General features: G+C 45.5%; 2 protein-coding genes across 2 annotated transcripts; one reads left to right on the forward strand and one right to left on the reverse strand.

The window, feature by feature from the left end:
• Positions 1-1770: 1770 nt before the first annotated feature.
• BRAT1 (BRCA1 associated ATM activator 1) lies at positions 1771-30879 on the reverse strand. The gene is made up of 14 exons (XM_040356668.1): positions 30742-30879; positions 27328-27462; positions 24716-24870; positions 21979-22123; positions 20615-20984; positions 16731-16850; positions 14391-14491; positions 11760-11878; positions 11490-11676; positions 9499-9572; positions 9146-9239; positions 7470-7568; positions 5518-5708; positions 1771-2639 (listed from the first exon to the last, which is right to left on the reverse strand). The coding sequence occupies exons 2-14, from the start codon at positions 27452-27454 to the stop codon at positions 1944-1946; spliced, it is 2478 nt and encodes an 825-aa protein (XP_040212602.1). The 5' UTR covers positions 27455-27462; positions 30742-30879; the 3' UTR covers positions 1771-1943.
• An 83-nt stretch (positions 30880-30962) lies between these two features.
• Positions 30963-114339, forward strand: IQCE (IQ motif containing E). Its single transcript, XM_040356669.1, has 24 exons — positions 30963-31135; positions 33855-33963; positions 42374-42421; positions 43506-43548; positions 45579-45725; positions 49259-49390; positions 51518-51588; positions 53102-53215; positions 59634-59684; positions 63466-63536; positions 64618-64690; positions 70725-70774; positions 71716-71879; positions 73947-74002; positions 81411-81607; positions 81688-81768; positions 83774-83873; positions 87336-87497; positions 90929-90955; positions 97833-97943; positions 102498-102625; positions 106743-106852; positions 111308-111427; positions 113940-114339. Exons 2-24 carry the CDS (start codon positions 33910-33912, stop codon positions 114041-114043), a joined length of 2214 nt encoding a protein of 737 aa, XP_040212603.1. The 5' UTR covers positions 30963-31135; positions 33855-33909; the 3' UTR covers positions 114044-114339.
• The last annotated feature ends 29444 nt before the right edge of the window (positions 114340-143783 follow it).

The following is a 143783-nucleotide window of genomic DNA, read 5'->3' on the forward strand; positions in this document are numbered from 1 at the left end:
TTCTTCCAAAATGCCCTGCCCATTGAAATTAATGGGCAGTGCTTCCAAAGTGCCTCAGAAGCGATGCAACACGGGGCGCTTTTGACCCATTCTTTGGGGTTAAAAGCGTGTCGCTTAAACATTGCTAAGGCACTGCTAACGTGGCCGCGGCCCCAGTGTGAAAGGTGTGTTAGTGTTTTATCACTCCATTCTTGGGAACTGCATGTGGAAGTGTGGAATGCTCACATCTATACATCATTAATAGAACTTCAGTCGTAGAAAACAGTCAGCCATGTATGACCGGTAAACCGCAGACAAGAATCTGAATAATTTCATAGCACAGAATAAAATGAAAGGCCCTTTGCTATGATGGCCCATTCACACTTGTGTGTTGTGGCAATGTATGCTAAAATGCACATTACCACATTACTAAAATGCACATTACCACAATGCATCTAACCATTGTGTGGTGCCATTCAATTTGAACGCCCCCCAATAGGTTCTAAAGTAGAGCAGAACAGAGGAAATTCAATAAAACCCTATCTGCAGGTGATATGGCCCTGTAAAATGGCCTCTGCCAGATAAAAAAAAAATCCCTACCCATTTTAGTAGCTTTGTCGACACCTGCAGCACATTCTGGTAGCTGTTAATTGTGTCACTTTTACAATAATGGCACAATTATGGAGCCAAATTCAAAATTAATTACCTCCAGTTCCTAGATAACGCAACTAGAGCCAATTGGGACCAACTGTAAGTTGAGATACAGAGACAGGCTGTGTAGCAAGTGACATGTGTGCCACCGCTACCTCCTCCCCACCTTTCACTGGTTGTTAAGGATGTAGAGCTGACAGCCTCCTAGCAACCAGTGACACTGACAGTGGGCAAAGCCCGATGGAGGAAGCTGAGGGACTAGTTCCCTATAAGTTCCACTCTCCGACAACAGGAAGCTTTTATTGCTAATAGCAGGCTGTGTATTCACTATGCATCCTCCCACTGCCTGCTGTCAATCACAAGGAGAGTGGACCTGATGGGGAACTAGCGTCTCTTAATCCCCATCAGGCTCCAGCCACAAAATTGTCGGGCCATTGGGCCATCTGTGCAGTGGATGCCGCAGCAGGAGTAAGATCAGCTGTGTTTGTATGGATACTCCAGCTCTTAGTGTGCTTCATGTACCTATTTATATCAGGTACATGAATCTGTTGCCTGTATTGAAATGTCATGTGGAGGCTCGCTGGAATTCTAAAGAGCATCATAGACACTTTATGAATTCCCCTGAATGCAAATTTTGTGCATTGTGTTGATTTGTTAAAAGGTCATGCATAATTGTTTTATTCATTGTGATGTGCTGGTAGCCCATTTATTTTGAATGGGCCCTTAAAGCGGATGTTCCACCCCAAAAATATATTAAAAGCCAGCAGCTACAAATACTGCAGCTGCTGACTTTTAATATAAGGACACTTACCTGTCCTGGAGTCCAGCGCCGTCCGCAGCAGGGCACGAGCGATCGCTCGTCACCCTGCTGCTCCCCCCTCCATCCACGGTGAGGGAACCAGGAAGTGAAGCGCTGCGGCTTCACTGCCCGGTTCCCTACGGCGCATGCGGGAGCCGCGCCCGCCGATTGGCTCCCGCTGTGTGCTGGGAGCCGAGTGTTCCCAGCACACAACAGGGGGGGGCGACGGGATGTGACGGAATGCCCATCTTTTGCCCGTGAGTGTCTTTAGACAGGTATCTGCACCCCCCTCCCCCCTGAAAGGTGTCAAATGTGACACCGGAGGGGGGAGGGTTCCGATCAGCGGGACCCCACTTTAGGGTGGAGAACCGCTTTAATGTTCTGTTGCAAACTAACGGGGAAAAAAAAAAGCTTTCAGATTACACTTTAAAATGACAGCCAATTGGGTACCATGAGCAACAAAGGCGCATTCATAAGGTCCAGTACAGTTTTGCAGCCATTCTTTTCCTCGTTCTTAGTAGCAGTCGGCATCTTGCTCCTCTCCACCACACACAGTGGCTTTGATATCCTGCAAAAGGGACAGGGGGGATTCCTGAAGATAGTCACTACTCTTTGATAAGGAACACTTCATACCATCCAAATCGATTCTTTCCAATACATCAGTCACCCAGTTAGTGTCCAGCTCTTTGCTCTCATTACCTGCACGGGCTGCACTGTGGAGATGTTTCAGCGTACATTCTAGCCAATCTGTCCTATGAAGCTCCGAGGGAACACCTCTCCCCTCACACAGAGACGGCTTTACAGACAGCAGAATGTCACAGGCTTTTAGTGCCACGGGTCTGTCACAGTCACACAGACAGCTCAGTACAAACTGGAAGAGGGCTACGTGTTCACATCTTAACAAAGCATCTTCTATGGGGAGCGTCCCTTTGTTACAAGGTAAGCTTGCTGTGTATGGGCAGCTCTGATAGTTGCTCATTTCAAGTGCCTGAGTTATGTAGTCATTGGCCAGATCCAGCGCATTCACCTTCACTTCCCAATCCAAGTCACCGAGCGTCACTTCCAATACGCGAGACACAAGCGACTCTGTGTCATGGATCTCTGCCATGTGACCTTTTATTAGCCAGTCGGTGAAGACCTTTACCACAGCCCTCCTGGGGAATCCTTCAGTGTCCTGACATAAAATGTCCATTAAGGTTGGCACCAGGTTCTGTCAAGGGAATAAAAAAGGAAATTATTCAAGACTGTTCATATAAGCACTAGTAAATGCATGCAGCTCATGTACATAATATTGGGAGTGTAGTTGTTTTGTCAGTGAGAGAGCTTTGCATAGGAGAATGGCAGAGGACGACGATGGAGACCAATACGCAGGCGCAGAGACTGAAGAGTGATCAGCAATGGGGGAATTAAGGAGAATAGACACCAACAAAAGAACAGTTTCTGCTGGGTTTACTGACAGTTTATAATATAAAAAAAATATTCCTCCTATTCCCAGCAAGTCATTTATAAAAAAAAAAAAAAACTCTTTACCACCCGAGGTTGCTACTACCTTTTGAAAAAAAATTCTCATTATGGCAAACCATTCCAGACTCGTATTCGATAAGACCAGTGTGGTTAGTTATATAAAAAGATTGTAAACCTTCGTGTTTTTTCACCTTAATGCATCCTATGCATTAAGGTGAAAAAACACCTTGCAGTGTCCGGCCCCCAGACCCCCCCATTTTACTTACCTGAGCCCCGAATTTCCATGGGTGCAATCCCACGCGCTCTCTCCGCGGCTTCTCTTTGGGAGAGAGCTTCCCAGAGGGGGTTATCTAATTCAGGGAGGAGCCTCGAGAGCCGCCATGGGACCCCAGAACAGGACATGTTTGTTTTTTGTTATTTTTTAAAAAAGGGGAACTTTACTATCACTTTTTAATTGCTGAACTAGGAAGAATACTTTCTTAGAGAAATTGTCACTTTGCCCACCATCACCTTGCATCAAAATAACAACCTGGGGAATTTGCCAAGAGACAGAAATTGCCACTCCAGGCAGGTCCTACTTGGTTGCAATCTTCCTCTAGGAACCGAGGTTGCTGGCAATGCACATGGCAATTAGGAACAAAAGATAATTAGGACAGCCGCACTCCAATCCAACGTAGCTTTATTGTAAAAAAAAAACGGAAACAGGCACTACAAGTCACATCAACGAAACCTAGGATAGCTGGCGCGTTTCACACTAACTCAGTGTTTACTCATAGCTATAAGTAAACACTAAGTTAGTGTAAAATGCGTCAGCTATCCTAGGTTTCGTTGCTGTGACTTGTAGTGCCCGTTTTCATTTTTTACAATAAAGCTACGTTGGATTGGAGTGCGGCTGTCCTAATTATCTTTTATTGGGAATTTTCCAAGACTGGAGCGGACGTGCATGGCAACCGATCAGTTTTAATAGTTTTTATTGTTTTTGCAAAACAAGTAAAAAAGATCATTTAATGGACAGCGAACAATCCTTGTCTGCTCCAAGCATGTACCGGAGAAACATACAAATGCAAGGCTTGGTAGAAACTTATGGGCACCATAGGTAAGGTCTGCCGTAGGGCCCTTTAACATACCTTAACTTGTATCTAAGGAAGACATTAGCTTATTATAAACTACTGGTAAAGTATTAAAATAACAAAAACGCAAGATGGTTAGCATCTGGTTAACCACCCAAAAGAAGCATATATAAATGAAAGATCATGGACACGTGGATATATATCATTACTATAGCTTAATCACAATGAAATAGTATTGATAGCAATAATGCCTTACTCATATTGTGCTATTTTGTTAGTTAAGGCTCTTGCAACTATGAAACATTGCATCTGTCCTGTATGAAGGACCTCATTCCCCAAAATATGCCCAGAACGATCTGGGTTGCAAAAACACAATGCCAAGGTTGACAAAGGACAGTGAGAGGAGAAGAAGGAAGCAGAATAACGGGAAGGAAAATCCACCTGGGAACCTCCCATCGGTCACCTAGAAAAATAGCTCTATGTATTAGGGACCTGCAAGTAGGCAAGTCAGGGGGACCATATTTTATCAAAAAGGGATTGTTTGTCCCATGGAACACTCACTATCTTTTTGTTGAACATGATCCACGTAAGTTTGCGTGTCATCAATGCTATGTCTATAACAGGGCTTTTTCATGCTGTGGCAATGGCAATTTTTGCCGCTAGGAACATAAAATGTATCAGTGTCTGGGTATGTCGAGGTGCGTTTTTTCACTGGTTTGTTCAGTAGGGCGACCCTAGCGTCCGTGACGATGTTAACCATTGTGACTGAAAATATGAAACAATGAAGAAGCTGCGAATCTTGGGGCATGTCCACCATATGTGCAGTGGTGTACCCGCCTGGCCACAACCCCTGAAACAGGAGGGTGAAGCTCCCGGATACATGTTAGACAGGCGCTCTGGCATGTACCATTCAGCATATACTTTGTATTCTGCCTCAATCAGGGCAACATTATCGATACCTTTGTTGATTCCTGAACTCCATTTCTGCCAGTCCAGATCCCTCTCCCACACCACCTGGTAAGATAATCTCAACTTTCATTTTTAAAGCTTAACTGAACATGCTAAAGTTAGAAATGGCTTGGATATTACGCACAGATTGCCTGTCCCAGTTTTAGTAAATTCCAACCCCCCTAGTAAGGCCCTACAGCAAGTGTCTCCAAGCTTTCTAAACAAAGGGCCAGTTTACTGTCAGTGGATTTTCAGTGCAACCCCATCAGCGTTGCCAGTCAGTTACAGTGATGCATTTCAGTGCCTCTCCATCAGTGCAGCCTCATCAGTGAAGGAGAAAAATTTATTATTTACAACATTTTGTAACAGAAACTAATTGAATTAAACCCAGTGGTGATTAAATACCGCCAAAAGAAAGCTCTATCGATCTCCAAAAAAGAAAAAAAAAGAAAAAAAAATGAAGTTTGGGTACAGCAGCACATACCCACACAATTGTCAAAGTGTGACAGTGCTGAAAATTGGCCTGGACAGGAAGGGGGTAAAGGTGCCCAGCATTTAAGTGGTTAAACAACTGTCAGGATACAAATAATATCCAGAGACACTTACTTCTTTCTTCAAAGCTTCAATGGACAAGATACTGCTGAAGGCAGGTGTGGGGTTAACATAAGCAATCTTGGCTATTTGCCCCATGCAGGTCACGGCACTTGCTCGCACATAACTTTCTGGATCCTTGATAAGGTCTACAGCCAGCTGCAGAAGTCCAGAAGAACTCAAAGCCCGAAGAACATCTCCATCCTCTAAAAAAAAACACAACACAATGTCACAGAATCTTAAATTACCACTTGAAATGTTGTACAGGACAGACTGCATTTCTGAACTTTACAGTGCCTCTGCTGTTCCCTAAATTTTGTATATTTGATTTATTTATTTTTGTTTGTTATACACGACAAAGGATTACCAAAGCACAAAAGGGAAGTCACTGCTGTAATGACTTATTCAAACTCTCTAAAAACAAAAATTAATTGCTATTTAAGACCCATTTCACGCCAAGGCCGTTTTCAAGCATTTTAGCGCTAGAAATAGCGCATAAAAACTGCCTCCCATTCATTGCAATGTGTGCTTTCACACTCGGGCGGTGCACTTGCGGGACGTTAGAAAAAGTCATGCAAACAGCATCTTTGGGGCTGATTGTGAGCGCTATAAATTGCACTCCCAAAACACCCCTGCCCATTGAACTGAGGACCTTAAAAAAAAAAGTCCCTGCTTGCACCCGAAAAGCGCTGCTAAAGCAACGCAAAAAGGACGGACGCTTTAGCAGCGCTGTAGTGTGCAAGTGGCCTAAAGGATAAGTTCACCTTTAGGTTACATCCGTATTTAGGGTGTAACATCTTGAGCATCCACCGCCTCACCCGCCGATCTGCCTCCTTTCTGTGACAGTGATTCTCCCTGCACCCACGTCACAATATAAAAACAGCGCTATCATGTGAGGCTTCGCCCACACAGCAGCTTCAATCATTCAGGGCCAGATTATACCAGAAGCAGTTCCGTGCGCATTTTTTCTGCACTAAAAATGCATGCACAGTGTTTTCCATGCATTCCAATGGCGCTAGTTCACACCATGCAGTCAGTTTCCGGTGCAGAAACTGACCAGAACTGTCTGCATTGGTGCAGAAAAAACAGAACTGCACGACACTGCATCTGGTGTGAACTGGCCCTCAAAGAGTTCTGTGAATGAACGAACTACAACTATCATCAGCCATTGCAGCTGGTGGCTTGTAGTTCTCAAAGAACTGTGAGGGCGCTGGTGAGTGATCTCGTAGTCCATCGAGCTTCCTGAAAGTCTGAACCTGCCTGTCCATATCAGAGGTGCGTGCAGACAGTGTACTGAGAGTCTGCAAAGAGCCTGACATTGCACCCACAATCTGCTGATAGCAGAGGAGATATAAATGGCCATGCATATGTTTACTTACAATCACTCTACTCCAAAAGAGTGAGAGCGCCCAGGAACCACTATGGGCGGCAGTAGCGGGACAGGAGCAGGTCTTCTCAGTACCATAAAAGTGACCTGCCCAGATCACTTTTACTTAACAGATGATCGCTGGCTGTAAAAAAAGGACACCAAGCTCATGGCTGCTGCTGAGAGGCCTAATATATGCGTACAACGGTCAGACAGTGGTTAAACTAACCCTTTAACCCTAATGCCTCTTACACATGACCAGTTTTTCCATCGGGAAAACTGCCATGACAGCTTTTGGCCAGGAAAACTGGCTGTGTGGAATCCCCACGGGAAAAATGAATGTTCTCTTTTTTCCTGCTGCGATTCCCAGCGGTCTTTTTCTCTGCAGTTTTCCTATATGAAACACTGCGATGGACCATACACACGGCGGGGTTTCCCAGCCAAAAGCTGTCATGGCAGTTTTCCTGACAGGAAAACTGTCCGTGTGTAGGGGGAAAAGCTACCGAGCAGGTTCTCCGTTTTCCCCGGCAAACTTTTTACCGCTGGGAAAAACAGATCGTGTGTACAAGGCATATCACTACATGTATATGATCTGCTATACCTTTATCAAAGCTCAGAAGGTAAGTGATGAATTCTAGAGTGCTATCTCGGACTTCCCAACAGGGACTACACAACCGTTTCATTAGCACTGGACAAAGACCTGAAAAAAAAAAAAATTAATAAAAACACAATGAAATTCAGCATAGTGTTAAAAAATAAGCTTGTTAGTTTTTTAGGTTAGTGCCCAATCAAGGTAAAGTGGGAAAGTTTTGTATGTAACAAAAGCACCTACTCAGAGGGTGAATTTCATTAAAAAACTTGGTGTTCTTGTATTGACTTCAGTACTTTCAAACATCTCTAACCTAGAACTGTTACTTTTAAAGTGTAGGTTCAGCAAAACGTTTTTAGTTTGAATAGATTGAGAAAGGGTTAGAACACCTCTGATGCGTTTTACTGCCATCTGGATTTTGTTAGAGTTATTGCCTGTCCTTTCCTGTTCTGCTGACAAAGGTTTTACCAAACAGGAAGTGAGGGAAAATCAGCAACAGGGATAGTCTGACAGGGGTTCTGGTCTACACATATACATACATATATACATTTCTGTCTGTCCAGAAAGCAGTAACGTCTCACAATTTCTTTACCTCTCTTGTAAAATCCTTGCTATACTATGACAGAAAGGTGATAACTATCCTACGTACTAAACCAGGGGTCTCCAAACCTTTCAAACAAAGGGCCAGTTTACCGTCTATACGACTGTAGGGGGGCCAGATTGTGGCCAATAGGGAGAGTAAATATGGCCTCAGAGTTGATAGTCAGTAGGTGAAAGAGTAGTGCCACCCCCCATTGGTATCACTGGAAAAAGTGGCCAATTGTTGTTGTCCTTGGGAGGAATGGTGCCCCATCATCGGTGTCAGTGGCATGTATATGCCCCATTCTTGGTGTCCGTGTGTCTCATATCACTGGAAGAATAGTGCCCCAAGGGCTAGATAAAAGCTAGGGACACACTTTGGAGACCACTACATTAAACACGTATGCTCTAATATATCTGATTAACCTAGTCAACAGAGTTATAGCAATACATTATATAATTCCTATAATTCCTGCAAAAAAAGAAAAAATCTGACCAGGACTGCCAGCAGAGTTCCACCCAAAAATTTTACTTCCGCTTTTCAGATTCCTCCCCCCTCCAGTGTCACATTTGGCACCTTTCAGGGGAGAGGAGGGAGCAGATACCTGTCTAATCCAGGTATTTTCTCCCACTTCCGAGCATAGATCGCTGCAGTATCCGCGACGACCTACGCCGCATCCGGCGCCTCCTCGCCCCCCCCTGCTGACTTCTGGGAGACAAACAGGTCCCAGAAGACAGCAGGGTCCAGTGGGATCGTGCAGCACGACTTGGGCAGTAGGGAACCAGCGGCTTCACTTTCTGATTCCCTTACCGAAGATGGAGGCACCTCCACCTGAGGGACAGATCGGCTTCAGGTGCCGACATCGCGGGCGCCCAGGACAGGTAAGTGTCCATATATTAAAAATCAGCAGCTGCAGTATTTGTAGCTGCTGACCTTTAGATTTTCTAACTTTCACAAGGCTGAGAGGTTCATCTGCATGTAGAAAATACAATTTAGAACAGATACCCTCCAGTTATTCAGAGATCACAAGTCCAAAGCATTCAAAGATATTTTATACAGAAGAAACATGAAATGATAAACTGAAACATTGTATCTTATGTTTTCAAACCTTCTAGGAAACGGTGGTTTTCTTCTTGGTGCTCAGCAGAGGTGTAGGAGGTCTGAAGCCATTTCAGTGAGGCCTGGAAAACTTTTTTCAGAACCTAAAGTGGGAACAGAGAGTGATTCAACCTCTACAAGATAAACAGATCACATTTGTACATTTTTGTGCAATCATTAGAACACTGGAATTGATTTACTAAAGCTAGGGTGCGCAAAATTTGGTGCAGCTCTGCATTAACTTCAGCTTGTTCAATTAAGCTCTGACACTAAAACCTGGAAGCTGATTGGTTTTTATGCAGAGCTGCTTCAGATTTTGCACTCTTCGGTTTTAGTAAATCAACCCCAATGTGTGTCTTTTACCGTTGGGTCTGTTTCTGGGTTCTCCAAATATGCAGAGAGCACCTTGTAGGTCTTCTCCAAACCTTCCTTCTTCACTGCAATGCAGAGACAAATATCAGACATTATAATCTCAGAGTGATTAAAGTCTATGTAAACTGAAAATCTTTATTGTTTTTTTACAGTATGATGTTTGATGTCATGCTTTACTATATACAGTTTTCTTAACCACTTGTCGCCTGCCCACCTTTAAATGACAGAGGAGCGGTGCGGCACTCATTCTGGGTGAATGTCATATAACGGCGCCCAAGAACAGCCACGGAGGCATGAAGCATGGCGATCGTGGTTGCGTCATGTTACCAGGACATGGTGCGACCCCGATCTCTGTAAAGAGCCGATGACATGGCTCTTTAACCATATGACCGGCTGTGTCCACAGCTGGTTACATGTAAATACAGAAGAGCTGCGAATCGGCTCGCCTCACACTTACAGAGTGTGTGACAAGGAGTGCCGATCAGCGGTATCTCCTCGCAGGGGAGACCAGGGCAGGTGATCAGTGCCCCGATTACAGGAAAGCCCCAGAAGTGCCCATTAGTGTCACCTATCACTGCCCATAAGTGAGGCCGGTCTATGCCTGCTCATCAGTGCCACCTATCAGTGTGGCATAAAACAAAAAAGAAAATATTTGGACAGCCGCACTCCTGGAAAAGATTCCTGAATTGTCCTTTAATGGTAAAATGGAATACACTACAATCCACAGCAAAAGGTGAAAACGGGATACACAGCTGACGTTTCGCACTGATACTCAGAGCTTACTCATAGCTGACACTCACAGTGTAGCATATTAGTGCCTTCTCATCAGTGCATATTGGTGAAGGAGAAAAATTACTAATTTACTGAAAAACATTTGTCAACATTTTGGGTCTTTTTTTTTTTTAAGTAAAAAAACCCAGCAGTGATTAAATACCACCAAAAAAAAGCTTGACTTGTGTGAAAAAAATTATTAAAAATGTATTTGGGTAGAGAGTTGCATGACTGCACACTTGTCATTCAAAGGGCTACAGCGCTGAAAGCAGAAAAATGGCCTGGGCAGGAAGGGGCTGAAAGTGCCCGGTATGAAGTGGTTAAGCAAAAAAATGTTTTAAATCTATTGTAATGTTTCTTACATGGAGTGTCTGATAGTATCAGCACTTTTGTGGGATGAAAGTACTAAAATGCTGCCTTTCAATTAGCAGCAGGCTCCAATGCAAGAACTAAAATCTATGTAAAGCCAACACTTTCTCATTGAGATGGTGTAAACCTGTCAGATTACTTTTTGCTGTTTTGTAGAGCCGGTGACTTGTCGTTAAGGTTCCCCCAACGAGATGGTTCCTGTAAGGACTTCTCAGGCGCAATCCTTGCCGACGGAAATCTCCGAACCTCGGCCGGGATCCAGGCTCATTCTTTAACATCCCCGTGGATTGGAGGATATTAAAAAAAGTGCCAGGAGGCCGAGCAAGCGGAGCTCAAATTCCACGTCGCCCTGGATGCCGGCCGAGGTTCGGAGATTTCCGTCGGCAAGGATTGCGCCTGCGCAGTCCTTACAGGAACCATCTCGTTAGCCGAAACCATATCGGCAGATCACCGGGGTGTTTCTCCTTTACTTCCTGTCCTAGAGCCCTATCAGGAAATGAGAAGAACTCTCTCCAATATGGACAGAATGAGAATGGTCAAATGAACTGGTGTCCCCGCTGGAAGATTCTCCCTCAGCTAACGCACCTTTTTGCATTTCCCCTCATTCTCTGTCAAGGTAACAATGGTCCCCAGGACAGAGAGGTGTGAATCACTCCAATGAATACACAGACAGCAATAAAACTTTAAGAAAGGTCCTAATAAGTTCCTACGCTATCCAAAATGTTTACAATGCATTTACTTTAACCCACCAATGTAAACCTGCCAGATTTTAGGCTTTTAGTAAACCAATATGTGCAATATGTGCTTTGACATAATTAACAACTATGCAATATTTAGCTCACATGGCCAAACTGAAAGAGCTCCGATGGCATCCAGCGCTGACCTTTGAACTCGCAGACAAGCTATTAGAAACCTGCTGAAGTGGGACCCTGCAGGAGATGTACACACTGATTGGCCGATGCACAACTGCAGCACCGACACAATGGAATGAAGAACAGAGGCGTGGGGAATCTGTGTTGGAAGACAGTCCTAATGAAAGATAATAATATTATATGAAGGTAATTAGAGGGCATAGTACATGTCATGCTGGGTGCGATTTCATGAAAACATACCTGGTCACACAGATCTGTTAGATGGCCCAGACACTGACACAACAGTCCAATACATGAAGACTTTATAGACAGGAGGCTCTCAACAATGACTGGATCACACACAGGTTCATCTAGAAGACCTACAAAGACAATGCACATACAAACAGTTCCTTTTCTAGATGCTTTCAGTCAGAAAAATACATATAACAGTTTAGTATGTCCCCATTATAGGTAAAGCCATAAAAATGGCATGACCATGCTCCTGTCTGTTGACGGAGGACAGGTCGATGGAGAGGTACCCTTAAGCAGGCAATAAGCAGCTCTTCCAAAATCGGACTCACTGAGATGTTCCAAATTGTAGGAAACCCTCCATGTGACCTTGTCAACCCTTATTTCCTTTTAACAGAAAGACAGAAGGAAGCTGTTGGCTGCAGTTGCACTGCTTTAAGCCGATCATAGACAAACGGTCTATGGTCGGCTTAAAGGGGTTGTAAAGGTTTGTTTTTTATTTTCTAAATAGGTTCCTTTAAGCTAGTGCATTGTTGGTTCACTAACCTTTTCCTTCCATTTCCCTTTTTCTTTGTCTGAATTTCTCACTTCCTGTTTCTCCTCAGTAAGCTTGCCCCCATCATCTGAGACATTCTGGCTGGGGGTTAGTCAGCGTGCTCGTCCCCTCCCTTGGGACTACATCCCTACGTGGAGACGCTGTGAATGTTCACAGCGTCTCTCCGTAGGGATGTAGTCCCAAGGGAGGGGACGAGCACGCTGACTAACCCCCAGCCAGAACGGCTCGGATGATGGGGGTAAGCTTACAGGAAGTAAGAAATTCAGACAAAGACATTTTTTTTTTAGAAGGGAAATCGAAGAAAAAATAAGTGAACCAACAATGCACCAGCTTAAAAGGAACCTATTTAGAACATAAAAAAACAAACCTTTACAACCCCTTTAAAGCAGTGCAACTGCTTGGCCCGCTCAGCAGGGACATTTGAACTATGTATGGGCAAGCTGATTGTACCCAAGTTGATCGATCTACAAACAATGAAGATCTCATCACACACCTAATTTTTAGGGACAATCTCTCTGTGTTCATCAAACCGTGTTCCACTCTCTGTTAAATTGGCTGCTCACCTGCACTATAGGCCAATAATTTCATACAAGTCTACTTCCGCTTGATGGAAAAAATCCTCCTAAAGGTTTCTGCTCTCATGTGTACACACTATGGGGCAAATCCACTTTGCACTACAAGGGCACTGCAAGTGCAGTCGCTGTAGATCTGAGGGGTACATGCAAGGAAAATAAACAGCATTTTTGCTTGCACATAATTGGATGATAAAATCAGCAGAGCTTCCCCTCTTTTCAGATCTTCCCCTCAGATTCGCAGCAACTGCACTTTCAACTCAAATCAACCCCCATGTATCTCCACTCCTACTCCTCGTATCTTTATGGGGACACAGAAACAAGCCGCTTTATTTTTCTATTGTTATCTTACACATCTAATTAATAATGTAAAGCAGGGTTTGACAAATTTGCTTGGAATCTAGGAGCCAGCTAAAAAAGTTAGGAGCCAGAAAACGCACCCCGTCCCGACGAGCTTGCTCGCAGAAGCGAACACATACGTGAGCAGCGCCCGCATATGTAAGCGGTGTTCAAACCACACATGTGAGGTATCGCCGCGATTGGTAGAGCGAGAGCAATAATTCTAGCTCTAGTCCTCCTCTGTAACTCAAAACATGCAACCTGTAGATTTATTTTTAAACATCGCCTATGAAGATTTTAAAGGGTAAAAGTTTGTCGGCATTCCACGAGCGGACGCAATTTTGAAGCGTGACATGTTGGGTATGAATTTACTCGGCGTAACATTATCTTTCATAATATTAAAAAAAAAATGGGCATAACTTTACTGTTGTCTTATTTTTTTAATTAAAAAAAGGGTAATTTTTTCACAAAAAAGTGCGCTTGTAAGACCGCTGCGCAAATACGGCGTGACAGAAACGATGCAACGATCGACATTTTATTCTCTAGGGTGTTAGGATAAAAAATATATATAATGTTTGGGGGTTCTAATTAGAGGGAAGAAGATGGCAGTGAAAAATTACATTAGAATTGCTGTTTAACTTGTAATGCTTAACTTGTAATACCAACGGCCACCACCAGATGGCGCCAGCTCACATCTGGTGGTAATAACTTGTAATACCAACGGCTCACCACCAGATGGCGCCAGCTCACAAAAAAAAAATTTTTTTTTTTTTGCCCACCTTCCAAGCCAAGTCGCCAGGACACTATTTCTAGTCGCCATGGCGACCGGGATTTGTCGAGCCCTGATGTAAAGTGGTAATGCATGGGATCCTACCTATATAAAATACATGCATCCGGATGCGTTTAAAGTTTGTTTATACTCCCCAGATCAATTTTCCCTGCATAAACACAAAAGGCCTTAAGTGGAGAGACCACAACCAGTTAGGTTTACAAGCTTCATAGGGATAAAGTAAACCATTCACATTGAATTCTACAACTACATCTTGCAGATTTATCAGAATTGTTTTTAGACTCTGATAGGAAACCTGTGTAGAAGGAATAATCATTGGAACAAGTTTTAGTTTCCCAACAGTCACTTGTCACTGAACATCTGAGCTATTTCTAGAGTAATTCTACCTCTGAATTGCACATGCGCACAATTGTCCTCTGAAGCTCTGAGTATGCAATCCAGTGGTTGGAGAAGTACACATAGAGACTGCAGGCGGACATCCTGTGGGCTAAAAAGAGAAAACCCAGAGTGAGCATAAGACATATTGAAAGTCATACAGCATTGCGAGTCAACTTTGGCAAAGGCAGCGCCACTTAAATCTGTGTGCAGAATTTCCAAGTCTGTTCTAAACCTCCCTTTGCTGTGGAGTAAGCTACACCCTGGACTAAAAGGCACTTTTGGTGATAAACAGTTATCCATTAACCACTTAAGCCCCGGACCATTTTGTTGCTAAATGCCCAGGCCAGGTTTTGCGATTCGGCACTGCGTCGCTTTAACAGACAATTGCGCGGTCGTGCGACGTGGCTCCCAAACAAAATTGGTGTCCTTTTTTCCCCACAAATAGAGCTTTCTTTTGGTGGTATTTGATCACCTCTGCGGTTTCTTATTTTTTGCGCTATAAACAAAAATAGAGCGACAATTTTGAAAAAAAATCAATATTTTTTACTTTTTGCTATAATAAATATCCCCCAAAAACATATATAAAAAATTTTTTTCCTCAGTTTAGGTCGATACGTATTCTTCTACCTATTTTTGGTAAAAAAAAAATCGCAATAAGCGTTTATCGATTGGTTTGCACAAAATTTATAGCGTTTACAAAATAGGGGATAGTTATATTGCATTTTTATTATTATTATTTTTTTTACTACTAATGGCGGCGATCAGCGATTTTTTTCGTGACTGCGACATTATGGCGGACACTTCGGACAATTTTGACACATTTTTGGGACCATTGTCATTTTCACAGCAAAAAATTCATTTAAATTGCATTGTTTATTGTGAAATGACAGTTGCAGTTTGGGAGTTAACCACAGGGGGCGCTGTAGGAGTTAGGGTTCACCTAGTGTGTGTTTACAACTGTAGGGGGGTGTGGCTGTAGGACTGACGTCATCGATCGAGTCTCCCTATAAAAGGGATCACTCGATCGATGCAGCCGCCACAGTGAAGCACGGGGAAGCCGTGTTTACATACGGCTCTCCCCATTCTTCAGCTCCAGGGTGCAATCGCGACGGGGTGGCTATAAACGAATAGCCGCGCCCTCGTCCCGGATCGCTCCCCGCGGAAATCCGACCGCCGCATGTACCGGGGGGGGTCCCGATCGGACCCCCGACCCGCGGAAAGGCGGGGACGTACATGTACGCCCATATGCCTGTACGTGCCATTCTGTGGACATACATGTACATGCGGCGGTCGGCAACCGGTTAATAGGTCATTAATGCCACAGGATCAAACTGACCTCAAAGGGAACACTCTCATTCAGGGCTGGTTCACACCAGAATTGCATGAATACGCGTTATGCATTCCTGAGCAATTCAGTGCGTTTCCGATTTTCGGCTCATTCATTTGAATGGCACAAAATCAACCTGGACAGCCCCGAAGGTAATATATGCAATACTAAGATGTACTGCAAAGGATTGCGTAGCACTGTGATATCATGTGATCCAGTCCAGGCAAATGCTCTGCACTTTACGATCTGTGTTTGGGGAAATGCGCTCGGAAAGGGCGTTTCCTGCACTGCGTTCTGGTGCGAACAAGCCCTTAAATAGATTTTTTTCATTAGAAGATGTGAAATGTACCATTTCAAGGTATACTGTGGCTTTTGAGAAACCCATAGAAATCGACTAGGCTTTTGTAAAAAAAAAAAAAAACCTTAGCAATCTACCATAGGAAAAAGGGCAAATTAATATTAAACAATGTAAATTAGGCAACTAGCCTTAAAGTGGTTGTAAACCTCAGTCATGAAATCTGAGAAAGTCACATACATCTATAGTGTTTACTCATCTCACTCCAAAGCTCTAAGTGGCGTTTCTCTCTGGTGCTTCATTCCTTTGTTATCAGCATGAGTCACTTCTGAGAAGTCTTCCCAATACATGAAATACATTTATGATGGGGAGGAGAGCTCAGCATATAGTTTGTGTATTCAGAACACCGCTCTGTAGCCTTTCTTTGCTCCTGTTTGCTGTGTGGAGGAGGGTGTGCGACTTTCCTCCAACCAGCTCTTACACAGTGTAACTGTAGCTCTCCGCCCCCTCCTCTGCGATACTAACAGATGGAAGGTTTTTAACACTATTCTGCCATTTTTGAAGGGGTTCAGGGAAGAGAAGACTGCAGATAAACAAGTAAAACCTATGTAGAAGGATTTGTTTAATCTCTGCGTATCACCTGAGGCCAGTCACTTCACTGGGTATATGAGAGGGTTTACAACCACTTTAAAATTTTTTATAAACAACCCTGACAGATTTACCTACCATTGTTTTATCTTCAGTAGCCCAAATGTGAGGAAAGCAGCTTGAAGAGGGCTTAATTCTTTTAGTACGAGTTTGACCACCATCCACAGATCATTGTCAGCACTGCAGAACATGGGGAACCTATAACCGAAACAAGGAATTATTTAATCAGCAAATTCCCTATTACAGGAGATGTCAAACCAAATAAGAGCAAAGTTTATTTATGATCATATGTCACATACCGTATTTGCCGTTGTATAAGGCGACCAGGCGTATAAGACAAAAAGATACTTGGTGGGCACACCCTAAAAATGCTATACATCTAAGATGGTGCTGCTATAAGACCAAATACAGTACAAAACAGATTATAGCGCACACATGCAAAAATGACATTTATCCTGCAAGGCTGGTTAAAAACACCTGAACATATTCAAAAATACGGGGGTTTGGTCACACTATACAGGGAGTGCAGAATTATTAGGCAAGTTGTATTTTTGAGGATTAATTTTATTATTGAACAACAACCATGTTCTCAATGAACCCAAAAAACTCATTAATATCAAAGCTGAATATTTTTGGAAGTAGTTTTTAGTTTGTTTTTAGTTTTAGCTATTTTAGGGGGATATCTGTGTGTGCAGGTGACTATTACTGTGCATAATTATTAGGCAACTTAACAAAAAAAATATATATATACCCATTTCAATTATTTATTTTTACCAGTGAAACCAATATAACATCTCAACATTCACAAATATACATTTCTGACATTCAAAAACAAAACAAAAACAAAAACAAATCAGTGACCAATATAGCCACCTTTCTTTGCAAGGACACTCAAAAGCCTGCCATCCATGAATTCTGTCAGTGTTTTGATCTGTTCACCATCAACATTGCGTGCAGCAGCAACTACAGCCTCCCAGACACTGTTCAGAGAGGTGTACTGTTTTCCCTCCTTGTAAATCTCACATTTGATGATGGACCACAGGTTCTCAATGGGGTTCAGATCAGGTGAACAAGGAGGCCATGTCATTAGTTTTTCTTCTTTTATACCCTTTCTTGCCAGCCACGCTGTGGAGTACTTGGACGCGTGTGCTGGAGCATTGTCCTGCATGAAAATCATGTTTTTCTTGAAGGATGCAGACTTCTTCCTGTACCACTGCTTGAAGAAGGTGTCTTCCAGAAACTGGCAGTAGGACTGGGAGTTGAGCTTGACTCCATCCTCAACCCGAAAACGCCCCACAAGCTCATCTTTGATGATACCAGCCCAAACCAGTACTCCACCTCCACCTTGCTGGCGTCTGAGTCGGACTGGAGCTCTCTGCCCTTTACCATTCCAGCCACGGGCCCATCCATCTGGCCCATCAAGACTCACTCTCATTTCATCAGTCCATAAAACCTTAGAAAAATCAGTCTTGAGATATTTCTTGGCCCAGTCTTGACGTTTCAGCTTGTGTGTCTTGTTCAGTGGTGGTCGTCTTTCAGCCTTTCTTACCTTGGCCATGTCTCTGAGTATTGCACACCTTGTGCTTTTGGGCACTCCAGTGATGTTGCAGCTCTGAAATATGGCCAAACTGGTGGCAAGTGGCATCTTGGCAGCTGCACGCTTGACTTTTCTCAGTTCATGGGCAGTTATTTTGCGCCTTGGTTTTTCCACACGCTTCTTGCGACCCTGTTGACTATTTTGAATGAAACGCTTGATTGTTCGATGATCACGCTTCAGAAGCTTTGCAATTTTAAGAGTGTTGCATCCCTCTGCAAGATATCTCACTATTTTTGACTTTTCTGAGCCTGTCAAGTCCTTCTTTTGACCCATTTTGCCAAAGGAAAGGAAGTTGCCTAATAATTATGCACACCTGATATAGGGTGTTGATGTCATTAGACCACACCCCTTCTCATTACAGAGATGCACATAACCTAATATGCTTAATTGGTAGTAGGCTTTCGAGCCTATACAGCTTAGTCATATAGTGCTAAGCCCACTTACTGCAACAAAGTACCCCGAATTAGTGGGTCCTACCCTAGTAATAGAATGAAAGAACCTGGGTCTCAACCATGGGAGATAAACTCCTCTATGTGGGAGAACTGAAGGGATTCTTCCTATACACTGGTGGCCACTAATGTGGGTTGAGACCCAGGTTCTTTCATTCTATTACTAGGGTAGGACCCACTAATTCGGGTTACTTTGTCGCAGTAAGTGGGCTTAGCACTATATGACTATATAGTGTGACCAAACCCCCGTATTTTTGAATATGTTCAGGTGTTTTTAACTAGCCTTGCAGGATAAATGTCATTTTTGCATGTGTGCGCTATAATCTGTTTTGTACTGCAGGCGTATAAGACGACCCCCTAATTTTACATTTTTTTTAAGATTTTTTGCCTGTACTCACCGTAGAAGACGACCCCCCCTTCTAAAGCTTCTGACGCTTCATATTTCTTCCTTCTGGAGCCAAATTTTTCTTCATTCTTGCTGGAGCCAATCACGGCGAGCAATGTATTCTATTAATGAATACAAAGCCTGCTTGGATTGGTAGAGGCTGTAACATCATCAGCCCACGCCTCTCTGAGGCCTCGTACACACGACAGAGTTTCTCGGCAGAATTCAGTGAGAAACTCGGTCAGAGCCGGATTCTGCCGAGAAACTCTGTCGTGTGTACACTTTCGGCCCGATGGAGCCGCCGAGGAACTCGTCGAGAAAATAGAGAACATGTTCTCTATTTTCTCCTTGTTCTATGGGAGAACTCAGCGGCTTCAGGGCTGAACTCGTCGAGGAACTCGACGTGTTTGGCAAGTCGAGTTCCTCGGCCGTGTGTACGAGGCCTGACTCTCAAAGCCAATCCGAGTAGGCTACTGTATGTGGCCTGCTCGGATTGGCAGAGGTTGTTACTCCAATCCGAGCAGGCTCTGTATTCATTTGAATACATTGCTCACCGGGATTGGCTAAGCGGTATATACTGTATGTAGCCAAAGCTACTTACAGTATTACCGCACATCCAGCAGGCATCCGAGCAGCTGACCCGGCATATAAGACGACCCCTGCTTTTTGGCCATTTTTTTTTAAGTGTAAAAGGTAGTCTTATACTCCAGCAAATACAGTAGATAATGTTTTCTGGAATATGGAAGTACTGGACTAGCTCTTCTTCATTCTAGACCGCTATGGAGATGGTGCCATCCCCAAATTGTGGAGACATGTTAAAACTGTAAGAACCTGTACTTTGCATGCCTGGTATTGATGAACAGAGCCTACATTGATAAAGAAAGACAAGTAAAAAGAGACTTCTGCAAGATTCTTGTTTCAAGCAGAAGGTTACTAGCAGACATGGTCACAAAAGAAAGATTGGGAACCAAGCTGCCAATTCCCAACATTTGGCTTGGGTCAAGAGATCAATAAAAGATCAGCATTAAAGCGGTCCTCCACCCTAAAGTGGAGTCCCGCTGATCGGAACCCTCCCCCCCTCCGGTGTCACTTTTGACACCTTTCAGGGGGGAGGGGGGTGCAGACACCTGTCTAAAGACAGGTATTTGCACCCACTTCCGGCCACACGATACGGGCGAAAGACGGGCATTCCGTCACATCCCGTCTGTCGCCCGTTGTGTGCTGGGAACACTCGGCTCCCAGCACACAGCGTGTGAGCCAATCGGCGGGCGCAGCGCGACTCGCGCATGCGCCGTAGGGAACCGGGCAGTGAAGCCGCAGCGCTTCACTTCCTGGTTCCCTCAGCGTGGATGGCGGGGGGAGCAGCAGAGTGACGAGCGATCGCTCGTGCTCTGCTGCGATCGGCGCTGGACTCCAGGACAGGTAAGTGTCCTATTATTAAAAGTCAGCAGCTGCAGTATTTGTAGCTGCTGACTTTTAATATTTTGTTCCCATGGCACATCCGCTTTAAGTAACATATAAGGGTCATTACCTGGTCAAAGTAAGCAGCAGACCCTCAAGATGGGGTGACCCAAGGACAGGTTTATGATTCAGCAAAGATTTTACCAGCTCAGATATTTTTGGCCAAAGAATGTCTGCCAGTGTATCTGGGGAGCCCTGGAAGATGGCAGTCAGAGCTTTTAAGGACTGTGTCACTAAATGGGGGGTATGAGAGGTGAGGAGTTTCTCTAGATATCTGAAGATGGTTTGTGCCATGTCAGGTAAACCAGATATACATCTGCTGCCTGCTTGTCCTTCCAGAGTCACACTCATAAGGAAAACATGAGCTACAAGGCCATTCACTGCGGATGCAACAAACAAGCTGGAGTCAGTCAGTAGACTTAACATCACGTCTGTCAGCCCTACAGTGAGAAAGAAAAGATATATTGAGTGGCATATAACAGCAAACATTATATTTAGAAAACCACAATTGTTTTTATTTCATCTGTTTACAGCATGCAGATTAAACAATAAAGTAACATGCATATGAGCAGTTCACTCTGATTTCTCATCCTGCCAGCAAGCTCCCAGTGTTAAGATTTAAGGTTACATTCACAACTATCTGAGCATTTTCACACATTTTTTCAAGCAGATTTGCAAACATTATAGGCATTTGTTCAGGAGTTTTTCAAATAAATGATCAGAAAATTGCTTGACAAAACACTTGAAAAAAATGCTCAGGTTGCGTTTAAGGCCTTTGCTTTCAAGTCTATGGGGACAAAAATGTTCAAATCCGCCTAAAAAGTAGCTCATATACTTGTTTGAGCGACAGGCGACAAAACACTCAAATGTGAACAGGGGCCATAAATAAATAAATGGGCTTTTGCTTGTTGAGCGTCTCTGAGCATCGAGTGCTTTACATGAGAAGGAGTGGATCCAGGAAGAGTGTCAGCCATTGTGGTTACCGTTTAAAGGTATATTCCATAATGAAAGACAACCATTACCACTGCTGGTTCCAATTTAGTGATGACCTCTGCATCCAATGAACAACCCAAGGGTTAGGCTTTTGCTTGTACAAGTATTTTTATGAGATAATTATGTAGAACCATATCAAATGCTTTGTTGAAATCAAGATAGGCAATGTCCACAGCACCGCTCTACTAATCTGTGATATAGTCAAAGAATACCAAAAATTGATATCTAGAAGTTCAGCTTTCTTAGAGACCATTGCAGATCAGGGAGAAAGCCAATGGTACCAGTGGACCTCGGTATACAAATACAGGATTGCTTTGCTTTTTATATGCATGTGACAGGTTTGCTATAAGAATTGCAAAACGCCTGAGCAGTTAAGGGTTAAAACAAGGACCTGGGCAGCAAACAAGTAGTGAAGAAACGTACGACTTTTAGTATACTCACCACACTGATGTAGAAGGGCGAGAGCCTGCTTGTGCTGCACCATGCAGAGCAGTCCTTGTATCCAAGCTCTCCTAACTGACGCATCTTTCCAGGTTACATTGTTGTAGCTCCATTCCCCAAACATATTCTGTACAACATGATTAGCCTAGAAGGGGTGACAGCGTCAGAAAAAGAGGTTATACTTAATATGAGGAGGACAGAAAACATTTATTATTTATATAGCTCCAACACGACCCCCAACACTTTACTAATTGCATGCTTGTTTCAAATCCACAACTCAAACTATTGAGCCCAGAGACAGGCAATATGTGGATAGTCTCTGAATGCCTCTCCTTTAGAAATGTTAGTTTCTTAGCCATTAGGCAACTTTCACACTGGAGGCGCTTTACAGGCGCTATAGCGCAAAAAAAAAAAAAAAACTGCCTGCAAAGCGCCTCTCCTGTCACTCCAGTGTGAAAGCTGAGGGCTCTCATACAGGAGCGGTGAGCTGGCCGGACGCTAAAAAAAGTCCTGCAAACAGCATCTTTGAGATCGCTTTAGGAGCGATGTATACACTACTCAAAGTGCCCCTGCCCATTGAAATAAATGGGCAATGGCGCTTTCAACCCTTTTTTGGCCATTAGCGGGGGTTAAAAACCCTGCTAGCAGCAAAAAAGCAATGCAAAAATTACGGTAAAGCCGAACATTGCCCGCCCCAGTGTGAAGGTGCCCTAATTATAGTCAAATTGTCTCTGTACTTCCAAAAGCTCCATTTACACTTGTGCTTTTTGTCATGTGACTTTAGACATCAAAATCGCATGACAAGTCATGGCCTATTCTTTTCAATAGCACCCGTTCTAATTGGTACAACTTTGAAAAGTTGCCTGCACTACTTTGGTGCGAACTTTGGTCCAGAGAATGTAAAGACGGATCAAAGTCGCACCAAACGTCACTCCAAAGTTGCATTGGAAACGCACTTATGTGAATGAGGAAGTGAACCTGGCTAGACCTGCATGCCACTGGCCACATATACATAACAGAGGGATGGCAAGGTCTGCCTGGGTACCAATCCTGCAAGAGTATTGAAGGTATGGTATTGTTTACTTGACCTACGGCAAATGGATAAGGGCCCTTTCACACGGGGCGGATCAGTAATGATCCGCCTCCGTGTGTCCGTAAGCTCAGCGGGGATTGCCCCGTATATCCCTGCTGAGCCGTCGGATGACAGGGCGGTCCCCGCACACTGTGCAGGGACCGCCCTGTCTTTTCTCCGCTCTCCCCTATGGGGGTATCGGATGAACACGGACCGTGTGTCCCTGTTCATCTGATCCGATCCGCAGACGGAAGAAAAAATAGGACATTCTTCCATCTGCAAAATCAGATCTTTGCGGAGGTGGGTGATAACGGGTGTCAGCAGATGTTTATCCGCTGACACCCGCAATCACATAGGGACCAATGTATGTCCCTTTTTCATCCGCAAACGGATAGATGAAAAAGCGGACATACGGTCTGAAAGGGCCCTTAATGTTATAGGGCTCAACTAAATTTTTTTTTCTTTCACTACTTTTCTTACCTCCTCTAATTACCACCCCATCTTCTTACTTGTTGCATACATAAGCATACGTGATGATAAACCTCCTGTATGACTTCAATCCAACGATTGTGGAGATCTGTGATGTGACAATATAGCAACACTACTACCCATCTCAACACCCCATCGAATCCAAAGGGGTACATTTTGTAAAACTGGTGCAGAAGTGCATAGTAACAAATCAGCTTCTAACTTCAGCTTGTTCAATTAAGCTTTGACAATTACCCAACATTCACATTGGGCCAATTTGGCATGCATTTGACATGTCAAATTGCATGCCAAATCGGTCGCTATTGCCAGCAAAAGCACCGCCTGAATTGGTGCGGCGCCGCACCGCTTCCCAAAAGTAGTTCTTGTACTACTTTTGGCGACTTTGGGGATGATTTGAATAGACATCTGTGCAGGAACCCGTACAGATGTCTGTCAAATCGCCCCCAAAGTTGGACTGCATTGCCGGTTTGAAATCGTGCGAGTTCAGCTGAACTCGCACGATTTCTAGACCGCATCAGCGTGAACCTGGGCTAAAATCTGGAAGTTGGTTGGTTACTGTGCACAGCTGCACCCAATTGTGTGTTCACCAATGTTAGTAAATCTCCCCCAAAATGTCAGTCTGCAATTGTATGCCATGGTTACCTATCTTTGACTCTCTCCCAATAAAGATTTATATATGCCAGCACATGTGCTGTTAATTATTGATGTATGTCGTTATAGGATTAGGTCTTCTCTGTGAAGTTGGTTTTGCACAGAGCAGCCTGGATCCTCCTTTTCTCAGGTCCCTCCCTCCTGTTGAGTGCCCACACAGCAAGGCGCTTTGTTATGGGGGCACCAGAGCAGAGTCACACCTCTGTGTGTCCATTCAGACATAGAGCCCCTCTCCCCCTGATTGGCTAACTGATTTTGATTGACAACCACGGAATCTAATGGCACCGCTGCTGTGTCTCAGTCAATCAAGAGGAGAGTCCCGGACAGCTAAAACACTGTTGGCGAGCGCTGGAGAGAGATGGGGCTAAAGTAATTAGGGGGTGCTGGGGAGGCTGATACACACAGATTTTTTTGCATTAAGATAAAAAAAAAAAAACTTCTGGCTTTACAACTCCTTTAAGTTCTGTTGTATTTTTTAAAAAAACTCAATAGATTAATTTGTTCCAGACAAACATATGTAACCACCTGCAGACACTGAAATCCTCCTTCCTGCGCTGCAAACATGCCCACCAGTCTCATAGAGAAAGCCAGGAGGCTGGGATCTGGATCTCCCATATTCAGGACCTGCTGAAAAAGTCCTACAAGACATGGATTCTCTTCCAGGAGCATTGCTGGAGGATCTACAAAATACAAAGATACAAGTCAATCACAATAAATGAGTTTAAGTGAACTTGTGATACAGGTTCCCCTTATTATCTTCCCCTTGCTCCTTAGCCACACCTTCTCTTCGATCTATCACCACGCAGTGTGTCCACTGGAGCTTAGACAAGAAGCTGTGTAAGCTCCAATCTTGATCCAATCATAGCTTATGCAAGGCCAAGCACAGTGACAGTGCCTCGTGACTGAGACCTCCGTTTCTGCATTGCGGGATAAAGAGGAGAGATACATATTCCCCAATATCTTACATCACATCACTGGTGGCAAAATGGAGTGGCCAGGAGTGAAAACAAACAGAGTAAGCCTAGGTTCACACTGCTGTGATCAGACTTTAATCTGACATTCAATGTGATGATGGGGTGCAGCTTGGATGCTACTTTGATGTGGTTTGGAAATTCTACTGGGCCAAAATCGTACTGGAATCACATCAAAGTAGAACCTTTTCTAAAATTGCAGTGCATGAGTCGCACTGATGTAAATAGACAGTTCTATTGTCATGTTAAGTCGCATCTAAAATCGCACTAGTGTGAACAGAGCCTTAGGCCCCTTTCACACTGATGGACCGCTCAGTCCGCCTGTCAGTTTTTTTGGCGGACATGAATGGCCGCTCCATGCTCGTCTATGGAGTGTCGGATGTCAGCGGTGACATGTCCGCTGAGATCCGATCCACTGAAATCAGACAGGTGGCGATACGTTCGCCATCCATCCTGGCGGATCATAGCTATGATTAAAAACTAGTATAGTGTGAAACGTGTCAGCTTTTCCTGTGGGCTGTGCTGTGACTTGTAGTGCTGTTTTGTCCAGAAGAATTTTTCTTTGGTTTTAGACCTTTAACATGGGAGTTTTAGACCTTTAACATGGGAGTCTATGGAAGGGGTGCCCGGCTTTGAAAAAAAAAAAAAAAACGGTGCTCCCCAGCCGTAGGTCCCGGGACAACAAACGTTGCACACTTGTAGAGGTAGAGTAGGGCTGTGCCAAGTTTGGGGTCCAGGGGACCTACGGCCAGCCGGCACTTGGTCCCCAAAGTCCGGGAAATCAGGCGCAAAAAGGTGACTCGAGTATAAGCCAAGGGGGCATTTTCAGCACAAAAAAAATGTGCTGAAAAACTTGGCTTATACGCGAGTATATACGGTAGGGTTGTCCCGATACCGATACCAGTATCGGTATCGGGACCGATACCGAGTATTTGCGGGAGTACTTGTACTCCCGCAAATACCCCCGATACTAAAATAGAATACTTGTTCCCCCCCCCCCGCCGCCGCAAAGCCGCCGTTAATCAGCGTGCGGTGAACATTAGAGCTTTCGTTTGATTAGCTGTATCCCCGCCGCGTATAGACACTCCCCCTTGCGCGGGATTGGACGGATGATCTGTCCAATCCCACGCAAGGGGGAATGTCTATACGCGGCGGGAATACAGCTATTCAAACGAAAGCTGTAATGTTCCCCGCACGCTGATTAACGGCGGCACCATCAAGGTATGTAGGACATGGCTGCATTATGTGGGGGACATGGCTGCATTATGTGGGGGACATGGCTGCAATATGTGGGGGACATGGCTGCAATATGTGGGGGACATGGCTGCAATATGTGGAGGGACATGGCTGCAATATGTGGAGGGACATGGCTGCAATATGTGGAGGGACATGGCTGCAATATGTGGAGGGACATGGCTGCAATATGTGGGGGGACATGGCTGCAATATGTGGGGGGACATGGCTGCAATATGTGGGGGGACATGGCTGCAATATGTGGGGGGACATGGCTGCAATATGTGGGGGGACATGGCTGCAATATGTGGGGGACATGGTTGCAATATGTGGGGGACATGGCTGCAATATGTGGGGGACATGGCTGCAATATGTGGGGGACATGGCTGCAATATGTGGGGGACATGGTTGCAATATGTGGGGGACATGGCTGCAATATGTGGGGGACATGGCTGCAATATGTGGGGGACATGGCTGCAATATGTGGGGGACATGGCTGCAATATGTGGGGGACATGGCTGCAATATGTGGGGGACATGGCCGCAATATGTGGGAGACATGGCTGCATTTGGGGACACATTTAAAAAAAGTATCGGTATTCGGTATCGGCGAGTACATAAAAAAAAGTATCGGTACTTGTACTCAGTCATAAAAAAGTGGTATCGGGACAGCCCTAATAGACGGTACTTCATTTACACTAATAAGATCATCAATTCTGCCCAGTACACATCAGTGAAGAAGAAAAATGACTTATTTGCAAAATTTTATAACAGAAACAACTTTTTTTTTCAAACTTTTTGGTCATTTTTTGTTATAAAAATGTCATTTGGGTACAGTGCTGCATGACAGCGCAATTGTCATTCAAAGTGCGACAGTGCTGAAAATTGGCCTGGGCAGGAAGTGCCCAGTACTGAAGTGGTTGATGGTACTTACCAGCACTAAGCAATGACTTGAACCAATCAAGCAGTTTCTCATAGATGGAATCATCTTTTATCAGTTGTCTGCTGTCAACCAATACGCCACAGACATGAGGGAGGAGCTGGGAACATTCTGCATCCATAACCAATCCTGAAAGAAACATTTATCTTTACTAGACATGAAACTGTTTCCAGCAGGAATCCTCAAACTACGGCCCTCCAGCTGTTGTAGAACTACACATCCCATGAGGCATTGTAACACACTGACATTCACAGACATGACTAGGGATGATGGGAATTGTAGTTCCTGAACAACTGGAGGGCCGTAGATTGAAGCCCCATGGTTTGCACTCTGAGCACATTTCTTATAACAATTTTTAGTAGACACTTCCTTAGGTGAAATGTAGGAGAGGCGATGAGGACAGAGCGGCAGAGCTCACAAAACGTACAATGAGTGAGCTTCACAAACATTTCCTCTGACAAGCCTGGCAGTAATAATGTAGAAATGAGGGCAATTTATTTTTTCATTTTGGAGAGAGTACTGGAGGGTTGTAGCCTCTGTCCAGTTTTAACCATCTGTGTCCCAAAAAGTTGTCTTTAGTTTTGGATAGAGTGGGGAGGGATTAGAACCCCTGTCAGTTTTTATTGCTGTCTGTGCCCCCGTTACGGAGATTCACCCTCTATATTTGTCCTGTTTATCATTGAAAGTAAAAGAAAATCCCAAATTATGGGTTGTCCTCAGAAAAGTAATAGAGGGGAAATCTTCCAATGGGGAACGTACAAAAACATACTTGGGGCACTTAGTGGAGCACCCCTCCCCCTCTTATTAGTGGCCACCAGTGCATAGGAGGAATCCCTTCAGTTCTCCCACATAGAGGAGTTTATCTCCCATCGTAGAGACACAGGTTCTTTCATTCCATTACTAGGGTAGGACTAGAGGTCGACCGATATGGGTTTTTCTCTGGCCGATGCCGATATTTGGAAATCGGGGCGGCCGATATGTGTTGCCGATTTTTGCAGCCGATATTTTAGGCCGATTTTTTTTTTCCCCTCATCTCAAAAAACCTAGGGTGGAGAGGTGGGGAGGAGATAATTGTTTAGGGTGGAGAGGTGGGGTGCAGCCTGTCAGTGCCACATCAGTGCCCACCAGTGCAGCCCATCGGTGCCACCTCATTAGTGCCCACCAGTGCAGCCTATCAGTGTCCATCAGTGCCACCTCATTGGTGTCTATCAGTGCCACTTCATCAGTGCAGCCTCATCAATTGCACCAGTGCATCCCATCATTGCCCACCAGCGCATATCGCCAGTGCGTCACCTCAGTGCCAACCAGTGCGTCACCTCAGTGCCAACCAGTGCGTCACCTCAGTGCCAACCAGTGCGTCACCTCAGTGCCAACCAGTGCGTCACCTCAGTGCCAACCAGTGCGTCACCTCAGTGCCAACCAGTCCTTCACCTCATCAGTGCCAACCAGTGCCCACCAGTACAGCCCAATTTCATTCACTCATCAATGCCCCGCCCCTGCCTACAATCCCCAGAATGCAGAGCGGGCCGGTAGCAGCCAATCGGTGGCCGCGCTGCCGACATCATCCACTGTAAAAAAAAAAGTCCCCTGACTGCTTGCGCGCCCTGCCTCTGCCTACAAACCCCAGAATGCAGCGCGGGCCGGCATTTACCAGCCCGCGCTGCATTCTGGGGCTTGTAGGCAGAGGCAGGGCAGAAGCAGTCAGGGGACGTTTTTTTTCCCAGAGTGGAGGATGTGGAGGATGTCGGCAGCAGCGGCCGCCGATTGGCGGTTACAGGCCCGCTGCCGACTTCCTAAAACTAAAAAAAAAAAAAAATGAGCAGATAGCAGCAAGCGGGCCCCTCCTCCTCTGGGTGTAAACAGAGGGGAGGGCCGCCGCCGCGCTTGAAGTACCAAGATGGCCGCGGCTCCGGAGCTAGGCCGAAGCCGCAGCCGCAGCCTTTCCTGATGCTGTGACCAGAGGCGGCAATCCACGGATCCGCGGATTGCCGCCGCGGCAATGCACTCTGTACCTGGGACCCAGCACATCACCGATGCCGATAAAGAGCCGATGACATGGCTCTTTACACATGTGATCAGCTGTATCCAATCACATGTAAACAAGGAAATGCCTGTTATTGGCATTCCTTTCCTCCCACTGACAGAGTAGGAGGAGAGAAGAGCCGATCAGCAGCATTTCCTCATAGGGGAGATCTGCACAGATAATCAGGACAGCCCCAACAGTGCCCATCAGTGCTGCCTTTCCGTACCATCAGTGATGCCAGTCAGTGCCCAGTCATCCGTACTGCCTCATCGGTGCCCATCAGTGTAGTGTCATCAGCGCACACCAGTGAAGGAGAAAAATTACTAATTTACAAAATGTTATAACAGAAACTAAGAAAAAAGTTTCATTTTTTTTTCATTGTTTAGCAAAAAATAAAAAACCCCAGTGGCGATCAAAGCGTGTTAAACCCCCCCCCCCCCCAAAAAAATGGTCCCTTAGAGCAAATGAAACAGTGCTTGTGCTGTGTAAACTGCCCCCTTTAAACTGTAAAAAATAAATAAAAAATATCCCTGAACATGCCACTTCTCTATACTGACCACAAAGATCATGGCTGCTGAGCCCTGACCGCCGTGGTCAGAGTGCGTCCCTATTTTATACGCTGCCTGATCGCCTCCCTCACCCTCTCCTTCCTACTTCTCAGCTCCCTCTCTCTGCTCAGCCCCACCCCTGCCACTATTATTGGGGGGGGGGGACTATGAGTGTCACTGTCTTGCCCTCTATTAGAGGCTGGTATACCACACTGTGAAGCATTTAAAAAAACGATCAGTGTAAACACCATATTTTAGCTGTTCATGCCGGTCACGTGACTTGCGGCCGCTTTACAGCTACGATACATGGCTTATGCGGGAGGAGCCGAGTGGCTGCGTAATCTCCCCAGCTGATGCCAGAGGGAGATAATGGCCCATCCCGCAGAACCAATCCACTGGCATAGACTTAGACATATGGGCTCACAAACCCTTTAAATACCACCAATAGAAACCTCTCTAAAAAAAAAAAAAAATGATAAAAAGGAAGGGGATGAAAGTGTCCTGTAGGCAGGGATTTCCTCTCACTTCCTGTTTTGGCTATGGGACAGGAAGTGAAGGAAAATCTCCTTAATAGGTCAACAAGTAAACCAACAGATGTTATAACCTTCCCTACTCTATCCAAAATGAAAAAAAAAAGTTTTGCCTTTAGTTCTTCTTTAAGTCTAAATATGAATGATACGATGTTATCAATGAAGGCAGTGTGCTCATCCCTCCCATAGTGCAGTGTGGGGGAGAAGCCCACAATTACTGCCCCATATGTGAGGAGCTGTGTGTGCTCACTAGTATCCCCCCCATACAGTATATACACCTCACACTGGGAGCTCTCCATGTGCTCACCTATAAGAAACCTCTCAGCTTTCGTCTAGTCCCACAGGAAGCCAGAATGAGGCTTCACACTCCCAGAAGGAGGCTTGAACCGCACAGCCTCGTTCTAGCTTCCTCCAGGACTAGGAAGTCCATCCTCATCCTCCTCTGCCTATAGAGAGAGAAATGTATGTCACGTGTAGCCCGTCCCTTTTTTCTTCCCAAATCAAATATGGCGGCGAGTGCCTCAAGATACTGTGCTCTGAGAAATGTCTCCGGGGTGTAAAGGAAGTGATTCTTCGTTCCTTGGTTTCTGTTGCTAAGGACTCACTGACTAGCCCGGAGCCTGAGATCGTCCGGGCTGTGTACTGCTGGATGGTGGGGTGCAGGGGAGGGGGCACATCTCTGATCATCTTCAGAGGAGAAGGTAAGTGATTGTACAGAAGGTGGGTACACATGAGATGCATGGTGGGGTGCAGGGGAGGGGGCACATGTCTGATCATCCTCAGAGGGAAAGGTAAGTGATTGTACAGGAGGTGGGTACACAGGAGATGGATGGTGGGGTTCAGGGGAGGGGGGCACATGTCTGATCATCCTCAGAGGGGAAGGTAAGTGATTGTACAGGAGGTGGGTACACATGTGATGGATGGTGGGGTGCAGAGGAAGGGGGCACATGTCTGATCATCCTCAGAGGGGAAGGTAAGTGATTGTACAGGAGGTGGGTACACATGAGATGGATGGTGGGGTTCAGGGGAGGGGGGCACATGTCTGATCACCCTCAGAGGGGAAGGTAAGTGATTGTACAGGAGGTGGGTACACATGAGATGCATAGTAGGGTGCAGAGGAAGGGGGCACAGGTCTGATCATCCTCAGAGGGGAAGGTAAGTGATTGTACAGGAGGTGGGTACACATGAGATGCATAGTAGGGTGCAGAGGAAGGGGGCACAGGTCTGATCATCCTCAGAGGGGAAGGTAAGTGATTGTACAGGAGGTGGGTACACATGAGATGGATGGTGGGGTTCAGGGGAGGGGGGCACATGTCTGATCATCCTCAGAGGGGAAGGTAAGTGATTGTACAGGAGGTGGGTACACATGTGATGCATGGTGGGGTGCAGAGGAAGGGGGTACATGTCTGATCATCCTCAGAGGGGAAGGTAAGTGATTGTACAGGGGGTGGGTACACATGAGATGGATGGTGGGGTGCAGAGGAAGGGGGTACATGTCTGATCATCCTCAGAGGGGAAGGTAAGTGATTGTACAGGAGGTGGGTACACATGAGATGGATGGTGGGGTTCAGGGGAAGGGGGCACATGTCTGATCATCCTCAGAGGGGAAGGTAAGTGATTGTACGGAAGGTGGGTACACATGAGATGGATGGTGGGGTGCAGAGGAAGGGGGCACATGTCTGATCATCCTCAGAGGGGAAGGTAAGTGATTGTACAGGAGGTGGGTACACATGAGATGGATGGTGGGGTGCAGAGGAAGGGGGCACATGTCTGATCATCCTCAGAGGGGAAGGTAAGTGATTGTACGGAAGGTGGGTACACATGAGATGGATGGTGGGGTGCAGAGGAAGGGGGCACATGTCTGATCATCCTCAGAGGGGAAGGTAAGTGATTGTACAGGAGGTGGGTACACATGTGATGGATGGTGGGGTGCAGAGGAAGGGGGCACAGGTCTGATCATCCTCAGAGGGGAAGGTAAGTGATTGTACAGGAGGTGGGTACACATGTGATGGATGGTGGGGTGCAGAGGAAGGGGGCACAGGTCTGATCATCCTCAGAGGGGAAGGTAAGTGATTGTACAGAAGGTGGGTACACATGTGATGGATGGTGGGGTGCAGGGAAGGGGGTACATGCCTGATCATCCTCAGAGGGGAGAGTAAGTGATTGTACAGGGGGTGGGTACACATGTGATGGATGGTGGGGTGCAGAGGAAGGGGGCACATGTCTGATCACCCTCAGAGGAGAAGGTAAGTGATTGTACAGGATTCTAGAAATCAGTCATTGAAGGAAGTACACATCAGACAAATGCTGGTAGGAATGAAACCTATTGGCTATTTTTTCCCACTATTATAACATTGCACAATATTATGAGTCTCAGAAATCTTCCGTACAAAAAACAAATGACAAGATGTGACAGTTAGGATTGCCGCACCCAGATATACATATAGCAGGGCTGTCAGAGGAAGCAGATCTCCCAGATCTCCCAGGGCTCAGTCTCTAGGGAATGGAACACGTTTCACAGTTCTTCAGTTGGCAGGATTTTCAGCGTCGGGTATAAAAAATCCTTCTACTTGATGATCCCAGATATTTAATGCTCTGTGATTATTTACATCACACAGGTATTGGGAATACGAATAGCTGCAAAATCTGCCGGGAACACTTCTATGTAGTAGGAGGAGTGAGGACACCCGGGGACACTTCTATGTAGTAGGAGGAGTGAGGACACCCGGGGACACTTCTATGTAGTAGGAGGAGTGAGGACACCCGGGGAGACTTCTATGTAGTAGGAGGAGTGAGGACACCCGGGGACACTTCTATGTAGTAGGAGGAGTGAGGACACCTAGGGACACTTCTATGTAGTAGGAGGAGTGAGGACACCCGGGGACGCTTCTGTTATTTTGGAGGAGTGAGGACACCCAGGAATGCTTCTGTTTTAGCAGGATTAATTGGTCTCAACCAGTGAAGTCTGAAAGATATACAAGAAGCTCCGGATAATGTGCCTATCCGATGTCACCTACAACTAAATGTTCATAGTGTGGCCACATGTTTATCTAAAGCATTCTCCTCTGTTTCATAGTTTATCATTGATGTGTAACGTGTAGGTTAGAATCCCAAAGAAGGTCCCACCATACATTTTTGGGTTCTCCAGCTAAAAAGTAAATTCATTGTTTTAGGGTCTAATAAGAAATACATTAAGGGCTCCATAACATTTGATATTTTGCAGCATATTGTGGTGCAAAAACCAAGTTTAAGTCTCTGTTTTTCCAGATCTGGATATTATTCCTATTAAAATGACTTAAAAAGATCAGAGAGTCAGCAAAATAGCCAAAAAATTAGCATTGTCATAACTTTATGCATGTGCTTGTAGACTTATAAATACTTTAACACTTTTCTAATGCCAGCATCTTGTAATCATTCTAGGCCTCCAGCATTTGGATGAGGAGCTGGAAGTGTCATTCCAGAAGACGGTGTAGGAATGTCTTGGCTCTCCAGTGAGAATGGAACAGAAGCTGAAGAGCTGGAGGATGCAGTAAGTAATATAGAACTTCTCTGGGGTCACAATCACTGGAGATTCTTTGAAAATGGACATAAGATGACTTTGCTAAATGCATTGAGTTGCTGACATGTGATTGGCTGATCAGCAATTTGTGTTACCAAGCAATTGAACGGGTGTACCTAATAAAGTGTCCGGTGCGTGTATTATACGTGTTTATATATATATATATATATATATATATACACAGGGGCCTTTAGGATGCATCTATTTTTTTTTTTTTATATAGATTTTTTAATTCACCATATTTATTAGATTTGTTCTTTATGTCCATCAATCTGTTTATTTTCACCCTTAATATTCCTGTATGATTTTGTAGGTTGGATGAATAGATGTTCATGTGTAAATGATGGTTTTATAGATGGCTCCTATATATAGTATAGAGAGTTATTGGGTTTATTGTAAATTTTCATTTGTAGTTTTAATTTCACCTTCTGCATAAGTATACCTTTTACCTGGACTTCTCCCATCTCTATGACTAAGCCTGTAAAGGCGAAACCTGTTACAGAGGGACAGCCTGTAGGTGCCTTCCTTTATGGTAGTACTGACTGATTAAACTTTTTTTTTTTTTTTTAAAGTGACATCCAGTGGCGGTGCGTCCATAAAGGGGGCACGTGCGTCGCCCCCTCTCTCCTGCCAACTCTCGCTCACAATTGATAGATTCATGCATTGCATGAATCTATTTATGGTCGCCGCTGCCACCCCCTATTCATGTGCCTGACCCCTTTTCGGGCGCCGGGCACCTGAATTACAGTGACGCTGTATTTTTTGGAAGCACCTGATTAGAGCCATAGGCTTTCAAAAAGGTGAACAGCGGGCGCCATGCTGGGCGCTCACTGTTTGCTCAGCGTTGTGTTAGGAAAGCAAATTAATCGTTTTCATAACACTGAACCGCCTTTCAGCCAATCGGGTTCTCAGGTCTGTTACCTGTCACCTAATTGGTTGAAACAACAGGCGCTGTGATTTAACACCGCCTATCAGGTGTCCAATCATAGCAGAGGACGGGAAGAGAGGACCAGAGAAGACATCGAGGAGCGCGGAAGACATCGCTGCCCTACCAAGACCTGCTGCCCTACCAAGCGGGGGATGCACAGTGGCAGCATTTGATGGGCACAGTAGCGGCAATGGATGGGCACACTGGCAACAATTGGTGGGCACAGTAGCGTCAATTGATGGGCACACTGGAAGCAGTTGATGGGCACACTGGTGGCAGTTGATGATCACAGTGTCAGCAATTGATGGGCGCAGTAGCGGAAATTGATGGGTACAGTAGCCCCTGACAGTGATCAAGGCAGTGTGCTGAAACGCGTCTGCCCTTGTACTTTTTAACATGTGCCAATAAAGTGTCTACAATTGAACATAAACATTGAGTTGCCGGCTCTTTTCTTTTTTCTACTATGACACAGCAGCCAGAGCACCCTACCGCAGACTCTTTATATCCAGGAAGCTTCCTTGGTGAGAGCGCTGCAATCTTCTGTCTACACACTGATCGGGAGGTGGCGAGACTGGCTTCCGATCATGTGACCACTGAGACAGCCAACTACAGTGGTCATGTGATCTGACAGACCTTCCCACCCCCAGGCATAATGGCCAAATTAAAGGGACGTGGAGGCTGGGAGGGAAGGGGTTAAAGTTCTCCAACATGTCTGTACAAATTGGCTTCTCTGCCCAGCATAGGAGATTACAAGGCCGTCATCCCTTTTTCTGGGATTATAGGACTTCACTATTTTTTTATATACTATAACAGTGATGGCGAACCTTGGCACCCCAAATGTTTTGGAACTACATTTCCCATGATGCTCCACTACACTGCAGAGTGCATGAGCATCATGGGAAATGTAGTTCCAAAACATCTGGGGTGCCAAGGTTCCCCATCACTGTACTATAACATAGATTACAGTTCTCTTATGAAATAATCCTTTTAAATGTAGTATATACAATTGCTGCCTACTCATTTAGTGTAATTCACATCATGTGGAACAGCGTTTTATTTTGGCTCAGTTTGCCAGATATTATTATTGTAATAAAGTGATTCAGCGCTGGAAAAAATATAATATAAGACTAAACTAAAATAGATTGCAAGCCAGCACTGCAGATATAATCCAAAAAATATCTCAAAGTGAATAAATAAATAAATAGTGCAGCGCAAGTGAATATACCTAAAAATTCAAATAATCAAAAATAGATACATAATAAAAATAAATACATAGAGTCCATAAAGTGCAAAGTGATAAAGGTGCTCCAAAAAATATACAGTGGTGATATATAGTGCAGAAATCTTCATCAGATCTGTGACCCATAGGACAGGATAATCCTCCACCAAGGCTAATGGATGGCCTCTCACCTCAGCGATTCGACCTGTGGCTAGGTCAAAAAGCAAATATCATATCCTCCACACAGTAAATGGCAAGCAGCTTTCAGGGTTCAACTCCAAAAACGTCCACCAGATGGAACCAGCAAGCAATAAACAAATAATCTCCCATAGATCATTCAATGGACCGAGAAAGAGTAAAAAACACACTCTAAGTGTTCACTGCTTAAAAGGTTTAATAATCACAACAAAAGTTTAAAAACCACTCACATTGTAAAGCACTCTGGTCCGAGTGCAAAGATAGCAGCTTGTACCGCAGCTCAGAGGCCCGGATCAATGTGTACAGCGTGTGTAGGTCTCTGTGAGGCAAACGTGGGTGACGTCGTCGTCGATTAGGGCAATATTTGGATGTGTTTTTGCAGCCGTTAGTCTGTAAGTTGCCTGCATATCTACGAGATACTAAGCAAATTATCCAAATTTTGAGTTCCATTACATGTACACCTGGAACGATACTGGTGACAGCCGATGTGGGGTCTTTGTACACCATTATAGGGCACGATGCAGCCCTCACATCGGTTGCATGGGCTCTGGAGTCCACTAATCTGGACCCTGAGCATGTACGTTTCCTTTTGGATAGTTTGGAATTTTGTCTACTTAAAAACTATTTTTGGTTTGATAAACAGTTTTTTCTTCAGCGCTGTGGAGTAGCAATGGGGGCTCGTTTTGCTCCCAGTGTGGCCAATATCTTTATGGCCCACTGGGAGCAAGATGCGATCTTCCATGATATGCCGCCCCAGCTCTGTTGCTATCGAAGGTATATAGATGATTTGGTGCTCATCTGGGAAGGCGATATGCCATCTTTAAATGCCTTTATGACAAGGTTGAATGCCAATCAACTGGGTATAGTCCTTACCTGGACCGTTTCTACGGAACAGGTGACCTTTCTGGACTTGGAGATATCCAAGTCAGAATCTAGATTGGTGACTAAGAACCACTTTAAATCGGTGGACAGGAATGGATATATTCCATTAAATAGTTGTCACCACAGATTGTGGTTGTGCAACATACCCCGTGGCCAATTTGTGAGACTGCGGAGAAACTGCACCAGGGAATCTGATTTCCTGGTGCAGTCCCGTGAGTTGGCCACTAGATTTGTTGCAAAGGGATATTCTAAGCCCTTGATAGAGCAAGAAATAGAAAAAGTTAGGACAACAGATAGAAATCTGATGATACAGGACAATCCTCCCAAAGATGATGTAGGAACAACTAGTTTCAAGATGCTATTGGATTTTAATGTTCAACATAAAGCATTCGAGAAAATTGTTGCCAAATATTGGCCGATACTAAAGGGAGATGTAATTCTTGGTCCTGTCTTTCCTGAGCGCCCACAATTTATCTATAAAAAGGCACCTTCACTTAGAGACCGATTGGCACCTGGAGTCACTGACCCACCTGTCATTCCTCGTCCTAGGCTTTTTAATTTCCTGTCTGGGTTCTATGCCTGTGGTAGGTGTGCCACATGCAAACATGCAAAACGGAGTATTAAAAAACGTAAATCTTTTGTTTCCAATGTTACCCATGTAGAGTATCCGATAAAGCAGTTGATCACCTGCGCAACAGAGGGCGTAGTTTATATGCTCGAGTGCGACTGCGGGGTTACAGTACATAGGGCGCACCTCACGTGAATTGCACGTGAGAGTGGGTGAGCATGTGAGCAATATTAAGCGTGGCATTAAGACCCACAGCGTATCCAAACACTTTAGAGATCATCATCAGAGGGACCCCAAATGCCTCAAATTTTGGGGTATAGAGAAAGTCACCAGACATTGGAGAGGAGGTCACTATATTCGGCAATTGAGTAAACGAGAATCGTTCTGGATATACGAGATGAAGGTTTCTGTGCCGTTGGGATTGAACGTTGAGTTCGATCTCAACTGCTTTATATCTAATCGTTGAGAAGTACTTTGGGGATTGTATTTTAATGTTATGTTTTATTATAGGTATCCGAATTTTATTTGGGTATTACTATATAATTTTTTATAATTTTTACTATAATTGCTTTTCTAGCTTGAACTGCCTTTATATGTTGATGCAGTTATATATTGTAAACTTGTAATGTAAATTTTTTGGTCTTAGGTGAGGTAGATGCGGATGACGTCTAAATATATTTTTTATATATTTTTAAATAATTGGTTGGTTTTAACCTTATTGCCCGACTGAATATTGTCCCTTAAGATTTAAGTATCTTCAGTCTTGTGTTTGTACACAAGATGGCGCTATTCTCAGGCTATTTTTAAATATACTATTTAGATTTTATTTTACCTTTGCCTGGCGTGTTGCTTTGCAAACACCAGATGGCGCTAGTCAATTGGCTCCTTTTGTGCTGCTATGGCAACCGTATTGTATATACAGTGATACCTCGGTTCACGAACTTAATTCGTGAACTGACTCTGGTCGCGAACCGAATTGGTTGTGAACCGAGGCACATTTTCCCATAGGGTTCAATGTAAATCCAGTTAATCCGTGCTGACCTTTTTTGGGGGTTTTGAAGCACAAAAATATGAAACAAATTACAATACACATTAGTACAGTATAGTAATGCATAAGAGAGGACACTAACCTTGCTTGAGATGACTTCTGGCATGGAGGAAGGCAGGTGGGAGGCAGTTATTGTTTGGAGGGAGAGTCCCCCTCCATAAGGACATCAGGGGATCTCCTTCAGTGAACTGTACAATACAGCAAGGACAGTACTGTATGTGCTAAAAGCACACAAAAATCAAAAATCACTCAAAATGTTTGCAGAGTACTCACAGTACTTCTTTCTGTGTGTCTTCTTCTCTCCACGGTCTTCCTACAGAAAGTCACGACCATGTGACAGCCGGGAAATAGCATTAAAATGGCTGCGGCTCCTGTTCGTGAACCGAGGCGGAGTTCGTGAACCGGAGCATATTTTTATGAACTTTCCTGTTCGTGAACCGAGTTGTTCGTGAACAGAAGCGTTCGTGAACCGAGGTATCACTGTATAGTGTTGTGGGACGTCTGCGTTGATCCCCGCCCCACGCTGATGAAGTCCCGCCCACATTGGGATGTAACGCGTACGAGGGGGAGGAGCTACGACGACGTCACCCACGTTTGCCTCACAGAGACCTACACACGCTGTACACATTGATCCGGGCCTCTGAGCTGCGGTACAAGCTGCTATCTTTGCACTCGGACCAGAGTGCTTTACAATGCGAGTGGTTTTTAAATTTTTGTTGTGATTATTAAACCTTTTAAGCAGTGAACACTTAGAGTGTGTTTTTTACTCTTTCTCGGTCCATTGAATGATCTATGGGAGATTATTTGTTTATTGCTTGCTGGTTCCATCTGGTGGACGTTTTTGGAGTTGAACCCTGAAAGCTGCTTGCCATTTACTGTGTGGAGGATATGATATTTGCTTTTTGACCTAGCCACAGGTCGAATCGCTGAGGTGAGAGGCCATCCATTAGCCTTGGTGGAGGATTATCCTGTCCTATGGGTCACAGATCTGATGAAGATTTCTGCACTATATATCACCACTGTATATTTTTTGGAGCACCTTTATCACTTTGCACTTTATGGACTCTATGTATTTATTTTTATTATGTATCTATTTTTGATTATTTGAATTTTTAGGCATATTCACTTGCGCTGCACTATTTATTTATTTATTTATTCAGATATTATTATTGCCATGAATAAGAGACTTCACTATGTACATGAACTATGCATATTTACATAGGCTTACAGCATACTATTATGTTCACTATTGTTTGTATATGATACACATGTCAAAGAAAATTCCAAGTGTTGTAATAATTAAAAAAATAACAAAAAGAAGATATTTAAAGGGTAAATATTTGATTTTTAGACACAGATTTTGAATTAATAATAATTTAAAGCCTAAGAAACAAGAAGTAGAATACTGAACAACACTGAATAGCGAGCAAAAAAATATAGTAGAATGTCTTTCTTGTTTTAGGCATTTAGGGCCAGATTCACAAACGAGATACGACGGTGTATCTACTGATACGCCGTCGTATCTCTGTTTCTAACTATGCGACTGATTCATAGAATCAGTTTCGCATAGCTAGCCCTAAGATCCGACAGGTGTCATTGAATTACACTGTTGGATCTTAAGGATGCAATTCTAGGCCGGCCGCTAGGTGGCGAGGCCATTGCGGCCGGCGTAGAATATGCAAATGAAGACTTACGGCGATCCCCGAACGTCCCGAATGGCCCGTCGATCTAAATCTACGTAGTTTCCGTCGAGTTACGCCGTGTAAAACTAGGGCTGAGCCCTAGTTCTCTTAAGCCATGGTAAGTATGGCCGTCGTTCCCGCGTCGAAATTTAAACATCAACGTCGTTTGCGTAAGACGTCCGTGAATGGCGCTGGACGCCATTTACGTTAACGTCTAAGCAAATGACGTCGGTGCAACATCAGTTAGCGCAATGCACGTCGGGTAATTTACCCGACGGAGCATGCGCAGTACGTCCGGTGCGGGAGCGCGCCTAATTTAAATGGGACTCGCCCCATTCGATTGGGCCCGCCTTGCGCCGGACGGATTTAGGTTACACCGCTGCAAATTTCCAGGTAAGTGCTTTGTGGATCGGGCACTTAGGCAGAAAATTTGCGGCGGTGTAACTTAAATGGGAAAAGTTAAGTTGCGCCCGCTGGCTGTGAATCTGGCCCTCACTGTATTTATTGGCGTATAACACGCACTTTTTTCCCCCTGAAAATAGGGGGGAAATCACGGGTGCGTGTTATACGCCGAAATGTTACTGCGGAGGGGAAGGGGGGACAAGCGCTACCGGAATTCACCTGAGCCGTCATCTCCTGTTTACTTGGCTCTCACTCATTGGTCACACACAGCCCCGCCTTCGCCACCGGCATTGGACCAGTGTTCTGTCTATCATAGAAGCTGGTCCAATGCCGTTGGCGGAGGCAGGGCTGTGTGTGACTGCAAGAGCCGAGTAAACAGGAGATGACAGCTCTGTGGTTTTCCAGCACTGACCAGGCTGCATTGATGGGAAATGGTGAGGCTGCAGATGGGCATTGAGGCTGCAGATGGGCATTTATCAGGCTGCATTGAGGCTGCAGATGGGCATTTATTAGGCTGCATTGAGGCTGCAGATGGGCATTGATCAGGCTGCATTAATGGGAGATGGTGAGGCTGCAGATGGGTGCTGATAAGGCTGCATTGATGGGCACTGACCCTTATTTTGCTTCAAAAAGGTAGTTTATAGTACGCCGATAAATACGATAATTGCTGCCCAGAACCAGCCCAAAATCTAAAGGACATGCAGCAGGCTGCAGAGGACGGCTACTCTCTGTGTGAGACCTGGGATCTCCCTGTCGAGGCCGATGCCCCCGTCTTATCCCCAGCAACACTTGATGGGGAGCACAAGCATTGCTCATTGCAGCATTGTATTAATGACTTAAAGTGATTGTAAAGGAAAACCTTTTATTACAAACATGTCATACTTCTCTTCTGTGTGCAGTGGATTGGCAGAGAGCAGCCCCAATCCTCCTTTTCTCAAGTCCACCACTGGAGCTCTGGGCCCCACCCCCTTGTCAAGTGCCCCCCATAACAAGCCTCTTGCTGTGGGGACACTCGTTTCTGCTTGCTCCCGTGCCAGCTCTCCTCCATGCGTCCATAAGACGCATAGACCGTGGCTCAGCCTCACCTCCTTTTCCCGTCTCGCTTGCTGTGATTGACAGCAGCAGGAGCCAATAGCTCCTGCTGCTGCATCTCAGCCAATCAGGAGGGAGACCCAGGAGAGAATCGGGTCTTGTGCACATCACTCGATCGCGATCAGGCTTGGGTAAGTATTATGGGGGCTGAGGGGGGAGCTGCACACTGAAGGTTTTTTACCCTAATGCATTGAAGGTATAAAACCTTCTGCCTTTACTATCACTTTAACTGAAAAGGTGACAACAATGCACGGGTTTACCTTAATCAACTCTCATATGTTTATTTAAAAACATTAAAATAGAGACTGAATGCACCGTGGAAAAAGTACATAAAAGTGTTTTTTTTTTGTTTTTTTTCTAGTTTCATGATGGAGTTTCAGCTATCACCTATGAGTCAGACACAGAAAAGGTATGAATTCAAAATAAACTGTAATGGCCTGGGGTCAATATTCTGAAGAGGTGAACTTATCCTTTAAAACGGAACTAAACTCTCTCAATCGACATTGACTATTTGTAATCCTTATGCTGCTAGCATTAGTGAATGGATAGGAAGGTACAGTGGAACCTCGGATTGCGAGTAACACGGTTAACGAGCGTTTCGCAATACGAGCAGTGTATTTAAAAAAAATCCTGACTCGGTTTGCGAGTGTTGTCTTGCAAAACGAGGATTCAAGCCAAAGCGGTGTGCAATCCTGCGTTTGGCCTGAGGTGGGTGGGGGGGGGTTGCGTGCCCGAGCCGATCGACGCCGTTCGGAAATGCTCGGAAAATATTGGAAATACTCCGTTCCCGAGCCTTTCCAAGGTTTTCCAAGTTCAGCCAAGGTGTCCTCGGTCCTTTCCATGTGTTTACGAGGCTCTCTGGTGCCCCCAACCTCTGGCCGCATGCGGTATTGCATGCCATTGAAGTCAATGCGGAACAAATTATTTTTGTTTCCATTGACTTCAGTGGGAAAACTTGCTTTGATATGCGAGTAGTTTGGATTACGAGCATTCTCCTGGAACGGATTATGCTCATAATCCAATGTTCCACTGTCCTATTAGTTTCAGTTGCTTCCTGTTTTTTGGCCTAGGCCAAAAGGATGTTCTACATCCCAGGAGTGTTCATCGGCCTTTTTTGTCTTTCATCTGGAGGGGCTTCCTTAACTAAACACCCCTATTGTCTGCATGCCTTAGCTAAAGGCAGGTGGATTACAGAAAGTATGCCCTTACTCAAGATGGCCGCAGCTAGAAATGCTAGGGGTTGTTTTTATTAACAAAATACATCATAGAATCATGAATGGATGGGTAAGCTTGCTTTGAATTAAAAATAATGAATTAAATAAAGCTTTTGGTTTGTGTTGCTCAGATATATTTTAGTTCTGCTTTAATATACAATCATGATTTAATCAATAAATGAAAACTCCTAAATTTTTTCTAGAATTGCACTGAATAAAGAATAAAGTAATACAGAATATTAGTAAATTATTACAATGTATTTATTTTTTTCTGTGCAGAAAGTAAAGAAGAAAAAAGGCATCAAACCTCCTCGGTCACAAAGTGAGTGGCTTTTCCATATTAAAAATCTTTAATATAAAAGGGCTTTAGTAAAATAAATTGTACTCATTATTAAAGTATTAAAATAGTATCATATAACATTTTTCTTGTGAAGTTTGTAGTAAAGCACAGCATTGCTTTGAAGAAAACTGAATGTATTTGAATGTAAATGCATCCATTATACAATCTGAGAAACAAAGGATTTATTCCTTTTTTTTTAAAAGGGATTGTAAAGGCAGAAGTACCGTATATACTCGAGTATAAGCCGACCTGAATATAAGCCGAGGCACCTAATTTTACCACCAAAAAATGGGAAAACTTATTGACTCGAGTAAAAGCCTAGGGTGTCCATCTGCATGCCTCACTGTGCCTCACTTTGCCCCACTGTGTCCATGCCTCACTGTGCCCATGCCTCACTGTGCCCATGACTAGACTGACGTTTAACATGGGAGTCTATGGAAGCTTTGAAAAATCGGTGCTCCCCAGCTGTAGGTCCCCCAAATAACAAACATTGCACACTTGTAAAGGAGAAATGGGGCTACATGTGTGCCAAGTTCCCAGGTCCAGGGAAACTACGACTGGCCGGTACCAGGTCCCCAAAGTCACCGCAGAAATGACCGTCTAACATGGGAGTCTACGGAAGCGGTGCCCAGGTTTAAAAAATAGGTGCTCCCCGGCCATAGGTCCCCAGACAACAAACTTTGCACACTTGTAGAGGAAGAGTGGGGCTACATGTGTGGCAAGTTTGGGGTCCAGGAGATCGCCGGCCGGCCGGTCTCGGGTCCCCAAAATCCAGGAGATCAGGCACAAAATGGTGACTTGAGTATAAGCCGAGGGGGGCATTTTTTTTTTATCTTAATGCATTTGACAGGAGGGAGGGGCCAGGAGCACAGAAGAGGAGGATCCGGGCTGCTCTGTTCAAAACCAACTGTATAGAGCAGGTAAGTATAACATGTTTGTTATTTAAAAATAAAAAATGAGACTACAACCACTTTAATCTCAAATGTATAAAACTGCTGACAGGTAGGGTTTTTACAACAGAAGTTATATACTAATTGATACTAAAGTCTAACATGTTATATTTACCTGCTCTGTGCAGTGGTTTTGCACAGAGCAGCCTGGATCCTCCTCTTCTCAGGTCCCTTTTCTGTGCTCTGGCCCCTCCCTCCTGTCGAGTGCCCCCACAGCAAGCAGCTTGCTATGGGGGTACCCGAGCCAAGCCGGAGCTCCGTGTGTCCACTCAGACACAGAGCCACAGTTCGTCCCCACCCACTCTCTCTCCTGATTGGCTAACTGACTTTGATGGACAGCAGCAGGAGCCAATGGCACAGCTGCCGTGTCTCAGCCAATCAGGAGGGAGAGTCCCGGATGGCCGAGGTACTCGTGCAAGAGATGGGGCTCAGGTAAGTATTAGGGGGGCTGCTACACACAGAAGTTTTTGTTTACCTTGCTGCATAGAATGCAGTAAGATAAAAATCTTCAGCCTTTACAACCACTTTAAGCTAAAAACCTTCTGACTTTACAACCACTTTAAATGTGGTAGCTGCATTAGTTTTAATTTTTTTCAAGCTAAGCACATTTTCAACCCTCATATAACGGAGATGTTTTTGTTTTCAGTTTAAATGGGCTTTAATAGTATTAATTAAAATATACCGGGCTTTTAGAGGAAACCTATTTCAATAAAACGCAGATTGATGCATTCATTGATGTAAACCTTTCTGGAGGATCGCATGTTCTTGTGACCATTCCACAGTTGATCACAAATGATGTTGCAATGCTTCCACTGCTCACAAGCGGGTCATTTACACAAAATCGAATTAAAGTAAAAATCGGTGGGCTTATTTTCTAAATAACCAGTCATGAGAAAAATTACAAGACTGGAAATTGGCCATAAAAAGCCTCTGCACTTTTTATTGTAGCCCCTTTGGTGTAAATGCTATAGAGGTGGCACGCCAACTTTGATAACATATGCGAATATCATAATTTAGAATGTTTTGGGGATGTCTATTACAGATTCTTGTTTGTTTTCTTAGGCTCCCCCTATCTCTCCAGTGCCAATCTGCACCCGAAAAAGGCACAAGTGTGGAGGTCCTTAACAGGGACAGGTCAGATGCACACCGAGAACCCAATGGCCAAGGTGCCAAGAAAGCTGTGGTTGGCATCACTTAAGCAAGGCAGTAGTAAGTGTCCAATATTGTTTTTACCCTGGCATTAATATTCATTTTGGTTTAAAACTTCCAACTAGAGCTGCACGATTAATCGTGGAGAGAATCGCGATCTCGATTCTCCCCGCCTGCGATCTCCCCGCGGGATGACTTGCGATTCTTATATGTCACCGCCATTCCACGTAACCAGCGTGGAACGCAAATGCCGCCAACATCGGGACAGATGTGAGCAGCCTGGGCTTCTCTCACAGTTCAATACAACTCTAGTGTGTATCCATGCGCCACCCAGTGGTTCCCGGCGGTACTGCTTCTGATGTATTTATCTTTCTCACAGTTCTGTACAACTGTGTGTATCCATGCGCCACCCAGTGGTTGCTGGCGGTACTGCTTCTGATCTATAAAAAACAGACCAGTGATATGTCTATATTGTTAAAGCGGTGGTTCCCCCTAAAACAAATTTCTAACAATACATTCGGAAGACTGCTTACACTGCGGGTAGGCTGTTTTTTTTTTTTTTTTTTTCGTACATACCTCGATCATATCGCATATCGTTTCATCCCTCGGCTTCCGGGTATGAGTCTTGCTGGACCTAGTTGATTGACGTTCCTCCGACCGGCGCATACTGCGCGTCACGACTTTCCGACAGAAGCCGAATGTCATTGCGCAGGCGCCGTATAGAGTCGGCTCTATACGGCGCCTGCGCAGCGACGTTCGGCTTCTTTCGGAAAGTCGTGACGTCAAGTATGCGTCAGTTGGAGGAACGTCAATCAACTAGGAACGCCCACCGCCACAAGACTTATACCCGGAAGTCGAGGGATGAAACGGCGATATCGAGGTATGTACGCAGTGTAAGCAGTCTTCCAAATGTATTGTTAGGCCCCGTACACACGGCCGAGGAACTCGACGTGCCAAGCACGTCGAGTTCCTCGTCGAGTTCTGGGATGAAGCCGCCGAGGAGCTCGGCGGGCCGCCTTCTCCCATAGAACAACGAGAAAATAGAGAACATGTTCTCTATTTTCTCGTCGAGCTCCTCGGCGGCTCCATCGAGCCAAAACTGTACAGACGACAGAGTTTCTCGGCAGAATCCGGGTTTTGACCGAGTTTCTCGGTGAATTCTGCCGAGAAACTCTGTCGTGTGTACGGGGCCTGAGGCATTTGTTTTAAGGGGGAACCACCGCTTTAAAGACCATATAACACCTATGAAAAAAGCAAAATCAAAGTTTGATTCTGCTTTTTTCAAAGGAGTTATATGGTCTTTAACATTATAGACATATCACTGGTCTGTTTTTTATATATTCGTATTTTCAAATAAATCACAGGTTTATTTATTTGGGGGGGTGTTTCTGGCAATCAATTTTTGAGAATCGTGATCTTTAGTCTAAGCAAAAGAATCGCGATTCTCATTTTGACCAGAATCGTGCAGCCCTACTTCCAACCCAAAACCAATCATTTATTTTATTATAATACAGGATTTATATAGCGCCAGCAGTTTGTGCAGTGCTTTCCAACATGATGGCAGATAGTACAGTTACAATACATTTCAATACAGGAGGAATTAGAGGGCCCTGCTCGTTAGAGCTTACATTCTAGGAGGGAGGGTCAGATGATAACTGTGGGGGATGACTAATGGAGAAAATAAAAGTATAGTTATGAGAGGAAGGCTTGATTTACTGCTCTAAAGAGAAGGGCTTTCAGGGATCACTCACAAGTGGATAGAGTAGGAGAGACTGTCAGATTGGGGTAAGGAGTTCCAGAGGATGGGAGAGGCCGAGATGCCCTGGAGGTGATTATGGGAGGAGCTGACGAGGGAGCTAGAGAGCAGGAGGTCTTGGGAGGAATGAAGAGAACAATTAGGTTGGTATTTAGAGACCAGATTAGTGATGTAGCTGGGGGCCAAGTTGTAAATGGCTTTGTAATTTGTAAATAGTATTTTTCAATGTAATTTGCTGGGTGAGCGGAAGCCAGCGGAGGGATTGACAGAGAGGGGTGGCAGACACTGAACAACTGGTAAGGTAGATGAGTCTGGCAGCAGCATTCATGATGCACTGAAGGGGGGATATCCCATTCTAGTGAGGAGGTAGTTACTGTAGTCAAGGTAGAAGATAACCGGGGAGTGAATTGAAATCTTTTTGGTGTCATTGGTTAAAGTGATGCTAAAAATAACAAGCATGTTATACTTACCTGCTCTCTAGGCTGGAAAGCCTGAAATAAAAAATAAAAAAAACGATCTCGGCTTCCTAGCTGAGGCAATAGCAGTGTTTACATCTGCTGACGCCAAACGTGACGTCATATCGCCACGCCCAGCCTCCGAAGGTCATAGAGACTGCCGGGGACCTTCTGGTGTGCAGTATTCTCTATGGCAATCGGTCGCCTCTGGCAAATATATTCTACAGCTCGCCGATCACACGGACAAGCCAGTAGAAGCATGGCGTCTCCTTCCGCCACCTGTAAAAACAATGAAGAGGCTGAACCACTATGATTGTTTTTACATGACAGGGAATCGCCGGCAGAAAAAGAAGATATCTGAATGATGTCTGCAACTGCATAAAAAAAAAAAAGCATTCAGATAGTTTGGAATTTGTTAAAGGTTAGTATGACTACAATAGAAAAATGGACACAAGGGCCCGGATTCACAAAGCACTTACGCCGACGTATAACAAGTTACGCAGACGTAAGTACAAATGTGCGCCGTCGTATCTGTGCGCAAGACCCACAAACAGATATGAGCCTAAAACCAGGCTACACCCCGCCAACGTATCTTGCTTACGCCGGCGTAGAGTGGGCGCACATTTAGGCTGGGAGCATGGTGCCGCTCCCATTGATTAGCCATTCAAACATGCAAATGAGGGAAATACAGCGATTCACGAACCTGCGTGCGCCCGACGCAGGCTACGAAAGGTGCCCGTAAGTTGTACGTCCGGCGTAAAGTTATGCCCTATAAAGGAGGTGCAACCCAGCAGCAGACATGCAAAGGTCTGCACCAGGGAACACAAGCCGGTGTATTTTACGTTGGAAGTGTGTCTGGCTGAGCGTAGGTTACGTTCATGGTGTAGGCAGTGATCCGGCGTATCTTAGGCAGTTGTTCCGACGTGGTTGTGAGCAGGCGCAGGGGGATGCGTCCATGTCACGGCGCATGCGCAGTTCGTTATACGTACTTGTCTGGCGCTCGGCCCATCATTTGCATGGGGTCACGCCTCATTTGCATGGGTCACGCCCACTTCCACCTACGCCGGCCTGCGCCTTTGAAACCCACACCACGCTGGTGCAACGTTGGGAGCACTGGCTTGCTGAATTCCATGCTTGCCTCTCTGCGCTGCGTCGGCGTGGCGTACGGCGTTTGCGTTAAGGCGTCGTAATGTGCGCCCACCTCTCTGTGAATCTGGGCCAAGGTCTTCTCTTCTGCAAAATTGTGACTCCCATAAATCTGAATCTATCAGATCTACATGATTTCAATTGGAAACGTTGGCATGGTTTTATACATAGCAGTGTTTGTTGTCTGTGCAGCCATTGCTGTTACTTCCTTAGGATCTTGTTCTTCCTCCACACAGGCCTGACTCAGCCCTTGAAATCAGACACGGACATCGGGCAGGCTTGGGTGAATCCTGGCAGCGGTACACCGGAGTATCTCAAGGAAGCTCTCGGGATGAAGAAGCCTAAATACTCCCGCTCCTCCAGTAATGGTGATTATAAAATCTTAATATGGCAACAAGGTTTAAACGCATACAGTGTGCTTTATTCATAGGGGTAGGATTCTCTTAAATAGCCTTTGCTCCCATTAGTGACCAATCCTATCTTTTCTTTCACTCTCCGCACTCTGCCCTGGGTGAAGGGAACGGGGAAGCAAGGTTTGATATGGCTGCTGGGGCGGAAAGTGTTCCTCTCTTGAGCTGTGAGTGGCCCTATGGCATCATCTTGCTCAGCGAATGTCATTTTAACAATCGTCGGCACTGAGTGAAAAATATTCAGCTGAACAATGGCTGCTTTTTTTTTTCCAAAGCGGTCACTGTTCAGGTATTAAGCTGGTAAATACAATAGCTGGTACTGGAAGTTTCTCCATCTATGCTGTTCAGTGTGGATGGGAAAAACCTGTGAATTTTCTTTTGTTCAGCCATGGATTTGGTCCGTGGGTAGCTCTGTCGGCACCTTCCCACCTGGCATCCTCCAATTGAAAAATTAAAAGAACTGGATGGTCAAATAGCACCTGCATCAGTCAGGTGCAGAGTCACTGTTCAGATATTCTGACAGCTGGCAGCTATGGCTGTCAGAATACAATAGCTGCAACAGGAAATTTGTCCATCTGTGCTGTTTAGCTTGGCTGAAGGCAGAGCCGTCTTAATAGCATCACGTGCCCCATGGCAAGGTAAAGCTCTGGGGCCCCACCAGCTTGCCCAAATTTACATACCTACTTTCAAGAAATAATGTATAAATAGTTGATAGAATTAACATATATTCATTAGTACTTTCAATAAAATCGATTTTACAAAAGGAAAACATTCCATAATCAGACTGGTCAACACAAAGGGCACAGTACAGGGGGGGTGGGTGCAGAAGGGCACAGTACAGGGGGGGTCAGGAGGGCACAACACTGGGATCACGAGGGCACAGGTTCTGGGGCGTTTCCCGGGACACAACCATATCGGGACAGTTTAGTAAAAAGCATGACTGTCCCAGCAAATCCGGGACAGTTGGCAAGTATGATGTAATGCGAGATTATTGTGGGGCCCCCCATGTCCCTGGGGCCCCTGGGCAGTGCCCAGGAGTGCCCTTGCATTAAGATGGTCCTGGCTGAAGGGAACAAAAATCTGTGGGGCAGATCAACAAAAGCATTACGCCGGCATATCTCTTGATACGCCGGCGTAATTTTAAATTTCCCGCGTCGTATCTTTGTTTTGTATCCACAAAACAAGATACAACGGCATCTGGGATCGATCCGACAGGCGTACGTCTTAGTACGCTGTCTTAGTACGCTGTATGCAAATTAGCTATTTACGGCGATCCACGAACGTACGTCCGGCGGCGCTTTTTTTTACGTCGTTTGCGTTCGGCTTTTTACAGCGTATAGTTAAAGCTGCTATGTGTGTGTGTGTGTGTGTGTGTGTGTGTGTGTGTGTATGTGTGTGTATATATATATATATATATATATATATATATATATATATAGTGGCGTACTCAATGTTAAGTATGGCCGTTGTTCCCGCGTACAATTTAGAATTTTTTACGTCGTTTGCGTAAGTCGTTCGCGAATAGGAATTTGCGTAGAATGACGTCACCGTCGTAAGCATTGGCTTGTTCCAGTTAAATTTCGAGCATGCGCACTGGGATACCCCCAGGGACGGCGCATGCGCAGTTAAAAAAAAAACGTCGTTTACGACGGGGCACAACGTATTTACATAAAACACGCCCCCATTACATCCATTTGAATTCCGCGCCCTTACGCCGCCAGAGATACACTACGCCGCCGTAACTTACGGCGCAAATTTTTTGTGGATTCAAAATAAAATAAATAAGTTACGGTGGCGTAGTGTATCTTAGATACGCTGCACCCGGCGGAAGATTACGCGCAGGTACGTGGATCTGCCCCTGTGTGTGTATATCAAGCTGAGGATGCCCCCAAAGTGACAAGAGAAGATGTCTGTATATGGAAACATGGGAAAGGAGATCTCGCTGTTACATATGCTATTGAGTTGGGTAGGTAAACTCGCTGGCATTGAACTGAAACTAGTTTGTAGAGTAACCCCCTAATTGCCTGCATGTTCTACATCCTAAATGACTAATGTGAGTTCATTTATTTTTTTAACAACTAACAGGTTACATCCCGGGAACTCCAGACTTTAAAGAGAAGGAGGACATGTACGATGAGATCTTAGATCTGAAGAAGGTACGTAGGAATGATATACAGTATAGTATGTCCATTCATCTACTGTGTCTGTTCTGTCTGGTGCGGTTAAAAAAGAAAGATTCAAACTTTTGCAGAGTCTTTATATTTTCTGATGTTTAAAATTGCAGCCGTTAGTCCCAGGTAATGATACCTAATATTCTTTTGTTGCTGGTGTGATATGGGGGTTGCTAGCTCTCATGGTAGATGCGTTTGTCAAGTGAGACCATGTCAGTCCAAACTATTTTTAGGAGCCCACTTTTGTTAAACAAAATTCTTTCAGAATTCCTCCAGCCCCCATGGACTCGCTAGCCAACTCAGCTTTTTCAACCTCCCAAACCCTTTCTTGGTCTCCCAGACCCTCATAGCTGTCTCAACTTTTTTCCAGTCCTTTGAGCAAAAGTCCCTCTCACAAGGAATGTAGTCTTTGATAGAAACAACCAGATCTACTGACAGGGCTCTGTCAAGGCCAGCACTACCACTAGGCAATCTAGGTAGCCGCCTACGGCGCAGCCAGGGTTCTGCAGCTGTGATAATACACAGAGGAGGAGGGGGAGATTTGTGGCCTCCTATGTCCCTGGGATATGAGCAGTGCCGGTTTTTCTGCCGTGTCAGCTCTCTGCCCGCCTCCCTCCCTGGGCTATGTACAGCCATTGGAGGAGCAGGGCGGGCAGCATTGTGGACGGAGACACCACATGTCAGTAACAATCCATACATATAAAGACCCCAAAACAGTTCAGAAATTAAATTAAATTGGAATGACACAGGAAAAAGTATTAAACAACATAAAGTTAGGCCCCTTTCACATGTGCGGACCGTATGTCCGCATTTTCATCCATCCGTTGCGGATGAAAACGGGGCATACATTGGTCCCTATGTGATTGCGGGTGTCAGCGGATGACCATCCGCTGACACCCGTGATCACCCGCCTCCGCAAAGCTCCGATTTTTCGGACAGAAGAAATTCCTATTTGGCGGATCGGGTGAACACGGACATACAGTTCGTGTTCATCCGATCCCCCCCCATAGGGGAGAGCGGAGGAAAGACAGGGCGGTCCCTGCACAGTGTGCGGGGACCACCCTGTCAGCCGACGGCTCAGCTGGGATTTTACGGAGGATCCCCGCTGAGCGTTACGGACACACGGAGGAGGATCATTACTGATCCGCCCCGTGTGAAAGGGCCCTAAGGGAGGTGCAAAAAAGGCAAGACACCAGCTGAAATCTATCAGTAATTGGACACAATCCTTCCCTTGCCAGTGAAAATTAATATTGGCTGGTGCAGTCTCAACTGATAGCCTATAAAATGGTGTCTCATTACCAAGGTGTCATACAAGCTGATTGGTTTCTGTGAAGAGCTGAACCAGATAGTGCACGCTCCAGTTTTAGTAAATAGACTCGTTAAATTAACCTTTGCGCAATGTGTATACTATTCTTTATGCTTTTAAGACTAAATCATAGCACATGATTATTACGTGTTTATGTCATGCATTCGTTTTAGCTTGTGTATTTATTTTAAGTCTGTACAAGCACATAAATCTGAGAATGACATCATGAAAACTAAACTTCGGAGGCTGGAAGAAGAAAATAATAGAAAAGATCGTCAAATCGAACAGCTGCTGGACCCCTCCAGAGTGAGTAAAAAAATAAATAAATATATACCATGTCAGGTGTTTTATATGGTCTCCAGCCTACAATCCTGCATTACTGAACTGGAAGGACTGCTCTTTATAAAGGATGAGCTCATTTTTACTAACATGTTACACCTGTATTTAGGGTGTAACATGTTACAATGCACCAGTCCCCGCACTCCCCAATTCCCCCAGTGGGTGGGGCTTTTTCTCCCTGCATTCACTGTCACAATTTGTAAACAGCAACGCTGTGCGGGGCTCCGTCTTCAAAACTAGGGTTGTCCCGATACCGATACCAGTATCGGTATCGATACCGAGTATTTGCGGGAGTACTCGTACTCGCACAAGTACCCCCGATACCTAAATAGAATACTTCCCCCCCGCCGCTGCCGCCGCATCGCACCGCCGCATCAAAAGGCGCCGCATGGGTTAAACGCCGTGCGGGAACATCACAGCTTTCATTTGAATAGCTGTAGTGTTCCCGCGCGTATAGACACTCCCCCTTGCCCGGGATTGGATGGGTGATCGTGATCTGTCCAATACCGAGCAAGGGGGAGTGTCTATACGCGCGGGAACACTACAGCTATTCAAATGAATGCTGTGATTTTCTCCATGCGGCGGCGGCAAAGGTATGGGGGACATGGCTGGAGGGACATGGCTGGAGGGACATGGCTGGAGGGACATGGCTGGAGGGACATGGCTAGAGGGACATGGCTAGAGGGACATGGCTAGAGGGACATGGCTAGAGGGACATGGCTAGAGGGACATGGCTAGAGGGACATGGCTAGAGGGACATGGCTAGAGGGACATGGCTAGAGGGACATGGCTAGAGGGACATGGCTAGAGGGACATGGCTAGAGGGACATGGCTAGAGGGACATGTATTTTAAGGCACCGTGGAGCAATTAGTTCACAGCAGAAACATTCTCTCAGTTTACAATGACAACCTGCTTTGTATTTAAACTCACTACTGCGCTAGCTGCATGATGGCTACAGCGCAGTGGCACATTTTCGGGAAGGCTTCTATTGACATGGCTAGAGGGACATGGCTAGAGGGACATGGCTAGAGGGACATGGCTGCATATGTGAGGTACATGGCTAGAGGGACATGGCTGCATATGTGAGGGACATGGCTAGAGGGACATGGCTGCATATGTGAGGGACATGGCTAGAGGGACATGGCTGCATATGTGAGGGACATGGCTGCATATGTGAGGGAAATGGCTGCATATGTGAGGGACATGGCTAGAGGGACATGGCTGCATATGTGAGGGACATGGCTGCATATGTGAGGGACATGGCTGCATATGTGGTATCGGGACAACCCTATTCAAAACCGCATTATTCATTCGAAGGATCTGTGAAAGAATTAACTATAAAGTGCTGTGACAGGCGGCTTGTAGTTCTCAATGAACTGTGATGGCGTTGGTGATCTTGTAGTTCATTATTACTTCTTACTGTTTTCAAACAGAAAGTCTGTACAGAGGTAAAGGCAAAAATCTATAGGCATTGTCTGCAGGAGCCTGACATTGCAACTGTGATCTGCTTATCACAGGTGCAATGCTTTGCAGGCTCATGAGAAATAAATAATAAATAGACATTTTCTCACCCCTGCAAAAATATGTTCGTACAGTGTGTGTGATCCACTTCCCGCCCGGTCAATAGACAATTGACGTCCAGGAATTGGTTGTGAAATCCTGACTGGACGTCTATTGATGTCCTGCAGGATTACATGCCGGCGCGCGCCCGTGGGGGCACGCAGCGCGGCGATCGGTGATGTGGGGTGTCAGTCTGACACCCTGCATCTCCGATCTCGGTAAAGAGCCTCCGGTGGAGGCTCTTTACCACGTGATCAGCCGTGTCCAATCACAATGTAAACAAGAAGAGCCGTTGATGGCTCTTCCTCACTCGCGTCTGACAGACGCGAGTAGAGGAGAGCCGATCGGCTGCTCTCCTGACAGGGGGGGTTCACGCTGATTGTTAATCAGCGCAGCCCCCCCTCGGATGCCCACACTGGACCTCCAGGAAAGCCCACACTGGAAAGCCCACAAGGGCAGTAAAAAAAAAGAGAATAGATGCCAATCAGTGCCCATGGGGCACTGACTGGCAACATGGGACTGGCACTTTGGAAAAACAAGTGATGCCCAGCAATTCCATCAGTGCCACCCCTCAGTGTCCATCAGTGCCACCCCTCAGTGTCCATCAGTGCCACCCCTCAGTGCCCATGAGTGCCCAGTACCCATCAGTGCCACCCATCAGTGCGGCCTATGAGTGCCCATCAGTGCGGCCTATGAGTGCCCATCAGTGCTGCATACCAGCGCCACCTATCAGTGCCGCCTCACCGGTGCCCATCAGTGCCGCCTCCCCGGTGCCTGTGATCGAAGTAGAAAACGTACTTATTTACCCAAAAAATTAACAGAAAAAAATAAAAACTTAATTTTTTTCAAAATTGTCGGTATTTTTTTTAGTTGTTGCGCAAAAAAAAAATCGCAGAGGTGATCAAATACCACCAAAAGAAAGCTCTATTTGTTGGAACAAAATGATAAAAAAATTGTTTGGGTACAGTGTAGCATGGCCGTGCAATTGTCATTCAAAGTGCGACAGTGCTGAAAGCTGAATATTGCCTTGGGCAGGAAGGTGTGTAAGTGCCTGGTATGGAAGTGGATATATATATATATATATATATATATATATATATATAATTTTTTTTATTCTTTTTTTTTTTTTTTAAAGATGAACTTAGCCCTTAAGGCTGAATGGGCTTTGAGACATAACGGTGTGATGTCTTCCCTGACCATGACAGCCTAGAATTTGTTTGGTGTTCTTTACTTCTGCCACTAAAATAGGCAATGTACATTATATGGTTATAAGTTTATGGACACCTGACGTTGACACCTACACTGTATAGCCAATTGTACGTGGACACTCCTCCAAATCATTGAGGTGTTCCCAGTAAAGGGTACTGGTAATGTTGCAGCATAAAAAGTAATTTTAGACAGTTAGGCACTTCAAACCTCATAATAACAGTTTGAGAAAGAACATTTTCTGTCGTGACATAAATGTGTCCCCGTGTAAAAAGGCAGGTCCAAAAAAAAAAGTATTAAATGATTTTCTACTAGGGAATGTCTTTAAACAGCGGATTGAAAGCCCTAATTTTACCTAGCGTGGTTTATAAGCGGCAATGGATAGATCGCCATCATGCCGCTATTCCACCTGCTCATCACACAGAGCCAGCCAATCCAAGGGACTGGGTACCATGTGATTGGTCTTCACAACAATCACATGTTATTGTTTACATAGGTCATCCCTCCCCTTCCTCTTAAGAAAGAGGAATGGGAGTGGCGGTCATAATTATTTATGAATGGAGGAATAATGAATGAATCATGAGTATCAGATTAATTCATTCTGTTTCACCTTTAATGCACATACAGGTGCATCTCATAAAATAAGAATATCATCAAAAAGCTAATTTATTTCAGTAATTCAATTAAAAAAATGAAACTCATATATTTTATACGGTTTATGTGTTACACACAGAGTGATCTATTTCAAGCTTTTCTTTCTTTTAATTTTGATGATTATGGCTTACAGCTAATGAAAACCCAAAATTGAGTATCTCAGAAAACTGGAATATTACATAATACCAATAAAAGAAGGATTTTTAATACACAAATGTTGGCTTACTGAAAAGTATGTCTATGTACAGTATAGTATGCACTCAATACTTGGTCTGGGTTTTTGTTGTTGCATGAATTGCTGCCTTAAGGCAGTGTGGCATGGAGTCGATCAACCTGTGGTACTGCTGAGGGGTTACGGAAGTCCAGGTGTCTTTGATGGCAGCCTTTAGCTCATCTGCATTATTGGGTCTGGTGTCTCTTATCTTCCTCTTGACAATACTCCACAGATTCTCTATGGGGTTTAGGTCAGGCGAGTTTGCTGACCAATTAAGCACAGTGATACCATGATCATTTACAGGGGTCAAGTCTTGGGGAAAAAAGTGTGGGAACTCCCTCCCAAGATCCACTCCCCCACCAAAAAATGATACACTCATATGCATAATTACTAAACCGCATGTGTTTTTTTTTTTTTTTTTTTCTAAATCCCGCAATAACTCGCGGCAGACCTCCGCAATGTCTCCTGGGAACAATGACAAAAGCTCCCAGGAGACATTGCAGCATCGGGGAAGTGACGGAATACCCGCACACTACCCGATGAATCCATATACAGGAAGGGGCCAGTAACATAAAGGATTACTAAGGTTCGCCTGCCCCTGACAGTGACTCGAGCTGGGCATCGCCGATTAGTGAAGGATTGGTTCGGGCGGCTCGGCTGCTCTCGCCTGCTCTAGTCCTGCAAAGGGAACGGAGTTCCTGCTGTGAAAAAAGTGCAGGAACTCCGTTCCCGCAGGACTTGAGCCCTGATCATTTATCCAGGTATTGGTATTTTTGGAGGTGTGGGCAGGTGCCAAGTCCTGCTGGAAAATGAAATCAGCTTCTCCATATATCTGGTCAGCAGAGGGAAGCATGAAGTGCTCTGGACTTCCCTAGTAGATGACTGCACTGACTTTGGACTTGATAAAACACAGTGGACCAACACCAGAAGATGACATGGTTCCCCAAATCATCACTGACTGTGGAAACTTCACACTGAACCTCATGCAACTTGGGTTCTGTGCCTCTCCAGACTCTGGGCCCTTGATTTTCAAATGAAATGCAACATTTTCCACAGTCTGATGATTTGGGGAGCCATGTCATCTGCTGGTGTTGGTCTTGTGTATGCTCTTTTTGCTCAATGTGCACCGATTCCTACAGATAATCTCTTAAATCAGGTACAAAAGCTTTCCAAATGAGAATATGCTGTTTGTAGGCAGAGAAGTAGCAGCAACCCTTTATTAAAGTTGATACTATAGGCAAAACTTTTTTTTCATTTTGGATAGCGCAAGGGAGGGTTATAACCCCTGTCAGATTTTTTTTCGCCATCTTTGTCCCAATGAAGAAATTTTTTTTTTCACTTCCTGTCCCATAGCCAAACAGTGAGTGAGAGGAAATCCCTGCAAATTAAGGGAATTCCTCGGGGACCCCAAGGTCTCCAGAACTAGTGTCCCTGTTAGAAGATTTCCCCTCTATTACTTTTCTAGGGACAACCCAAAATTTGCTATTTTCTTTTACTTTCACTAGCATTGATAATGGTAAACAGGACAAATGGGGTGAATCTCCTTAAAGCCGTTGTAAAACCTTGATTGGTAATTTTTACCTACAGGTAAGCCTATAATGAACCATTTAGGAGATATTCGCCCTGCATGCAGCCAGTGACATCACTGGCGCATGCACTCTGAAGGTCCAGGATACCTTGCCAATACATCAGAGCTGCTGGAACTGAATGACGTCAATTCGGCTCTGGCCAATCACAGCGCCGGAGCTCGCAAACCCGGAAGAAAGACAGGGGGAGTTTGTCAGCTCTCTCAGTGATGGTCAGGTGTCCACAAACCTTTAGTCATATAGGCCCAGGTTCTCAAAGATTCTTAGAATCAGTTACGCATAGATATCCATTATATCCGACAGGCGTAAGGCTCTTATGCCGTCGGATCTTAACTGCAATTTTTTTTTTTGCCCGCTAGGTGGCGCTTCGGTCGTTTTCCCCGTCGAGTATGCAAATTAGCTAGATACGCGAATTCCCGAACATACGCACGGCCGACGCAGTAAAGTTATGACGTTTACGTTAGGCTTTTCCCGGCGTAAAGTTGCCCCTGCTATATAAGGCACAACCAATGTTAAGTATGGCCGTCGTTCCCGTGTCGAAATTTGAAAAGTTACGTCGTTTGCGTAAGTCGTCCGTGAATGGGGCTGGACGCCATTTCCGTTCACGTCGAAAACAATGACGTACTTGCGACGTCATTTGGAGCAATGCACCCTGGGATTTTTTACGGACGGGGCATGCGCAGTTCGTTCGGCGCGGGGACGCGCTTCATTTAAATGAAACACGCCCCCTACCCGCCGAATTTGAATTACGCGGCCTTACGCCGTGTGATTTACGCTACGCCGCCGCAACTTTACACGCAAGTGCTTTGTGAATAAAGAACTTGCATGAAAAACTTGCGGCGGCGTAACGTAAATGACATGCGTTACGCCGCCGCAGAGATATACGCCTGATCTACGAGAATCTGGGCCATAGTGTACAACGTGTACAAGAGCCTTTCGTGACCTGCCCTCTTTGTTTTGCTCTGCACTATATCAGAATGCAGTCTGCAGAGGTTTTTCAGTGGTGGCCCTGAGGTTTTTATGTTTTAAATTGCAACTTAGCAGTGCCTGAGCCACCTCTGGTGATTTACAGCCTGAGCCCCATGTGTGTTGTATCAGCCCCTACCAATCCTGAGCCTCTCACGTACCTTATAGACTCTAAACTATATCTTCTTATTCCTGCAGAGCTCGGAATTTACGCGGAGTCTGGTGGATAAAAGAAGTGACAACAGTTTGGTGAGTGAAATTTTGGTGATCAATGTACTTTCAAGGACTGCAAAGGACTCTGTTTTTAGGGATGTTCCATCTTTTAAACATGATGAACATGAAAGAAATCTAAAGTGGAACTGAAGTTTCACTGTAAAAAAACAAACGCATGTTCGCTGTCTTCCCTGGCATTGCAAACTGAGCTGCACGTGCACAGTTCAGCTTACAGCATCAGGCCGGTCTCTGAGTGCCAGGGTGACTGCCTCCTGCGCTTGTGCAGGAGTGACGTCATCCTGCGCTGGCCAATGAAGAGGCCGGAAGACTGACACTCAGAAGAAGTATTATTAACCCTTCAGTCCCGCTTTAATATAATTCTATTATTATACATTAACCACTTGCCAACCACGCTATAGAACAGGGGTGTCAAACTCAATTTCACTGTGGGCCGCATTAGCATTATAATTGCCCTCAAAAGGGCCGCTTATATCTGTAAGATTAGATGTCCAGCGCATCCACTCCCCTTACATTAGATCTCAGGAGCCGTCCCCACCATCAGAAGTTGAGTCCCCCACTCTCCTTTACATCACAGTGTACCCCCTTTCCTTATGCCACTGCTGGGAAGAAGCTGGATGCATTGCTTGAAAGCAGAGGGTCTGGAAGAGGACCAGAGGAGGGCTGCAGCTGCAGAAGAGGTGCGAGGGCCACATGAAATGGCCTGGGGGGCCGGATTCGGCCCGCGGGCCTTGTGTTTGACACCTGTGCTATAGAATGACTTGTACAGCGCGGCCGGCTAGTTCTGGGAAACCATCATATGATGGTGTCTCGTGATCGCGCCACCGTGCACCTAATGTGAGGCACGGGTGGCCCGTCTGTAGTCGTAGTGTCCTCCGGACACGGCTGGTTACGGATTGAGGTACAGAGCCAATTGGCTGCTCTTTACCACGTGATCAGCTGTGTCCAATCACAGAAACAGAAGCCAGTTATCGGCACTCCTTTTCTCACGCTGACAGCGTGAGGAGGAGAAAAGAGAGCCGATAACCTGCTTGTGTAAAAGGGACATCTACCCAGATAATCAGGGCACTGATCATCAGTGCAGTGCCAACCAGTGCTGTCCATCAGTGACGCCTATGAAACTGTATTTATTTTTTATTTTTTTATCATTCAAAATTTTTAGTCTTCGTTTATTTAGCAAAAAAATTAAAAACCCAGTGGTGATTAAATACCACTAAAAGGAAAACTCTATTTGTGTGAAAAAAAAAATGATAAAAATGTTGTTTGGGTACAGTGTTGCATGACTGTGCCATTGTCATTCAAAGTGCGAAAGCGCTGAAAGCTGAAAATTGGCCTGGGCAGGAAGGGGGTAAAAGTGCTTGGTAGGCAAGTGGTTAATGCAATGTTGTGCAACCTTTTAACCTTCCTGGGCCACATTGGAAGAGGAGAAATTGTCTCATAAAATACACTAACAATAAGGATAGCCGATAAGCAGAAAAAGTCGGGCAGATCACAACTTAACGATCACTGATATAGATAATGTACATATCTGAGTAATAAAACTTAAAAAAAAATAAAAGAGCGCAGTATAAAACGATAGCCACATTTGATACTGTGTTTGGTAAACTCGAGCCCTGTACACACGATCGGTTTGTCTGATGAAAACGCGCCGGTGGACTGTTTTCATCGGACAAACCGATCGTGTGTGGGCCCCATAGGTTTGTTTTTCATCGGTGAAAAAAAATAGAACATGTTTTAAAATTTTCCTATGGATAAAAAAAACGATAGAAAAAAATGATCGTCTGTGTGGAAGTCCATTGGTCAAAAATCCACGCATGCTCAGAATCAAGTCGACGCATGCTCAGAAGCATTAAACTTCATTTTTCTCAGCACGTCGTAGTGTTGTACGTCACCGCGTTTGGACACGATCGGATTTTTGACCGATGGTGTGTAGGCAAGACTGATGAAAGTCAGCTTCATCGGATATCCAACGAAAAAATCCATCGCATTAGATTAGATCAGATATCCGATCGTGTGTACAGGGCTTTACGCATCAATATCTGGTTCAACGGATTTGGTAGAAATTCTCAAGGTGCTCTTCAGATATTTTGGTTCTAATTTCCCACTTTGTATGCTTCATCCTTGAAAATAGTTGCTCAGAAATATACAGTGCCTTGAAAAAGTATTCATACCCCTTTGAAATGTTCTACATTTTGTCATGTTACAACCAAAAACGTAAATGTATTTTATTGGTATTTTATGTGATAGACCAACACAAAGTGGCACACAATTGTGAAGTGGAAAGAAAATGATAAACGGTTTAATATTTTTTTTACAAATATCTGAAAAGTGTGGCGTGTATTTGTATTCAGCCCCCCTAAATCAATACTTTGTAGAACCCCTTTCATTGAATTACAGCTGCAAGTCTTTTTGGGGATGTCTCTACCAGCTTTGCACATCTAGAGAGTGACATAGTTTGCAAAGAAGAATGAGCAACAATCTCAAGCTCAGATCGGATAGAGAGTGTCTGTGAACAGCAATTTTTAAGTCTTGCCACAGATTCTCAATTGGATTTGGGTCTGGACTTTGACTGGGCCATTCTAACACAAGAATATGATTTGATCTAAACCATTCCATTGTAGCTCTGGATGTATGTTTAGGGTAGTTGTCCTGCTGCAAGGTGAACCTCTGCCCCAGTCTCAAGTCTTTTGCAGACTTTAACAGGTTTCGTTATAAAATTGCCTTGCACAGTGGTGTAGTGGTTATCACTTTCACCTGGCAGCAAAAAGGATTCCACTGTAGTTGATAATTATCTATTTATGACAGAGCAGACATATTTACATGTTGCATGTGCAGCCCCTCCTTTCTGCTTAGCAGTGATGCACTGTGATTGTGTCTGTGTCTGCTGATTCTCTTATCTCACTGCAAGTCTGCCAGACAGGCTGTGTCTGAAAAAGAATCGATTTTTTTTAAAGTATCTAATGATTTGAAATATCCACAGTGCTCCTGGTAGTCAGAGAGCATGGGATCTTTTGCCATGGCTTTAGTTTATACAAGGGGGGCTTAGAGGCTTCTGTTTATTATTAAAAAAGAAGTATGGATATTATATTTTTTTTTTTTGGGGGGGGGGGGGGGGGTTGGACGGACACAGCAGCCTTTGACCTTAGGGTTATATCCGCTTCCTTCCAGGAGAAAGCGGATATAACCCTAAGGTCAAAGGCTGCTGTGTTCGTCCATGAACTCGGAGAAATGGATTTTACGGTGAGTACAAAAATCCTATTTTTACTTACCTAGGTGGAGATGCAGCATCGCTCCAATGCTGAATCTGTCCGCTGCTAACTCTAAGACTGAGAACTGAGTGATCAAACACCAAGCTCCCTAAGCAGAGAGCTGTTGATTGTCAGTCACCGACTCTCTGCTCTGCCTCCTCCAGCACTCACTGGAGTGCTGGGCTGTGGAGGGGGTGGGAGCATCCGGCTCAGGCTCTCGGTGGCCCGCTGAGCCAGGTGCCGGACCAGGTATGTGGGCGGATCCCAATCATATGGTCGTGATCATTCCCGAGCCTGAACCACAGGTCTGTGACATCAGCCGACAGCGGGGTGTCTGCTGATAAAGGGTCACAGGAGGGTAGAATGAACTGCACTCTTGTGATCCATAAGAGAAATACAGCCAAACAAGCTTTGGCTGTGCTTTTCCTTTAATGACATAAAAGAGGGACTTGCATATACAGAAAATGTAAACTTAGCCCTCTGGTCTAATAAGGCTACTGGCAAAACGTCTGTGTGTTATATGTCTTCTTTGATTATTATTCCCATTACAGCTGGTAAATAACCTCAAACAGAAGATTCTGAAGCTCGAGAAGCAATGTAAGGAGAAAGATAATACTCTCAGGTATTTAAAATAATTTCTTTAGTTTTTCACCGTTATTCTAAAAACTGTTATTTCTACAATGGATTAATTTATTAACCACTTGCTTACTGGGCACATATACCCCCTTCCTGCCCAGGCGAAATTTCAGCTTCCGGCACTGCGTCACTTTAACTGACAATTGCGCGGTCGGGCGACGTGGCTCTCAAAAAAAATTGACGTCCTTTTTTCCCCACAAATAGAGCTTTCTTTTGGTGGTATTTGATCGCCTGTGCGGTTTTTATTTTTTGGGCTATAAACAAATAAAGAGCGTCAATTTTGAAAAAAACACAATATTTTTTACTTTTTGCTGTAATAAATATCCCATTTAAAAAAAAAAAAAAAAAAAAATTCTCAGTTTAGGCCGATAAGTATTCTTCTACATATTTTTGGTAAAAAAAAGTTATAGCGCCTACAAAATAGGGGACATAATACTACCCGATTCCCCTTGACAAAATGAGCATGAATCTAATGTTAAAAATGTACATTTCCGGGTGAACCTCCACTTTAACACTGAGACAGTGTGAAACGCGTAGGCTATTCTTTTCCCATTTTTTGCTGTTTTTCTGTGGTGCATTTTCTATTGATTTTACAAATAAAGACAACTCGAGAGTTTTTTTTGGAGTGCGGCTGTCCTTCCTTTTGAAGTTGCTACCATTTGCCTAGTGCATCGCCGGGCACCTTGGTTTCCTGAGAGGTTCTTGATTGCTTAGTAGACCCACCTGGAGCGGTGACTCCCTTTCCCTATTCTCTGATTGGACAAGGTGGAGAGGAGGGGACGTGATGTTGCAATCTCCACCTCCAATCAGAGAATGCCGCGTATTCAAGGCACTGACACAGGACCCAGAAAATCGTGGCTATGGCTGTAGTGGCAGAAACTACTACAGTGATTTTCAGCTTTCCCAGTCCCCCCTCCCCCCTCCCCAGATACGAGATATATTTACAATGGTCCAAGCTGGACCCATGCAAGTATGCAATAAAGATTATGCCTGGAGTTCAGATGTTGCTGTCCTATACTTGTATATAAACTTTAGCTTGTGTATAATTAATGTTTTTTTTTGTGCAGCAAATTGCAGACAGAACTTAAAACAACTAGTGTGGAAGAGATGAGAATAGCCATGGAGACCTACTATGAAGAGGTAGGTTGTGAATGTGCAGTAGTGATAGAGAAAAGTGATCCATTCACCTCAATCTCCATCCCTGAACAGTTTATAATCCAATGATCCAAACGGGAACCGAAAACTTCGATACGCCCCTAGGGGCGCTTTCTGGGCTAGTCCTGCTCGTGCGGAACACCCCCCCTCCCCCTTCCAGTGCTCTTTTCTCTTCTTCTATCTTTTTCTCCTCTATTCTATTCCAGAACACGGAAAATGGGTCGGGAAGCCGGCTCGTAGGGACTCGGTTACTGGGTCACAATGAAACAGCGTAATAATACGGTCTCTAACTCATGTGCTGTAGGATGGCATTGCCTGTATATGTGACTGTACGGCTTTTTGTTACTTACCCGACACAGGGTTTTTCTGTTTCAAATGTTTTGTTTGTATGATGACGGTCCTCGCGGACTGGCTTTTTGGTGATAAATAATAAAAAAAAAAAAAAAAAGATAATCCAGTGATCCACCGCAGTCATACTAATACAACAGCTGTCTGAGAAGTGTATTTCCCTTAGGGCCCTTTCACACTGGTGCGTTTTTGCGGTAAAAATAGCACTATTAAAACGCTCATAAAACGCTTCCCATGCCCCCTCCATTGAAATGAATTAAAAACCACTGTAAAAACACGGTAAACACGGAGCATTAAAATCGCGGTTAAATCACCGCGATTTTACCGCGTTTTTAATTCATTTCAATGGAGAGGGGCATGGGGAGCGTTTTAATAGCGCTATTTTTACCGCGAAAAAGCGGCAAAAACGCACCAGTGTGAAAGGGCCCCTACTGATACTGTGACCATTCTCTAACTGTACACAGTTTCAAATATTTGACATTATTATTATCATCATCATTTATATGTTTTTTGTGTGTTCAGCTGAACTCGCACGTTTTCATTCCTGCATGTCAGTCCCGAATTTGGGAGGCGATTTTAGAGACCTCCGTGTGGGTTTCTGCACAGATGTCAATAGAAATTGCACCCCGAAATCGCCAAAAGTAGTACAGAAACGACTTCTGAGAATAGGTGCGGTGCTTCAAATGCAGCGTTGCACTGATTCGGAAACGCTGCCGGCAATTGCTGCCGATTTGGCAATGCGATTTGACATGTCACATTTCATGCCAAATCGCATCAATGTGAACCAAGGCTGATGCCTGATTTAGCTGACAATGGAGTGGCCTAATAGCAGTGATGCCTTTTCATTAGGTAAAGTTTGAGGTCCTTCACATCTGATGCCGCGTACACACGACCGTTTTTCATGACGTGAAAAATGCAATTTTTTAAATTGGTCATTAAAAACGACCGTGTGTAGGCTCCAGAGCATTTTTCATGACGTGAAAAATGGGCATTAAAAATTTAGAACATGCTCTAATTTTTCGCATCGTTTTTCACGTCGTCGTTTTTCACGTTGTGAAAAACGGTCGTGTGTAGGCTTTACCGACGGGGAAAAAAATGCGCATGCTTAGAAGCAAGTTATGAGACTGGAGCGCTTGTCCTGGTAAAACTAGCGTTTGTAATGGAGATAGCACATTCGTCACGCTCTAACAGATTGAAAAGCGCGAATCGTCTCTCACCAAACTTTTACTAACACAAAATCAGCAAAAGCAGCCCCAAGGGTGGCGCCATCCGAATGGAACTTCCCCTTTATAGTGCCGTCTTACGTGTTGTAAGTCACCGCGCTTTGCTAGAACATTTTTTTTTCACGGTCGTGTGTATGCAAGGCAGGCTTGACAAGAATCACACTTCGTTTTTCCATGACATTAAAAACGGTCGTGTGTACGCAGCATGATTGTTCCATTGTGGCATGTTAGAATACATTCACACCAGCGAATAAGGACGATGCAAATTTTAGCGGCAGCGATCCTCTGATTCCTGCTGCAGCTTTCAGCGGCTAGGTGAAGCCACTGGCCCCATTCCTTATTATGACAGGTCACAGGTCTTTGCTGCTCTCTGCACAGCCAGCGATTACCTGCGGAGATCTGTTGCACACACTTTGGGGCAGATCCACATAGAAATAGATGGACGCAGCGTATCGGAGATACGCTACGCCGCTGTAACTTACTTTTGGCCAGTTCGAATCCTGGAAGAATTTGCGCCATAAGTTACAGCGGCGTAGTGTATCTATGGCGGCGGAATTTAAATCGGCGATTAGGGGGCGTGTTTCATTTAAATGAAGCGCGTCCCCGCGCCGAATGAACTGCGCTTGCTCCGTTTCTAAATTTCCCGCCGTGCATTGCGCTAAATGACGTCGCAACGACATCATTTTTTTAACTTGGACGTGAATTACGTCCATCCCGATTCAGGGACGACTTACGCAAAAAAAAAAAAAAATTCAAATTTTGACGCGGGAACGAAGGCCATACTTAACATGGCAAGTCTAACTATACGCCGCAAAATAGCAGCTTTAACTATATGCCGGAAAAAGCCGACGTAAGAGAATGCGAGGATCGTCGGAAATCGACGTAAGAGAAATCGCGGATCATTGGAAATGGCTAATTTGCATACCCGACGCGGAAAGTACTCTGTCTGTGGATCTGCCCCTTTGTGTGCATCCCGCAGTGATCACCACAGGTAATGTTGGATGTGCAGAGAGCCGCAAATAGCTACAGCTGCCGGTGACCTGTCATTAGAATGAAAAAGGCCAACGGCTGCACCTAGCCGCTGAGAGCCACAGCAGGAATCTGAGAATTTCTGCCACCACAATTCGCACCAGCCTTGATCCTCGGTGTAGAACAAGGTATAGAATAATTTCAGTCCTTGTGCTAAAGTTCAAAATGTCCACAACAGGTAAGCCAACTACTTGGTCAATCGGTCCTCCATAAGGGGTTAATTGTATATTTCTCTCTGTGCACACCGCCTTGCAGCTCCTTAATCAGCGGGATACTGATGGCTGTGAAGACATAAGAAAGGAACAGAGTGCACAGGCCCATGGTGCAATACTGTGTATTCAAAAAAAATTAGTAGATTAAAATCCAATGCGCTTACAAAAGTAAAGTGTACAAATGCATTTACATCCCACGGTAGGAATCCCTGGATGGTGACCTTTCCAAGCGCCTCGATGGATGGATCATCCGGTGGATGGATGGATCATCCGGTGGATGGATGCACGCTGAGAACCCACATCCATCCAGCAGATGATCCAGGCACTTGGAAGGGTCACCATTTAGGGTTTCCTACTGCGGAAGGTAGACGCATTTGTTCACTTTACTTTTGTACTGGGTCGGTTTTGATTTTTTTGGCAAGGGATGCAGCGATAAACTGCATTGGAAGAGGCTGGCAGGGGATGCAAAGGGGAGCAGCATTGGATGAGGGTTGCAAAGAATGCAGTGGTGAGCAGTGTTGGAAAAGGGTGGCAGGGAATGTAAGGGAAAGCAGTGTTGTAGGTATTTTACAGGGGATGCATAGGTGAACAGTGTTGGAAGAGGGTGGCAGGGAATGCAGGCATGAGCAGTGTTAGAGGGTTGATGAGGATGGAGAGGTAACAAGAATTGGAAAATGGTTGCAGGGATCAGCAGTGTTGGAAGAGGCTTGCAAAGCGTGCATGGGTGGGCAGTGTTTGAAAAAGGCGGCAGGGGTTAGCAGTGTTGGAAGCTGGTAATCTACTTCCAATGCTGCCAGCCCCTGCCATCCTCTTCCCAACACTGCTCACCCTTGCATCCCCCCAGCCCTCCTCCAACACTGCTCACCCCTGCATCCCCCCAGCCCTCCTCCAACACTGCTCACCCCTGCATTCCCCCAGCCCTCCTCCAACACTGCTCACCCCTGCATTCCCCCAGCCCTCCTCCAACACTGCTCACCCCTGCATTCCCCCAGCCCTCCTCCAACACTGCTCACCCCTGCATCCCCCAGCCCTCCTCCTGCTCACCCCCTGCATTCCCCCAGCCCTCCTCCAACACTGCTCACCCCTGCATCCCCCCAGCCCTCCTCCAACACTGCTCACCCCTGCATCCCCCCAGCCCTCCTCCAACACTGCTCACCCCTGCATCCCCCCAGCCCTCCTTCAACACTGCTCACCCCTGCATCCCCCCAGCCCTCCTTCAACACTGCTCACCCCTGCATCCCCCCCAGCCCTCCTCCAACACTGCTCACCCCTGCATCCCCCCCAGCCCTCCTCCAACACTGCTCACCCCTGCATCCCCCCCAGCCCTCCTCCAACACTGCTCACCCCTGCATCCCCCCAGCCCTCCTCCAACACTGCTCACCCCTGCATCCCCCAGCCCTCCTCCAACACTGCTCACCCCTGCATCCCCCCAGCCCTCCTCCAACACTGCTCACCCCTGCATTCCCCCAGCCCTCCTCCTGCTCACCCCTGCATCCCCCCAGCCCTCCTCCAACACTGCTCACCCCTGCATCCCCCCAGCCCTCCTCCAACACTGCTCACCCCTGCATCCCCCCAGCCCTCCTCCAACACTGCTCACCCCTGCATCCCCCCCAGCCCTCCTCCAACACTGCTCACCCCTGCATTCCCCCAGCCCTCCTCCTGCTCACCCCCTGCATCCCCCCAGCCCTTCTCCAACACTGCTCACCCCTGCATCCCCCAGCCCTCCTCCTGCTCACCCCCTGCATTCCCCCAGCCCTTCTCCAACACTGCTCACCCCTGCATCCCCCACCACTCCTCACCCCTGCACCCCCCGCCCTCCTCCAACACTGCTCACCCCTGCATCCCCGCAGCCCTCCTCCAACACTTTCTACTCCCTGTCACAGTAGCTCCAAGCTCAGCAATGCTGCAGTGGAGGAGATAGTTGATCACACATGTGCTGGGATTTGAAAGCTCACTCTTGAGTTAATGAGTGTCTTAGCAATGCCCTAGCAACAAGGCAGGCGGGATGTGAGAATTTTTCGCCAGGCTTTGGGAGGTACCTAAATGTCCTACACCTATAGCAAGGGCATTATCCAACTTTGGTCAAAGCTGCATTTTTTATTTCTTTTATTTTTTATTTTATTTCTCTACATAGGCAGTTTTTTTTTTTTTTTTTTGTAAAAGTGACCTAACCCTTTAACCGAGATCCATCCATTACATAACTCCCATCATCCCTGGTGACCAGCCAGAAATCCCAGCAGCAGTGAGAGCAGGTCAGTCTGATAAGCGCTAGAATGGTCACAAAAGGGGGAAGATGTGCCATTTTTTCAAATGGAGCTTGTAATTTAAAGGATAAGTTTGCCTTTTTTTTTAATTTCCCCCTAAATTCCAGCTCCCCTATGTACAGTACCAATATAGCATTAATGGACTTCTTTTGCAGAAATATAAAAAGCTTTCATTTTACCCTACATGGCTCTTACCTCTGTGTCCAATAGAAGTACATTAATACTACATTGGTACATAGGGGTGCTGTAATTTAGGGGGGGGGGTGCACTTATCCTTTAATGTATTTACAACACAGAAATGGGTAATCATGGTAAAGTTAGGATCCTCAAAGATCTTTCCTGACCTGTTTGACAACACATTGTTTATAAAAAAAATAACGATGGAACATTTAAAAAATGTTCTTTTAAAATTACATAATAATTATTTTACTGTGTGCCATTAACGTGTATAACCAGGGCCGGCCTTTGGGGTGTGCGAGCTGTGCGGCTGCACAGGGCGCCATGGGCAACAGGGGCGCCGTGCGGCCATCGCAGCTCGCAAAATGTGAGTCGCAGCAGGGCCGGGCGGTCGGCGCTACCACTAAGCGGATTAGGAAGGCAGCCTCCTAGGGCGCACTGCCACCTAAGGGCTCCGCTGACTCTTGCCTCACCTCTTCCTCCTCATTGTCACTCCCCAGGCTCCCGGCAGAGGATAGAGGGGCCCCGGACAGCCTCTTTGTGTATGTTTAGGTGACCAGGGGCAAGGGGTGAAGATGGGGGGGGGGCGCCACAAGATTAGCTCGCACAGGGCGCCTGAACACCTAAGGCCGGCCCTGTGTATAACAACATTTTTGGATTGTATAATTGCAGTACTTGTGGTTTGCCTAAAATCTACAGCTCCCCTGCTGGCTGGAGGTGTAAACAATTAATTACATTGAAAAATGTGTTCTCTTCTATACTATAGATTCAGCGACTACAGCTATTGTTGGCTAAAGCAGAGACGCAAGAAAAAAAGTAAGTCAGCTATAGATGTTGTGTTGTATTTTGCTATACTTTAATGCTAAACTCCAGGCAAATATAAAATATCGAAATCAATGTAGCTCTGTAATTATTAATACATCATTAAATCAATTTTTTCATTAAAAGCAGTGTAATGTAAGTACCTGCATTTGCCTTGGTATAAGTATTCTAGCAGTCCTTGTACAGCAGAGCTCGAACTGTTTGAGGAGGATGCTGCACCACAAGAAGCCAGTCAGCCACCACACAGCAGCACCATAGGGTGCACCTAATCATTCTGTGCAGCACAGATTCCCCCTACCGGCCTGGCTCCCCACATATTCCTTTTGCAGCACCCTCTGGCTTCCCTCCTCTCCTGCCTGTTGCTGCGGAGATGTTTTAGAATTAGGGAGGGAAGGGGCTGGTAAATATGTATTTATCAGCCCCTTCCCTTTCTGAATGAACATGGTGAGTGATCAGTAGTGTGTTTTTGAGTTGTGGTATGCACACCTTAATGCAATAGGCTGCACACACCTATGAGGAGCACGGTGTGTTACATTGCTGTGTTGTGACAAATGCAGCATGTCGGGCTGCATTGGGGTGCAAACAGGGCTCATAGAAAACAATTGTTTTCTGTTTGCCCCGGCCTTGACTGTCATCCATCTATTTACACTATGGGGTTGATTTACTAAAGGCAAATATACTGTGCACTGCTAGTGCACTTACTCTAGAGCTTGAGTATGATATCATGATTCTTCTTCTATAATAAAAAGTGGACTGAAACCAACCGTGCTTTATGGGGAGACTTACTAAAACTAGAGCACACAGAATCTGTGTCAGAATCAGTGTAGCTGTGCATAGTAGCCAATCGGCTTCTAACTTCAGCTTGTTTAAATATTTCCTGTCAAATTCCATAGCATTTGTTAAGGTAGGACTCTGACTTTATTGATTTATGACAGACCTCCTGCAGAGACTCGAGAGTCCCAGAAGAGACAAAAGGCCATGAATATGGCTCTACTCAAACTCTCCAAACAGGTGAAGGAACTGCAGGAGGAGAACAAGAGTCTGAAAGCGGACCTGGACAGAGCCATGGCCCAATCACCTACCTCCACCAGAACAAAAGGTGAGTGCAGCATTTTTTCTGATCAATGGTTCTGAAGTTGATTATTTTTGTATTATATTTTTTTTTTTCCACAGAATTCAGAGGTAAAATGTTTACTGATGTGCCTAAAGCTGAACTCCACACAGATATAAAAGACACATTAAAGCAGCTCTGTATTCATTAATGAAGCTTTAGCTATATTTAACCACTTCCATACCAGGCACTTATGCACCTTCCTGCCCAAGCCAATTTTCAGCTTTCAGCGCTGTCGCAATTTGAATGACAATTGCGCAGTCATGCAACACTGTACCCAAATGACATTTTTATCATTTTGTTCCCACAAATAGAGCTTTATTTTGGTGGTATTTGATCACCTTTGCGATTTTTCATTTTTTGCATAACAACTAAAAAAAGACCGAAATTTTTGAAAAAAATAAAGTTTTAATTTTTTTTCTGTTAATATTTTTTTTGGAAATAAGTAAGTTTTCTTCTTCAATTATGGGCACCGATGGGGTGGCACTGATGGGCACCGATAGGCGGCACTGATGGGCACTGATAGGCGGCGCTGGTATGCTGCACTGATGGGCATTCATAGGTGGCACTGATGGGCATTCATAGACGGCACTGATGGGCATTCATAGACGGCACTGATGGGCACTCGTAGGCGGCACTGATGGGCACTCGTAGGCGGCACTGATGGGCACTCGTAGGCGGCACTGATGGGCACTCGTAGGCGGCACTGATGGGCACTCGTAGGCGGCACTGATGGGCACTCGTAGGCGGCACTGATGGGCACTCGTAGGCGGCACTGATGGGCACTCATAGGCAGCACTGATGGGCACTCATGGGTGGCACTGATGGGTACTTATGGGTGGGCACTGGGCATAGATGGGCACTAAGAGGTGGCACTGATGGACACTGGGTGGCACTGATGGACACTGAGGGGTGGCACTGATGCTATTGCTGGGCATCATTTCAGTCAGTGCCCATGTTGCCAGTCAGTGCCTATTTGTGGGCACTGATTGGCATCGATTGTGTTAAAAAAAAATGTATTGTTTTTTTGGGGGTTTTTTGTGCCTATTTTTGCTCTATTGAGCACCGGGGGGGCACTCCCTGGTGGTCCAGTGTTTGCATCCGAGGGGGGGCTGCTCTGATAAACAATCAGCGCGAACCCCCCCTGTCAGGAGAGCTGCCGATCGGCTCTCCTCTACTCGTGTCTGTCAGACGGCTCTTCCTGTTTACATCGTGATCATCCGTGGTTGGACACGACTGATCACGTGATAAAGAGCCTCCGCCGGAGGTTCTTTACTGAGATCAGAGATGCAGGGTGTCAGGGGCGCGCGCCGGCATGTAATCCTGCTGGACGTTAATAGACGTCCAGTCAGGATTTCACAACTACTTCCCGGACGTCAATTGACTATTGACCGGGCGGGAAGTGGTTAAAAAATAAATAAAGCAGAACTTCAGCCAAAAATAACAAGATAAATGATAGTCAATTAAAACATTTAATTAAAAGACCAGCATTTGCTGCAGTTGTCACGTTAAATTCAGAGATTTTTCTCACTATATATTTTAAGCTGCTAGATGTCTTCACTCTGATAGCCAGCATCATACAAGCCACTTTCTCAGAGCCCAGGTCATCCTGGACCCACCCCAGCCTCTGACTGGACAATGAAAGGAGAAGCAGCACAATGATGAGCTCCTTTCTGACACTCTGCTTTTACTCCTATCGGCATGCTCCTTGTCAGCACATGAAATAATTGGCTGCTTGTGCTGCTTCTTCTTCGTATACCCCAGCCCTGCCCTACAGTAGCTGATACCCTGTCAACTCCAGGTACTTATACTGCTTGAATTTAAAAATACATTTAATGATGTATTAAGGTGGTAGCAAACTGTACGAAGATTTTTTATTTTTTTTTTGTAAATGTCCCCCCTTCAGGTTTGTATCATAATGTGCTAGTATGCACTGCAATATTTTGTTAGATAATTTGAACGTATTGTGTTCACAGCAGTGTGCTGTCTTGGCTACGTCATTCTCTGAAGCCATGTTGTCCATATATTTTACTCAGATATGTATTTTCTGCTTAGGGTACAACGAATGGAGCAAACAGAGGTTGGTGAGGAAGATCTCAGAGCTGGAAAAGGTGAGATTTAAAATCTAGCATTTCACAACTTTTCAAACACCCATCAAAAACAACCTCTGTAATGCTGCAGGGGTGTCCAAACTTTTGACCTTCCTGGGCCACATTGGAATAAGGGGAATTGGCTTGGGCCACACATAACATACACTTAAGGCACGATCAGATTTTCCAACGGGAATTGTGTGATGACAGGCTGTTGTCGGGAAAATCCGACCGTTTGTACGCTCCATCGGACGACTGTTGTCGGATTTTCCACCAAGAAATGTTGGATAGCATGCTTTAAAATTTTCCGACAACAAATGTGTGTTGATGGATTATCTGATCGTGTGTACAGAAGTCCTTCAGGAAAAAAAATCCAAAGTACAAACACGCATGCTCAGAAGCAATGCTAACCATAACACAACATTAGCAGAATTTGCCCAAAGGGTGGCGCTAAAGACCTGAAAAACCACGTAGTTTTGTGTTTGTTGGCTGACAATTCTTTGCCGTTTGTATGCAATACAAGTTCATGGCCAACGCCCTTCGGACAAAAGTCCTACGCTTTGTCCATGGAAAATCCGACCGTGTGTACGAGGCTTTAGGCCGACCATACATGGATTTGATTTCTTTCTATGGGTTGCAGGAAAGAAACTAGTTTGATTCCTTCATCAACACAGACAGTGCTAAAGCGGGAATCCCTCCTGCCAGGCCATTGTCTTCTCCCAGCGAAGGGAGGGGGGGGAGGAGCCGCTAGCGATAATCGCAAGAGAATCCATCAGACTGGCTGTACCCAAGTCGATTGATCATCTTGGTACATTCAGCCTGCCTATAGTCCGTTCAAATCTAATAGCCAGATTCAGATAGACTGGCTTAATTTTGAGGCGGCGTAGCGTATCGGATATACGCTACGCCGCCGTAAGTCAGAGAGGCAAGTGCTGTATTCACAAAGCACTTGCCTCCTAAGTTGCGGCGGCGTAGTGTAAATGGGCCGGCGTAAGCGCGCCTAATTTAAATGATGAACAGGGGGGCGTGTTTTATGTTAATAATTAGTGACCCGACGTGATTGACGTTTTTAACGAACGGCGCATGCGCCGTTCGTGGACATATCCCAGTGTGCATTGTTCCAAAGTACGCCGCAAGGACGTATTGGTTTTGACGTGAACGTAAATTACGTCCAGCCCCATTCACGGAAGACTTGCGCAAACGACATAAAAATTTAAAAATTCAACGCGGGAACGACGTCCATACTTAACATTGGCTAGGCCAGCTTTTTGTTCGACTAACTTTACGCCGGAAAAAGCCTTACGTAAAAAAATGCGCCGGGCGCACCTACGTTTCTGAATCGGCGTATCTAGCTCAATTTACATATTCTACGCCGAAATCAACGGAAGCGCCACCTAGCGGCCAGCGTAAATATGCACCCTAAGATACGACGGCGTAGGAGACTTACGCCGCTCGTATCTTAGCCTAATTTAAACGTATCTGGTTTCCAGAATACGCTTAAATTTACGACGGCGTAGATTCAGAGTTAAGACGGCGTATCTACGTAAACGTCTCTGAATCTAGCTATTGGCTGCTCCTTCTGAACTGGCCAATATTCGAACCTTGTATGGCTGGCCTAACAATAAGGATAGCTGATATCACTGATATGTACCTATCTGAGTAATAATACCTTACTTTTATAATAAAATAAAAAAATAAGGGTGCAACCTAAAACAAATATGTGCGATATTTCACACTGTTTTTGATGAACAGATGTGATTCAATAGATACTGCTGGGAGGCTGTGCGGCTCCCCTGTATGCCTGGATAGGTGGGCGTGGGTGGGGGTTGTTGGAATGTAGAGGAACCAATCCCTCCATTGTAGCTGCTGAATGCCCGCTTCACCTGCTCTCCCTTCCGCAGACATTGCATCGATTCCTCCATATGCCACTCCTGCCGCCTCCCTACAGCTGTTCTGCTGTCACGGGCTCCTATGTGCTTCCCTGCGATTTGACCCCATAGAATATGCAAATTAGCATCAAAGTCGCACTATATAATTGCACTGAAAATTGTGTCAAATTCACGCTGCAGCAGTGTGAACCGAGCCTACACCTATAATTAGTTTTTTTTGATGATCTTCATTAGAGGAGCTCCAGTCTTCTGTGTAAAAAATGTAAGTCAGCAGCTACAAAAACTGTAGCTGCTGACCTTAATTAACCACTTAAGGCCCGGACCAATATGCAGGTAAAGGACCAGGCCCCTTTTTGTGATTTCGGCACTGCGTCGCTTTAACTGACAATTGCGCGGTCGTGCGACTTGGCTCCCAAACTAAATTGGCTTCCTTTTTTTCCCACAAATAGAGCTTTCTTTTGGCGGTATTTGATCACCTCTGCGGTTTTTTATTTTTTGCGCTATAAACAAAAATAGAGCGACAATTTTGAAAAAATTCAATATTTTTTACTTTTTGCTATAATAAATATCCCCCCAAAAAATCTATAAAAAAACGTTTTTTTTCCTACATATTTTTTATCGTGACTACAACATTATGGTGGACACATTTGACACTATTTTGGAACCACTGTCATTTTTACAGCGATCAGTGCTGTAAAAATTTTATATTTTTTACTTTTTGCTATAATAAAATCACAATAAACGTTTATCGATTGGTTTGCGCAAAATTTATAGCAGGATAGGGGATAGTTTTATTGCATTTTTATTAATAATTTCTTTTTTTTACTACTAATGACGGCGATTAGCGATTTTTTTCATGACTGCGACATTATGGCGGACACATCGGACAATTTTGACACATTTTTGGGACCATTGACATTTTTACAGCAAAAAGTGCTATAAAAATGCATTGTTCACTGTGAAAATGACAATTGCAGTTTGGGTGTTAACCACAAGGGGGCGCTGAAGGGGTTAAGTGTGACCTCATATGTGTTTCTAACTGTAGGGGGATGGGGCTGGACGTGTGAGGTCATTGATCGCCTTTCCCTATATCAGGGAACAGACGATCAATGACAGTGCCACTGTGAAGGTGTGTACACACACCTCTCCCCGTTCTTCAGCTCCTGTGACCGATCGCGGGACTCCGGTGGCGATCAGGTCCGTGGGTCCCGCGGCTGCGGAGCCTCGGATCGGGGCGCGGTGTGCGCGCCCGTGCGACCCACGTCTGGGCACTTAAAGAGGACGTACAGGTACGTGCTTGTGCCCAGCCGTGCCATTCTGCCGACGTATATCGGCGTTAGGCGGTCCTTGAGTGGTTAAACAGCCACTCACCTGTTTCATGGTCTAGTCACTCGGGCCTGTGACTTGTCCCAGAAGACTGCAAGGAGTGGGGGGATGGGGGACTTCCTCTCCGATCACCTAGATCAGTGATGGTAAATCTTGGCACCCCAGATGTTTTGGAACCACATTTCCCATGATGCTCGTGCACTCTGCAGTGTAGTCGAGCATCATGGGAAATGTAGTTCCAAAACATCTGGGGTGCCAAGGTTTGCCATCACTGACCTAGATGATCAGAGTAGGAGCGGTACCTGTATAAATCAGGAGAAGGAGGGAGGCAGTTTTAGAGTGGAACTTCCCCTTTTGTTGTGAGTTCTGCTTTAAGTTGTGGATTGCCAACTTTCAGAGGTATCACCTGTGTTTTTCAAACCTAGCTACATACTGAGACATAAGTTTGTATATCTAAAAGATCCAACACCCAAATGAGCAGTGCAGTGTAGATGAATGCGTTCTTCTAGTATGCCAATAGAAATCCATAACTCCACCACATGACCGCATGGTCTCTGTTTTTGTTTTTTTATCTCATGCTTTGCAAGGTAGAGGAGAGATCTGGGGTCTTATAGACTCCAGATGACTCCATAAAGAGGACCTGTAAAGCGTTATATATTTATCACAAGGGATGTTTAAAATTCTTGTGGATGGAAGAACAGTGATTTAAAAAAAAAATGAAAGGGACAGTGTAAAAAAAAAAATATATATATATATATATATATATATATATATATATATATATATATATATATATATATATATATATATATATACCGTATTTATCGCATATAAGACGCACAGGCGTATAACACGCACCTTCATTTTAAGAGGGAAGTTTGAGGGAAAAAACGTAAATTTTAAATAACTTTGAAGCAAAATAAGGGTCAGTGCCCATCAATGGAGCCTGATCATTGCCCATCTGCAGCCTCAAAATTGCTGTCAGGTCACCTGTGGTCAGGTGACAAGTGCACCCCGTTGGGGTCAGGGATGCACCACAGGGTAGTGAACCCTATAGCCGACTGCTGCTATCAGAGAGGAAGCGTGAACCCAAGATCCCCCAGGGCGCGGAGTCTAAGACCCAGCTTTGTGTTCACCAGAGCCTCTAGTGGCGAGGATGGCCTTCGCGGCAGCGGGATCCAGGTCGCTACCCCTGGGATCCCCTAGGTCGCGCTCCGCAGGGAGAGAGGGGAAGCAGGACAAGCGATAGTGATGGGTGAGCCGAGGTCAGGGCAACAGGCAGACAAGGGTAACCTATCGATCGCTGTGTAAACACAGCGTGATATAAAAAATTCCCACCCCCTCCATTATTTCTCTAGGGCTCTGCTTGAAAATAAATATATAATATATCTAATCGTAATAAATTTGGGAAATCTCCCTTAACCTGCGCAATAAATCAGTGCTATATTTTGTGCAAACTGACACAATCATATCAGAGCTGCCCCGTTATAAGGTGAAAAATTTGTGTTTTTATGTCATCAAAAACAATTCATTAAAACAAACCAAGTGTTTAAATAAATAAATAATGCTAAAAACAAAGTGCTTTCTGTGCAATGTCCGTATACAGCCACCAGATGTCTCCAGCTGCATGCAAATGGTAAATTATCTGCTGTCTTCTTATCAGCTCCACATCAGTGTTTTAATTAGGGTTGCACCAATACTGATACTGAAGTACTTGTACTCGTATAGATTTCAATAAAGCAGCTGACAGCCGCTTCTCTTCCTCTCTCTATCCACCTCTCCCCCTCCCCCTCCCCTTCTTCCCCAACTGGTTTTAGCTGCTTTATTGAAATTTATACAAGAGGATCGGTGCTTGTAACTTGTCTCCCCTATCATCCCCGACTGTCCCCTGTGTCCCCCTCTCTGTGATCTTCCGGTCCCCCTCTCTGTGATCTTCCGGTCCCCCTCTCTGTGATCTTCCGGTCCCCCTCTCTGTGATCTTCCGGTCCCCCTCTCTGTGATCTTCCGGTCCCCCTCTCTGTGCTCTTCCGGTCCCCCTCTCTGTGCTCTTCCGGTCCCCCTCTCTGTGCTCTTCCGGTCCCCCTCTCTGTGCTCTTCCGGTCCCCCTCTCTGTGCTCTTCCGGTCCCCCTCTCTGTGCTCTTCCGGTCCCCCTCCGTGCCCCTCCAGTCCCCCTCTGTGTCCTCCATGCTCCTCCTGTTCCCCTCTGTGTCCTCCGTGCTCCTTCAGCCCCCCTCTGTGTCCTCCGTGCTCCTCCAGCCCCCCTCTGTGTCCTCCGTGCTCCTCCAGCCCCCCTCTGTGTCCTCCGTGCTCCTCCAGCCCCCCTCTGTGTCCTCCGTGCTCCTCCAGCCCCCCTCTGTGTCCTCCGTGCTCCTCCAACCACCCTCTGTGTCCTCCGTGCTCCTCCAACCACCCTCTGTGTCCTCCGTGCTCCTCCAGCCACCCTCTGTGTCCTCCGTGCTCCTCCAGCCACCCTCTGTGTCCTCCGTGCTCCTCCAGTCCCCCTCTGTGTCCTCCGTGCTCCTCCAGTGCTCCTCCAGTCCCCCTCTGTGTCCTCCGTGCTCCTCCAACCACCCTCTGTGTCCTCCGTGCTCCTCCAGCCACCCTCTGTGTCCTCCGTGCTCCTCCAGCCACCCTCTGTGTCCTACGTGCTCCTCCAGTCCCCCTCTGTGTCCTCCGTGCTCCTCCAGTGCTCCTCCAGCCACCCTCTGTGTCCTCCGTGCTCCTCCAGCCACCCTCTGTGTCCTCTGTGCTCCTCCAGTCCCCCTCTGTGTCCTCCGTGCTCCTCCAGTGCTCCTCCAGTCCCCCTCTGTGTCCTCCGTGCTCCTCCAACCACCCTCTGTGTCCTCCGTGCTCCTCCAGCCACCCTCTGTGTCCTCCGTGCTCCTCCAGCCACCCTCTGTGTCCTCCGTGCTCCTCCAGCCACCCTCTGTGTCCTCCGTGCTCCTCCAGTCCCCCTCTGTGTCCTCCATGCTCCTCCAGTGCTTCTCCAATCCCCCTCTGTGTCCTCCGTGCTCCTCCAGTCCCCCTCTGTGTCCTCCGTGCTCCTCCAGTGCTCCTCCAGTCCCCCTCTGTGTCCTCCGTGCTCCTCCAGTCCCCCTCTGTGTCCTCCGTGCTCCTCCAGTGCTCCTCCAGTCCCCCTCTGTGTCCTCCGTGCTCCTCCAGTCCCTCTCCATGTCTTCTGTGCTCCTTCAGTCCCCCTCTGTGTCCTCCATGCTCCTCCAGGTCCCCCTCTATGCCCCTCTGTCCTCCTCTGGTCCCCCCTATCCCTGATCTGTCAGGATGGAGAGCTTAGGAGAGAGCCGGTAAGTCTATAATATACTGTCTCCTTCCTTTCCTGAATACACAGAGTCAGTGATCACTGACTCGGTGCATTCATAACTGAGCATTGTAAACTGTTACAATGTCTCAGTTTATGAATGGAGATGAGCCGCTGTCTCCTGTCCATTCATCTTCTTCAGTACAGCTGAGGCTACTAAGAAAGACTGGGGAATCTGTGTCCTCATTCCCTTTCCCTGTCTCAAAGGGGGGAGGTCTGGGATCTGTGTAGCCCCCCCCCCCCACCAACAGGGCTGATAAAAAAAAAAAGTATAATAAAAACAATTTTTTTATATAAATATTTAAAAGTTAAAATTGTAAAAAAAAAAAAACGATGGAGGTTCTGAGTGATTTTGTAGCAAAAACATGATCATTTTTACATATAGGAGAGAAATGTCAGAATTTTCCTGGGCAGGAAGTAGTTAAAGCAGGGGTTCCGCAGGAATGTGTTTTTTTTTTTTTTTTATATCGTTCTTGCGCTGTTACCTTAGTCACTCTGCTACACTCGTGTGCTAATCTTCTAGCCGCCAGCATCGTCTTTGTCCCGGAAAATATATTTTATAAAAATGATAGATGGACGTTTCCATCTTGATTGTGGGCACTCTGAAGCCCACCAGGATTTCCTTCCAGGATACGGTGAATGCTGATGTCCCAGCATTCACCTCTCTCTCCTGCGCATGCGCAGTGTTGATGGCGAGCCGCGCCGTCAACACTGCATAGTTGCCATCACAACGGCCGGCGTCCTGAAAAGGACACGCCCCGGCGCCGCTGGACAGTTATCTGGATTACAGGGGTTTTAAAAAAGGAGCATAAAAACAACGTATTAATGTATTCTAAGAACAGAAATGAAAAGTATAAATTAATTTTATAAACATACACCATTTTTTATCTGCTTTAGAAGCTAGAGGTAGCAGAAAAGTCGAATCCATCGAATACAGAACTGGACAAATCCACTCGACTTGGTGCAATTCCCAATGCTGATACAGTAGATGGACCAACATCCAATCTTCATGAAGAATGTGAGCGGCTAAGAAACATCCTCAAGAAAGTAAAAGAAGATCGATCCGCACTACAGGAGAGGCTTGCCGCCAAGGAGTGAGTGCGCTGCTTGGTGACGTCACTAAGGCGATTTAACACATAAATACAAAATGTAATCCCAGCTTTTTCTTCTATAGAACAGACATCAGAAAACTACAACAAGAAAGGGCAGACATAGAGGGGAAGCTGCAAAAACTGAAGGACAGAAAAGACGAGAGGTAAGAGATAGGAGTGTGCATTTGCAGTCATGAAAAGCAGCAGTTTGTGAGATGGAGAGTTAAATGAGAAGATAATGGCCTCATTTCTAGGGGTTTGGTGAGATTGTCGCGTCTCATAATTCCATGATGTCATTTGCTCCCAATTAACCTGAAGGCTGTGATGTTCAAGAGGAAGTCTGTTAAGCACTAAAATTCCTACATAACAGAACCTCTCTGTCATTTTACAAAAAGTCGAACCCATTGCATAAAAATGATATGCCTGTGCCTGTAATAATCCAGTAATTGGGCTTTTATATATTATTCCTTCTGCACTGCAAAGCACTGATGAGTATCCAGGCTCTCTGCATTTCAGCATGAGCACTGAAAGTGGAAGAAAAGCCCAACTAGAACTATTTTTTAAAATGTTCCCAACCTCCCCCCTCCTACAAATCCTGCCTACCCCCTATACAAAAGATGTGCGTACTTACCTATTTTTAACCTGCTTTGGTCACGTGATCCTACATCTCTGGCTACCTGTGTCAGTGAGCGACCGCTGCAGGGGAGAGGAGGGAGCACCGACAACAGCTGGGTTATGGGAACCTATGGGTGGCGTCATGGCTCCCGGAATTCACAGCTGTTGTCGAGCCTTCCTTCCATATTGGCAGAACCAGAATGCTCCCTAGTAACCTGCTTTTGGCCAGGCTGGGTCAGCCTATTTGCCTTTAGTAAATCAACCCCTAAAATTTATGATGGTCATACAGTTTAAAGGGCTTTGTCCATCAGAGATGTATGCTGCTGATATATTACAGGCCAGGTTACGTATACTTCACTGGCACGCCACTGCTGGCCACACAAATGGCATTTTCCGCAGTGGAGGCTGGTACTCAACATTTTTTTTGGGGGGGGGGCGCAAACGGGCAAAAAAAACCATTAATTGCAGCCTCACTGTGCCCATCAACTGTCACCACTGTGCCCATCAATTGTCGCCACTGTGTCCTCAATTGTCGACACTGTGCCATCAATTGTTGCCACTGTGCCATGTCATCAATTATCACTACTGTGCCATGCCATCAATTGTCGCCACTATGCCATCAATTGTCGCCACTGTGCCATGCCATCAATTGTCGCCACTGTGCCATGCCATCAATTGTCGCCACTGTGCCATGCCATCAATTGTCACCACTGTGCCAAGCCATCAGTTGTCACCACTGTGCCAAGCCATCAGTTGTCACCACTGTGCCATGCCATCAATTGTCGCCACTGTGCCATGCCATCAATTGCCATCAATTTGCCCCCCCCCCCCGGCACTTACATTTCTCGGGTCAGCCATCCTCCTCCAGACCTCCAGGCTCCCTCGATGTCTTCTCCCGCCCTTGATGTCGCTTCAGCCAATGAGGTTACCGGACCCGGTAAACCTGATTGGTTGAGAGGCGTGTGGCTGTGCGCCCTATGGTTAACTATTTGGAAGTCGATTATAGCCCACAGCCACTGGCTCTGATAGGCACTTCCAAAACACACCCACCGCCGGCCACCACTGTAATTCAGATGGCTGGCGCTCGCCAGGGGGGCGGCTATCTGAATAGTGGGCGGCGCCGGCGATAATACATACATTCATGCAATGCATGAATGTATGTAGTGATTGATGGGTGCAGGAGAGAAAGGGGGCGGCGCTCCTCCGCCCACTATGGACGCACCGCCGCTGATTTTCAGGTGATTTCAACTAGCTTTTAATAACACCAACCAACAATCAAACCAGTGACAACCAACCAATCAAGTGAATAGATCAAAGCAGCTTATTAACAGCTCTAGATCATTTCACATTGTTGAGAGAAACTGTTGGCAGCACATTGTATTCATCCCATTGCAGTTGAAAGCTGAATTTACCTAAAAGCTGCGTATTTGTGATTACACAAGACTTGGATCTTTCTGCTCATGTTCCTGGAAATTGTAGAATTTTTTTTTTCTTTTTTTTGGAGAACACTGTGTACTGACATTTTATCACCTGTTATTTTCTTTCTTCCAACAGTGAAGAAATGAATCGACTTCATCAAAAGATAAAAAGGTTGGAGGCTGAACTAGAGGATGAGAAAAGGGAGAAAGAGGCCGCACTGGAGACTGTGAAAAAGGTTCCTTTCTGTTTCCTTCTCTTCATCCTAGTAACGCTCTTGTGGAGCCATTTACGGGAATATGAACGTTGTGGGCTCATCATGCACAGAGGATGTTTTTACAGCTGCTGTTAGGGGCGTTTGATGTTTTTTACCTCTAAAAGCCCCTCCATGTTGGCCTATGTGTCCATGCACACATAAACTGTTAGAGGCATAAGCGTTTTGGGACAGTAGAAAAAGCGACAGCCTTGTGCTTCCAGGAGCAGGAAAAACTACAAAAAACGCGGCTAAACGTGTCAAGCCGCGTTTGCCGTTTCTAGGTATGTTTACATTATAGGGAGTTTTTTTAATGAGAAAACGTGCAATAACACTAATGTAAAAATTTGACTAAATGCGTTTGGCATTTTTAGCGTTGCTGTAGCGCTGGCATTTTTAAAACGTCCTGTGTGCATGAGCCCATTACTTTTTAAATATCCTCTATCTGTAAAGAGGAACTGTAAAGTATTGTAAGCTAATGTTGTCCTGTAAAGCAGTGGTAATTAATCCTGTCCTCAGGTCCCACTAACATGCCAGGTTTTATGTACAGTGGAACTTCGGATTACGAGCATAATCCGTTCCAGGAGAATACTCGTAATCCAAAGTACTCGCATATCAAAGCGAGTTTCCCCATTGAAATCAATGGAAACGAAAATAATTTGTTCCTCATTGACTTCAATGGCATGCAATACCGCATGCGGCCAGAGGTGGGGGGCGCCGGAGAGCATCGGAAATGGCCGAAAAGCTCGGCTAACCTCGACATACCTCGGAAAGGCTCGGGAACGGAGTATTTCTGTGTCTTTACGAGCATTCTCAAATGGCGCCGATCGGCTTTGATCAATCTAAATGTGGTACTGCACACCGCTTTGGCCTGAATCCTGCTCGTGTTGCAAAACAACACTCGCAAAACAAGTTAGAATTTTTTTTAAATACAGTGCTTGTATTGTGAAACGCTCGTTAACCGCGTTACTCGCAATCCGAGGTTCCGCTGTATTACCTTGGGGAGATGCAGACTAGAATACTGCAATCACTGAGCAACAAATGATATCACCTGTGATGTATTTCAGTTATCTTGCAAACCTGGCCTGTTAGTGGGCCCTGAGGACAGGGTTGATGATCACTGGTGTAACATGTTATTTTTATATATTTTTATATTGTATTTTACCTCTTTTTTTTTTTTTTTTTCTTATGTTAAGTCTCTTATATCCTCCTCCCCTTCTGTGTGTTGGCTGGCTATAAAAAGTAAATACTTTTTTCTTTATCTGAAAAAGTAGATACATGCAGGTCCAGGGGCTCAGTGTGATTTTACCTTTCGGTGGACGGTGTGGTTTTGCATTTAAAAATGGCGCCGCCTGGCACTTAGACGCCACTGCGCATGCGCCGTCTGACTGAGAATAGCCAAGCATTTTTGGGCTTTCCCGAGCAGCGGCGCATGCGCAGTGTGCCTGTCGGGGCCAGCAGCAGGCATTTTTTTTTTCAGGTGCCACAGCCGATGCGTTGCTCTCCACCCAGTCCCAGGGCAGGGGGACCTGGCAGCGCCTGCTGCTGTGACTCGTAGGAGTCGGACTCCTGTGATGAACATGTGAGTAACTGACTGCGACTCACATTCTGTGATGGCTGCACGGCGCCCCTGTTGCCCATGGCACCCTGTGCAGCCGCACAGCTCGCACACCCCAAAGGCTGGCCCTGCCTGCAGGCTCCAAAAAATTAAGTAAATGCACATTTTTTTACCTGCAAAGAAATGTGCATTTATTATTTTTAAAAGGTGAACTTATCCTTTAATAGAACCCCCCTCCTCTTGAATGCACCCCCCTTGGGATTATACTTGCCTTCCTCCTTGATCCAGTGACATTTTCACCAACAAGGTCCTGGTCAACATCTTTTTATACTGCACCGTGGCCCTATCCCTTCCTATGGGTAAGCTGTACTCAAAGCAGCCTTCAGCGGTCCCACAAACCTGGAGATCACGAAATGCCTAATGCCCCGTACACACGATCGGATTTTCCATCGGAAAAACCTTGGATGGTTTTTCCGACGGAATTCCGCTCAAGCTTGGCTTGCATACACACGGTCACACAAGTTCTCTGAACTTTTGTCCTTCAAGAACGCCGTGACGTACAACACTACGGCGAGCCGAGAAAATTAAGTTCAAAGCTTCCGAGCATGCGTCAAATTGTTTCCGAGCATTAGTCGGAATTTTGCGCGTCTGAATTGCTACAGACGATCAGATTTTCCGATAGGAATTTTTTCCGTCGGAAAATTTGAGAACCAGCTCTCAATCTTTTGTTGGCGGAAATTCCGACAGCAAAAGTCAGATGGAGCCTGAACACGGTCGGAATTTCCGTTCAAAAGCTCACATCAGACTTATGCTGTCGGAATTTCCGATCGTGTGTACGAGGCATAAGGTCTCATGTACACTGCTGCTGGTAAACGGAGGTTTAGGAGCAGTTGGGCATTTTTTTCCAGCAAAAATAAAATTGCAGAGGTGATCAAATACCACCAAAAGAAAGCTCTATTCGTGGGAAAAAAAGGACGCCAATTTTGTTTGGGAGCCACGTCGCACGACCGCACAATTGTCTGTTAAAGCGACGCAGTGCTGAATCGCAAAACCTGGCCTGGGCATTTAGCAACAAAATGGTCCGGGGCTTAAGTGGTTAATGGAGATACATTCAAGCTAAATTCTTGAAAAAAAATACATACTATTTGAAATAGAGAGAAACAAAAAAACACCTCTAAACGCAAACGCGGCAAAATGGATTTTGTTTTTAAACATTGGTTACTATCTGTCAAGTTAAATCGTTCAGGGGAGGTTTTAAAACGTCCCGTGTACATTAAAGTGGTTGTAATGGTACCATTTTTTCCCCTAAATAGCTTCCTTTACCTTAGTGCAGTCCTCCTTCACTTACCTCATCCTTCCATTTTGCTTTTAAATGTCCTTATTTCTTCTGAGAAATCCTCACTTCCTGTTCTTCTGTCTGTAACTCCACACAGTAATGCAAGGCTTTCTCCCTGGTGTGGAGTGTCGTGCTCGCCCCCTCCCTTGGACTACAGGAGAGTCAGGACGCCCACTAACACACGGCTCCTTTCTCTATCTGCAACGTAGAGAGCGTACTGACTCTCCTGTAGTCCAAGGGAGGGGGCGAGCACAACACTCCACACCAGGGAGAAAGTTTTGCATTACTGTGTGGAGTTACAGACAGAAGAACAGGAAGTGAGGATTTCTCAGAAGAAATAAGGACATTTAAAAGCAAAATGGAAGGATGAGGTAAGTGAAGGAGGACTGCACTAAGGTAAAGGAAGCTATTTAGGAAAAAAAAATTGTACCTTTACAACCCCTTTAAGCTTTACTAAAAAGGATGGCGAAAATAGTTTTAATTGGGTGAAGCCTTCTTGTAATGATAAACCAAAACCCTGCTGATGAAAAGTGAAATCTGCTTTATTTTCCAGACACCGAGTGAGGTAACAGGGTCCCGTCCAAGCTCTGCTAGAAGTCCATCCAATGTGACATCTCGCAGGGGGTCTGCTGGTTCCTCTGGGGGAAGAGAGAAACAAAAGCAGCAAGAAGCAGCACAAGTGATTCAGAAGAACTGGAGACAATATAAAAGCAAGGTGACATTTTCCTTTCAGAATGTTCTTTGTAGTGCCACACTATGAAAATAATACATTTGGAGCATCATTTTTCCTTATTTAGAACCTCTTCTGGCCACTAGAGGTCACTATATATTTCACGAAGCATTACAGATAATAAAAAAGGCCAACTGTCTGTTTTTTTGGAAATTTTAAAATACAACTTTAAAGTGGCTCTAAAGTTAAAAGTTTTTTCTTTTCTTTTTTTTTTTTTTAACTTAATGCATTCTATGCATTTAGTTAACCACTTAACCCCCGGACCATATTGCTGGTCAAAGACCAGAGCACTTTTTGCGATTCGGCACTGCGTCGCTTTAACTGACAATTGCGCGGTCCTGCGACGTGGTTCCCAAACAAAATTGGCGTCCTTTGTTTTCCCCAAATAGAGCTTTCTTTTGGTTGTATTTATCACCTCTGCGATTTTTCGTTTTTGCGCTAAAAAACAAAAATAGAGCGACAATTTTGAAAAAAATGAATATTTTTTACTATAATAAATATCCCCCAAAAATATATAAAAAACAATTTTTTTCCTCAGTTCAGGCCGATACGTATTCTTCTACATATTTTTTGTAAAAAAAAATTGCAATAAGCGTTTATTGATTGGTTTGCGCAAAAGTTATAGCGTTTACAAAATAGGGGGTAGTTTTATGGCATTTTTATTATTTATTTTTTTACTAGTAATGTGGGAATCAGCGTTTTTTTTTTTTTTTTTTTTTTTCGGTACTGCAAAATGATGGCGGACACTTCAGACACTTTTGACACATTTTTGGGACCATTGGCATTTTTATAGCGATCAGTGCTATAAAAATGCATTGATTGCTATAAAAATGCCACTGGCAGGGAAGGGGTTAACATTAGGGGGCGGGGAAGGGGTTAAGTATGTTCCCTGGGTGTGTTCTAACTGTAGGGGGGGGTGGACTCACTAGGGGAAATGACTGATCGCTGTTCATACATTGTATGAACAGACGGTCAGGCAATTCTCCCCTGACAGGACTGGGAGCTGTGTGTTTACACACACAGCTCCCGGTTCCTGCTCTGTAACGAGCGATCGCGGTTGCCCGGCGGTGATCGCGACCGCCGGGCACGCGCGCGGGAGTCAGGAGCGAGCGGGGGGCGTGCGCCCCTAGAGGCCACTTCCCCTGCCGACGTAGAGCTACGGGCTCTCGCGCAGGAGAGCCGACCTGCCGCCGTAGAACTGCGGCGGCTGGTCGGCAACCAGTGAAAAAACATTCCACTAGCTGCTCCTGCAACGCTGTACCTGTCTGCAGCTCCCTCCCCTCTCCCCGCTCTCACAGGCTTCAGAGGCCATTGGCTCCCACTGCTGTCAGTCCGATTTTCTGAGGAGGGAGTGTGAGGTGGCGCAGAGCCACACTGTTGCGGTTATTTACGAAAGGCAAATCCATTTTGCACTAGAAGTGAAAACTACAAGTGCAAAGTGCACTTGAAATTGCACTTGGAAGTGCAGTCGCTGTAAATCTGAGGGGTAGATCTGAAATGAGGGGAAGCTCTGCTGATTTTATCATCCAATCATGTGCAAGCTAAAATGCTGTTTTTTATTTTCCTTGCATGTCCCTCTCAGATTTACAGCGACTGCACTTGTAGTGCAAAGTGGATTTGCCTCTAGTAAATAACCCCCTGTGTGTGTTTACGGACGCACAGTATAGTAGTTGGTAGATCTAAAGCCAAAAACTGAACATTCCATAGCTCAACTCATCTAAAGTTTCAGGCGGGCTGAAACCCGGACACATTATTCAGACGGGGCTGTGGCTCCCCAAGTAACCAAGATAGTCACGCACAAATCTGTTGCCATCCGAGAGCTGCGGGCATCTGGGGGCAGGTTTGGCATCACTGGGGGGGCAGGGTGATGATGTCGGCAATAGCAATTTGGCCACAAACACTGTTTGCTGCAGCACACTATGCGCACCACATTAATACTCTCCTTGGGGCACCCAAAGGTGTCCCAGGCTGCTAAGGTTTTCGAGTTTGGCTTGAAGAAAAGGTGGCAACCCTACTAGGCCGGTATGGCTGAACTACTGCAGTAAAGGTGGCCCTGACATCTGATTTTGTGTAATAACTCGGCTTAACCTGGTAAAACACAATTTATTTGCAGATGGCACCCAATGAAATCGATTTAAGTTAAGAATCATCACAATTTCACAGATTTTTTTTTTATTCATTTGACAAAATACCTAAAGTTGTCCTGTGCTTTTCCAAGGTGGTATGTTTTGCTTTTAAAACCATCTCTGGAGAAATATTGGCCCAGTTTCACAAAGAGTTGCGCCGGCGTATCAGTAGATACGCCGACGTAACTCCGAATCTAAGCCCGTCATATGTTTAAGTGTATTCTCAAACTGAGATACACTTAAACATGCCTAAGATACGACGGCCTGCGCCGTCGTATCTTAGGGTGCAATATTTACACTGGCCGCTAGGTGGCGCCTCCATTGAGTTTGGCGTAGAATATGCAAATGAGTCGTTACACCGATTCACGAACGTACGCTTGTCCGTCGCAATAAAGATACGCCGTTTCCGTAAGAGATACGCGGCGTAAAGATAAACATGCCCCCTAGGTGGCGTATCCAATGTTAAGTATGGCCGTCGTTTCCGCGTCGCAATTTGAAAATTTTACGCAGTTTGCGTAACTCGTCCGTGAATGGGGCTGGACGCCATTTACGTTCACGTCGAAACCAATGACGTCCTTGCGACGTCATTTGGAGCAATGCACCCTGTGATATCTTCCGGACGGCGCATGCGCAGTACGTTCGGCGCGGGAACGCGCTTAATTTAAATGCTCCACGCCCCCTACCCGGCTAATTTGAATTAGGCGGGCTTGCGCCGGGTGATTTACGCTACGCCGCCGCAACTTTACAGGCAAGTGCTTTGTGAATAAAGCACTTGCCTGATAAACTTGCGGCGGCGTAACGTAAATCAAATACGTTGCACCCACCCACAAATACAACCATCTACGTGAATCTGGCCCAATGAATCTAACTGATTGCTGCCTAACAAAAAAAAAAAAACGAGATGCTCTCTTTACTTACCTGGTAGTCCTGATGCGGGTTAGAAATTGCGTAACTTCAGCTGAACTCGTATGATTTCAAACCAGCAATGCAGTCCGACTTAGGGGATGCGATCTGACCGACATTTGTACGGGTTCCTACTCCATACCTGTGTAAGCTCAAATCAGGATTTCCAATTAAAGCTTATACAGATATGACTGTTCTGCTGCCCCCATGTGACGACAAGTTCTTTCACATAGCTTCCTCATACCCAGAAGTACTGGGGGTATTTTTTTTTTCTTTCATAGCAGCCGAATGGAGCAGTGGGGGACAAGGTTGCATTTTACCTGAATCCATAATGTTTACCAAGCTCTCCTTCTTTTTTCTTTTTTCTTTTTTTCTTTTTTTTTACAGAAAGAAGAGAGTCATGACTTGGAAGATGTAAGTACCAATGCTGTATTTTATTATGAAATAAGTCTTTTTAAAGTAAGAGAAGTTGGCACTGCTTGTTTCTAGATCAGTTAATACACTATATTATCAAAAGTATTGGAACGCCTACCTTTACACGCACATGAACTTTAATGGCATCTCAGCCTTAGTCTGTAGGGTTCAATATTGAGTTGGCCCACCCTTTGCAGGTATAACGGCTTCAACTCGTCTGGGAAGGCTGACCACAAGGTTTAGGAGTGTGTCTTGAAGTTCTTGTCCTCACAGGTTTAGTGTACAGTGACATTTTTATAAATTTTTTAGCTTTGGACATTATAGACCAAAGATAAGCAAATATTGGCTTAACCACTTAAGGACCCCTTCACGCCGATATATGTCGGCAGAATGGCACAGCTGGGCACATCCACGTACCTGTACGTGGCCCTTTAAGGCCAGTCGTGGGGTCGCGTGCCGCCGGCGCGTGCACGCGACCTGGTCCGAAGCTCCGTGACCGCGGGACCCGATCGCCGCTGGAGTGCCGCGATCGGTCCCTGGAGCTGAAGAACGGGGAGAGCTGTGTGTAAACACAGCTTCCCTGTTCTTCACTGTGGCGCCGTCATCGATCGTGTGTTTCCTGATATAGGGACGCACAATCAATGACGTCACACCTCCAGCCACACCCCCCTACAGTTAGAAACACATATGAGGTCACACTTAACCCCTTCAGCGCCCCCTTGTGGTTAACTCCCAAACTGCAATTGTCATTTTCACAGTAAACAATTTTTTTTTTTTTAATGCATTTTTTCACTGTGAAAATGACAATGGGTCCCAAAAATGTGTCAAAATCGTCTGATGTGTCCGCCATAATGTCGCAGTCACGAAAAACATCACTGATCGCCGCCATTAGTAGTAAAAAAAAGTTTTTTTTATAAAAATGCAATAAAAAAATCCCCAATTTTGAAACGCTATAAATTTAGCGCAAACCAAGCGATAAACGCGTATTGCGATTTTTTTTTTTTACCAAAAATAGGTAGAAGAATACGTATCGGCCTGAACTGAGGAAAATTTTTTTGTTTTTTATATATATATTTTTGGGGGATATTTATTATAGCAAAAAGTAAAAAATATTGCATTTGTTTCAAAATTGTCGCTCTATTTTTGTTTATAGCGCAAAAAATAAAAACCGCAGAGGTGATCAAATACCACTAAAAAAAAGCTCTATTTGTGGGGAAAAAAGGACACCAATTTTGTTTGGGAGCCACGTCGCACAACCGCGCAATTGTTGGTTAAAGCGACGCAGTGCCGAATCGCAAAAACTGGCCTGGGCATTTAGCTGCCTAAAGGTCCGGGTCTTAAGTGGTTAAAGGGCATTGAAAAACTCCGACAGCCTCAAGTATGACTAGCAGAGGCATGATGGGACTTGTAGTTCTGCAGCAGCTGGGGGGCCTATCCCTGGTGTGGAGGAAGCAGGAAGTGGGAGGAAATCTCTCCAAAGTGAAGAGTAATCCCTTTTAGAAACACTTCCTTTTCCTATTCATTTTCCTGTAACAGCTGTAAAATAATTAAATTCCAGTCACTTTCTGGGAGTCTTTTTTAGGCTGTATTCACATGGGTGGCAAAGGGGCAGTAACAGGCAGATGATCCCCATTTTTATCACCCACCTAAAGCCTACTATGGCATCTAGAGGGGGTGGTACACATGCTAAGGGCAACAGCAAATATAATGCAGCTTGTCAAGTTTGACAGACACCACCGCCCATTGAGGTCGATGGGACTGTGCTGCATCTAGAAGCTAAACTGTTGGCTCGCACAGTACTTCAATGCAAAATCCTACATAAACTAACTACCAAAAAAAAAAAAAAAAAACATCCAGAAGGTGGCAGGATCGTCCCCAACCCAGATCGCTTTTCCCAGGGCAGTGGAGATTGCTGTCCATATGAAAAGGGCCTTGGTAATTAATTTCAGAACCCAATGGGTGTAGCTCAGTGGCCAATTGTAGTGTTCTCTTCTGTATGCATAGGGAGTGGCTTCCTAAGGACAGGAATGGGCTTACAAAAAATAAAATACATGTAAGCACTTTGTAGTGCATGCTTTTAAAAAGGTTGTAAACCCCCTAAAAAACAAAACAAAAAAAAACCCTGCAAGAAAAAGGCATAATGAGCTAGTACACATGGCAAAATGAAATGCTTACCTAAGAGCCATACCCTGCAGTGCCGCCAGCATTCCGCTCCCATGGCTGACATCTTTCACCAGAGTTGCTTCCGGGTTCGCAGGCTCCGAAGCTGTGACTGGACACTGGCGCAATGACGTCACTCCCGCACATGCACGCGGGTGCCGCCAGTCATGGCGCGATGACGTCAGCAGCAGCGCATATAGTGAATATCTCCTAAACTGTGCAAGTTTAGAAGATATTTACAGTACCTACAGGTAAGTTTTATTATAGGCTTACCTGTAGATACAAGTGGTGTAACAGAGTTTGCTATATTCTTTTAGCAACATGACCAGTGGCGGTTCGTCCATAGAGGTCGCTGGAGCGCAGCCCTCTCTGGCTCTCACCGCCACTGAGTCTAATAACATAGATTCATGCATTGCACGAATCTATGTTATCGCCGCTGCCACTGTTCTATTCAGATGGTCGGCGCTCATGTCCGGCCATTTGAATAACGGCAGCTGGTTGGCTGTACGGCTGGTTGGCTGTACGGAAGTGCCTATCAGAGCCAGGCTTTCCGAGTACAGCCCTCAGTCTTCCGGATGCTTATCCAGGGAACGTACCGGGCGCGTTCCTTGGATAAGACTGACAGGCGTCTCAGCCAATCAGGTTGGCCGGTTCTGGCTACCAGTAACCTGATTGGCTGGGACGCCTGTCAGTCATCAAGGGCGGTAGAAGACATCGAGGGACGTGGATGGCTGACTCCAGTAAAGGTAAGTGCCGGGCGGGGGGGAAAGGGGCACTTTACAGGGCACAGCGGCAACGAAGGGCACAGTCAGTGACATCAATGGGCACAGTGGGGACAATTGGCACAGCGACATGAATGGGCACAGTGGCGACAATTAAAGAGCACAGTGACATCAGCAGTGGCGACAATAGGCACAGTGGCGACAATAGGGACAATTGGCACAGCGGCATTAATGGGCACAGTGGCGACAATTAATGGGCACAGTGGCGACAATGGGCACAGTGGGGACAATGGGCACAGCGGCGACAATTAAAGGGCACAGTGGTGACAATTGATGGCACAGTGGCTGTGTTTGATGGCATGGCACAGTGACTGCATTTGATGGCATGGCACAGTGGTGCGAATTGATGGCACAGTGGCTGCGTTTGATGGCATGGAACAGTGATGACAATTGATGGCACAGTGGCTGCGTTTGATGGCATGGCACAGTGGTGACAATTGATGGCACAGTGGCTGTGTTTGATGGCATGGAACAGTGGTGACAATTGATGGCACAGTGGCTGCGTTTGATGGCATGGCACAGTGGTGACAATTGATGGCACAGTGGCTGTGTTTGATGGCATGGCACAGTGGTGACAATTGATGGGACAGTGGCTGCATTTGATGGGCACAGTGAGGCTGCAATTTTTTTTTTCGTTTGCGCCCCCCCAAAAATTTTGAGCACCAGCCGCCACTGAACATGACAGGTCCCCTTTAGTGTCTGGAAATATTTACAAGCTATATTCAGTGGGCTAAGAAGCTTGTTATAGAAATCTATTTGAGCAGCGTAGCTTATAAAAGTAAGTATCATTTGCCAATGCACAATATAAATACATGGCACTTTATTAAAAGCTAGCAGCACAGACAGCTGTGTTATCTGAGCTCCCTGACCCAGTGTCATGTTATTAAATGAAAATACTAGACAGATGGGCTGGAGGACAGCGGAGATGATTGGCTGATTATTATATCATTGCCGTCTCGATTTAACGTGACTTTTATAGCCTGTTCGGCGCACTTCATTTTCTGCACAGCATCATTCCCAGCATATGTTAGTCATTTGAGATGTCATTCTTTAAATGAACCTATCTGGATCATAAAGGTTGCTGGTAAAGCTGCAAACTTGATCTAATGGGCTTTTAAAGTACTGTGCATTCACTTCTTTAACATCCCCATACACAGGCAGATGGCTGGTAGAAATGACAGTTTAGACCTTCTTTTCCAATGATTGTCTGTTTTTATGAGCCACCAAAAGGCTAAAATGGGTTTGGTTGAACATTCAAAAATCTGGACGGAACATGTCTTTTTCTATGGGGCCGCGTAAGTGGACGAATTTAACTGTAGAACCCTGTTTGGCCAAAAATATGAGAACACCTGACCATTACACCTACAATATATGGGCAAACGTATGTGAACTGCTCTCCAAATATAGGCGATGTGCTGGCGGGACTGCTCCAAAAGTCCTGCCAGCAGCATCTTTGGAGCGGTGAGAGGAGCGGTGTGTTTACCGATCGTCCACCGCTCCTTCCCATTAAAAGCAATGGGAACCGGCAGTAATAGGCGCATTGCCGGCGGTATTGACCCTTTTTTGGCCGCTAGCGGGGGTTAAAACATCACCGCCAGCGGTCTAATACCGCCGAAATTCTGCGGCAAGTCCGACGGTATAGCGTGGCTAAAAAAAGTGTAAAAGGGGCCAAAGAATAACAACATTACAATGATATTAAGGGTCCTATCACACGTCCGCTCCGCTCGTCCGTTTATCACAAGTCCGTTTACGGACTTGTAATACATCCCTATGGGATCGCGTCCGTTAGCGGATGGAGCATCCGCTAACGTCCGCGACCATCCGCGTCCGTCAGGATCCGCTTTTGCGGACAGAAGAAAACCCTATTTTTCTTCCGCCTGGCGGAACGGATCGGATGCAGACGGACAGACGGTCCGACTGCATCCGATTCCCCATAGGGGAGAGCGGAGGAGAGACAGGGCTGTCTCTGCACTGTGTGCGGGGACCGCCCTGTCCGCTGACAGCTCAGCGGGGATCTCGACGGACACACACGGAGCGGACACAAAAACGGTCCGCTCCGTGTGAAAGAGGCCTAATAGAAACAGTATCCGAAATGTAACAGGAAAGTTGCATATGTCATGTAGGGATAATATCTAATATATTCAAGCTTTCTAATAGGTATGTTCAGAAATGACATGGTACACATCTTATTAAGTGTTAAACACTGGAATATCTGAGTTTGGTCCTCACACGGGGCACCAAAAAAAAAAAACACTGGAATATCAAAATTGCGAAACAAGAACACACAACAGTATGTCATTCACAAATTCCCAAGAGGAGTCAAGAAGCTGTAGTGTTATGGAAGAGGGTTGAGTGAAAGGGGGATGGGTAGGAGAGTTTAGGGGTAAGTGGGTAAAAGTTAAGAAAGAGAGCGCATAGAGACAAAGGTATGGAGATGACATATTTAGGATGAGTAGAGTATCTCACTGTCTCCGTCTCCCATGCAGCCGAATCCATCTATGAACCCAAACGGGTGTCAGTCATTTACCCGGGTGTGGGTTGTCGTGCCGTAATATTCATTAACTCTTGAAAGTGGAGCCAACACGCCCACATGCTGGCAAATTTAGAATTGTGCGATCGGTTTTTCCATTTCGGCCATCTGTCGGATGCGATGACACCATTCTGCAAGTGTTGGAGGGGTTGGGGTGCCCCATTTTGAGGGGATGCAACGTCTGGCAGTATTTACAAGATGTAAGGTAAAGTCCAAAGTGTAATGCCCTTTACACATGAGGGGAATTTTCGTCGGAAAAAAGTTTTTCCGACAGAATTCCTCTCAAGCTTGGCTTGCATACACACAGTCACACAAAAGTTCTCTGAAGTTTCGAGCGTTAAGAACGCGGTGACGTACAACACTATGACGAGAAAAATAAGTTCAATTCTTCCGAGCATGCGTCAAATTGTTTACGAGCATGCATGTTTTTTCCCCGTCGGAATTGCATACAGACTAACGGATTTTCCGATAGGATTTTTTTCCGTCTGAAAAATTGAGAACCTGCTCTCAAACTTTCGCTGGCGAAAATTCAGACTGCAAAAGTATGATGGAGCATACACACGGTCAAAATTTTCACATTCCGCTCGTGTGTATGGGGCATTGGTGGTTATCTTAGCTATGTCCTTCTCCTCATGTACCTCTCTCCAGAATGATTGCAGTTTACAACAAGATCATTATAGGTGTAATAAGGAACTGGGTTCGGATCCACATCTACATCTCCCCTTACCCTGTTCTGGCTATGACCTTAAAGGGGTTGTGATTTTTCACCCTAATGCATCCTATGCACTCTCCAATATAGCTTGGAAGCAATATAGCTTGGAAGCAACAGTTTCGATGTCTGGAACCCGGTCCTACTATGGAGCTTGATTCTTTTCTATGTCAACTGCATCAGGAACACATGGCTGCTAAATACCCAATAAGTGTCTAATTGGATGCAGTCATTATGTGGCAGACAATTTCCCACCCAGCTCTATTTTCATTTGACTTTGGTCAAGTGCGGTGGCACATTACTCTGTTGGCACAGTACTCTGTTGGCACAGTCCCGGACCAACCAAAGCTCGTATTTTGGCAGCGATCAGCCAAAATGTGAGCTATGAATGGCCAGCTTCAAAACCTTTAACCATAAATTATTACTGTCTGACTTCCTGTTCCAGTGACAACCTTTTTTTGTACAGGTGTCACAATAACAGAAAATGATAAAAGCTTCCCCCAGTGAGGTTGCAGACAGAATTTTTTTCCCCATCCCATGTAAAGAAAAACATTTGGCTGGAGTTAGGGTTTGAAAGGGGAATTCCCTATATTCACCAACATAAATGTTTGCCAATGTTCTCTAAACCTTCAGTTTGGTCACATAGATGATTTTCCTTATCCCACTCTTGTTTTTGTTTCAATTTTTCTTCATCAGACAACCGTGCTTCTCCAGGCAGCTCTGCGAGGTCACCTAGCCAGGCAGAAAATGTTATCGTCTTCGACTCCTCGTGTAAAGTCACCAAGAACAAACAGCCTGAGCAGACAGGTAAAGAAAGATATTTATCACCTTTATTGTTTAAGTGTCATTTCTGTATCCTCATTAAAGGGGATGTCTGAAAACAAATATACCTCCAGTATTAGACTTTCCTAGATTAACATGGACAGGTTCCCACATCCCGCAGTGAGCTACTTATCGGCGGTCGGGTCACCTGTTTTACATAGAGAACCTTTGTATTTTGTGGTTGTACTGCAGTACCTAATATGACCATCTGGTAAAACAAAGGCCTAGATTCAGGTACGGCCGATCTACGTTGCGCGGGCGTAGCGTACCGTATTTACGCTACGCCGCCGCAACTTAGAGAGGCAAGTGCTGTATTCGCAAAGCACTTGCCTCCTAAGTTACGGCGGCGTAGCGTAAATGGGCCGGCGTAAGCGCGCGTAATTCAAAGTAGGCTGTAGGGGGCGTGTTGCATTTAAATGAGGCTTGACCCCATGTAGATGCATGGCCGAACAAACGGCGCATGCGCGCGCATGCTCAGTATCACGTCATATTTACTCCCAAAAATACGTCGGCTCAATGCCCGTGACGTGAAGGTAATTTACGCACAGCCCCATTCGCGTACGACTTACGCAAACAACGTAAAAAGATACGCTTGTTCCGACGTCCATACTTTGCATGGGATGCGCCACCTAGAGACCAGCCTTATCTTTACGCCGGCGTATCTGTAACGTAAACGGCGTAACTAATTGCGACGGGCGCACGTACGTTCGTGAATTGGCGTATATAGTCATTTGCATATTCTACGCCAAACTCAATGGAAGCGCCACCTAGCGGCCAGCGTAAATATGCACCCTAAGATACGACGGCGTAGGAGACTTACGCTGCTTGTATCTTAGCCTAATTTAAGCGTATCTGGTTTCCAGAATACGCTTAAATTAAGACGGCGCAGATTCGGACTTACGACGGCGTATCTACTGATACGCCGACGTAAGACTCGGAGAATCTGGCCCAAAGTGTTTAAAGAACATCCTATAGATCAGTGGTTCTCAACCTTTATAGTGCCGTGACCCCTTGACACCCAAGTTGTGGGGACCCCTAACAGTAAAACTATTTTCATAGCGTGGGTTGTCAGCTCCCAAGACAATACAAGTAATTTGCGCCCCTAACCCACAGACATTCAGCGCTCCCTGAGTCCCTTCAACTTTTACAATATTAAAACCACTTATGGTACATTTTAGGATGTACCACTCTTTCTCTTTGTTCTCCTTTTCTTTCCCTTTTATCTCTCTCTATCCTAATTTCTTGTCTCCCCCCCCCCCCCCCAATCCCTCTCTCTAGCCATCTTTCTTGTTCTTTTCTCTTGTTCTTTCTCTCCCCTTTTCTTTGTTCCTCCCCCCTTTTTTTCCTCTCCCCTCCATGTATTCTCTATTTTAATTCCTTCTCTTACTTTTTGGTGGGGGGTTGGGGGTGGTAATGGGATGAGTGGCAGTGCTGGGGAGAGTTCTAAGGCCCCTTTTGCCGAAGTAAAAAGCACTACCAATGTTTTGTGAAATTCAAGGCTCCAGGGACTGTGATTAGCTGCATTTGAACATTGCGATTACATGCGTTTATGTGCGTTTAATTGCGGCCGCGTTTAGCTGCGGTATTCATTTCCATAGCAACCCTTTTTATTTTTTGGGATTATGATGTGCTTCCTGTTCTTTTTTTTTTTTTCCAACGCTGCTATCCGCAGTTGACAGACTGCGATTACCTGCGGTTATGTGCATATAGCTGCGCTACATCGCACCTGGACGCATTCAATTCTATTTTTTCTATTCGCACCAAACCGCATGTAACGAAATCGCACGCAAACGTTGTGTGTGAATGGGGCCATAGGAAAACATTGTGTGCTTTTAGCTGCGGTAGAAAAATAGAAAATCCGCAGATAAAAGCACCATTCTATCCATCCGTGTGAAAGGGGCCTTAGACTTTTAATGGGAACTCTAATCACAGGTAGTGTTGCCCACTGTTTCTCTGGCTTCACTTTGTCTCCGACTCTGTGGTGTCTTGTAGCAGTGACACCTCTACTGAAATCAGGAGGTAGGGTCTCCTCCAACCCCTCCCACTTCACATTCCTCACCAGTCAGCTGACCTCTAGTCTCTGCCCCCAGCCAAGCCTTGAACTGAATGGGTGGCTGCAGATAGGCTGAGTGGGCAGCCGCAAGCTCCAGGAACAGTCCTGCTGGGTGGCTGCAAAAAAGGCAGGAACAGCCCAGGATTTGGTAACCCCTGGCAAATCGTCATTCGACCCCCGAGGGGGTCCCGACCCCCAGGTTGAGAACCATGCTATAGATGAATTTTGATTTTATTGTTTTTGGGACCAGCCAGCTTGTTCTTCCTATACTAAAAGCGATGCTTTTCAAAACTGAAAAAAAAAAAAAGAAAGTGGTTGATGTTGCCCTGAGAAATAAGTATCAAGTATTTTTTTTCACAAACTTTTTTTTTTTTTTAAGTATTTCGTACAAAATATATAGGTACAGGTACAGAGAGATCGGTAAGTATATTCAAGAGACTATAGTGTGATTATACATCTCTCATAACTTTGAAAAAAAAAAAAAAGAAACAACATTGCATCTGCAAGTATGTTTAGGTCAAAATCATCTATATAAAATAATCATTGGTGCTAGATGTATTACAATAAGAGACATCAAACATATCAAGCTATTACAAATGGAAAGAAGGAAACTCCCAAATACAGTATATAAGTGGTAAGCTTGCCAATATTCCCATTTACGTTCAAAAATGTGCATGGAGTCCATGAGAGTATGATGCACCCTCTCCATCAATCTGATAGACTCCTTGTGACCATGGTACAGAGGGGGATCGCCAATTAAGGGCTATTGCCTATCGGATGGCACTAAAAAGTGTATGTGCCAACTTCTGCCGGTGGGAGGGGGTGAGACCTCTGAGAGTTCGGCAAATAAAATGCAAATCTAGTAAGTCCGTGTTATAGGTACCCCCATTATTTGTAGCACCATCGTGGTAGTTTGTTGCCATAAAGACCTCAGAACTGTGCAGCTCCAGAATGTGTGAAGGAGAGTACCCCTGTTTTGAACACCCCTCAAGCATGTGTCGGGTACCAATGGGTAAGTTCTCTGCAACTTAACAGGAGTGTAATACCAGCGGGTACGAAGCTTGACTACAGTACAGTCTCTTTGATGGTGATAGAGCGTGTGCATTTATGCATTAGAGAAGAAAGGAACTGCCGCTCCAGGTGAGTGCACTATGCAATCAATGTTCTCTCAGAAGCGTGGGTGCAGGCAATGCATGAAGCAACTTGAAAAGAAAAAATTGTACAGCCGCACTTCCACAAAATCCTTAAAAAGGTGGCCTTTAATAATAAAAGAAAATGGAGCACTACAAAACACAGCAGGCAGTGGGGTGTATATCTGACGCGTTTCGCACCGTAATGACAGTGCTTAGTCATAGCTGACGTATTGGCGTACAGGTATGTCCCCTTTTATATGCACAGCCGTGGGTCGCGCGTGTACACAGAGTACCGGTCGGGTACTCTGTGACCGCGCCCGCGGACCCGATCGCCGCCGGTGTCCCGCGATTGGGTCACAGAGCTGAAGAACAGGGAGAGGTAAGTGTAAACCAACCTCTCCCCATGCTTCCTAGTCAGACTGTCACTGATTGTCTGTTCCCTGTCATAGGGAACGACGATCAGTGACGTGACACGCCAAGCCACGCCCCCACACAGTAAGAATCACTCATTAGGTCACACTTAACCCCTTCAGCGCCCCCCTACAGGTTAACCCCTTCCCTGACAGTGTCATTTTCACAGTAATCGGTGCATTTTTACAGCACTGATCGCTGTAAAAATTACAGTGGTCCCAAAATAGTGTCAAATGTGTCCACCATAATGTTGCAGTCACGATAAAAAATGCTAATCGCCACCATTACTAGTAAAAAAAAAAAATTTATAAAAATGACAATCTATCCCCTATTTTGTAGACGCTATAACTTTTGCGCAAACCAATCAATAAACGCTTATTGCAATTTTTTTTTTTTTTATACCAAAAATATGTAGGAAAAAAAAAGTTTTTTTATAGATTTTTTTTGGGGATATTTATTATAGCAAAAAGTAAAAAATATAGAATTTTTTCAAAATTTTTGCTCTATTTTTGTTCATAGCGAAAAAAAATAAAAACCGCAGAGGTGATCAAATACCACCAAAAGAAAACTCTATTTGTGGGAAAAACAGGACGTCAATTTTGTTTGGGAGCCACGTCGCACGACCGCGCAATTGTCAGTTAAAGCGACGCAGTGCCGAATCGCAAAAAGTGGCCTGGTCTTTGACCACCCATATGGTCCGGGGCTGAAGTGGTTAATGAATTTTTTTTTTATGTTTCTGTATATAGTTGAATGTCAAGAATGTATTCCTGCAGACTTGTAAAGTTATTGAAAGGTCCATTTTTTAATTGACAGCACAGAGGCATAAAGGTGATTATTTGAATACACTCGCTTCTCAGAATATCATTGGGATCAGTGAAAATATTTTAGAACTTGTTTCAGTTACCAGCCTTTTAATCTTCTTGCCTTATCCGTGGTTTGCAGGACAGCACCGGATCTGACGGTAAACTTTTACAAGACCCCAGCATGGAAGAAGAGGATCATGTGACTCTCCTGCAGTCCACATTCAGAGCACATCTGACGCGCACAAAAGTGCTGGGCCAGAGATCAAGGTACATGTCTTACCCGCAACTGAGCTTACACACAATGGGCGCTTTATCCATTCACTCTTCATCTCTGCAAGTTGTGGCAGCACAGGATGGGATCTGTTCATTATCACCGTGTCTGCTTCTCCTGTCTGCGTGTCTTCCTTCTGTCATCTGACGGTGTAAAATAAATGCAGAATATCACTGGTAGACAAGAATTGAACTTTTGACATGAGCTAAATCCTTTACACCTTCTTTCATTTTTTCCATTTATAACTAGAATTATACATAGATACTTTCTTATATTTAAACTTTTCATAATCCTGTGATACAGTGCTTTGAAAAAGTATTCATACCCCTTGAAATTTTCCACATTTTGTCATGTATTTTTGTGATTGATGTCAGGTCACCTGTGGCCAGGTGACAAGTGCACCCCGTTGGGGTCAGGGATGCACCACAGGGTAGTGAACCCTATAGCCGACTGCTGCAATCAGAGAGGAAGCGTGAACCCGAGATTTCCCAGGGCGCGCAGTCTAAGACCCAGCTTTGTGTTCACCAGAGCCTCTAGTGGTGAGGATGGCCTTCGCCGCAGCTGGATCCAGGTCACGACCCCTGGGATCCCCTAGGTCACGCTCCGCAGGGAGAGAGGGGAAGCAGCAACCAGGACAAGCGATAGTGATGGGTAAGCCGAGGTCAGGGCAACAGGCAGACAAAGGTAACCAAGGGACAGGCAAAAGGTCAGGGTCACAGGCAAACAGGAGAAGTCAGGGACGAGCCAAAAACAGTACACAGGAAAGTAAACGTAGCACACTGCAGACAGGAACTTAAGCTAACAACACGGTTGAACAGCAAAGCAGACCAACAGTTAATAGACTTCCTGGGATGGCCTGGGGTGGGGCCATACAGGAAGGAGAGGTGATAAAAAGGCAGCCAGAAGAGAGTCAGGCCTCTGATGGAGACATCATGAGAAGAAGGTAAGCTGCCAGACATTATTGCATGTCCATGACAATTGACCAACACAAAGTGGAACATAGTTGTGAATTGGAAGGAAAATTATAAATAGTTTTCAATAATCTTTTACAAATATCTGAAAAGTGTGGTGTGCATTTGTATTCAGACCCCCTAAGTCAACACTTTGTAGAACCCCCTTTACCTGCAATTACAGTCTTTTTGGGGATGTCTCTACCAGCTTTGCACATCTAGAGTGATATTTGTGCCCATTCTTCTATGAAAAATATCTCAAGCTCTGTCAGATTGGATGGAGAGCGTCTGTGAACAGCAATTTCCAGGTCTTCCCACAGATTCTCATCTGGATTTAGGTCTGGCTGTATGTTTAGGGTCGTTGTCCTGCTGGAAGGTGAACCTCTGCCCCCAGTCTCAAGTCTTTTGCAGAATCTATGGCCGCGTACACACGATCGGTCCAAACCAATGAAAACGGACTGAAGGTCCGTTTTCATCGGTCCAAACCGATCGTGTGTGGGCCCCATCGGTCAGTTATCCTTCGGTCCAAAAAATGAGAACATGCTTTAAAATTGAACCGATGGACGCCTAACCGATAGGTCAAAACCGATCGTTAGTATGCAAAAGCATTGGTTAAAAACCCGCGCATGCTCAGAATCAAGTCGACGCATGCTTGGTAGCATTGAACTTCGTTTTTTTTCAGCACGTCGTTGTGTTTTACCTCACTGAGTTCTGACACGATTGGTTCATTAACCAATGGTGTGTAGGCACATCAGACCATCAGTCAGCTTCATCGGTTAACCTTCGGACCGTTCTCATCGGATGGACTGATTGTGTGTACGCGGCCTATCAGTTTTTCTTCTAAGATTGCCCTGTATTTGGCTCCATCCATCTTCCTATCAACTGTGACCAGCTTCCCTGTCCCTACTGAAGAAAAGCATCCCCACAACATGATGCTGCCACCACCATGTTTCACGATGGGGATGGTGTGTTCAGGGTGATGTGCAGTGTTTCGTTTTCCGCCACACATAGCATTTTGCTTTTAGGCCAAAAAGTTTGATTTTGGTCACTGTATAGATGCCAGTGGTCCCAAAAATGTGTCAAAAGTGTCCACCATAATGTCGCAGTCCCGGTTAAAAATCGCTGATCACCATCATTACTAGTAAAAGAATAATAAAAATGCCATAAAGCTTTCCCCTATTTTGCACAAACCAATCAATATACGCTTATTGCGATTTTTTTTATTACCAAAAATATGTAGAAGAATACATCTCGGCCATACATTTTGTTTGGGTACAACGTCGCACGACTGCGCAATTGTCAGATAAAGCGACGCATTGCCGTATTGGAAAAAATGGTCTGGTCATTGAGCAGCCAAATCTCCTGGGGATGAAGTGGTTAAAAAAACTGTTCTTATAGCATTTGTCTGGCTGTATATAGCCTCAATACTTTGAGTCACTGACCCGGAATTAATCATGCAGCAGATTCAGAGTATAATCAGTGGGGTAGATTCAGAAAGCAATTGCGTCTGCGTATCCATAGATACGCAGCGTAATTGCTTAGTTGCGCCTGCGTATCGACTTTCTGTATTCAGAAAGCTCGATACGCCGACTGCAGCCTCAGGCCCCATACACACGGGAGGATTTATCCGCGGATACGGTCCAGCGGACCGCTTCCGCGGATAAATCCTCTTGAGGATTTCAGCAGATTTTAATGCGATGGAGTGTACTCACCATCGCATTGAAATCCGCGCCGAAATCCTCTGGCGATGACGTGTCGCGCCGTCGCTGCGATTATGACGCGGCGACGTGCGCGACGCTGTCATATAAGGAATTCCACGCATGCGTCGAATCATTACGACGCATGCGGGGGATCCCTTCGGACGGATGGATCCGGTGAGTCTATACAGACCAGCGGATCCATCCGTTGGGATGGATTCCAGCAGATGGATTTGTTTGGCATGTCAGCAAATATTCGATCTGCTGGAATCCATCCCAGGGGAGAAATATCCGCGGAAACAGATCCGCTGGAGTGTACACACCATAGGATCTATCCGCTGAAACCCATTTGCTGGGATTTTTCAGCGGATGGATTCTATCGTGTGTACGGGGCCTCAGATATGACTGGCATAAGGCTCTTATGCCGTCGTATCGTAGGCTGCATTCTTACGCTGGCCGCTAGGTGGTGTTCCCGTAGTGGTCAGCGTAGAGTATGCAAATTGCATACTCACGCCGATTCACAACCGTACGCGTGCCCGGCGTTCGCATTTTACGTCGTTTGCGTTCGTCGGTTTCTGTGTAAGGCTGCTCATGCTATTAGCAGGAGCAGCCAATGCTAAGTATACCCGTCGTTCCCGCGTCGCGATTTTTGAAAATTACGTTGTTTGCGTAAGTGAATCGTGAATGGCACTGCACGCCATTTACGTTCACGTTGAAGCAAATGACGTCCTTGCGACGTCATTTACCGCAATGCTCGTCGGGAAAGTTTCCCGACGGAGCATGCGGGAACGCGCCTAATTTAAATGATCCACGCCCCCTACAGGATCATTTAAATTACGCGCGCTTACGCCGGCCAGTTTTACGGAGCGCACGCGCAAATTACGGAGCTACTGCTTCGTGAATGAAGCGTAGCGCAAGTAATTTACAGAGGTGTAGCGTTAAAACGGTACGCTGCGCCTCCGTAAGAGTGCGCAGCCCTACCTGAATCTACCCCAGTATAACTAATGCTGGGTCAGTTTTTTTGGAAACCATTGAAAAAAAAAAAAAAACATAACAACCAGCACCTATCAATTAAAAAAGAAGAGGTCCCTAGAAACCTTCATACTTCTGTAAGTACAGCTTTTCCCTTTAAGCCCCTCGCAGATGATTATGGGATATGCCTGCCTGCAAAGACTTGCTCTGCCAAGTGTCTTTTTGACAGTTGCTTCCGACATGTTAAATTGTTATTATTTCTTTGCTTTTTAATATAGAATGAATACAAATGTATCACAAGGAATTATCTGGCATGCTGGAATATCTCCTGAGGCGTCAACCCATACTAATCCCATTCATCAAAATCCATAAGATGTTTTTCCATTAGGTTTCAGATGCGGAGAAAGAATGCGTCTTGTATTGTCAAACTCAATGAAAATGATTTCTTGTCCTGACCATTAATGTAACTACCTGTACATTTTATTCTGTCTTAGACCCAGTGACATGAAAGGCAGAGAGAGCCCAATTAGGAACTCTTCCAGAGAAAGCACAAGATCTCCGGGATCCAGGAAATCTTCCAATCAAAACGCCCAATATTTGTTTGGTAAAATCCCAAGGATAATCATATTCTTAGCAGCCAACACGGGAATAGATAAGGTTCTGCTAGACATTTGTTTCGATTCGTTATTTAATTAAATTTGTTTTAGTTAAGTTCGTTGCATTCATTACATTCGTTTTCGGGATTCATTTCGTATTCGAAAAGAATTCTACAGCATTCTAAAAAAACTCTACCGCATTTGAAATAATTCTAACTAGGGTTGTCCCGATACCGATACTAGTATCGGTATCGGGACCGATTCCGAGTATTTGCGGGAGTACTCGTACTCCCGCAAATACCCCCGATACCAAAATGGAATACTTCCCCCCCCCCCCCCCCCGCCGACGCATCCCGTCGCTACAACGCATCTCGCCGCATTCCCCGCTTGGTTGATACGGGCGTGGAACATTACAGCATTCATTTGAACAGCTGTAGTCTTTCCCGCCCGCCGCGTATAGACACTCCCCCTTGCTCGGGTGAACTGTCCAATCCCGAGCAAGGGGGAGTGTCTATACGCAGCGCGGCGCCAATCATTACAGCTGTTCAAAGCTGTAATGTTCCCCGCCCATATTAAGCAGTCGGCGGCAGCGGGGATGCGGCGCGATGAAGGTAAGGGGGACAGGACATGGCTGCATATGGGGAGACCTTGCTGGATGTGGGGGACATTGATGTGGGGGACATTACTGGATACGGGGGACATTACTGGATACGGGGGACATTACTGGATACGGCGGACATTACTGGATACGGCGGACATTACTGCATACGGGGGACATTACTGCATACGGGGGACATTACTGCATACGGGGGACATTACTGCATACGGGGGACATTACTGCATACGGGGGACATTACTGCATACGGGGGACATTACTGCATACGGGGGACATTACTGCATACGGGGGACATTACTGCATACGGGGGACATTACTGCATACGGGGGACATTGCTGCATATGGGGGACAATGCTGGATGTGGGGGACATTGCTGGATACGGGGGACATTGCTGGATACGGGGGACATTGCTGGATACGGGGGACATTACTGCATACGGGAGACATTACTGCATACGGGGGACATTACTGCATACGGTGGACATTACTGCATACGGTGGACATTACTGCATACGGTGGACATTACTGCATACGGTGGACATTACTGCATACGGGGGACATTGCTAGATACGGGGGACATTGCTAGATACGGGGGACATTGCTGCATATGGGGGACAATGCTGGATGTGGGGGACATTGCTGGATGTGGGGGACATTGCTGGATGTGGGGGACATTGCTGGATGTGGGGGACATTGCTGGATACGGGGGACATTGCTGGATACGGGGGACATTGCTGGATACGGGGGACATTGCTGCATACGGGGGACATGGCTGGATGTGGGGGACATTGCTGGATGTGGGGGACATTGCTGGATGTGGGGGACATTGCTGGATGTGGGGGACATTGCTGCATACGGGGGACATTGCTGGATGTGGGGGACATTGCTGGATGTGGGGGACATTGCTGGATGTGGGGGACATTGCTGGATGTGGGGGACATTGATGTGGGGGACATTACTGGATACGGGGGACATTACTGGATACGGGGGACATTACTGGATACGGGGGACATTACTGCATACGGGGGACATTACTGCATACGGGGGACATTACTGCATACGGGGGACATTACTGCATACGGGGGACATTACTGCATACGGGGGACATTGCTAGATACGGGGGACATTGCTGCATATGGGGGACAATGCTGGATATTGGGACATTGCTGGATACGGGGGACATTGCTGGATACGGGGGACATTGCTGGATACGGGGGACATTGCTGGATGTGGGGGACATTGCTGGATGTGGGGGACATTGCTGGATACGGGGGACATTGCTGGATACGGGGGACATTTGCTGGATAAGGGGGACATTGCTGGATACGGGGGACATTTGCTGGATAAGGGGGACATTGCTGGATGAGGGGGACATTGCTGGATGTGGGGGACATTGCTGGATACGGGGGACATTGCTGGATGTGGGGGACATTGCTGGATATTGGGACATTGCTGGATACGGGGGACATTGCTGGATACGGGGGACATTTGCTGGATAAGGGGGACATTGCTGGATGTGGGGGACATTGCTGGATGAGGGGGACATTGCTGGATGTGGGGGACATTGCTGGATACGGGGGACATTGCTGGATGTGGCGGACATTGCTGGATGTGGCGGACATTGCTGGATGTGGGGGACATTGCTGGATGTGGGGGACATTGCTGGATGTGGGGGACATTGCTGGATACGGGGGACATTGCTGGATACGGGGGACATTACTGCATACGGGGGACATTGCTGGATATGGGGAGACATTGCTGGATATGGGGGGATATTGCTGGATATGGGGGGACATGGCTGCATTTGTGGGGGGACATGGCTGCATTTGGGGACACATTTAAAAAAAAGTATCGGTATTCGGTATCGGCGACTACTTAAAAAAAAGTATCGGTACTCATACTCAGTCCTAAAAAAGTGGTATCGGGACAACCCTAATTCTAACGCATTCGAAAACAAATCTACCGAATTCGAAAAAAATTATCAAATTCGAAATAATGCTACCACATTTAAACGAAACTATATATAACCATTTCCTGAAATTCGTATAGAATGAAATCGAATTTGAATAGAAAAGATTGAAATTGAAAAAATTGAAATTGAAAAGAAAAACAGAGAATAGAATAAAATATAATATATATTATAATTGATTCTATTCTGTTCTATTGTTTTTCTAGTTTAATAACTTTTCTATTATTTTTAATTCTATTCTAATCTTTTCTATTCCAATTCGATTTAATTCCATATGAAATTCGAATTTTGGAAAATGGTTATATGTAAAAAAAAAAAAAAATCGAATGTGGTAGTAGATTTTTTTTAAATGTGGTAGAATTTTTTCAAATGCAGTAGATTTTTTCTAATCGAATTAAATCTTTCAAATTTGATCGACTTTTTTTAGGAATTCGGTTAAAAAAAATTGCAAATTCTAATATGAAACTGATGTTTTATAATCTTTTCTATTCAAATTCGATTTCATTCAATAAGAAATTCGTATTTTATATAAAATGAATTCAAATTAGAATAGAAAAGATTAGAATGGAATAGAAAAGAAAAACAAGAGAATAGAATACAATATAATATATAGTATAATTGATTCTATTCTGTTCTATTGTTTTTCTATTCTTTTATACTTTAGTTTCCATACATTTTAATTATTTTCCAATCTATTCTAGAATTCAAATTTATACTATTCGAATTTCGGAAGACTGTCATGTTCTATTTTATTACATTCTATTAACTTCTATTCTTTTTGATTCTATTGCTTTATTGTTTTATATTCTATTTTATTGTATTTTTTAAAAAAAAATCGATTTCTATTTTTTCAAATTCTATTCGAATTTGTTTTCAATTCGAATTTCATTCGCGTTTTTTCGAATTTGTTTAAATTCGTTAATTTTGTAATTCGGATGCATACGAATTTCCGAATAATGAAAAATTTGTTCGAATTTGAAACGAAATGCACATGTCTAGGTTCTGCATGTAGGTCTTGTGTCTTTGACATATGGCTCTTCTGCCTTGCAACACTACCGTGTTTCCCCGAAAATAAGACCTACTGTGATTTTCTCTGCAATATAAGCCCTACCCCCAAAATAAGCCCTAGTTTAAAGTGGTTGTAATATTTTATAATCCAATCTATTACAGTATTATATGTGTGTGTTTCTGTAATATAATTGTGCCAAATACCTTCAAAGACAGCACATTCCATAAGACCTACCCCAAAAATAAGCCCTACTGTGTCTTTTGTTGCCAAAATTAATAAAGGACCCGGTCTTATTTTTGGGGAAACACGGTACTTTTCTCGGTTGGAATCCGAACCAGGACACTGCTTGCATGGAGTTTGCATTCTCTCCCTGTGCCTTTATGAGTTTTCTCCAGGCAAGCCCTGTACACACGGCTGGGAATCCCGTCAGGAAAAAAACGTTGGTTTTCCTGCTGGGATTCCTGGCAAGCTTGCCGTGCATAGAGACGGCCATTCAAAAGAACCGCCGTTCTCTGGCAAGAACGCGGTGACGTCATCGACTATGACGAGCCGGCGCTCGTCACATTCGATGCCTTTGCCGCCATCTTGCTACAGCCTACACTACCCTTGTATGCTACCGCGCATGCGTCGAAGTCTCATCGAGCATGCGCAGGTTTACCTGGGGACAGGTAAGCATACGGACGAATGTTTTTCTCGTCAGGAAACATTCTTCAGAGAATCCTGACGAGAAAATAGAGAGCAGGTTCTCTATTTTTCTCGTCGGAATTCCTGGCAGTTTTCTCGATGAGAAAGCATACACACGCACGGTTTTCACGGCAAAAAGCTCTCCCATCATCAAAACTTTTTTTTTTTTTCTTGTTCTTTTACAGACAGTGACAGCGGTGAAGAGGCAATTGAAGAGTATATTGAGGAGCTGGCGTCTGAAGAGGAAGATGACATCGCTACTAAGAGACCGCCCTCTCGTCGTTCATTATCAAAGCTGCAATCAGGTAGAAAACTCGCTTTTACGGCACTTAAAATAGAACCCTGACCAGACTGAAAGTACTTAGAGATGATCCTGGAATACTTCAAGAAATTACCCTTGCACTGAAGCCCCCTGCACCTCAAGGGTAAAATGCTTGAGAAGTCTAAAGCCCTGTACACACGATCGGATATCTGATGGAATCTAATCCGATGGATTTTTTCATCAGATATCCGATGAAGCTGACTTTCATCAGTCTTGCCTACACACCATCAGTTAAAAATCCGATCGTGTCCAACGCGGTGACGTACAACACGACGTCGTGCTGATAAAAATTAAGTTCAATGCTTCCGAGCATGCGTCGACTTGATTCTGAGCATGCGTGAATTTTTTTGACCGATGGATTTCCCCACAGACAATCGTTTTTTTCTATAGTTTTTTTAACCATACGAAAATTTTAAAACGGGTTCTATTTTTTTTCACCGATGGGGAAAAAAACTGATGGGGCCCACACGCGATCGGTTCGTCCGATGAAAACGGTCCATCGGTCCATTTTCATCAGACGAACCGATCGTGTGTAAAGGGCATTAGAGATGAACCTGGAATACTTAAAGAAATGACCCTTGCATTGAAGCCCCCTGCACCTCAAGGGTAAAATGCTTGATAAGTCTAATGACGCGTACACATGACCGTTTTTCCTATCATGCAAAAAAACGACGTTTTTCTCTACGTGATTCGTTGTGATTCCTCTCAAGCCTGCCTTGCATACACACGTTCATAAAAAAAAAGCAAGCTCGAGAAAAGCGCGGTGATGTCCAACACATACGACGGCACTATAAAGGGGAAGTTTCTTTCAAATGGCACCACCCTTGGGGCTGCTTTTGCTGATCCTTGTGTTAGTAAAAGTTTGGTGAGAGACGATTCACGTTTTTCAGTCTTCGTGCTTTTCAGTCCGTTTCAGCGTGATGGATGTGCTATCTCCATTATGAACGCTGGTTTTACCAGAACGAGCGCTCCCGTCTCATACTTGATTCTGAGCATGCACGTTTTTTCCCCTCGGAAAAGCCTACACACGAGCGGTTTTCGCGACGAGAAAAAGAACGACGAGAAAAAAATAGAGCAGGTTCTAATTTTTTAGCGGGCAGTTTTCTCGTCGAGAAAACTGCTATGGACCATACACATGACTGTTTTTCAAGACCAATCTATAAAAAGGGGAGTTTTCTCGTCATGAAAAGCGGTTGTGTGTACGCGGCATAAGGGTAGATGGAGGAATAAGGTGTAAAACAGGGGTGAGCACAAAGAAACAGCAACTGCCACCACCTATAACTGGCCTTAACAGCAAGGAACGCATAGAAGTGTCAAAGAAAAACGAAAAAAAATTCCCAGCTCAACTTACCATCCAGCCTGCGGTTTGGTCAAAAAAGAATCAAGACCTGGGGCATTTTGGGGACATGTATCGCTTTCTGAGTAAATAGAAATACCCAGTTCACACAGAGTTTCTTCTGAGAAATCCTCACTTCCTGTTCTTCTGTCTGTAACTCCACACAGTAATGTGAGGCTTTCTCCCTGGTGTGGAGTGTTGTGCTTGCCCCCTCCCTTGGACTACAAGAGAGTCAGGACGCTCTCTACGTTGCAGTTAGGCCTTGTACTCACGGCCAGAAATGTCCGATGAAAACGGTCTGCAGACCGTTTCCATCGGACATGTCTGCCCGGGGACTGCCCGGGGACTTCTGTTCGATGGCTATACACACCATCGAACAGAGGTCCGCGCGTAAACAATACGCGGGGCGTGTCCGCGGTGTCGCCGCGACAATGATGCGGCGACGTGGGCGGCCCGCCTTTAAAATGCTTCCACGCATGCGTCTTAAGTCATTCGACGCATGCGAGGGATGGCGGGCGGCCGGACATGTACAGTAGGTCTGTACAGACGACCGTACATGTCGGGGGGACAGGTTTCCAGCGGACTGTTTTAAAGCAAGTCCAGGAAACAGTTGTCCGCTGGAAACCTGTCCGATCCGCCCGAAAATGGTCCGCTCGGGCCAACACACGGCCAAACATGTCTGCTGAAACTGGTCTGCGGACCAGTTTCAGCAGACATGTTTGGTCGTGAGTACGGGGCCTTAGAGGAAGGAGCTGTGTGTTAGTGGGTGTCCTGACTAGTCCAAGGGAGGGGGTGAGTACGACACTCCACACCAGGGAGAAAGCCTTGCATTACTGTGTGGAGTTACAGACAGAAGAACAGGAAGTGAGGATTTCTCAGAAGAAATAAGGACATTTAAAAGCAAAATGGAAGGATGAGGTAAGTGAAGGAGGACATTGAGAATGCTGGGGCAGAAGTATTTCAGGCGTTATTTATGCACTATTTTTAGCGCTAAAATGCCTGAAATACTCCTGCTGCAGACGGTGGGTAACACTTCACCTTGGCATTGTTTAAGTGGCTATGGGAACAAGTACAATTGATTGCCTTTTAAGGAAAGTGAAGCTATAATTTAAAGGTCTCCTTATAGAGTTTAAAATTACTTTAATTTTCATAATTTCAGGGAAGGTGCAACAACCGATCATCGAAGAGGTACAGTCTGACGATTCGGATGACATCATCGTGTCTCCATCACGGCCAACAAGAAGGAAAGACTCAGGCTTTTAAACCAGCTGAACTCGCCCATACAGTGCCTTCAAGAGTTCTCTTTTTATATATACCGTGTCTTATTTATTCAGCTTAGTTTTGTTAGGGACAAACATCCACAGATATCCAGGTTTTCAATGTATTCCTAAATGGTCCTGGATTTTTAAAGAGAATCGGTAGCTGTTGGAACTCTTATAAATCATTAAGTTTGATGCAAATTATTACATTTTCTTATATACTGTAGATCTATATACAATGGCCCAGATTCACAGAGAGCAAGGCGCACATTACGCCGCCGTAGAGCAAACACTGTACGCTACGCCAACGCAGCGCAGAGAGGCAAGCATTTCATTCAGCAAGCCAGTGCTCCCAACACTGCGCCAGCGTAGCGTGGGTTTCGAAGGCGCACGCCAGCGTAGGTGGAAGTGGGCGTGACCCCATGCAAATGAGGTGTGACCCCATGCAAATGATCGGCCGAGCGCCAGACAGGTACGTATCACGAACTGCGCATGTGCCGTGACGTGGACGCAAGCCCCAATGCGCCTGCTCACAACCACGCCGACACAACTGCCTAAGCTACGCCGGATCACTGCGTACGCCGTGAACATAACGTACGCCCAGCCAGACACACGTCCAACGCACAATACGCCGGCTTGTTCCCTGGTGCAGACCTGTGCATGTCTGTTGCCGTGTTGCACCTCCTTTATGGGGATTAACTTTACGCGGGACGTACAACTTACGCGCATCTCGCGTAGCATGCTCCGGGCACACGCACGTTCGTGAATAGCCGTATTTCCCTCATTTGCATGTTTGAATGGCTAATTAATGGGAGCGGCACCATGCATCCAGCCTAAATGTGCGCCCACCCTACGTCGGCGGGGTGTAGCCTGTTTGTTAGGCGCATATTGGTTTGTGGGTCTGGCGCACAATACGCCGGCTTGTGTTCCCTGGTGCAGACCTGTGCATGTCTGTTGCAGGGTTGCACCTCCTTTATGGGGATTAACTTTACGCGGGACGTACAACTTGCGCGCATCTCGCGTAGCATGCTCCGGGCACACGCACGTTCGTGAATCGCCGTATTTCCCTCATTTGCATGTTTGAATGGCTAATCAATGGGAGCAGCACCATGCATCCAGCCTAAATGTGCACCCACCCTATGTCGGCGGGGTGTAGCCTGTTTGTTAGGCGCATATTGGTTTGTGGGTCTGGCGCACACATACGCCGGCGCACATTTGCACTTACGTCAGCATAACGTGTTATACGTCGGCGTAAGTGCTTTGTGAATCTGGGCCAATATATATAGACCCTCCGATATGTGATCAGCATTGATGGAAACATGGGGCGGCACTTTCTTCAGTAGACATGAGCATCTTAGCCCTATTACTATTCATTCAACCACCCAGCAAGATTTAATTCCATAGCTTTAGCTTTATATTAAAGCTGAACTTCAGAAATGTTTTTCAGTTTAGTTGGGTTACATCTGACCCTTCATCTCACATCCGGAGGGCCACTGAAGATGCCGACATTCGCTGTAGTAGCTTGTGCTACATATAGTCAGTTCTGGGCTCTTTTGAGTGCTGCCTGAGCAACTTGCCATCTGTATAATGAACACAGGGGGCCAGATTCAGATAGAGATACAACGGCGTATCTCCTGATACGCCGTCGTATCTCTGAGTTCCGTCCGTCGTATCTATGCGACTGATTCATAGAATCACGTTCCGCATAGATCTCCCTAAGATCCGCCAGGTGTGACTTACACTGTCGGATCTTAGGCTGCAATCTCACACTGGCCGCTAGGTGGCGCCTCCGTTTGTATACGCGACGAATATGCAAATGAGGAGTTACACCGATTCAGAAACGAACGACAGCCCGGTGCTTTTTTTTTACGGCGTTTGCGTTCGGCTTTTTCCGGCGTATAGTTACCCCTGCTATATGCGACGTTTCCTATGTTAAGTATGGCCGTCGTTCCCGGGTCGAATTTTGACATTTTTACGTCGTTTGCGTAAGTCGGTCGCGAATACGGATGGACGTAATTTACGGTCACGTCGAAACCAATGACGTCCTAGCGACGTCATTTGGAGCAATGCACGCTGGGAAATTTAGGGGACGGCACATGCGCAGTTCGTTTTGGCGCGGGGATGCGCCTGATTTAAATTCTACACGCCCCCTAGCCACGGAATTTGAATTCCGCTGGGGGATTTACGATACGCCGCCGCAACTTTAGAGGCAAGTGCTTTCTGAATACAACACTTGCCTCAAAAACTTGTGCCGGCGGATCGTAAATCAGATAGGTTACGTGGATCTAAAGATGCGCTAACCTATCTGAATCTAGCCCAGGGTGTCGCTCCAAGGACCCCTCTGCCATTCAGGGGAAGCTTTGCTTGTTCGCAACTCCATGAATGTTGCTTACTTGCACATACAGTTTTAGGATGTCACAATCACTTACAATTGGGCTTAGGTTTAGTCCAAACTGAGTTTGGCACAAATCTATGGGAAGCTGTCATATAACAGCTGGCCGCCATCCCATCATTGACCGGATATGACCACATGGCCGTGTTTGGACAATGTCATTAAATCCGTGATATCACCGGCATCCCCACCCCGTTGGTAAAGTGTAACTAAAGACAAAACCTTTTTTTTTTTACGTTTTTGGCTAGAGTGGAGAGGAATTGGAACAGCTGACATTTTTTATTACTGTCCTCGTTGGGGAGATTCACCTTCTCTATGTGTCCTGTTTTACTTTCACTTTTAAGGATAATGTTAAAGAAAATCCCAATTTTTGGTTTGACATTGGAACACTGACAAGGGAAATCTTCCAATGGGGACACTAGTTTTGATAACACATTGGGATTCCCTTACACTGGAGGGATTTCTTCTCACTTCCTGTTTGGCTATAGGACAGGAAGTGAAGGGAAATCCCCCCTAGGACACAGATGGCATAAAAAGATGGGGTTTTAACCATCACTTGCTCTATCTAAAATGGAATAAAAAAGGTTTGCCTTTAGTTACACTTTAAGTGGGGTAAGGAATTCCACAATTGCAGCCAATTGGAACAGCGATCTGCTGCCATATGACAGTTTCTCACGGATTCAGGCCGAAATTTACCTTACTTATAACTACCAAATTAATATCTTTTTGGGGCTTAGAGGATTAAAAAAAGGTATGCACACCAGTGGTGGCCTGGTGCTCAATATTTTTTTTTAACGGGGAGGGGGGCAGCAAACCAATGCCACCCCCCCCCCCCCAGGGGAAGACAGGATGCTGTTCCACCCACCAGGCTTTAATCACACACTTAAAAAAAAAAACATTGGAATCCATGCGTCCAGTGCCCTGCATGTAGATTAGGGGCCGGGTGCATGGATTAGGGGGACAAAGTGTCCGCCATAATGTCGCAGTACCGAAAAAAAATCGCTGATCGCCGTCATTACTAGTAAAAAATAATATTAATAAAAATGCCATAAAAATACCCCCTATTTTATAAACGCTATAACTTTTGCGCAAACAAATCAATAAACGCTTATTGCGATTTTTTTTTTTTTTACGAAAAATATGTAGAAGAATACGTATCGGCCTAAACTGAGGAAAATAAATGTTTTTTTATACATTTTTGGGGGATATTTATTATAGCAAAAAGTAAACAATATTCATTTTTTTTTAAATTGTTGCTCTATTTTTGTTTATAGCGCAAAAACTAAAAACCGCAGAGGTGATCAAATACCACCAAAATAAATCTCTATTTGTGGGGGAAAAAGTACGCCAATTTTGTATGGGAGCCACGTCACATGACCGCGCAATTGTCCGTTAAAGCGACGCAGTGCCGTATCGCAAAAAGTGCTCTGGTCTTTGACCAGCAATATGGTCCGGGGGTTAAGTGGTTAAAGGGGCAAGTGTCTTCTACTTTTTTCTCTGAGAAGGAAACCCCTCTATTGTATCATACCAGGTCATACTGCAAGCTGTAGTCATTTAATTTTTGTGACTTTTTTTTTTTTTTTAAGAAAGATTTGCTCACCCCCCAGACTTTTTATTTGTTTATTTGATTTTAGTGTTCCCCACTCCACCCACCACACGTCACAAGGAGAGTCTCGCTTCCATTTTTATTACATTTTTAAAAATTTCAATACTGAAAGCACCCAGTTGAAGAAGAATAGAATGCTCCAGTGAAATAATGTCAAAGATGGAGACCGCAAGAGATATCCGAGCCTAAGGCCCCGTACACACCATAGAATCCATCCGCAGATAAATCCCAGCAAATGGGTTTCAGCGGATAGATCCTATGGTGTGTACACGCCAGCGGATCTTTTTCCGCGGATATATCTCCCCTGGGATGGATTCCAGCAGATCGGATATTTGCTGACATGCAGAAAATATCCATCTGCTGGAGTCCATCCCAACGGATGGATCCGCTGGTCTGTACAGACTCACCGAATCCATCCGTCCGAAGGGATCCCCCGCATGCGTCGTAATGATTTGACGCATGCGTGGAATTCCTTATATGACAGCGTCGCGCACGTCGCCGCGTCATAATCGCGGCGACGGCGCGACACGTCATCGCAAGAGGATTTCGGCGCGGATTTCAATGCGATGGTGTGTACACTCCATCGCATGAAAATCCGCCGAAATCCACAAGAGAATTTATCCGCGGAAACGGTCCGCTGGACCGTATTCGCGGATAAATTCTATCGTGTGTATGGGGCCTAATAGGAATTAATTCCATCAGAATACTTGGAAATGTCTGTCCAGGAAGGATCTACAGGTTGACATTTGTGGCCTCTAAGCACTTCTGTCCTTCTTGCTTACATTGAATTTCAAGTGTAGAAATCTGTCCCATTATGTTATTATATCAAATCATTTTAACACATCCAGTAATAAGGGCTTTAAATGGGTGATATTGTTGATCCGAATCTCTACTTTTACATGAATCTTTTGATATTTAAGGAAATATTTATCTAAATCTGTGTTTAATAATGTCAGGAATTGTCTGTTTGCCTTGTTTGAAAATTACATTTACTTCTTTTGTATATTTTTATTGAGTGTTATTTGTCCACCTTTCTGTGTTATCCATGGTCTTTTACTGTAAATATACAGGAAGTAAGACCGCCAACATAGCCTTAGGCCCCGTACACACGATAGAATCCATCCGCTGGAATTGATCCGCGGACCGGCTCCAGCGGATAGATCCCCTGGTGTGTACAATCCAGCGGATCTGTTTCCGCTGATTTTTATCCCCTGGGATGGATTTCCAACGGATAAAAATTTGAAGACATGCTTTCAAATCTATCTGCTTTAATCCATCCCAACGGATTGATCCGCTGCTCTGTACAGACTCACCGGATCAATCCGTCCGAATGAATCCCCCGCATGCGTCGTAATGATTCGACGCATGCGTGGAATTCCTTGTATGACAGCGTCGCGCACGTCGCCGCGGCGACGGCGCGACACGTCATCGCGATGGGATTTCGGCGCGGATTTCGATCCGATGGTGAGTACACTTCATCGGATCAAAATCCCCGCAAATCCTCAGGAGGATTTATCCGGGGAAACCGTCCGGTGGACCGTATCCGCGGATAAATCCTCTCGTGTGTACTAGGCCTTAGTCATAGGCTCTTTGCTATCAGTGAATATAGGAGGTACAAGCCGAGCCGTGGGTCGCGCGCCGCCAGCGGCTCTTTAGCGAAATCCAATCTGGGGACAAAACCGGGGATAGACTTGGTGTCCTCAATCCGGGGACTGTCCCCGAATACGGGGGATGTCTGGTCACCCTACACTAAGGTAAAGGAAGCTATTTAGGAAAAAAAATGTTACCTTTACAACTCCTTTAAAATCTGCTGAGAGTAGCAGTCAAAGTTACAGCTCCGCCACCTTGGATTTTTCTAAGCCATTGTACAGCTGTGAGATTGCTTGGGCACACTCACACACCAGCAATAGGACTGCTATATTTCAAGAGCAATTCCAGACAAAAGGTACATTGGGGAGGTACTGCTTTGGCAAAATTAATGTTTCCTATAAGGTAGAAAATCTTTACTTTTGGAGTTTGGGTGTCCACTTTAAGAAATATTAGAAGTCAGACTCGGTGGCCCAGATTCTCAAAGGACTTACGACGGCGCAGCGCCATGTACGCCGTCATAAGTCCTAATCTGGCCCGTCGTATCTATGCGTATCTATTACGCATAGATATCCATTAGATCCGACAGGCGTAAGTCTCTTATGCCGTCGGATCGTAACTGCAATTTTTTTTCTTTGCCCGCTAGGTGGTGCTTCCGTCGATTTCCGCGTCGAGTATGCAAATTAGCTAGATACGCAAATTCCCGAACGTACGCGCGGCCGACGCAGTAAAGTTACGACGTTTACATTAGGCTTTTCCCGGCGTAATGTTGCCCCTGCTATATGGCGGCGCAACAATGTTAATTATGGCCGTCATTCCCTCGACAAAATTTTAAAAAGTTACGTCGTTTGCGTAAGTCGTCCGTGAATGGGGCTGGACGTCATTTACGTTCACGTCGAAACCAATGACGTCCTTGCGACGTCATTTGGAGCAATGCACACTGGGATATTTTACGGACGGCGAATGCGCAGTTCGTTCGGTGCGGGGACGCGCTTCATTTAAATGATACACGCCCCCTACCCGCCGAATTTGAATTCCGCCGTGTGATTTACGCTATGCCGCCGCAACTTTTCAGGCAAGTGCTTTGTTAATAAAGCACTTGCCTGAAAAACTTGCGGCGGCGTAACGTAAATCGGATACGTTACGCCGCCGCATAGATACGCCAATCTACCTGAATCTGGGCCAGTATGTTCCAACGCTTTCCGATTTTTTAAGCAAAAAGGCATAATAGAAGAGTGTCGTCTTCTTTTTTTTCAACTAAAGACCCTTATTTTCCTCTTTGGTGTCTTTCCTAGCATGATTTACATCACATTTCCTGGAAACAGTACTATCCGTATGGCGTATAGATACCACGCATTAACTAATGATCTTATTAGCAGATGTTTCACGGTTTGGTAAGAAGCCACATAGGTCGATGAATTAAGTACTTCCATTATCTCGCCATAAGTGGCGTTCTTGATTGCTCTGCTGCCTTTAATTGACTTAAAGCACCTCAATTCCATTCTCTGTGTTTCCACGAACGCTTGCATTAAAATACTTGTTCATTGACAAATCAAAGCAATAGATTGCTTAGTGTTCCAGTAGTAATAGAGAGGTGTATTTACTTTTTTTTTTTTTTTTAAAAGAGAAGTATGGCCAAAGCTACAATTCGTTCTATACCCCTGTGATGATTCATTTTCAGCCCGCTGTTAGCTGACATTACAGAGCCGGTCCTGGCCCTGAAAAGATCCTGACCATATTGTCGGTAATCGCCCAGACTGGTACCTGGCTTAGCCTCTCAGTGATCTGCCGAGAGCCTGAGCCAGCCGATCCCGCCCCTTCCACAGCCCGGCACTTCAGTGAGTGCTGGGGGGGAGAGTAGAGGGCCGGTGCCGGACAGTCAGGGCTCTCTGCTCAGAGCGGAGGGGGTGAACTGAGCAATCAGCTGTGTTTGATCGCTCAGTTCTCACTACAGAGCCTGCAAGGGACAGATGCCACATTGGATCGATGCTGCATCCACGCATGCATTTATTTTATCAAATTCTGAGCTTCTCTTTTTACTGTTTTTAAGTGGTTCTAAAGCCTGAAGGTTTTTTTTTATCGTAATGTGTTCTCTGCATTAAAGGGGTTGCAAAGGTTTTTGTGTTTTTTTTTACCCTAATGCATCCAATGCATTAAGGTGAAAAAACACCTGGCAATGACGCCCCCCCATTTTACTTACCTGAGCCCGTTCACCTGCTGTGCGCATTCCCCAACGTTCTGTTCCCCACGGAGTCTGACCGTCGATTGGATAGATTGATAGCAGCGCAGCCATTGGCTCGCGCTGCTGTCAATAACATCCAATGACACGGCGCACCAGGGGGCGGGGCTGAGTGATACAGTCAGCAGCTATAGCCGCCGGCTGTATCACGGGAGCACGCCCGCAAGCTAACCCCTTTTGGGAGAGAGCTTCCCATTAAGGGGGTTAGCTATTACGGGGAGGAGCCGAGACAGCCGCCGAGGGACTCCAGAAAACGAGGATCAGGGCCACTCTGTGCAAAACGAACTGCACATTGGAGGTAAGTATAACATGTTTGTTATTTAAAAAAAAAAGCCTTACAACCCCTTTAAGGAAAAAAAACATATTTTTCCAGTTCCCTTCAAATTTTTCCAGCCCCTTCAATACTGACATGATCTCGATCAAGCAATGTGCACAAGAGAAGAGGCTTTCGGCTTTCTCCGTCCTCATTGGCTTAGACACAACCGCTGGAGCCATTGGCTTCCACTGCTGTCAATCACAGCCAGTGAGGGGGCAGGGGGGCCAAATTGTGCTTTGTGTGTCTTACGGATACATAGAGCTGGCTCAGGAGCGAGTGTGCACAAGTGCTCCCAGAGAAGCTGCTTGCTATGGGGGCACTTGGGGGGGTCGCCAGAAGCGGTAGGCAGGGGACCCGAGAAGAGGAGCATCTGGGCTGGTTGTTTTGCCCAGAGCAGGTGATTGTAAATGTTCTTTTTTTTTTTTAAATAACAAACATCTAATCAATTTAAGAGAACCTAATGCATAGCAAAGAGATAGGTTCCATTGTTTTGACAGCTCACAGTGCCTTCAAAAAGTATTCATACCCCTTGAAAATGTTCAGATTTTGTCATGTTACAACCAAAAACTTAAATGTCTTTTATTGGGTAGACCAACACAAAGTGGCACATAATTGTAAAGTGGAAGGACAATGATACATGGTTAATGGATACATTTTTTACAAATAAATATCTGAAAAGTGTGGCGTGCATTTTTTATTCAGCCCACCAAGTCAATACTTTGTAGAACCACATTTTACTGCAATTACAGCTTCAAGTCTTTTTGGGGATGTCTCTGTCTCAGATTGGATGGAGAGCATCTGTTAACAGCAATTTTCAAGTCTTGCCACAGATCCTCAATTGGATTTAGGTCTGGACTTTTGACTGGGCCATTCTACCACATGAATATGCTTTGATCTAAACCATTTCATTGTAGCGCTGGCTGTATGTTTAGGGTCGTTGTCCTGCTGGAAGGTGTCTCAAGTCTTTTGCAGACTCTAATGCCTTGTACACACGACCGGTTTTCCCGACAAGAAAACTGTTGTGTTTTCTTTTGGTCGTGAAAACCGGCCGTGTATATGCTCCCTAGCAGTTTTCCCGATAGAAAAACTGCAGGGAAAAAAAAGAGAACATGTTCTATTTTTTCCCGTCGCGAATCGCTGCTTTTTTCCCTGCAGTTTTCCTATAGGGAAACACTGCTGTGGATCATACACACGGTCGGTTTTCCCGACCAAAGCTCTCAGTCAGTTTTCATGTGGGGAAAACCGACCGTGTGTACACAGGGAAAAGTGACCGAGCCGGTTCTCAGTTTTCCCCTCATGTTTCGCGGCGGTCTTTAGACCGCCAAGAAACCCGATCGTGTGTACGTGGCATAACAGGTTTTCTTCTAAGATTGCCCTGTATTTGGCTCCACAATCTTCCCATCAACTCTCACCAGCTTCCCTGTCCCTGCGGAAGAAAATGAATAGTGTTTTCAGAGTGATGTGCAGTGTTTTTCGGTCAACAAGTAAAATTTTGATCTCATCTGACCAGAACATCCTCCTCCACATGTTTGCTGTGTCCCACACATTGGCTTCTCACAAACTGAGCTGTGGATCTCTGCAGCTCCTCCAGAGTTACCATGGGCCTCTTTCATACCTCCCAACATTTTCAGATGGGAATGAGGGACACCTACTAACAGATGTATTTAGGCATAGGACACACCCCCTTCCACACCCCCTTTAAAGCGGGAGTTCACCCTAAAAAAAATGTAACCTTAGATTGATGCTCATTTTGTCAAGGGGAATCGGCTAGTTTTTTTAAATCAAAGCTGTACTTACCGTTTTAGAGAGCGATCTTCTCCGCCGCTTCCGGGTATGGTCTTCGGGACTGGGCGTTCTTATTTTGATTGACAGTCTTCCGAAAGGCTTCCGACGGTCGCACCCATCGCGTCACGAGTACCCGAAAGAAGCCGAACGTTGGTGCGGCTCTATACGGCGCCTGCGCACCGACGTTCGGCTACTTTCGGAAAATCGTGACGCGATGGATGCGACCGACGGAAGCCTGTCTGAAGACTGTCAATCAAAATAGGAACGCCCAGTCCCGCAGCCCATACCTGGAAGCGGCGGAGAAGATCGCTCTCTAAAACGGTAAGTACAGCTTCGATTTTAAAAAAACTACCCGATTCCCCTAGACAAAATGAGCCTCAATCTAAGGGTAAAAATTAACATTTGTGGGTGAACCTCCACTTTAAGGAGAATTAACAAAAAAAGTTTATTAAATGCACAAGGACTTTTTTTTACCACTACTATTCCTTTATATTGGCTTTTAAAATGTACAAATGCAGCAATTTAGAAATTGGATGAAAGGGTTAGCACTGGGAAACACTTTTTGAAAGATAAAAAGGGCATTTTATATTCTTTTTATATAGATCAGACCAAAATGAGGGACAAATGAGGAGGAATGAGGGACAGAGGGACATTGCTCCAAATCGGGGACAGTCCCTCTAAATCAGGGACAGTTGGAGGTGTGCTCTTGGCTGCTTCTCTGATTAATGCTCTCCTTGCCCGGCCCGGTCAGTTTAGGTGAACGGACATGTCTTGGTAGGTTTGCAGTTGTGCCATACTCTTTCCGTTTTTAGATAATGGATTAAACCGAGCTCCATGAGATGTTCAATACTTGGGATATTTTTTTTATAACCTAACCCTGCTTTAAACTTCTCCTGAACTTTATCCCTGACCTGTCTGGTGTGGTTATTGGCCTTCATGACACTGTTTGTTCACTAAGGTTCTCTAACAAACTTTGGAGGGTTTCACAGAACAGCTGTATTTGTACTGAGATTAAATTACACACAGATGGACTCTATTTACTAATTGGGTAACTTCTGAAGGCAATTGGCTTGACTAGATTTTAGTTAGGGGTATCAGAATTAAGGGGGGTTTATACTTTTTGTACATTGTCACTCGTGTTTATTTTGATAAAATCCAATAAAATAAAGAATAAAAAAAAAAAAAGAATTAAGGGGCACTTTTCAAAAATGTATTTGTAAAACATGTTGAAAAACATTTATCATTTTCCTTCCACTTCATAATTATAAAGAAACAAAAGGTGCAATAAGCGCAAAAAAATGTGAATAAAAATCCCCCTCCCCTAATATATACAAGCTGAATACTGAAGGAAATTCACAAAATCCAATGAGATACGTAATATAGAAGATTAGTGCAGCGCAAAAAATATAGTAAAATGTGCAGTATTCATATGATACAACAAATGAAAAACGTGAAAAAAATAAAAAAAACAAACAAAAAGTCCAAATGAACGAGAATAAAGTCCAAAATTGTGTGACGAACAAATTCCACACTCCAAAAAAACTTCACTGGTGTCGTTAGCTCAAACTATAGGTGATCTCTCCACCACTGATAAGATTGGCCACTCTCACCTTAAAAGTGGATGTAAACCCGTATTTTTTTATTTATTATTTTGATGTCACAATGTACAGTATAAGATTTCCTATCATCTGTGCCCTGTCACACAGAGTTAATCCAGCTCTGAGCAATCCTCTTTTATTGTTCAGTGAAATAAAACGGACTTACAGAGAAAAACCTTAGTCCGTTCCACCCCCTTGCTGTGAGTGACAGGTTATTTACATATCTCATGCACTAGCTTCAGACAGGCATTATTTTTTAATTCTCACCCCCACTCCTTTTTTGAAGTCATGTGGTTACTTTTCTGGATTTTGACTGGATGTTAGTGATCATAGCAGAATTCAGTGTAAGAAATACAAAGGAAAAAATACATGTTGACAAGGGGAGTGTAGAGGTGGGCGGAGAGTCTACTGACATCACAACTCCACCCACCGAGCTCCAGACAACAGATCCACCCACAGAATCTGCAGTTTTTTTAGTTCTTATAACAGACAGAGGGGAGACATTTGACAGGTGAGGATACATGCAGGAGGCATCCATATCCTTATAGATCAGCGCTATGCAAGTAGTTTAGAAAGGATGAGAGTGGGTTTACATACACTTTAAAGCATGGACTTCTGCGTTACCAGGTAGTCATGCAAGCAGAAATCATAATCGCAGATGCACCAGATGACATAATATCATGTCCGATTCCTTGATGGTCTGCATCATATATTGCACCATAAATGGAAAAAGGAAAGATCTAAGTGCTCTCTGTTTCTTGAATACTAAAATTTATTAGAGTAAACACAAACTACTCACAAAATCCACAGGATCAGCGGCATGTAATACAAATACAAGGTTTGTTTCTGAAAGGACGGCAGCGAGCGACGTCTGAAAGCTCCTCCCCCGTACGCGTTACGTTTCCTCCGCTGAGGAAGTAACGCGTACGGGGAATCTAATGGGCGCACAGATAGCAATAAAAACCTGTGGGGGTTTTAATACTTCTACACTGTCCGAAACTGAAAATAAGTTATACTTGAAATACAAGGAAAGTTTGGAGTTTTTGCATTAATTGATGGCTAACACAGTACAGCATTCTACTACTGCCTTAAAGCCTAACTCCAGGTTTACTATGACTTAAAATATTTTGTTTGGGCCAAACTGGACTATTTCCTTTACTAACAGATGCGCTTTCTGGGAGCTCTGTATAAACTACAGTATATGTACCATCAGCTACATAGAGTATACAGCACTGTGTTGGGGCAGTAGTTTGAGGTTTTTCTGCCTCGTTCCTGGAACAAAATCGAGTAGGCATGAGAGCTGCACAGCCATTCACAGGAAGCTTTGTATTTTATGAATGGTTATAAGGCTTCCTCTGAGTAGCTGAAGTGGTTGCAAGGTCATCCACCCGTCTCTCTAAGGCTCCATTCACACCTAGGCGTTTTAACGCCTGAAGTGCGACGCTACAATACGCCGGAGGGTCGAAATTACATTAGTCTCTATGGAGACTGTTCACATCTCAACGCCGAACGCTGAAACGACGATCGCCTGAAGCTCAAACAAGTCCCGGACCCTTTTTTGTCGCGCGTATCGGGCGGTTTGGGCGTATTTGAGCGTTTCCATTTCCCAGAGAAAGTAATGGAAACGCTTGATTCAAGCGACTTGCGCGACAACGGGCGTTTGCTACGGGCGTTTCGTCGCTTTAATCAATAGAACTTGTCGCCCATGCAGAAGATTAAAAAAATCTACCAACATAGCAACAAGTGATGAAAAGATGATAATTTTTCCTATTGGCTAAAATAAAAAACATCAAAGTAAAAAACGTTGGACAACGCTGTATGCAAACACGCAAATAAGCATGAATATGCGCGACAAAACGCCGGAAAAAAACGCCCAAAAAAACGACCGAACGACCGACGCTCAGGTGTGAATGCAGCCTTAGTCAGCCAGTCAGAGAAAGGCCTTGTATTCATAAAATACTGTACAAAGCGTCCTGTCAATGGATGAGCAGCACTCAGCCTGACTCGACTTTGAACCGTTGCATGAACACACGGCTGTAAACCTGCTGCGTACACACGATCGGACATTCCGACAACAAAACCGTGTTTTTCTTTTTTTCTGACGGATGTTCGCTCAAACTTGTCTTGCATACACACGGTCACACAAGTGTTGTCAGAAATTCCGATCGACTAGAACGTGGTGACGTACAACACTACAACGAGCCGAGAAAAATGAAGTTTAATGATTCCGAAGATGCGTCAAAATGATTCCGAGCATGCGTAGGATTTTTGTGCGTCGGAATTGGCTACACACGAAAACTTTTGTTGTCGGAACAATTGAGAACCAGCTCTCAAACATTTGTTTTAGAAAATTCCGACAGCAAATGTCCGATGGAGCCTACACGCGGTCGGATTTTCCTGACAACAAGCTCACATCGAACATTTGTTGTTGGAAATTCCGACCGCGTGTACGCGGCATTAGGCTTTAAAAATCAATAAATTAAACTTGTGAAAAGTAAAGTTTTACACAATAAAAGATCTGAATCAATTTTGTTATTAAAATGCCCTATCATTGAACACATTTGAGGCTCTTCTTATGAGGAATCCGAGGTATTGCCTTTGGAGCTGACCCTGATAAGCAGATAGCACACCTCTGTGTTATGATCATTGTTTTGTAAGCCTGACTTCCAGTGTTGATCTGCAGAATACATCACATTATCCTCTATCTCTTCATTGCTGTTATTGCTGTGCCACTTGCTGCATTGGGCCAGGAAATTATTCTTCCCCGAGCTTTGTGCACTCTCAGACGGATACCATTTAAACTGGCTTTCATATTTTTTTATTTTCTTGTCAGAAACCATCTGATTCCTTTAACTCCATGTTTCCCAAGGTGTAGGAGTTATACTGCTACTGCTTGTTGTATATATCCTAACTCTTAAAAGGAGACTTGTGCTGAGTATATTGAATTCAACAAATTCTGACCTTCTTTATGAAATGTTAGTCGCTTAACTTAATGTTTCTAAACCGGAGTTCTGCCTGGGTTCCCTATAGGTTACCACAAGCATTGGAACCAGTTTGCCCCGGATGAGCATCATCATGGATTGCCATGGTGTGGGCAGGCCAGCCGACAGCACCATACCAACCAATGACACTCTAGAGCCAGGACGCATGGCATCATTCATTATTAGACATGTGCATTCGTCTTCGTCCGAATGCATTTTGTCCGAATTTCAGGTATTTCGTTATCGTTTTAACAAACGATAACGAAAGCACAGAAAACGAAAACCGAAAGATCCGACATAAACAAATGCTTTATTTTCGTTTTCGTTGCGGTCGAATGTGCCTAACCTTAACTCTATTAGTCCAATATTATTCTACATAAAGAGAAAAGATTTGACATTATAGAGACATGAAGAAGAGTCGACATAGAGAGAAAAGATTCGACATAGAGAGAAAAGATTCGACATTATAGAGACACGAAGAAGAGTCAACATAGAGAGAAAAGATTCGACATAGAGAGAAAAGATTCGACATTATAGAGACACGAAGAAGAGTCAACATAGAGAGAAAAGATTCGACATAGAGAGAAAAGATTCGACATTATAGAGACACGAAGAAGAGTCAACATAGAGAGAAAAGATTCGACATAGAGAGAAAAGATTCGACATAGAGAGACATGAAGATTCGACATAGAGAGACATGAAGAGTCGAAATTATTTTTATTTTTTTAAAAGATTCTGTCGAATCTTCTTTTTTTTTTTTCTTCTTCTTCTTCTTCGCCTTCTTCTTCGAACATTCAACAGACACCGTAAGCCTTCAATGACAGATTCAACCTTAATTGTGCCTAACTTTAACTCTATTAGTCCAATAATATTCTACATAAAGAGAAAAGATTTGACATAGAGAGAAAAGATTCGACATAGAGAGAAAAGATTCGACATAGAGAGAAAAGATTCGACATAGAGAGACATGAAGAGTCAAAATGTTTTTGATTTTTTTTAAAGATTCTATCGAATCTTCTTTTTTTTTTTTTCTTCTTCTTCTTCTTTTTCTTCTTTTTCTTCTTCTTCTTAGAACATTCGACAGACACCATAAGCCTTCAATGACGGATTCAACCTTAATTTGGATTTTTTCGGACGAATGCATTTTTTTAATGAAAAATAAATAAAAACGAATTTTGGGAGTAACTAAATAAATACATTTTTCGGACGAAAACAAAATTAAGAAACGAAATATTGTGCACATGTCTATTCATTATTATGGTGGTAGCGGCTGGCTCACACCCACCATGGCAACACACGACTGATGCAGGGCAGGCAGCATGCAGGGGCACCCCCAGCAATCAAGAGAAGAGAGAAGCCCGCCACCTCCAGACCTTCTCCACCTACTTCCCTCTGCTACACTGCTGGTGCCAAAAGGTAGGGCTCTATGAAGAGAGGACAGTGTGCTTATGGGGCGCTGTGGTGAAGTGGGGGCTTCTGACGTGACTGAGGAACCTCTGATGAAATGGGAGGACCTTTGATATGATGGTAAATCCTCTGACATGATAGGGGAACCTCTGAGGTAAAATTATTTTCATTAAAGCCTCGTACACACGACCACCCTTTGTAAAATCTTTAGGCCCCCCAGTCTTAAATTTAAAAAACATAAATGTTATTTATTTATCAGTGAGAAACCCAATCCTGGGACAATGAACAATTTCCTGAAGCCTAGTACACACGTACGGGATTCCCGGCGGTAAAAAGTCAGCCGGGAAACCCGAGATCCTGCTCGGTAACTTTTTCCCCTACACACAGAAAAACTGCCATGAGAGCTTTTGGTCGGGAATCCCGGCCGTGTGTATGCTCCATCGCAGTTTTCCTGACAGAAAAACTGCCGGAAAAATAAGAGAACCAGCCCACTTTTTTCCCGGCGGTTTTTAACCTGGCAGTTTTCCTATGGCAAACACTGCGATGGAGCATACACACATGTACTTATATTGGTAGCCATGTCCACTTTATAGGTATGACCAGAAAAAATTATCAATGTAACTTATAAGTGGAGTGACCTTTGAAGTGATGGATCGGGGATGACGGTATAGAAAGTGTAGTCCTAGCCCAGTGATGGCGAACCTTGGTGCCCCAGATATTTTGGAACTACATTTCCCATGATGCTCCACTACACTGCAGAGTGCATGAGCATCATGGGAAATGTAGTTCCAAAACATCTGAGGTGCCAAGGTTCTCCATCACTGCCCTAGCCTGTAGAATAATGAACTCTGCAGGGAGTTATGCCTTTGGGATCTTTGTTGGGAATATATGTGGATAATATGTTTCCCCCGGTAGCGGTTTGGTATGGATTTGCCGATGACACATTTTTCTACGCACAGTAGAGGCATGCGGGGATGAAATAGCTTGCAAGGACCATGAAACACATCACACAGTAATTGTTGGTAGGATCGCGGTGCAGAAAAAAACTATTATGGCTCCTGTGACTCTGGAGATTATTGAACACATTTCTATGAAAGTGCCTGAAAACATGCGGTGTTCTCTCATCACACTAACAAACGCAGCTTGGCAGTTCCTCGCCACAAATCAGCCCCGGAGCCTCATAAGGAAGAGAGAGATACACAGAGGCCAGAGAGGCCGGAAAACAGGCCAGAGTGAAAGAACGCACGGAAATCTCCTATGTCACCCTCATTCTAGGGAAGGGGTCACCAGGCTTTGCAGTACGAGGGCCACATAGAACATTTTACTGATATTCCCGGGCTGAAAAAGCAGTTTTTTTAAATAAAGTCCTTTTTTACATCAGAGTCTCCCTTACATCATTGTCCTCCCTTACTTTAGAGTCCCCCTTACATCATTGTCCTCCCTTACATCAGGGTCTCCATCTGAGTCCCCCTTACATCATTGTCCTCCCTTACATCAGGGTCTCTATCTGAGTCCCCCTTACATCATTGTCCTCCCTTACATCAGGGTCTCCATCTGAGTCCCCCTTACATCAGAGTTCCCCTTACATCATTGTCCTCCCTTACATCAGGGTCTCCATCTGAGTCCCCCTTACATCATTGTCCTCCCTTACATCAGGGTCTCCATCTGAGTCCCCCTTACATCATTGTCCTCCCTTACATCAGGGTCCCCCTTACATCATTGTCCTCCCTTACATCAGGGTCCCCCTTACATCATTGTCCTCCCTTACATCAGAGTCTCCATCTGAATCCCCCTTACATCATTGTCCTCCCTTACATCAGAGTCTCCATCTGAGTCCCCCTTACATCATTGTCCTCCCTTACATCAGGGTCTCCATCTGAGTCCCCCTTACATCATTCTCCTCCCTTACATCAGGGTCTCCCTCAGAGCCCCCCACTAACATCAGGGTCCCTATCAGAGTCTCCCTTTACATCAGGGTCTCCCTCAGAGTCCCCCTAAAAACTAGCGGCACTTTACCGCTGATGCAGAGTGGTGCCAGTCTGAAAGGGGTCTTATATCAGTGTTCCCCCTTACATCAGGATCCCCATCAAAGTCAACCTTACATCAGGATCCCCATCAGAGTCTCCCTTACATCAGGATTCTCATCGGGGTCCCCAACAGAGCCCCCTTATATCAGTGTACCCCCTTACATTAGGGTCTCCATCAGAATCCCCCCTTACATCACAGTCTCCTTCAGAGTCTCCCTTACATCAAGGTCCTCATCAGTGTTCCCCTTTACATCTGGGTAACCATCAGAGTCTCCCTTATGTCAGGATTCCCATCAGAGTCCCCCACTTACATCAGAGTCCCTATCAAAGTCTCCTGTTACATCACAGTCTCCTTTAGAGTTCCCCCTACATCAGAGTCCCCATAAGAGTTTCCCTTACATCAGGATTTCCATCAGAGTCCCCCCTTACATAAGGGCCCCCTTACATTAGAGTCCCAATCACAGCCCTATTTACACCAGGGCCTCCATCTAAGTCTCCCCTTACATTAGGGTTCACCTCAGAGTCCCCCTTACATCAGAGTCATCATCAGAGTCCTTCCTAACATCAGGGTCCCCATCAAAGTCTCCCCTTACATCAGGGTTCACCTCAGAGTCCCCCTTACATCAGAGTCCTCATCAGAGTCCTTCCTAACATCAGGGTCCCCATCAAAGTCTCCCCTTACATCAGGGTTCACCTCAGAGTCCCCCTTACATCAGGGTCCTCACCAGAGTCCTTCCTTACATCAGGGTCCCCATCAAAGTCCCCCTTTACATTACGGCCCTCATCAGAGTCCCCCCTTACTTCAGACTGCCCATCAGAGCCCCCCTACATCATTGTCCCCTGTTACATTAGGGTCTCCATCAGTGCTCCCCACTTTTATCAGGATCCCTATCAGAGTCTGCCCTTACATTACAGTCTCCTAAGTCCCCCTTATATCAGAGTCTCCCTTACATTAAGGTCCTCATCAGATCCCCCTCTTACTTCAGGGTCCCCATCAGAGCACCCCTTACATCAGAGCACCCATTACATCAGAGCACCCCTTACATCAGCAGGATTCTCATCAGGGTCCTCATCAGAGCCCCCTTATATCCGTGTCCCCCCTTACATTGGGGTCTTCTTCAGAGTCCCCCTTACCTCAAGGTCCTCATCAGAGTCCCCCCCTTACATTAGGGTCCCCTGATGTGAACCCAGTCTTAGGGGTTGATTTACTTCAACTGAAGAGTGCAAAATCTGGTGCAGCTCTGCATATAAACCAATCAGTGTCCAGTTGTGTTTGTCAAAACTTAATTGAACAAGCTGAGGTTAGAAGCTGATTGGCTACCATGCGCAGCCGCACTTGATTTTGCACTCTCCAGTTTTAGTAAATCAACCCCTATGTGAATTGGTGTTAGACTATAGCTGTCTTCCAAAATTCAATTTTTGAAATGAAACAAAATAGAATAGAAAATAAAGGAATAGAATAGAATAGAAAATAATAGAATAGCAAAAAAAGAATAGATTTGGATAGAATAGAGTAAAGTAGAATAGAATAGAAAGAAAATAGCTGTCTTTTAAAATAAAACAGAATAGAATAGGATAGAAAATAATAGAGTAAAACAGAATAGAATAGGATAGAAAACAATAGAGTAAAACAGAATAGAATAGAATATTAAAAAATAATTAGCCAGATTCAGGTAGGGGCGCACATCTTTAAGGCGGCGAAGCGTATCGTATTTACGCTACGCTGCCATAAGTCAGAGAGGCAAGTACTGTATTCACAAAGCACTTGCCTCCTAACTTACGGCGGCGTAGCGTAAATGGGGCCGGCGTAAGCGCGCCTAATTCAAATGAGGATGGGGGCGTGTTTTATGTTAATTACTCGTGACCCGGCGTGATTGGTTTCGACGTGAACGTAAATTACGTCCAGCCCATTCACGGACGACTTACGCAAACGACGTAAAATTTTCAAATTTCGACGCGGGAACGACGGCCATACTTAACATTGACTAGTCCAGCTATTTGATGGAATAACTTTACGCCGAAAAACTCCTTGCGTAAACGGCGTATCTTTACTGCGACGGGCGCACGTACGTTCGTGAATCGGCGTATCTAGGCATTTACATATTCTACACCGAACTCAACGGAAGCGCCACCTAGCGGCCAGCCTAAATATTGCACCCTAAGATACGATGGTGTAAGAGACTTACACCGCTCGTATCTTAGCCTAATTTAAGCGTATCTGGTTTCCAGAATACGCTTAAATTTTCGACGGTGCAGATTCAGAGTTAGGCCGGCGTATCTACTGATACGCCGGCCTAACTCTCTCTGAATCTAGCTAAATATAATACAATATAATAGAAAATAGAGGAATAAAATAAAAAAAAATAGAGTAAAACAGAATAGAAAATAATAGAATAAAATAGAAAGAATATAGCCGTTTTCCTGGCTGCATTTGATGGGGAAACTGGCATCATTTGAGGGGACAAGGACAAACTGCTGGCGTTTGATGGGGCAAACTGGTGGCAATTGATGGGCACTGTGACTGCAATTGATGGGCACAGTGGCGGCAATTGATGGGCTCAGTGGCTGCAATTGATGGGCACAGTGGCGGCAATTGATGGGCACAGTGGCGGCAATTGATGGGCACAGTGGTGGCAAATGATGGGCACAGTGGCTGCAATTGATGGGCACAGTGGCGGCAATTGATGGGCACAGTGGCTGCAATTGATGGGCACAGTGGCTGCAATTTATGTTTTTTTTTTAGTTTTTTTATGCCCCCCCAAAGATTTTGAGCACCAGCCGCCACTGAAATCTAGATAGTTGCACAGGTTGCTTGGCATGCTATAATGAAAAATGGTGGAAGTTATGTTTGAGAAGCAGTGATTCGGTGTATTGGTCATCCGCCGTTTCCTCAATGTAAACAAGGAAAGTCTCGGTGTCATTGGCTGTGCCGACAACTGGTCGGTATGGATGGTGACATCTGTTCCCGGAGACAGCTGCACGGTTCGAAAGCTTCATCATCACCACATAGACTGTCATGTTACTAGAGAGGTCTCTGTTATCAGACAGATGGCGGCGTCATTACAAGGAAATCGTCAGAAAGATTGCCGGACTATCCAGAAAACTTGTCATGTTAGCAGAGAAAGTGCCAATGGTCCTCACCTGGTTTGTGGTGTACAGAGAGGAAGATCAATAACCGGATACAGAAATGTATTTTTATACTGAGGAATAATAGTTGTCTGCAGCTTTACAGCAGTCCTCCAATGCAGCATGAGCCAAAATCAGGGGCCCACAAGCCGGATGTGGCCCATTGTGAGCCTCTATCCCAGCCTTTGAGGCACCATTCCTCCCACTGACACCAATGATGGGGCACTTTTCCTCCCCTAAACACCAACAATGAGGTACCATTCCTCCCATTAATACCAACAATAAGGCAATATTTATTTCACTAAAACCAATGATAGGGCACTATTGCTCCCACTGACACCAATGATGGGGCACTATTGCTCCCACTGACACCAATGATGGGGCACTATTCCTCCCACTGACACCAATGACGGGGCACTATTCTTCCCACTGATACCAATGATGGGACACTATTCCTCCACACTGACACCAATGACGGGGCACAATTCTTCCCACTGATACCAATGATGGGACACTATTCCTCCACACTGACACCAGTGACGGGGCACTATTCTTCCCACTGATACCAATGATGGGACACTATTCCTCCACACTGACACCAATGGTGGGGCAATATTCTTCCCACTTACACCAATGATGGGGCACTATTCTTCCCACTGACACCAATGATGGGGCACCATTCTTTCCACTGACATCATGATGGGGCACCATTTCTCCTACTGACACCAAGGATAGGGCACTAATCTTCCCACTGACACCAATGATGGGACATTGTTGGTGTCAGATCGCAGACTGCCCCTGCAGTGAGTCTGAGGACTCTAGCTGTAGGCTGTAAAAAAAGTCCTAGCGGCCCACACATGGCCCCTGGGTCGTACTTTGGAGGCCCCTGATATAGAATACATGGTAAGGACAATACCCTATTATGGCCACTAGATGGCACTGATAATCATAGTAACAAAGTATGTATAGCCTATAATCATCCGCTCCATCTAATGCTTATTATGCAGCTGCAGGCATCATCCCAGTACCATTTTTTAGAGCCAGTGGTCGGCTTTCCAGGGATAACAACCGATGCAGCTAAAAGCCGTTTGGTTGCTATCCCGAAGGAGCGGGAGGCAGGGGAGGGCTGGCAGCTTTAGGCCTGGGGGGCAAGTACAGTCAAGTGACACATAGAGCGTGGAAAAGTGATGGATCGAGGAAAACAGTCTAAGATTTTTCATGATCATAAGAGTCCGCACAGAGGCCCCCCTTACATCAGAGTCCGCACAGAGGCCCCCCTTACAAAAGAGTCCGCACAGAGGCCCCCTTACATCAGAGTCCGCACAGAGGCCCCCCTTACATCAGAGTCCACACAGAGCCTCCCCTTACATCAGAGTCCGCACAGAGCCTCCCCTTACATCAGAGTCCGCACAGAGCCTCCCCTTACATCAGAGTCCGCACAGAGCCCATATACATCAGATCTGAAGTAAGGGGTGTTCTGGAAAACTTGATTTAAGGGTGCATGCTGTGGACTATTGTGTAAAGAGGGTCTCTGCTCAACAAAGCCTGCCCCCCTCCCCTTTAACAAAGTCCACAGAGCACCCGTTTTTATACACTGGGAGGCAGGAGAGACTAGAGAGGATGAGTTTACCAGGATGGAAGCTGAGGCGCATTCAGGCTGACTGATGCTTTTTTGGGTTCAAACTTCCTGTCCAGTGCCCACACATGCCTGGGGAGTGTGGGCAGGGCAGACTCAGAAGGAGGAGGAGCAGATGAGCTCTATCTCTCCTCCTGTCTGTGCAGAGAGAGAAGGGGATGTCAGCGCTGAGGCTGAGCTTTGTGTGAGACGAGACAAAGCTCAGCTCTGCAGCCATCTACCTCGGAGCTAACACAGGCACGGCTGCACAGAGGGAGGTGAGCAGCGGCCGTGACCTGTGTTAACAGAGCTCCAGCAGGCATATTCCTGCTCTGCAAAAACAGCATTTGGTAGTGGCGGTCGGTGGCTGTGCATAGTGTCACCAGCCCGGGGGGAGATTTCCACCCTGCCCCCCCTGCCAGCCCTCCCCTGGCGGGAGGGGACATCCCCCCTCCTGCTGCCTCCTGCCGCTCTTACCAAGTCTCCCGTCTCACCTGTCCCACCAGGAGACCCGATCCGCGATGCACCTCTTACGGCGCCTAGAGACAGACTGGCACGAAGCCGGAAAGTCTTCTCTCTGTATACACGAAAGTGACGTCACAATGTCACTTCCGATTTACTCGGCTGGCAATGATGCCGGATTTAAAAAAATATCCAGTATTCAGAATCACCGTTTTTGACGATCTGAAAACTTGGAAGTGCAAAGGAGGGATTGGAGGTCTTTTAGACCCCCGATCCCTCCATAAAGAGTACCTGTCACCACCTATTACTGTCACAAGGGATGTTTACATTATAAAAGTGATAAAAATTATTATTTTTTTAAACACAGTGTAATAATATAGAAATAAATAAAATAAATAAGAAAAAAAAGCACCCCCATCCCTGCGAAGTCGCACCCGCATATGTAAGCGTTGTTCAAATGACACATGTGAGGTATTCGAGTGATCGTCAGAGCGAGAGCAATAAATCAAGCACTAGACCTTAGAGCGTCGCCTATGGAGATTTTTAGGTACCGTAGTTTGTCGCCATTCCACGAGTGCGTGGAATTATAAAGCGTGACATGTTTGGCATCTATTTACTCGGTGTAACATCGTCTTTCACATTATACAAAAATATTAACTTTACTTTTTCATTTGTGAAAGTGTCTTTTTCACCAAAACGTTGCGTTTAAAACACCGCTGCACAAATACCGTGTGACATAAAATATTGCAACATTTTATTCTCTAGGGGCCAAATCCTCAAAAGAGATACGACGGAGTAACTGCTGTTACTCCGTCGTATCCCTGGTCCTAACTATGGAACTGATCCACAGAATCAGTTTCCCATAGTTAGGCAGAAGATCCGAAATGTGTAATTGAATTACACTGCCGGATCTTAGGATGCAGTACCCCATCCGCCGCTGGGGGCATTTCGCGTCGAAATGCCGCCTCGGATATTGCAAATTAGGACTTACGGAGATCCACGAAGCTTTTCAGCTTTGTTTTTTCTCTGTAAGTTTAATTTTGCAAACGCAAAATTAGGGCTGCTTTTACAAGGTGTAAACTGTTTACACCTTGTAAAAACAGACCTTTCTTGCTCGCGACGCGATTTTTTTTTAAATTAGAATTTTTTTTTTTGGCGCTGTATCTTTTTTTTTACCCGACGCAACTTTATTGTCCCGTCGCAATCCACAAAGCCTGACGTAACGTAATTTCGCACTATGCACGTCGGGAAAATTACGTCACGCGCAGTACGTCCGGCGCGGGAGCGCGCCTAATTTAAATGGGAATCGCCCATTTGTATTAGGAACGCCTTGCGCCGGACGGAGTTAAGTTGCACTGCCGAAAATTTCCAGGTAAGTGCTTTGAGGATCGGCACCTAACTTGGGAGATTTGCGGCAGTGTAACTTAACTCGGAAAAGTTAAGTTAAGCCCGTTTTTTGAGGATTTGGCCCTAGATTCTCTGCTGAAAATATATATATATATATAATGTTTGGGGGTTCTAAGTAATTTTTTAGCAAAAAAATACGGCTTTTAATTTGTAAACACCAAATGTCAGAAATAGGCTTAGTCACGAAAGGGATTTATTGCACATGTTTATAACAAGATCACAAAACGGAATATAGACCAGCGCCACAACTATTTTACTTTTTTGTATTTATTATGGAGATCTGAATACCCTGATGTAAGGAGCAGCTCTCTGGGAACTCTGAGGTAAGGAGGGCTCTCTGGGGACCCTAATGTTAGTGGGGGAGGGGGCTCTCTGGGGACACTGCTGTAAGGGGGGGGGCTCTTGATGTAAGGCGGAGGCTCTCTGGGGACTCTGATGTAATAGGGGCTCTCTGGGGATACTTATGTAAGGAGAAGGCTCTCTGGGGATCCTGATGTAAGGGGGAGGCTCTTTGGGGATCCTGATGTAAGGCGGAGGCTCTCTGGGGACTCTGATGTAAGTGGGGGGCTCTCTGGGGACTCTGATGTAAGTGGGGGGCTCTCTGGGGACTCTGATGTAAGGCGGAGGCTCTCTGGGGACTCTGATGTAAGGGGGAGGCTCTCTGGGGATCCTGATGTAAGGCGGAGGCTCTCTGGGGACTCTGATGTAAGGGAGAGGCTCTCTGGGGATACTTATGTAAGTGGGGGGCTCTCTGGGGACTCTAATGTAAGGCGGGGGCTCTCTGGTAACTCTGATGTAGGTGGGGGGCTCTCTGGGGACTCTGATGTAAGGGAGAGGCTCTCTATGGATTCTTATGTAAGTGGGGGTCTCTCTGGGGACTCTGATGTAAGGGGGAGGGGTGATCTGAGGATCCTGATGTAAGGGGGAGGCTCTCTGGGGACACTGATGGCAGTGGGGGGCCCTCTGGGGCAAGGCTGAAAAACAGGTACCCCCCCGAAAGGTGCCAATAAGGCAGTGGAGGGGAGGAGGAAGCAAGCAAGTGGCACTCCACTTTAAATAGGGCCCTGTACCTGACCACAAGGGTGTCACACCCATCCATGACAGCACACTAGATTGGCCATCAGCACCCACCACCTTGCGCTGCAGGCCTGAAACTAGCCTGTCTAGTGTCTATGTTCAATGGCAGATTTTTGGGTGAGGTGGGGTGACACCATGTTTTAGGGCACCAGGTGACACCAACCCCTAGTGACACCAAACCTAGTGATGCCAACCTTAGTGACGCCAAGCCTAGTAACACCAACCTTAGTGACACCACCTCCAGTGACGCCAACCCTAGTGACACCACCCTTAATGACACCAGCCCTAGTGACACCAACCCTAGTGACACCAACCTTAGTGACACCAACCCTAGTGACACCACCGCTAGTGACGCCAAACCTAATGGCCCTAACCTTAGTGACGCCAACCCTAGTGACACAAACCTTAGTGACACCACCTCTAGTGACGCCAACCCTAGTGACGTCAACCCTAGTGAAGCCTAACCTAATGACACTAATCTTAGTGACGCCAACCCTTAGTGACGCCAACCCCTAGTGACACCAAACCTAGTGATGCCAACCTTAGTGACGCCAAGCCTAGTAATACCAACCTTAGTGACACCACCTCTAGTGACACCAACCTTAGTGACACCAACCCTAGTGACACCAACCCTAGTGACACCAACCTTAGTGACACCACCGCTAGTGACACCAAACCTAATGGCCCTAACCTTAGTGACGCCAACCCTAGTGACACCACCCTTAATGACACCAGCCCTAGTGACACCAGCCCTAGTGACACCAACCTTAGTGACACCAACCTTAGTGACACCAACCCTAGTGACACCAACCTTAGTGACACCAACCCTAGTGACACCACCGCTAGTGACGCCAACCCTAGTGACACAAACCTTAGTGACACCACCTCTAGTGACGCCAACCCTAGTGACACAAACCTTAGTAAAACCACCTCTAGTGACGCCAACCCTAGTGACACAAACCTTAGTGACACCACCTCTAGTGACGCCAACCCTAGTGACACCAACCCTAGTGACACCAACCCTAGTGACGTCAACCCTAGTGAAGCCTAACCTAATGACACTAACCTTAGTGACGCCAACCCTAGTGACATCACCCCTAGTGACACAACCCCTAGTGACACAACCCTTAGTGACACAACCCTTAGTGACACCAACCCTTAGTGACACCAACCCTAGTGACACAACCCTAGTGACACCAACCCTAGTGACACAACCCTTAGTGACACCAACCCTAGTGACACAACCCTTAGTGACACCAACCCTAGTGACACCACCCTAGTGACGCCAACCTTAGTGACACCAACCCTAGTGACACCAACCTTAGTGACACAACCCTAGTGACGCCAACCTTAGTGGCACAACCCTTAGTGACACCAACCCTAGTGACGCCAACCCTAGTGACACCACCCTTAGTGACACCACCTCTAGTGACGCCAACCCTAGTGACACAAACCTTAGTGACACCACCTCTAGTGACGCCAACCCTTATAACACCAACCCTAGTGACACCAACCCTAGTGACGTCAACCCTAGTGAAGCCTAACCTAATGACACTAACCCTAGTGACACCACCCTTAGTGACACAACCCCTAGTGACACAACCCTTAGTGACACCAACCCTAGTGACACCAACCTTAGTGACACAACCCTTAGTGACACCAACCCTAGTGACACCAACCCTAGTGACACCAACCCTAGTGACACCAACCTTAGTGACACCAGCCCTAGTGACGCCAACCCTTACAACACCCACCTTAGTGACGCCAACCCTAGTGACACCAACCTTAGTGACACCACCTCTAGTGACACCAACCTTAGTGACACCAACCCTAGTGACACCAACCCTAGTGACACCAACCTTAGTGACACCACCGCTAGTGACGCCAAACCTAATGGCCCTAACCTTAGTGACGCCAACCCTAGTGACACCACCCTTAATGACACCAGCCCTAGTGACACCAACCTTAGTGACACCAACCTTAGTGACACCAACCCTAGTGACACCAACCTTAGTGACACCAACCCTAGTGACACCAACCTTAGTGACACCACCGCTAGTGACGCCAACCCTAGTGACACAAACCTTAGTGACACCACCTCTAGTGACGCCAACCCTAGTGACACAAACCTTAGTGACACCACCTCTAGTGATGCCAACCCTAGTGACACAAACCTTAGTGACACCACCTCTAGTGACGCCAACCCTAGTGACACAAACCTTAGTGACACCACCTCTAGTGACGCCAACCCTTATAACACCAACCCTAGTGACACCAACCCTAGTGACGTCAACCCTAGTGAAGCCTAACCTAATGACACTAACCTTAGTGACGCCAACCCTAGTGACATCACCCCTAGTGACACAACCCCTAGTGACACAACCCTTAGTGACACAACCCTTAGTGACACCAACCCTAGTGACACCAACCTTAGTGACACCACCGCTAGTGACGCCAAACCTAATGGCCCTAACCTTAGTGACGCCAACCCTAGTGACACCACCCTTAATGACACCAGCCCTAGTGACACCAGCCCTAGTGACACCAACCTTAGTGACACCAACCTTAGTGACACCAACCCTAGTGACACCAACCTTAGTGACACCAACCCTAGTGACACCAACCTTAGTGACACCACCGCTAGTGACGCCAACCCTAGTGACACAAACCTTAGTGACACCACCTCTAGTGACGCCAACCCTAGTGACACAAACCTTAGTGACACCACCTCTAGTGACGCCAACCCTAGTGACACAAACCTTAGTGACACCACCTCTAGTGACGCCAACCCTTATAACACCAACCCTAGTGACACCAACCCTAGTGACACCAACCTTAGTGACACCACCGCTAGTGACGCCAACCCTAGTGACACAAACCTTAGTGACACCACCTCTAGTGACGCCAACCCTAGTGACACAAACCTTAGTGACACCACCTCTAGTGATGCCAACCCTAGTGACACAAACCTTAGTGACACCACCTCTAGTGACGCCAACCCTAGTGACACAAACCTTAGTGACACCACCTCTAGTGACGCCAACCCTTATAACACCAACCCTAGTGACACCAACCCTAGTGACGTCAACCCTAGTGAAGCCTAACCTAATGACACTAACCTTAGTGACGCCAACCCTAGTGACATCACCCCTAGTGACACAACCCCTAGTGACACAACCCTTAGTGACACAACCCTTAGTGACACCAACCCTAGTGACACCAACCTTAGTGACACCACCGCTAGTGACGCCAAACCTAATGGCCCTAACCTTAGTGACGCCAACCCTAGTGACACCACCCTTAATGACACCAGCCCTAGTGACACCAGCCCTAGTGACACCAACCTTAGTGACACCAACCTTAGTGACACCAACCCTAGTGACACCAACCTTAGTGACACCAACCCTAGTGACACCAACCTTAGTGACACCACCGCTAGTGACGCCAACCCTAGTGACACAAACCTTAGTGACACCACCTCTAGTGACGCCAACCCTAGTGACACAAACCTTAGTGACACCACCTCTAGTGACGCCAACCCTAGTGACACAAACCTTAGTGACACCACCTCTAGTGACGCCAACCCTTATAACACCAACCCTAGTGACACCAACCCTAGTGACGTCAACCCTAGTGAAGCCTAACCTAATGACACTAACCCTAGTGACACCACCCTTAGTGACACAACCCCTAGTGACACAACCCTTAGTGACACCAACCCTAGTGACACCAACCTTAGTGACACAACCCTTAGTGACACCAACCCTAGTGACACCAACCCTAGTGACACCAACCCTAGTGACACCAACCTTAGTGACACCAGCCCTAGTGACGCCAACCCTTACAACACCCACCTTAGTGACGCCAACCCTAGTGACACCAACCTTAGTGATACCAATGGTAAGTCCCCCACCAAGGCTGCAATAGTGTGCATTTCAGAATGGCAAGGCTCTGCGCATGCAGGAGAATAGAAATGTTGATCTTTAATTAGAATAAATGAGAAATGACACTTTACTATAAAGATGTGAGAGGAGGATGCGGATTGTTAGCTCTGTGGCCCGGTGGTGAGCTGCCTTATCAATGATGAACGAGCCCTTTAAGGTGCCCATGGGTATTAGA

This window comes from Rana temporaria, chromosome 6 (genome assembly GCF_905171775.1).
Source record: "Rana temporaria chromosome 6, aRanTem1.1, whole genome shotgun sequence".
Classification (NCBI taxonomy): domain Eukaryota; kingdom Metazoa; phylum Chordata; class Amphibia; order Anura; family Ranidae; genus Rana; species Rana temporaria.

Bases quoted from the DNA above. Each gene is read 5' to 3' on its own strand.
- BRAT1 (XM_040356668.1), bottom strand. From the start codon at position 27,454: ATGGATGCAGAATGTTCCCAGCTCCTCCCTCATGTCTGTGGCGTATTG. The intron at 16,851-20,614 runs GTAATGACCCTT...TTTCGGTTATAG, and splicing joins CTGCTGCTTACTTTGACCAG to GTTCCCCATGTTCTGCAGTG. The intron at 5,709-7,469 runs GTATAGCAGATC...GTTTTTTTTTAG, and splicing joins CCTTCTGAGCTTTGATAAAG to AGGATGGAGATGTTCTTCGG.
- IQCE (XM_040356669.1), top strand. From the start codon at position 33,910: ATGTCTTGGCTCTCCAGTGAGAATGGAACAGAAGCTGAAGAGCTGGAG. The intron at 71,880-73,946 runs GTGAGTGCAGCA...TTTTCTGCTTAG, and splicing joins TACCTCCACCAGAACAAAAG to GGTACAACGAATGGAGCAAA. The intron at 106,853-111,307 runs GTAAAATCCCAA...GTTCTTTTACAG, and splicing joins AAACGCCCAATATTTGTTTG to ACAGTGACAGCGGTGAAGAG.